Source organism: Mustela lutreola, chromosome 2 (assembly GCF_030435805.1).
Source record: "Mustela lutreola isolate mMusLut2 chromosome 2, mMusLut2.pri, whole genome shotgun sequence".
In the NCBI taxonomy this organism is placed as follows: Eukaryota; Metazoa; Chordata; class Mammalia; order Carnivora; family Mustelidae; genus Mustela; species Mustela lutreola.
In genome coordinates, this window is record NC_081291.1 from 106290255 (window position 1) to 106433927 (window position 143673).

General features: G+C 45.6%; 2 protein-coding genes across 20 annotated transcripts; both read right to left on the reverse strand.

Annotated features, from left to right (window-relative positions):
• Positions 1-1817: 1817 nt before the first annotated feature.
• TNK2 (tyrosine kinase non receptor 2) lies at positions 1818-48135 on the reverse strand. 18 transcript variants are annotated; one of them, XM_059162986.1, is made up of 16 exons: positions 46883-48135; positions 20298-20478; positions 19157-19227; positions 17013-17234; positions 15850-16002; positions 15096-15373; positions 13529-13655; positions 12990-13136; positions 12811-12905; positions 7771-7965; positions 6338-6429; positions 5652-5774; positions 3645-4999; positions 3428-3523; positions 3117-3244; positions 1818-2646 (listed from the first exon to the last, which is right to left on the reverse strand). In XM_059162986.1, the coding sequence occupies exons 2-16, from the start codon at positions 20458-20460 to the stop codon at positions 2640-2642; spliced, it is 3252 nt and encodes a 1083-aa protein (XP_059018969.1). In that variant the 5' UTR covers positions 20461-20478; positions 46883-48135; the 3' UTR covers positions 1818-2639. The 18 variants fall into 18 exon arrangements, with proteins under 18 accessions (XP_059018969.1, XP_059018981.1, XP_059018966.1 ...); XM_059162998.1 differs by lacking the exon at positions 46883-48135 and adding an exon at positions 27201-27339; XM_059162983.1 differs by lacking the exon at positions 46883-48135 and adding an exon at positions 24460-24593 and having other exon boundaries at positions 17013-17183.
• Positions 48136-63833: 15698 nt separating this feature from the next.
• TFRC (transferrin receptor) lies at positions 63834-92538 on the reverse strand. 2 transcript variants are annotated; one of them, XM_059163001.1, is made up of 19 exons: positions 92520-92538; positions 85606-85664; positions 84822-85032; positions 83589-83802; positions 82080-82229; positions 81796-81898; positions 79959-80072; positions 79176-79274; positions 78662-78801; positions 76854-77011; positions 76000-76119; positions 74185-74270; positions 73532-73595; positions 72109-72176; positions 70636-70694; positions 70342-70423; positions 68601-68822; positions 67458-67598; positions 63834-66882 (listed from the first exon to the last, which is right to left on the reverse strand). In XM_059163001.1, exons 2-19 carry the CDS (start codon positions 85639-85641, stop codon positions 66640-66642), a joined length of 2310 nt encoding a protein of 769 aa, XP_059018984.1. In that variant the 5' UTR covers positions 85642-85664; positions 92520-92538; the 3' UTR covers positions 63834-66639. The 2 variants fall into 2 exon arrangements, with proteins under 2 accessions (XP_059018984.1, XP_059018983.1); XM_059163000.1 differs by having other exon boundaries at positions 81796-81901.
• Positions 92539-143673: the final 51135 nt, after the last annotated feature.

Genomic DNA, 143673 nt, shown 5'->3' on the forward strand with positions numbered 1-143673 from the left:
CCAAGAAACAACATTTCAAAAAATGAAGTTGAAAATGTCTATGAGTGACAAAAAGGAATGACTCTGTAGCAAAAGAACAAATTTTTTAAAAACAAAATGATATTAAGGGAAATGGGAAGAGAAGACAAGTGTGTGTACACCAGAGTTGTGGTCCGCGAGTAATGAGAAACAGCAGGAACATGAAGAAATAAAACGTACAATGATTACAGTTTACTGGGTACTTGTCATGGTCCACACACTAAGCGAAATACTTGATCTGTGCAACCATTCTAAAAAGCAGGGATGACTGTCCCTGGGGTTATAGGCTTGGAAAGGTTAAGTAACTTTTCCAAGATCAGACAACTGGAATGGAATCTGGATCTAACAGCAAAGCCCCAAATTAACTTAATATTAACTTCTTCTCTTTGGTGATACACTGTGACCAAATATTTTTAGGGATGCCTGGGTGGCTTATTCAGTCGAGCATCCGACCTGGGCTCAGCTCATGATCCCCGGGTCCTGGGAGCCCCCCATCAGGCTCCCACTCAGCAGGGAGTCCGCTTCTCCCTCTCCCACTCCCAACTTGTGCTCACACACTCACACGTTCTCTAATAAAATCTTTAAAAATAAGCATTTTTTTTTAATCGCAGTTAAATATAATTGAATTCTTAACTTAGCACACAGGGTACGCTAAACACGTCTCCATCTGAAGGCTCCAGACCTCCCAGGCCTGAGGGCCTGCGGCGCAGGCCAGCCTGGAGCAGCAGATTCACAGACAGCCTCCAGACCATCCTAAGTGGTCTTTGTGTTTTTAACAAATCTAAACCATCAGCTTCCTCTCCATGATTTAGCTCTCATCCTGCTCAGAGGCATGGTTAAGCCCAAAGGGCTAATTCCCTTGATCCAGTCATTTTCTAAGAACCACTAACAGACTAATCATTTACCTTTTAAATGGGTCAAGGGTATTAATAGGTGGCTCACAGAAAAGGAAATACAAATGGCCCAAATAATTTTTTGTGTGTATGCCCTCATTAGAGAAATGTAAATTAAAGCTAGGGAGACCTGTCTCTCCAGCAAAAATCAGAAAGCTCAGTAACGCAAGGAAAGCTCTCCTGCGCTGGTAGCTGTGGCTGCCGGAACCACCTCCCCCATGGACAGCCATTCAGCAAGACTCATCATGAAAGCACATACTCTGACCGTGGAGCTCTGCTCCTGGGATCCTATCTTTCAGATTGACTCGTAAGTGAAAATTAATCCGCATGTGCCGTTTTATTGCAGCAATGGTTGTGAGGCCTTGTTAAACAGACCATGGTACAGCCATGGAACCCCAAACAAGAAGGGGGATGCTCGTTCAGTATGGCTATGAACTCCTCAAAATACTGTAGTGGAAAAGACTCTGATGCTGGAAGGCAGCCTCTGGCGGCGGGGGTGGGGAGGATGCAGCTGGGGTGGGAGATTTCATTAGAGACTCGATACCTTCTGAACTTTAAACCACATGAAATACTCAGAAAAACAAAATTAAAACACCTATTGAAGCTTTCCTTGTTACAGAAATTTCTGGCTTTGCGCCAGCTCTCCCCTGCAGTATACCCTGCCTTCTGGGAACTCTAGAGCAAGAACAGAGGGACTGTAAGTACAGGTCTGCATCGTGGAGGCTCTGCCCCTCTGCCAGCCCTGAAGGGGAGGGAGCCGGAAGGGTGTCCCTGGCCGCACTTCCTCCCTCTCTTGGTCCACAGGTGGCGCCACAGGGCCTGCTGCCTGGACAGATGGTGGCCTGGGAAGCCCTGGGGCCTTGGGCTGCTGACCAAGAGGCAAAGAAATAGGCAGGCACAAGTAAGTTAACATAAAATAGAAACTAGCTTTATTTATCTGGAAGAAGCAGGGATCCATAGCTGGGGCAGCAACTCTGGCGGCAGAGGCTGGCAGGAAAACGGAACAGCATAGGGGAGGAGCTGGGTCAGAGAGGAAGCTCTGGTGTCCCTCCAGGGCAGCTGCCCCCTTGGTCTCCTTCCAACCCTGGGGCCTTGGGCCCTGGTCCCTGCCAGAGAACAATCTGGCACCCCTGCTCTGCTTCCTGAGCCACTTAGGGCTATTTCCAGGCACAAGATCCTAAGACCAGCCAAGTCCCATAACGTATCCATGGCGAGGTCACAAGTCACATTCTCTCTGACACCCCCAACACCCCAACAGCCCACCAGGGGATCCCTGGAGAAGGGCCCTCCCCTGCAGAGGGCCTGTGGGTACTGGTCCCCCTTTCTGTGTGGTCAACACATCCTCCTTCCACGGGTGCAGCCTGGCTTCCCGGTCAGCAGAGCCTGGGGACACGCTCCGGCCACAGGCCCCACAGCCAGGGCTGGAGCCAGAGGCAGGTTGGCTGCAGGGCATGCTGAGGCCGCCACCAGGCCTGCCTTCACAGGGCTTCTTCCCGCCCCTTGGCTAAGGGCACCAAGGGCTGATCCAAAGTTGCAGGGACAGCACTGGGTGAGGGAGGGATGGCAAGGCGGGGCTCCCAGTCTCCCGCAGACTTGGCCTTGCCCTGCCGCTAGGAGCAGCGAGTGGCAGCAGGTCCTCCAGGCCCGGGCAGGGTCTCTCCCCACCCTTGTCAGATGGACAGGCTCAAGTGATTCCTTCAGAGCAGACCCTCTGGCTCTCCCGACATCTCAGCGCCTGAAGGGTGGGAAACAACCAGAAATGGCCTCTATCAACAGAGGGGTGGATGCAACAGAGCAGGGAACGTCCAACGTGGGTGGGCACGAGAAGGCCTCTTGGTGCTAGGCTCATCAGTTGCAAAGTCAGCAGTAATTTTGGAATTGATCATCCTGGGATGCTTTTTATCATTAATAATGATGATAATAATAAAGAGAACAGCAGTATTGTTTATTAGCCAATCAGAGGGCGACAGGCACAGTAAACAAGCCCCATGAGAGAGGCTTCAGTTCCCTCTTACTCTTTAGTTCATTTGAACCAAGGGGCTAAGTAGTCTACAGGCACTCAGGAGAAACGGCTCTCCCCCAGAGCTGTTCCTGTCCTGGCTCGGGGCTGCGGCCCGCCTCCGAGTGTGTGGCCCACGAGGGGCCAGACTGTCCCCTGGCGCGATGCCTGCTGGGACACGGTTTCTCAGGCCGGGGCTCACTCACTTGTGGTGGGCAGGGCCGCAGGAGCCCAGAAGGCGGCAGCCGGCCTGCTCCAGGCTCCAGTCGCACATCTCCAGCACTTTGTGGCACTCACTCCGCGGCCGCAGACCCAACCCAAAGAGCTGCTCCACCTGAGGGAGCAGAGGGTGGTGCCATGGGACACACCGGGGCTGAAGGGCGGCAGCCGGGGGCGGCCAGGGTGGGGGCAAAGGAGAGCCAGAGGCAGGCTGGTGGGGAGGGGTAGGGGGAGGCAAGTGCAGCAGAACCAGTCCTCAGGGTCCCTGAAAGCCAGAGTGGGCGGGAGGTGGCGGTACCTTCAGATACTGGGCAGCCCGCTGCACGCTCCAGCTGTGGCTCTGCAGGGCCGCCTGGCACTCCTCTGTGGTCACCCCATGCACCATGGCCTGCAGCTGGGCACACCCACCCACCTACCCGTCAGCTCCGCTTGGGCCCATTCCTCTGGGGCCCTGGGGCCCTGGGGCCTCTTCCCGCCCCCTGCCCCCCACCCCAGCACCCGGGCCCAGCACTCACCATCTGGATCTTGTCTGCCGGCCGTCCAGCCTCTGGCCCATCCCCAGGGCAGCCCCTCTGTGGCAGCCGAGCCGTGGCCCTCAGGGCTGGTGGCCGGGCCCCTGGGTTACTGTTGTTGGTGGAGAAGTTGGCCTTGGGGTCTGGGGCGGCCTGGGGCATTGGTCGAACAGTGGCCGTGGGGGCGGCAGGGGCTGGGGTGCTGGGCGGGGGCAGCAGCAGAGGCACAGGCAGAGGGGCCGGCTCTTCAGGGCTCTGGGCCTCCCGCAGGAAGCGTTGATAGCGTTCTAGGTAGGGTGGGCGCTCCGGCAGCAGGTAGTAGTGGGTGCTGCTGACCTTCTTGCCATCGCGGACAATGGGGAGAATGCAGGGGCCCGCCCGTGGGCCAGGCGCCTGGATCACTTGGGGTGTGGCATACTTGGGGTCGGAGGCGAAGCTCTGGGTGGTGGGCATGGTCTTCCCCGGTGAGCTGGAGAGCCGGGCTGGCAGCGGGGAGCTTCCAGGTGGTACCAGTGGGCTAGGGGTCCTCGAGCCTTGAGGGGACAGGGGTTCCCGGGGAGGCACCCGGGGAGGGGAGGCAGGTCCGGGCCACCGCCCTAGCTCCTCCTCACCCGAGGGGGCCGGAGACAGCTCGCCCCGTGGGCGAGTGGGCCTTGGGGGTATGGGCACGCGGGGGGGCACCTGGGGCTTGTCCTCACCCACTGGGGCTGGGCCAGGAGAAGGGCCCAGGGAGGCCGCCGGGACCTGCAGCTGCCGCATGCACTCCTGCTGCAGCGCCTGGAAGATCTGTGCGGTCTGGGCAGAGCTGGGCGGCTTGACCCCTGCCTGGGGCGGGAGGAACAGATTGTCCTCCAGGGGAGGGAGCAGAGGTGCCTGCTCAGGCACAAAGGCGTAGTTGGTCTCCCCTTGGCTGGGCCCTGCACAGACCCCTGCACCCACAAGGGTGCTGTTGATGGAGCAGACCTCAAAGTCATCCTCATCCTGGGCCACATCGTCGTAGGCGGGAGGTGGGGGCAGCGGGCGCGCATCCCAGTCCACCACGGGTGTGGGGTGCAGCGGCCGGGGCAGGGCCCGTGTGGGGCTCTGTGGCGGGGTCTTGTCCAGCAAGGAGCAGGCGTCCATGGCCAGCTGCGCCAGTGAGGGTGCGCAGGGCCGCGGGGCAGGCACGACAGGCTCCTCACCAAAGTCAATGAGTGTGACCTCACCCCCGCTGCCTCGAGCCGCCTTGGTGCCCGGTACCCGAGCCGAGGGCTTTGCGAGCCACAGCCCACGGGTCAGGGCTGGTTTCCGAAGGCCCAGCCTCTTGAAGTCGCTGGACAGGGGGTCCTGATCCTCACTCACGGGGTCGTAGGTTGGCTCTAGGATAGAAAGGGAGACCCCGCCAGGAAGGCAGTGTCAGACAGGGGGACAGGGGAAGAAAGGCAAGTATCATTCGCAACTCCCCACTCCCACTGCCCCCAGAGGTTAGCCCTCGGCTGCCAAAATTCTCAGTGCACACCAACCCTATTCCAACAGGAGCACAGAAACTGCTCTGGACACTGCCAGCTCTCAGGGGGCTGACGCGACCCTGCCTCCATCTCGGCTAGAGCAAGCAACACCCTGCAGCAGCCTGACACCCCAACACACAAGACCCCCCAAATACCCCAGGCTCCTGGGCCCCGTCAGTCCCTGCTTACCCCCACCCCGTTTCGGCACACCATTAGTGCGGAATGGAGGCTACAGGCAATCACCCACCACCCAGGGCAGCTGGCGCTGTCCCTGCAGAGCACGGAGCTCCTGACCAAACACCACAAAAGCCCAGACGCAGCCGCCTCTGCAGGTCCCAAAGGGAGTGCGCCAGGGCCAGCTGATGGGGGAACAGGTGGGCACCAGGACCACACACCTGCTCCAGAAGCCCAAGCTTTTAGGGGTCGGGGGAGAGGCAGGCATGCTGGGCTAGGTTAGCGGCAAAAGCTCACAGCACACACCCCACACCCACTCCCACCCAGCCAGCCCACTGGGGCTCTGTACCTTCCAGAAGGAGAGGAGGAATGAGAGGAGAGAGGGGACGGGGGCAGGGGCCAAGGCACCGAGAGCAGCCCCACTTACTCTGAGCGAAGATGGCAGGCTGAGGTGGGCGAGGCGGAGGCTGCCCTGCAAGAAAGGCCGTGCGGAGAGCAGAGGGGCGGAGCGGGACAGACAGAGGGTGGGAGGGAAGAGGGCCAGACAGGAGGGCAGAGCGTGGATAGAGACAGAGAGAGAGCAGTGAGTAGGGGCGCATGAACGTACAAACCCAACAGCAATGGGAAGCAGTGGGGCGGCAGGATGGGGGGAACCGTGTTCCGGAACGACAGGCACAGGATCCGGGAGATGGATGAGGCTCCTGGCCAGCGTGAAGCCCGTGGGGTGGTTTTGGCTCGGGAGAGGACAGCAGGATTAGGGGGAGTGAGGAAAGCCAGGATCTGAGCACGGCGGGGAGGAGGGCGGAGGGAAGCTGAGGTGGGCAGGCCAGTACAGGACTGGCCTTGGGTGCCCACCTCGGCGGATACAGCTGCCTCTCATCTTCCACCCCACAGCCAGCCGGAGCCAGGGCTCAGCTGTCCCCCAGCAGCCCTGACCCAACTGTCCCAGAGCCAGAGCAGCCGGCTCAGCGTGCCCGGTGAGGACAGTACCTCTTCCTGGGCAGCTGACGAACTTGGGAGGGGCTGGGTTCTTACTTTTCACCCTTCCTAGATGTTGGGTGGGTCGGGAGGTGCTCAGTTCCACACTCAGCAGGTCAGGAGGGTCCATGGGGTTTCCCAGGTATAGTCTGTGGGGAGACAACCGAGTCAGAGGAGGGAAGCAGGGGAAAGGCTGTGCAGTGGCGACCGTGGAGAAACCTCAGGTGGAGACTAAGACCCTGGGCACGTGGCGGGAACCATCCTGTCCAAGCCCTGCACAGACTGGGCCGGGAGCACAGGACTTCCAACTCCCCGCAGTTCCCCACAAACTGTATCCCAGGGACAGGGGTCACAGAGAGATGGCAGGGCAAAAGTCCTGAGTGCAGGCTGAAAGGCTTGGGCTGAAGGGCCTCCAGGAGCAGAGCTGCTGTCCGCAATGGCTAGGGCACCCCACCCACACTTGTCAGCCACCTGCCGGCCCTCTTGGGAGCACCCAGCCACACGACCCTGGCAGGGTGGGCAGGAGGTACACTCTTGCCCCACGGCCAGGTGGAGGAGGGGCCGGGCTGTCTGGCCCGCTCCCGATTCACCCTCTCCAACCCCGTGCTGATTGTCAGGCCCTGGGACTTAGTCACTGGGCTGATTAAAGCCCAGAGGAATGGGGCTGGGCCGGCCACAGCACGCCATGAGCAGGGCAGAGGGCACCGGGCCTCCTTTCGGAAGGCGTCTCCACACCTCGCCCCAATTCCCTCAGGCCCGAGCCTGGCTCTTGGGAGGTGAGCGACACCAGCTGCTCTGCAGGGCTTCACTTCTGGCGTGTGAGGGGAAGGGGGGGAAGGCCTGCTTCACAGGCCTCTCAGGGCAGAGCCAAACGTCAGGAGAAGTCAGAGGAGAAAGGGCTGCCTGGAAGCCCCCTAGGGCCAGCGGAGAGAGGAGCTGCCAGGTGGCTCCCTGGGTCAGGGCACTCAGGAAATGACTAATTCTTCTCCATGTCCTCCCCAGATGCCCCCCAATGACCTCATCCTTTTGCTTAAAGGGGACTGACCCCTCGCCGGTACAGAGTTGGCAAGCAGGTGGGGGTGCTGCCTAACCTTTCAACTGGCATCCTCCCACAGGGAGCTTTGTGCCCCTGAGTCTGGGAACACGAGTTCACTTTACCACTGGGCCCACAGGCTCAGTCTCCAGGACTCTAGCAGCCCAAGAAGGGAAGCTTCTACATAAACACTAGGGAGCATCATAGCTTCCCTGCTGAGCTCCTTCGGAAGGCTGTTCCCAGTCCCTTTTCCTAAGGTCAGTGCACCAGGGGTGGGGGATTCCACCAAACAGAAGTGTGTCTCCAGCCCAAGCTCCTAACCCCGGTTCTGCCTGCAGGGAACAGCTTCTGGGCAGTAAGAGACCCTCTGCCTCACGGCTGTGACAAGGACCTCGGAAGCCAGCAAGAGCCTATGACTCCAGAGCCATAGGTGATCGCCACCCCCAATCGCACTCACTCGTCGATCTTGTCGGGGAAGCCCCAGCAGTGGCGGGGGTCGCTGTCGCCATGTCCTGTGTGGATGAAGCTATTCTGCAGGGGTTGACTGATGTCCTGGGCCGATAGGCCAGCCACGGAAGTCACCACATTGCGCGGGAAGGGCCCTACACAGAGCGTCCGTGTGTTCTGCCCACGCCACCAGTAATTCTCAGCCCTGCTCAACAGAGATGACATGATGAACCCCAGGGCATGTAGGGATGGGGACAGGGAGCGGGACACTTCCCATACCAAGCTCTCTAGCCATGCTATCTGAACAGCCGGGCAGAAGGGCCCCGAGAGTTACAACCTTGAGCCCAGTGGGGTCTGCTATCAGCCCCAAGACCAGTCACTCCTTTGGTACAGGGCCCAGCTGTTTGCACACACCTTACCCCAAGATACCTAAGTGGGTCAGACAGCTTTTCCTACAGTTTACAAATAAGGAAACAGGTTCAAACAAGTGACAGGACTGGCCTACAGTTCCCAGAAAGATCATAGCAGACCCCGGATTCAAATTCAGTTGTTAGTCTGCAAGCCAGCACCCTTCCTACAAAGCTGCCTCACCTCCTTCCTCTCGGCAAGGCCTGAACCCCCACCCTCTGGCCACCGGACCTTACTCTTCCGCCAGTTTCCCGGCATCCTGAGCTGCAGGGTCCAAAGGAGCACCATGGTCTCAGCACTCAGCTTGGAACCAAGCCCTCCAACCACACTCTATTTCCTGCACGCAGCCCCTCATGCACCTGGAAGCCCTCAAAGCAATTCACTCCATCCCATTACCAGTTCTGCATCTCCAGTGCCTTCTGCAACTTCTCAGCAGGGCTGTGGGACCCTCGCCTTAACCCCAGTCATCTCCTGGGAACGCCACTCTTGTCTTAAATACAGGGGTCTAGAAAGGGACCCAGCGTCCCAGTGTAGCTGGACTGTGGGACCCAGCTCCTCACTCTGATCTCTGCTGACGCAGCCTAAGCCCGGGCCTGGGGTGGGGGTCAGGGCAGGAGGGGGCCCTCCTGGACACTTCAAATGGCAGGCTGCAGCTCCCTTATCTGCCGCTGGGCTCATTACACCTGACGACGTGGGCAGAATCCAAGCTGAGGCAGGAGAAGGACAGCCTCATGCTGCTGTGCACCACGTGTGCATACCCAGTCAACCCCCACCTGCAAGGCCAGGAGCATAAAGGTCTCCTCCAAACTGGGCCGAGGGGGGATGGAGGCTGAGCTCCTGGAGCCTCCTCTGGAAGGTAACATGGCCCCCTGGGAGCAGCATGACCTCAAACCGCCAGCTCTAGAGGTCACAGGTCAAGTCCCAAGAGTCCAGCAGTTCTCAGGAAGCCAAGAGGTGGGGCAGGGGAGGGCTGGGAAGCCAGCCTCCTTCTAAACAGGACCGCAGACCAGCCCACCACCAGACACAGCAACCCTGTGATTACTCCCTGCCCTGGGGTGGGAAGGGCAGAAGAGGAAGGAAGAAGAGAGGACAACACCCAGGAAGGGACAAAGGGACAAAGCCATCAAAATATAGCAGGGCCCTTCCAAGAAGAGAAACGCCCCCCAACCCAGCACCGCAGGCGGGGCGGGGTGGCTGGCAGGCTGAGGTTGACATCTGCCCATGAAGCAGGGTGAAGAGGGACGTCTGCCACTAGGGAACTCTGCTGCTGGTCTCCCCTCCCCTCTGTGCCCACTGGTGCCCTGGGTTCTGCAGGCCTCTCCACAAACTTCTCGGATGCCCAACCAGACTGGACAATAGACTCTGCTCTCTACGCCTCTTCAGAGGTGCATATTAACCTGGGTGAGAGAGGCGGCTGAGGCAGAAACACAGTCCTGTGGAGAACCGAATCACATCCAAGCCAGGTCTGCTCTGTAGACAGGTCTGCCCTGTGCCCTATGCCCCCTGTGGACCCTGAGCAAGGTGAGATTGCCAGGAGGTCCCTCCCTCCACCCCCTGCCTCTTGCCAGGACAGCTGAAGTCCTGACACAGGGGTTCCTCTGGACCCACGTAGGAGAGTGACAGATGCCAGCCCCCTCCTCTTATTGTGGGTATGGCCGAGCAACAGCACTGGGCCCACTGAGAGTCCTGACATCAGTTTCCACACTCTGCTCCCCGGGGAGGGGAGTTGGGGGTGCAAAGCACGCTTAGAAAAAAGACACTCTGGGAGTCACATCCCAAGCACACTCAGCAGCGTCACCCTCCCAACAAGACGTAACTCTTGAGATGGCCGACGCTCTCCTGTGCTGCCCACCGACCCCCTCCGAGGTTTGGTGGGACCCAGGCACCAGCGGCTCACACAGGGAGGTCACCCATCCCACCCGGCATGCACTGGCCACACCCATGCTCCCTCCCCCCACCCCCCCACCCCCGCCCCACAAATGGACCTGAGTCTCCACAGCAATGGGAGGGGTCAGGCCCACTGTGGGCAGACACTGCTGCGCAGATAGAAGTCCCCGGGGAAAGAGACCAGGGCCCAGCACCTCTGGCACAAACAAATGTTCTGTCTCCTGCTGCCTGTTGGCGTCCAGGAACAGGCAAGAAGCTGAGTGGCACCTGGGAAACCTAGATCTGAACTGAGAACTGCCCGCTTCTACGTGGGACCAGCTTCTGGAAATCTCAGCCCCCACCCAGTCCTGGCCCAAGGTAGTCCAGCCCAGAAACGGCTTATAACTGTTGCTTAAATATTTTGCTCAAAACACAGTCCCACTCACTTCTGAGTGACCCAGGCATCCCTGGTATTGGACCACCCAGGCCCCTGGTTCCCCCTCACCCTACCCCTGGAAGCAGAGGCTCCAAGGACCAGGCCAGGCCAAGGCCCTGAAAATAGATTTCCACACCTGTCTACCTTCTTTAGTTCTATAAAAACAGAACACGGAAGTGCTACAGCCATCCCAGCTTCCAAACAAGATTCCCCTGGAAAAGACCCGCCCGTCATCTGTCCTTCCATCTAGACAGCACCTCACAAGTTTGACAGAGCATCTGGGTGTCCTCTCCTGCCCACTGCCTGGCACCCCAAGAAGCCCCGAGCTATGGACAAGGGGATCCCAGACTCGGCACTGCTTCCGCAAGGGGAACCCACGGTTGCCAGAGAAACAGACACAGAGCTGCGAGCCAGGCTAAGAGACGGGAAAGCAGAGAACCAGAGAACCATGCGTACAAGCCCAGACCCTCCACCCAGAGATGTGGAGACAGAGTCAGCCAAACAAACACAGAGACATCTAGGCACCAAGAAAACAAGGGGCCAGAGTGAAAGCACACAGACCCACCCCCAAAGCCTCGCCGGCTGCCCCTCACCTCCCACCTCCTGAGCAGCTCCAGGAACCATGTGCAGGCACCATGGTCCAAGTCGGTGCGGGCCATGGAGGAGGAGCCCAGGGAGCCAGGGAGCTCACACTGGCAGGCAGCTACAAGAGCCCGCCCGCAGCTGGGGCCAACCAAGGCCTGGGACGCAAGGGTGGGGCAGGGCACGACCACGGTGCCTCCCAAAAGGAGTGGCTCCCCCGGGGCCCCGCCTGCTACCCGCCCTGCTCTGGTGGAAACCCAGGCCACCAGCTCCTGAGACACACACTCCAGAACACAAGCAGCAATTGAGTCACCTTCTGAGGAACACTGGGCCCCCACTGACTGGGAGGAAATAAAGACCCAAGGGCTATGGTGCACAAAAAGGGTCAGGTCCAAGGTCCTCAGGTTCCTGAAGGTGAGAATGATATGGGTCCAGACTTCCGACTTAAGGCCCTGCCATGCCCCTCCAGATGGGGCATCTTCCTATTTCCAGAATGCTCTTCAGAGACCCATGCCTATAGTCCCCTGCCTGGCCCCCAGGCTCAAATCCAGAGACTAGCTACCTTCTTGATCTGGGGGCCTCTCACCTCCTAGAAGCTTTCTGCTTTTGTCCACCACCACTAATTCCCCAAACCTCCATCCCCACAACTCGCTGATATGTCATCTATATTTCCAGATACTGGGCCCAAAGGCTAGGGGAGCCCTGGTCTGGCCACAGTGAGGGCAGGGTGTGTGTCCCCAGAAGCACCCTGGGCTCCAAGGCCCACTCCATCACTCTGACTCAACCCAGAAGCTCTCCTCCATTACCAACCCCCATGGGGACAGGACTTAACTATGAGCTCAGATCCCCAAACCTGAGGCCCAGGGAAAGGGCTCCATGAGAAGCGACCCCTGCCCTCAACCCCCCACCCCCCAGCCTGGCCATGCGTCACAGAAGCTGGGAGCACAGGGGATTTCCTCTGCCTCGCTCCTCTTCCTGGTCCTCCATGCTCACCCCCTACCCCAAAGGCACCTCAAGCCTGCGCTGCCCCAACCAGTTCCTCAGCTGCCCTGGGGATCAGATAACAGAGGGTGGGGTGAGTGATGGGTAGGGCCTCCTGGGCAGAAGGGCTCCAACAGGGGCTGCAGGAAGTTGACGTGACTCAGGAGATGCCGCCTGGAGGCAAAGGCAAGCATCCCAGGTGTCTGGCTGTGGGGAGAGCTCAGGAACAGAGGGCTCTGGGATCCCATGTGGGCAGCCCAGCAGAGAGTGGAGCGGAGCCCTGGGAAGGGGCAGTGGGGCTCAGTGGGAGGACAGAGGCTGCCAGGAAGAGAGCGGGTTGCTTTGGGGGTACTGACAGGCACTCAGGTGGGTAGTCAAGAGTCCCTGTCCTGGGAGGAGGCGGGAAGGGAAGGGGAAGAAGATGAGAGGAATGTCCAAGAGTTCCAGAGTCCCTAGCTGTGGCCTCGAGGCCAACTGAGCCACTTCCTACGCCTCACCGTCACAGCAGCTTGGCCCTGACCCACACAGCCAGGGCTGGAGCCGAGTAGGGAAAGGGTAAAGGAGGTGGTGCTGGTCAGGAACATTCCCTTGGAGCGGCAGCGTCTGGTACTTAACCCCAGGCACTCCAGAGCCAAGCCAGGCCTATCCTCCCCTTACTGCACAGCTCAGGCTCCCCCCACCCTATGCTGTCATGGGAACCATGGAGGCAGCAGAGCTCTCTGCCATCCCCACCCCGTACCCCTTGAGGCAGTGCAGGGGCAACCCTGCTCTCCCTACCTTCCCTCAATGACGGTGATGACATCGTTCATCTGGATGTGTAGCTTGTCTGGTTCCTCAAAGTCCTGGAGGGCCCGCATGTCTGTGGGCTGGGCCTGGGGGCCGACACAGGTCACTGCCCAGCCTGGGCCTGACCCCTACCCGGATACCCCAGCCCCATGGTGCCGGCCTCCCCTCACCTCCAGCAGGAAGTCCCGCAGGGCCACAAAGGTGGGTCTGTCTTCTGGCTTGTGGGCCCAGCACTGAACCATGACATTGTAGATATCCTGGGGGCAGTCCTCAGGCCGTGGCAGACGCTCCCCCTCTTTGTCAATCTTATGCAGAATCTGGAAGTGGGGTGGCACAGTCTGAACATGAGCGGAGCCCCCAGATCCTCGCCTCCCACCTTCCCTCCAGCCCATGGAACTCCTGGAGCTGTGGGCTGCCAGGCCTGGACCCCAGAGAAAAAGTCTCCAGGAACCTATCCCCGGGCCTCTGACCCTCAACCTCTGGCTGGGGCCTCTTGGGTAGGTGGCCATGGCAAGAGAAAAAAGGTAAGCCAGCCCCAGTATGGTCCTCTCCTCACCATCAGGGGCCCTTCTCTCTGTTCAGCAATCTGGGAGGTCATAGGAGGCCACAGGGCAGGGGGGACAGGGTCCTAGTGAGTAAGACCCAGTTCCAACAGGGAACCCAATCGACCCCCACCCGTCCCGTAGGGAGAGCATCTCCGGCCCCTCACCTGACTGCCGTTGAGACCAATCCAGGGCTCCTGGCCATAAGTGAACATCTCCCACAGTGTGACCCCAAACATCCAGGTATCACTGGCATGGGAGAAGGTACGTGTCTTCAGGCTCTCAGGAGCACACCTGACAGAAGCAGAGGTCACACAGAAAGCCTCTCAGAGCACGCCCACCGGACATTAAACACTCACTCAACATGTGGTGGGCCTGTGTGCCAGGCTCACCAGTAGGTACTGGTGACATGAGTGAAGTGATCAGGGACAGGACTTACTGACTGGGGGAGGCACAGACTTGTGGAAAATCATCTATGCTCATGTCTTTATTCCCCTGGAGCCTGGGCGGGATGAGGGGGAAGTCTGCAGGTCAGGGAAGCAGTTGGGGGTGGGGGGAGGTCAGGGGTTCCAAGAGTCAGTGAGGGGGAGGAGATGGGATGAAATCTCAGGCTGTTTTCTAACTGTGGTGGGAGGAGGACAATTTCCGGATTTGGGGCAGAATCCTGGGATTTGGGTCATTTCAGCAGGAAGGTGTGGGTGGGAAATTTGGATAGGGTCTGGGGAAGAACCGAAATGGCTGGAAACAGTTATACTAGCTTCACCCAAGTATCCCACACTCCCTCTGGGACTCCCTTTTGGGTGAGACAGAGAAATGCCACACAGTGTAGGCAGCAGAAGGGCACTCCCTGGGGGGCTAAGGTGCAGGGTGTCGGGCAAGCCAACCTAACAGAACCAGAGACTCTCTCCTGGGACTGGAGAGGTGGCCCTGCCACTCCAAGGGGGCGGGACATGGGGACAGTCACTCAAGATCCCCAAGTCTCATGTTCCTCATCTGTGAAACAGGAGTGACAATAACCTGCTCGTCTCACAGTGGCTGTCATGAGGGGACTTCATCATTTACCACCCCACCTGGGATGCCTGGGTATGAAGGGGGCACTGTTATTGATTCCAGAACAATAGGCAAAGTCCGGAATGTGTGGTCACCCCACATATAAAGTAGGTTATTAATTAGAGGGGGCCATGCAACCCGGGTTAGAAGGATCTTCTGGCAAGGAGAACCAGGCCTACTCCTTGCAGCCCAAAGAGGGGACCACAGTCCTTCAGGGGTGTCTGGAAGCAATGGACCACGATGGCTTAAGCAAGGAGAAGCTCACACAAGGGCTGGCACAGGGTCAGGTACCCTCCACGCACAGGTTAAAGTCCCTGTCAGTCCCCCAGGCCCGGCATGGTCCAGCCCTGCCTGAGGCTAGCTCTCCCTGGAACGTACTTGCCGACCAGTCTGCCTGGCTAACTGCAGACATTTCGGGAGCTTCCTACGGAGTCCTCCAGAAAGCCCTTCCGAGCCCCCACAGTCCTCACCCCTGTGCATCACACTACCCAGCACATAGGCCCAGAGAATTCCTAGATGGATGAGTGGATGGACTACACACGAGACAGGCACCCAAGGTCCAGAAAAGACAAAGGCTACTGTTGTCATTGAAGCCCTGGGGGGCTCCGAGGCCGGGGCATGCAGGGACCGGGATGGAGCAGGGCAGTGCCCAGACCCGATGAGCTGGCAGCTCCTGTCCCTCACCAGGCAAAGGGCACCTTGCGATGCTCCTGCATGACGTAGTGGTCGTCATTCTGGGGCAGCGCACGCATCAGCCCGAAGTCCCCAATCTTGACCAGGTCACGGGCAGCCAATAGCAGGTTCCGGGCAGCCAGGTCTCGGTGAATGAAGCGTTTAGACTCCAGGTAGCCCATGCCCTCGGCCACCTGCACAGCATAGCGGCTCAGAGTGCCCAGGAGGAAGTGGCCCTGGTGCTTGCGTAGCCGGTCCAACAGCGATCCGAGCGGCGCCAGCTCTGTCACCTGAGGCCATGGGGCAGGCAGGAGGAGTCAGTGTGGCAGAGCCCGTCCTATTCCCCCATTCCCCATGCTGGGTTCCCAGTTCCTCTGCTGAAGGCCAAAGCCATGCTCCTCCCTGGCCTGTCCTCTGGGGACCTCTAGGCCTTCTCCAGCTCCCCAAGCCTCTCCCTCCAGGTAACGTGGGAACCCGAGACCCCGAAAGAAGCAACCGCAGAGGCTCAGATTAGAAAATTCTAAAAATGAAACTCTAAGGCCAGCCCCTCTGATGAGTGCAACTCTCTGCCAGTGAGCACAAACAAAACCCAAAGATAGACACAGGCTCCAGTGGCCACAGAACCAGGCCCGGCCCCATCAGGTAGGAGACCCACGCATCCTTCATCAGGGTGGAGGGACGAAGCCCAGCGCAGGCAGGGGGGACAGGCAGATCTGGGGGCCCAGAGACCCTGCCTGAGCCCCCGGCCACTAGCTGCAGCACTCACCATCTTCATGGGTGGCGTGAGCACCACGCCATAGAGGCGAATGAGGTTGCGATGGTCCAGTGAGTGCATGGCGTTAACCTCTCGGATGAAGTCGTCCATGGCTTCGGGCTGGCTCAGCACGTCAGGCTTCAGGCACTTCACAGCCACACTCACCTGCCCGGGGTGGGGATGGGGCGGGGTCAGGACAGGTGCCGGGCTCCAGTGCTCTGCGCCAGCCTGCTCCTCCCTCCGACTCAGTCCAAACAGCCCTGACTCGGGTCTGCTCATCTGGGTGGGCGAGGACGTCACAGGGGCCTGTGGCCTGGCTGGGGCAGGGCCTCCCCTTCCTGGGGAAACGCCCAGGTGAAAGAGCAACTCGACAAGAAGAGATGATCAGTGTGGTGACAGAGTATTAAAATGCTGTCATAAATGGACTACTAAAAATGTTTTTGGTGTGGAAGGAAAACACTGTAAATACAATGCCAAAAGGAGCGCCTAGTGGCTCAGTGGGTTAAGCATCTGCCTACAGCTCAGGTCATGTTCTCCAGGTCCTAGGATCAAGCCCTACATCTGCTTTTCCCTCTCCCTCTGCCTCTCCCCCCACCCCCCACCCCCCGCTTGTGCACACTCTGTCTCTCTCTAATGAATGAAGTCTTAAATATATGTGTATATATGTTTATATACACATATATTCCCAAAAAGCTACATATATGGCCAAAAACGAACCTATAGTGAGAAAAATCAAAAGAGTGCTTCCCGTGGAGGAAGAGGACACTCAGTGGAGGGACAAGAGGGAGCCTTCTGGGGTGCTGGGACTGTTCTCTGTCACGATCGGGGCAGTGGTTACATAGGTCTGTGCATTCATAAAAACTCACTAAGTTGAAATGCCAACTCTGCTTCCTGAGTGGTGGGATTACAAACAACTGTTTTTTCGTATTTTTTAAATAATTTCTGAAGTTTTATAATAAGTACATTATTTTTGTAACTTAAAAAAAGAAAGAGACGTGTCTAGTTAAAAGCTGAGCATGGAGTCCACAGCAAGCCCCTTTCCGACCTATGCCCAGCCCCATTCACATCCCAGTAGAGGGGAAAGACCTGCCTCAGAGGCAGCATTGGGGACACTATGCCAGAGTCTCATAGAGGCCTGTCCCTCTGCCGCACCCCACTGGACCCAGAAAGCTCACCGTCTTCCCCGAGGGGGCATCCCACTCGCCCCTGCGCACCACGCCAAAGGAACCATCTCCCAGCTTCTCGAAGAGATGCAGGTCCTTCTCCCCAATGAGGCAGGTGAGGCTCTGCAGGGGCCCCTCCCCTGCTGGGCCCCCTGGTGTGGGTGAGGTCTTCCGGAAGGTGCTCTGAGAGTGATGAGGAGGGAACTCAGCCTCCAGTCGCTTTCCACTGAACACCTGTTTAAAGGCAGCCAGGGGCCAGATGGAAGCCTGAGGTCCCGGAGCAGGTCACTGAGCCCTGCCCCACAGGATCGTCAACTAGGCCTCCAGAGAGGTCCTGGCTTTGCCAAGCTGCCAAGGGGCAGCCGGGCTGGAGGCCCTCCCCTCCTCTAGACCACACCCTCAAACAGGAACCCACAGTCTCAGTGTAGCCTCAGGGTATGTGCCAGAAATGGACTGACAGGCATGCGGCTTATGACTGCTGTGGCCCCACACCCAGCTGTGGGGTCAGAGAGAGCCCAAAGCCCCTCCAGACCCATCTTCTGCACCACCTGTCCCTCCCTGTCCCCCTCCCAAGCACAGACTCCAGCCCCTAACCCGAGCAGATGGGCAGGAGCCCGAGGGGCCCTCCACAAACACCTCCCTTTCCATTTTTAGCCCTGGCCCCTTCTCTGGGTTGCCCATTTGGCGCTGTCTGTCTCCACCCTCCCTGGGGAGCTGACTGCCCTTCATCCTGCCAGGGGAGAGGATAATTTGAGCCTGAGGCTGGACCATGAATGTGTGTGTGTGTGTGCGGGAGGAGGGGGGTTGCAGATGAAGCAAGGCCTGGGAAGACAGCTGAGCTCCTGGAGGGGCGCCTAGAGCTGAGAGCTGAGAAAGGAAGACTGGAGGGGATTCTGCAGCCTGGGCTGTGGAGGGACAGGGCCAAAGGTCGGGGGACAGGAGGAAGGAGGCCTTGAATAGCAGAGTTGGCCCCATCGATCTGACTTGGCCCTCTGCACTGGGGCATCCGAAGCCTTGGCCTCAGGCTCCAGAGATCCATTTGGGCCCCTGGCCCCCAAAGGTTGGCAGAGCCTTATCTGTATGGGTTAGGAGGTGTCTCCAATATGAAGGCCTCTTCTAGGCTCTGCTCTGTCCCTCCTCCCAGTAACTAAACTACCTTATGTTTGCAGGCAGTGTTCAGCTAAAAAGGCCCTTCACAGCCTTTATTTTAAGGGACCCTCTCCACTGCCCAATGAGGTGAGCTAGACAAGTGTCGCCCGCACTCCCTCTGAACACAGGCCTCAGGTCCGGACAGGTTCACCGACCAACCTGAAGACGTCCTATGGGGTGGTCCACCACCCCTGAATCCAGGCGCTCTGCACAGCTCTTCCCTCTTGCCTCTATCCACCCAACAAACTCATCTTTCCCTAAAACCTGGGCAAGGGACCAGGACAATGTCCCCAGAAAAGGCCACAGAGTCCCAAGAGACAGCCCCTTGGCCAGATCACAGCCAGGAAATCTCTGCTGCCCAATCCTGGTCCAACTGTTCTGCCCTGCCCACCCCCCACCCCAGCCCTGAGGCCAGAAGCAGGGAGGGAAGGCCCTGGCTGGTTCACTTCCTCTCACATTGTCTTCCAGACAATGGGCAAAGTTCCACTGAGTCAGACCAGGGACTCACCACTTCAGAGACCCAAATTAGGACAAAGGGAGAAGGGGAGCAGGCAGTGGGGAAGGAAGCTGTCAGCAGGCCCAGATGACCAGAGAAACCCCCTGCCGACCAGAGAAAGTGGGGGAGGAGGGAAGCCAGGCAAAGATGTCCTGGGTCCAGACAGTCCCCACCACTCTGCCCTGGACACTGGCCCCAAGAGGCAGACAGAGGAAGGGCTCAGGTTACCTCATGCTTGTCAGCAAGTGCCTGTTCCACGCCCAAGGCGACTGCACAGCGGGCGGGGGCGGGAAGACATCACGGCACACGGGCTACTCACATGCCCTCTCCAGTGGGGACGAGACACTTAGCTGGGCAGTTCTGTAGGCACCCTGCCCAGTAAGACCCTGGAGGAGGGAGGTCTGGACCAGGTACAAATCACACCTGCCTGGGCTCGGGGGAGATCCCCAGGACTGACCTCACAGGGAGGCCTGCGCGGCTGCCCGCCCCATCTCACTCCTCATCCACGCACCTTGCTCATCCAAGACTTGCGTTTGCACATGGCCTTTCTTCTCTTCACAGCCTCCCACAGCCGCCGCTGGCCTGCGGGGAAGGAAGGGGTTTCAGATGTTGTTAAGGTAGCTCATATCCCCCAGAGAAGCTGCCCAGCTGCATCCTTCCTTGGTCCCCCTGGGGTGCATCCACCACTAGGTACTGCCCAGCACAGTGACACCAGGAAACAGACCATTCCAACCAACCAGGGGCCACAGTTAACCAGACGCATTCCACATCTAGGCAGTGGTTCTGGAACAAGAGGGAGGCGTTTAACCACCAAAATTGAACAACAGTGGTCTTTTTCCAGCATTCAAGAAAAAAAAAAATAATGGTAATGGGTAGAATTTGCCCACTTTTGAGTTTTTTCTCCCATTTTATTATGTTCCTGGCATCAGATACCAACTATCTAAGCCAAAACTAGCCTATGTCAATGTCTTCTTTAGCATGTTATTACTTATTTAGCTATTTTAAGCTGAATGTACTAATAAGTTTCTAATGCAAGGAATAAATACCATTGCTTCTAGATGTTATAGTCAGTACTTTTAGGATAAATACATAGGAAAAAAATGAGCTCAACTGACATGGCAGATCGTGGTTCATGGGAAAGAGACAGAATGAGTTCACTGTACAGCAGATCTTTGTGAGAAAGAGACAGATTAAGAAAAAATGGACCAAAATTAACCATCTGAGGGTTTCTTATCTTCTCCTAGTCACACAGATCTCTGGACCCCGGCCCCTCTGGGGTTCAGAATGGTGAGCAGGGCAGACTCAAGTCCACATTCACAGTGGAGAAGGAGCTGAAGGAATGCATCCCCAAATGTCTGAACAAGCCAGAAAGGGTGTATGTTTAATCCTAAGTCTCCAGAGCTCTAAGACTGCCTTGTCCTCCAGCTCCAGGTCACCGTTCCCACTGCCAACTGCTCTCCTGCGCTCACGGTGCGCGGCATCTACCGATGGCCCTCCAGCCCACCATGGGGGCTCCAGGACAGGCCACGGGCGTCCTCGGCTCTGCCACCCCAAGCCAGGAGGAGGGCTCTTCCACGCACTTGGCCATCCTGAGGGCAGAGAGGTGAACGGTCAGTGGGGAAGCAAGCGGCAAGGCCAATGTCCCCACCTACCGGGCCGGCCCATGCCGATCTTCTCCAGGTCCTCATTCTTGACATACTCGAAGTGGGACAGGCGGGTGACGTTGAGGTCATCACGGAGCCGCAGGAAGTACTGCTGCAGCTGCACCTCGGACAGCAGCTCCAGCAGCCAGCCCGTGCCCTCCTCCGGCTGCATGCTGCTGCTCCCCAGCCTCTGCGGGGGGAGGGGTAGGGACGGCTCAGGGACCTAGGGTGTGGGCGGGGGGGGGGGGGGAGACCCCTCCCCGAGGGCCCTGGGCTCACCCACCTCCTGCTAAGCTGCTTCAACGAAGGGCCCAAATCGCCTGCCCGCTCCCCCAAACTGTACAGAACGCCATGCAAGCCCTGTGCACTCTTCCCACTGGCCACAAGGACTGAGCTGCGACAGCCGGAATACAGCCCAAGCCCTGGCGTCGGGGTCTTAAGTCCCAACTGCATCTGCGGCTGAGTGACCAGAGAGCCACCACTGTTCTCAGAGGCACAAACCCTATGAGAACCACGAAAACTACTGATTGTGTCTCCAGGAAAACAGATACATTCTTACAAGGTTTTCATTAAAAAACTGGGGAGGAGTAGCAGGCTGGCTCAGTCAGTAGAACATGTGACTCACTCAGGGCTGTGAGTTCAAGCCCTGCACTGAGCATAAAGATTACTTAAAAATAAAAATTTCCGGGACGCCTGGGTGGCTCAGTTGGTTAAGCAGCTGCCTTCGGCTCGGGTCATGATCCCAGCGTCCTGGGATCGAGTCCCACATCGGGCTCCTTGCTCAGCGGGGAGCCTGCTTCTCCCTCTGCCTCTGCCTGCCATTCTGTCTGCCTGTGCTTGTTCTCTCCCTCTCTCTCTCTCTGATAAATAAATAAAATCTTTAAAAAAAAATAAATAAATAAAAATAAAAATAAAAATTTCCTAGGGTCACCTGGGTGGCTCAGTTGGTTAAGTGGGAACTCTTGATCTCAGCTCAAGTCTTGATCTCACAGTCATGGGTTTGAGCCCCGCACTGGACTCCATGCTCGGTGTAAAGCCTAATTAATATACATATATACATGTACTTTAGTTGGTGGGGTACAGGGTCCCTTGAGACCCACCCATAGGGTCCCCAGACCTGATGGACCCCAGAGAAAGCACTGTGGACTAGATGAGCTCTGAGTTCCACCAAATGCCTGACATCAGCAGAGCCTCCCCTCCCAATCCGAAGACCATCCCACAGGAGACCACTTGAGTGCCCGAAAGGACCACACAAGCGAAAGATAAAAAGGGAGCAGAGGCTGGGGTGGCCTTTTATTTATTTATTTTTTTAAGATTTTATTTATTTATTTGACTGAGAGAGACAGCGCAGACATACAAGCAGGGGGAGCGGCAGGCAGAGGGAGAAGCAGGCGCAGCTTTGAGCAGAGAGCCCAATGTGGAACTTGATGCCAGGACTGTGAGATCATGACCCGAGCCGACGGCAGACACTTAACTAAACCAACCAGGTGCCCCTGGGGTGGACTTTTAGATGCCGGCTCAAAGAGGCAGCCCTGCTTAGCTCCACTGACCGCTGTCACTACAGACTACTGTCCAGCGTCATTAAAGCTTCCAATTTTTTCAAGGAATACTGGAAATCTGAATCTAGATGTGAAATATCGCCACTAAAATTCTTTTTGAAAAGGTAATATATGCACATGGTAAAATATTCAAAAGGCACACAGGAGCCATGAATTCTCATCCCCCTGCACTCCTGCACAGTCACATAGCCCCCCACCCCCAAAGCCAGTTGCCATAAATGACTTCTCCGTATCCTTCCAGAATGTTTCTCCCAACATTCACCCATCAGCCACACCATTCTCTTCCTTGTTTTCACTTAATATTACATCTTTCTCCTAACTTTTTAACTATGTCAGCCAATTCAACCCTGAAACACAGACACACACGCGTGCACACGCATATGTATTCTGTGCTGGCCAAGCAAAATACAAGTGTAGGCTATAATCAGCCAATGGGCCACCAGGGAGCAACCTGTGACGTACACTCTCTGCGGCCTAGAGAAGGAGGACACAGGGGCCCCCCTGAAATGAAATAACCTGACGGACTAAACCCAAACCCATCCTTGTCCAAGTAAGATACCACAGAGCTGAGGGCTGACCCGCATTCAGTTCCCTACCAAAGAAGAACCATGAGAGGGAAAAGGCCAGCGACCACTCAACCGCTCTCCAACAAGTCAGAGGTGGCCTTGGGCCCCAGCTCTCACCACCAGGCGCTCTCAGAAAAGCAGACACTGACAGCTCAGGCCCGCCACGCATCTCTTGCCCCCACAACTCCCCATGGCACTGCCAGCCCAGTGCCAGGACTTCAGACCCCCAGGCAGTTCAGGGCAGTACAAAGAGTGACCCATGGGATAGAGAGGCCCTCAGTTCAAACCTGCGCCCCCCCGCCCCCCTGCAAAGGCAGTTGAGCCACAGGGGTGTTCCAAACTTCAAGCTGTGACCCTTTACCCAGATGGTTCTCCCGAGAGCTGGACGGCCCCCTAGGGGACATTCTTGGTTGTCATCATGTTGGGGGTCCACAAGAGGCATATCGTGGGTGGTTGGAAGATAAGAACACAAGTTATCCTGTAACATACAGGGCAATCTCACTCACTGTCCCACATCCCACACAACTTAGTTCATGCAGGTGAAAAACAGGTTTATGATCATCTGAACCTAGAACTGAATCCCATCTTACATGTGAACAAAAGTTATTTTGCAGTTTCAATATACACTGAACCCTCCTCCAATGGAACTAACGCATAAGCTGAGGGAAAACTGGCCTTTGTTTTGTTCAGAACTCACTGCAAGTTATTCGCTAGTCAGAAAAATGTCACTGAAGGCAACCTGCCTTTATGATTTCAAAACTCCCCTCTCAGTCAGCACCTGCAGGCGCGGCCTCCACACTGACTGAAGGGCTCAGCGCTGACTGCTTCTTCCTGTCAGAACGTCCCAACATATCAGAATACCTAAAACATCATCCTCACTTTTGTGTCTCCTTCAAACTACAGGTGACATCATATTGGCGGGACTATACACATGGTAAAAAGGACATATTTCTAATAATTTAATTGAAGAAGAGTAACAGTAAAAATAACTCTGACACCTGAACTCCACTTATTATACGCCAGGCACGGTTCTAAGCATCTTGCTGCATTAACTCACCTCTCCTCAACTAAACTATCTGTTACACACAAGGGAGCGTGGATATGAGAGGGCAGGAAGCTGTCGCTTTCCAGAAGAAGGCCCCAAGGGCACACTGCGAAAAATCACTGACTGTAGCTCTCGGCGGCCTAGCCAGTACTTCCACCACCACTACCCTGTCCCTGGACCAAAGGGACTGCACCCGCTGTGTGCCCCAACATGTGCCTGCCAGCAGGGCAAGCAGTCTAAAGACCCCTCTCCTCTTCTTGCCCAGGCTCCAAGTTTCACCAGGCTCCTCACTGCCACCTTCCCCTGGAGGCAGCTGCTCCTCAGAACAGCTCAAAGCTATGCCCTAGGTGGTCAGGACTGGGGGAGACACAGAGCCCTTCCCCTGAAGCTGCTCAGAAAGCCCAGCCTGGCCTGCTTCTCTTCCCTGAGACACCAGCGAACAGATCTCCCTGCTCAGCGGGACACTCCCCTCCCTGCTTCTCCAGCCCCAGGAACTGGGCTGCTCTGCGTAGGGGTGTGCGGGGAACTAGAAGAACACTGGGATCCCAGTGAGGGGAAGCAATCAGGGTCTCAGTCCTGACTCTACCGCTGGACGAGCCCCCTCCCCTCGGCTAAGTGCCCTTTCCACAGCAACTTTCTTTGTCTGCAGAGCATGGGGAGAGCACTGGCCCAGCTTCTCCCCAACCCTGCTCACACTCTCCAGTTCTGCGTGTGCCTGGCCCCCAGCACACCTGCAGTCCCACACCTATGTCTGACGCAGGGCACAGCACTCTCCTGGGGCGCACACTTCCCTCGTACATTTTTCTAACACACGCACCAACCAGGATGCAGGGGCCAACCAGGATGCAAGGGCCGAGGGGAGAGGCCCTAAGCCCAAAACCCCTATCAAGTCCTCAGCCATTCCCGTTCCTGTACTCTACCCCTCAGTGAACTGCTGGCTCTGCGGGGGGGCCTGGCCCAGTCCCCAGTCAGTCCTACTCACACCCCCAGCCCCCACTCACTGTGTACAGGCGTCGCCGTAGTCTGGCCAGGAGAGGGAAGGAGAGCTCTAGGCCAGGGAACCGACGAGCTGCTGGCATCTCCACGAAGTTGGACCCCCTGACCAGGTCACTGGGGCTCTGGCCCAAGAAGTGGGGGAGCAGGGACTTTAGCTCCTGAATTCAAGGTTCTGCCCAGAATGGAAGTTGACCAGAGGTCTGTCCCAGGAGTTCCCCAAATCCCACACCAAGGGTGGGAAATGGGGCAGAAGAAGAGGGCGGGCCCCTTTTCTCTGCTGCACAGCTGTTTCCACAGCTGGCTGGTCTGGCAGGAGCAGGTTAGCTCTTCTCCGGGCTGGCTGCAGCCTGGGTGCTCTGTCCTGTTTCTCTGACTTCTCTTTAGTGCAGTGGTCACAGCTCAGCCCTACTCCCTGGCTCCCCCGCCTGACGGCCCTCCTCCCTCCTCCCTCCCTCCCCAGCTGAGCAGCTCTGACACAGGCTGAAAAAGGACCTTTCTGAATCACTGCCAAGAGGGTGGCTGGAATGGGGGGACTCTTCCTCCCAGCCACCCGCGCTGGCCCCCCTTGCCTCCCCATACACAAGGCCCCCTGTCTCTGGCTTCCACCCCAACCCCCATAGTTGCAGACAACTCCTGGGATTTTAGGGTGGGGGCTATGTGAATCAAGCAGCAATGTACAAAGAGGGGCTACAGGCTCCCAGGGACAGATACCCCTCACTCCTGGGCTTGTCTGGGGCTGTGGGGGCTAGAAGACAGCCTGAGTTGGGGGCTTGGGCCCCAGACAGTCATTTTCGGGCCCTGTAGGCAGACCCCTCAGAGACCCTCCCCCATCTCCAAGTCCCAGCCTTGGCTGGGCGTCTCCTGGCTCAGACCCTAATGTGGCCCCGTTACCCTGGTGCCCGACGGAAATAGGAGTCCGGCAGCCTGCCAGAGTGGGGCAGTCCAGCCAACAGCAAGGGGGGGTTGTGGGGGTGAGGAATCTCCACCCCCTCCCCTGGGGTTGCCTTGCACTGCCCACAACATCCAGGGTGCCTCCTCCCCCAGACCAGCTGGCTTAGATCCAAAGCCCCCTCAAAACAAACAAATATGCCCCCCAACCCTGCTGGGATGCCCCCACCCCAAAGCAACAGGATTCCAGACTATAAGATGTTTCTTGTACAGCACACCCCCACAAAGACAACAGCCTCAGCTAAAAGGAACTGGAGATACTCCATCAAGCCCCCATAGGCCCCCCACGTTCCTACAGCTGACAAATGATCCCTCTTGCCCCTCCTCAAGAGTACCAGCTGCTCTCACACCCCCCTCACTACAGCCCCCAGACACACCTGACAGCTGCAGGAAGTCCTCACAGTCTCCCTCAGCAACCCCTCCCCACCCCCCAGCAGCCATGCCCAGGGAGCCCACTTCTTGTATACTGCTCTCTTGTCCCTATCCAGCTGGCTACCGGCTCTGGGAACCCCAGCTGGCTGGTGGGGCAGGCAGCTGGCTGAGTGTTTTGGGGAGTTAGCATCTTAGGCTCTCTTTCCAGGACCTCTCTTAGGACCCAGAGCTTCCTAGCAGGGAGTTTACCTGAAAGATCAGCCATTTCCTGCCCCGACCCCATGGGGGGGGGGGGGTGCTGGAGGGGATAGGTATGTAGGGGGTGTGGGTATTGGTGGACACTCCCAGCACTCAGTCCCTCTTACCCAGCCCCAGGTCATCACCATGAAAGCTTGTGGAGCCAGCCAGGTACAGCCTCCCCTTGGTCCAGTGAATCACCAGTCTGAGACTGGGGTCAGAACTAATGAACAAGATGAAGTCAGGCTGAGGTCACTCTGGAACTGACTTTTCCCCAAACCCTGGCAGACAATACCCGTGGCTCAGAGAAGCCTACTGCCCACTTCCCACCAGGCACCACCCTGAAGGAGCTCTGGGGACCTGACTTTAGGAAACAATTTAAGAAAAATTACTCCCTCTACTGTAAGACAGGGGCTGCTGGGTCAGAATGGCCAGATTAAAAATCCTAACTACCCCCAAAAGATTGCCCCAAATCCATCAGAACCCCACACCTAACTCTTCCCTTAGATGTCCGGTAAGAACAAGCCTCAGTAGCTTGCTTAGCAATACAGCTGGAAAAGGTTGTGAGGAAAAGCAAAGCATGGTCAGAGGTCAGAGCTCAGAGCTCAGGCAGTTCTTGGACCCCTTCTCCTAGCCCTGGAAAACACCCTCCACCTTTTCTGTCCCCCTTTGTCCTATCAGCTACCGCCCTCTGCCGACCAAGAGAGAAAGTGCATGATCTCCAAGAAGGGAAGCAGACAGGATCATCTTTTTTCTAAAGCAAACAAGGACATTTGGCTTCATATGCATATTCGGAAAGTAAGTGGGAATGTCCAGGGAACAAGGACTCAGTGCCCATAAAAGACTACACCCAAATCCTGGCATTGCTCCTGGAGGCTCCCATGGAGAGCGGAAGAAAGCCCAAAAGACAGTTTAATTGCGTCCCTGAGAACCCAGAGACACTGAGGCAGGTGGCAGCATCTGTAATCCGTAATTACCACCAATCACTGGCCCCTCACCCAACACCTACACACACGAACACCTCTTACCCAGCCCCCTCAACCCCCATGATCCCTCTGGGGGCCCAGAAGCACAGATACCCCTCACTCCTGGGAGGCTGCTGCAGAGCAGAGCTGGGCCCTCAGCTCACTGGCGGGTGATGGGGTCTACCACCGGGGTACCTGGCTAACCCCCAGGCTTCTCCCATTACCTGTGGTCCCTCTTCACCCCCAGCCAGGCGCTGATACGCAGATCTCTCCCCCATGGCACCCACACTACGGGCACTGGGGCCAGGGAGGGGAGCAGAACCCTCCCACAGCCCCCGCCCCTCCGGCGGCACCGGCAGCCGCAGCGTCACTGCCCTGCGTCCTGAGGGGCCGGGCCTCCAGCATCCTCCAGAAGGGCAGGGGTTGCTAGAGCGCCTCAACCGGGGAGGCAGGTCTATCTCCCCCACCCAACCCCCCCCACACCCGCCCACAGCCTCTCATCGGCGGCTGGCTGGCCGGCCAGAGCCTGAGCCCAACCCAGATGGTCGCGGTCGCCTGCACTGCGCTACGCCCCGCCCCTCCCCCAACCCTGTCCCCAACCTCCATTCCAAGGAGCCGCCGCCTCTCCGCACCACCACCCGCTGACCCCTGGAGACAGCCAGGTGCCGTGGCGTGGCCCCACCTCCGATGACCTGCAGGGCTACAGCTCCCCTCAGCTCCTGGGCCACCCCCTGGACTCCAGGACTCCACCGCCACCAATTAGCTCCTGGGGATTCAAAAAGGAGCCCCCTATTCCATAAGGAGGTCCATCCAAGAAGCTCACATAAGCTCCCACCTGACTTGACCTGAGACCCCTCCCCTCCTTCGGGCCTGATGCCTATCCCTCCACTCGCCCGGCTTCCACACCACCAGGCTCCAAGCATGCGCCCACCTGCTGGGCTCCCTGCTGTTCCACTCAGCATTCCACTCCCTCTGCGCCCAAGAACCTGCCCAGCGGTGGAAGCCACGCCTCCAGCACCCGGAGGGAGACCACAGGCCGGCCCAGCCCCACGCTTTTTCCCAGCTCGGCCTTGACATCTTCCTGCCTGCCCCTCTTCCCCTCCCCCAGTGGGCCTGGGAGCTCAGGGCAGGGCACTCCGCTGTGGCTGACCTCTGGCCTCAGCAGTGTGCCTCGAGTGCCCACACTCCCGGCGGGAGGAGGCGCTCCAACACGTGCCCACACAGGGCTCTGCCATCCAGCACTGGGGTGAGGCCACTGCTAGCAGAGGAAGTTCCACTGCTGAGCTCCTCCTCTCCCAACTGGCCTGAGGGCCCCACAGTACCCCACGCACCCTCTCATTCTACAGGCATCTGAAGCATCCACTGATTCCTTAGTGCCAGGTATTTAGGGCTGAGCTCAGGAAACCCTCCCCTTCCGGGGCTGGGCCGAGGAGGGGGTGATGCTGAGATACCACTCCCCTTCATACACCCCCAACAAACTCAACGTCAAGACTGAGGAGGAGACTAGGTGCGTTCCCACAAGGCTCACTCCCCTCACAAGCTCGTTCTCCACCCAGAAGCATGCTGGGGTGGGGGATGACCCTGCCAGGCAGGGGATCTATTCAAGGCAGAAATTCCTGGGCACCTTACCACAGCTATAGCAGAAACTAGCTTTGTGGGAGGGAGGCTATAAGAACCCAAAGTCAGGAGGCTGTGCTGACCCAAAGTCAGAAGAAAAGAGGCTGAAAATGCCAGGCCCATCACTGGATGAAGAGTCTGCTCCAAATCATTCCTCCTCCCTGCTTTCTCCAACTCCCCTGCTTCCTAATGCCATCCTGCTATAAGATATCCACAGGATCCAAACCACCTCTAGGATCTGAGGAATCCACCCTACATGAAACCCCTTCACCTGCCCCCCTCTCTAAAGGCAGCTGGAGTGGCTAGGAACCAGCTTGCCTCTGGTGTCCACTTCCTTCCCCCAGCCTCTCCAGTGGCATCAGTGAAGTGACAGATCCACACTGAGGAGCAGACATGACATGTAATTTCCGGCCAAGAGATTTTTTCCAAAACAATCTACCGTATTCTTGGGAATATATGCCAACCTCAACTCCAAGCCAGCCCTCTCTTACCCCCACCCTCCCTCTTCTCTAAGCCCTGGAGGGAAAACAATGTATTGGGGAAAAGGAGGGGGGCTTATAGTTCCTCTCCCAGCCAGAAAATTATCTTGCCTCCACATGCCAGCCCCACCAAGCCCAGTCAGCCTCAGCTCACCTGTTGTACACAGGCCCCAAGCTTCTGAACCAAAGCCAGGCTGGCTCCCCTTGGGACCTCATCCCAGAGGGAACTGCAGCAGGCAACCCCACACCTTCAGGTCAGGCCAGGTCTGACATCACACTGGTCTGGGGAGGAGGCTGGCCTGGGGCCAACAGAGAGAGGGGGTGATTCAGACACACACCATCGCTGTCCACACCCTCTCCATTTCCAGGACGCAGGGCCCAGCCCCTCCCAGGAGAGCTTGGCAAGCTGTGGTTCTGAGGAGAGACAAAGCTGAGGCATATTGGCTTAGTGGTGCTGAGCCCACAGGCCCCAAGTCCAGCCCTGGAGCCTCTTCACCCATCTCCTTAACTGATGTTTCCCAAAGACTTCAGAATTCACCCTTCCTTCTCTCAGTGGATGCCCTGCTTGCTCGGTGTCACTTTCTCTCCTCCTGGGGTTCCAATTACCACGTGCTCTGTCTCCATTTCTAACCTCCTGAAGCCCTAGGCCCACGTTTCCAGACAGTTCCAGGATAGTTCCACCAGGACGATGCACAGGTACCACAAATTCTATATATTCAAACTGAGCTCATGAGTACCCCCTTTAAAGCTAGCTAACACATGTTCCTATATCCTGACTGAAAATATCACAAGCCAACACTGGCCACCCAGGCTAGAAACCTCACTCCCACCTCTCCCAACCGTAACTCCCTACCTTCCCCACTGGGCAAGCCACAAAATCCAATCAATACCAATAGGATCAAGAATCAGACAGACCTGAGCTGAAATCTTGGCTCTTGTCAGTTTCTAGTTGGGCAACTTTTGGGCAAATGACTTAACCTCTAAGACTCAATTTCCTCATCTGTATAATGGGAATAACCAGCACATCCTTCGTAGAGTGCGGATTCAATGAGATAATGAATAGCACACTTAGTACAGCACCTGGCACACAGCTGCCTATTGCTGTTAGTGCTATTGCCTATTGCTGAAGTCCCTCCCCTGCTTCTATCCTGTAACTCCTCAATAAGCCAGATACAAGGTGCTTCAGGATCCACTCCTTGCCTATCTGTCACCTCCACACCTTATCATTTTCCTCAAATGTCTCCATATTCCAACGAAATCAGATACATGCCCCTTCCTGATATAAAATCCATGAGCAGAAATGAGTTGCACTTCTAAACACAATGAGACAGAAGAAAGAGAAATTAAGGAGTTAATTCCATTTACAATTGCGCCCCAAACCATAAGATACCTTGGAATAAACCTAACCAGGTTTAGGTGAAGGATCTATACTCAGAAAACTACAGAACACTCATGAAAGAAATCGAGGAAGACACAATGAACTGGAAAAACGTTCCATGCTCATGGACTGGAATAACAAATGTTGTTAAAATGTCTATGCTATCTAGAGCATCTATACATTCAGTGCAATCCCTATCAAAATACCATCAACCTTTTTCACAGAGCTAGAAAAATAATCCTAAGATTTGTATGGAGCCAGAAACGACCCTGAAGAGCCAAAGGAATGTTAAAAAAGAAAACCAAAGATGGTAGCATCACAATTTCAGACTTTCAGCTCTATTACAAAGTTGTAATAATCAAGCCAGTATGGTACTGGCACAAAAACAGACACAAAGATCAATGGAACAGAATAGAGAACTTAGAAATGGACCCAAATCTATGGCCAACTAATCTTTGACAAAACAGGAAAGAATGTCCAATGGAAAAAAGACAGTCTCTTCAGCAAATGGTGTTAGGAAAATTGGACAGCCACATGTAGAAAATGAAACTGGACTATTCCTTACACCACACACAAAAATAGACTCCAAATGGATGAAAGACCTCAATGTGAGACAGGAATCCATCAAAATCCTTGAGGAGAACGCAAGCAGTCACCTCTTCAATTTCAGCCACAGCAACTTCTTGTAGATATGTCTCTAAAGGCAAAAATGAACTACTGGGACTTATCAAGATAAAAAGCTTTTGCACAGCAAAGAAAACAGTTGACAAAACCAAAAGACAACCAATTGAATGGCAAATGGCATATCAGATAAAGGGCTAGTATCCAAAATCTATAAAGAACTTACCAAACTCAACACCCAAAGAAGAAATAATCCAATCAAGAAATAGGCAGAGGACATGAACAGACATTTCTCTAAAAAAGACATCCAAATGGCCAATAGACACCTGAAAAATTACTCAACATCACTCAGCATCAGGGAAATCAAATCAAAACCACAATGAGATACCACCTCACGCCAGTCAGAATGGCTAAGATTAACAAGGCAGAAAATGACAGATGCTGGTGAGGATATGGAGGAAGGGGAGCCCTCCTACACTGTTGTTGGGAATGCAAGCTGGTGCAGCCACTCTGGAAAGCTGTATGGAGGTTCCTCAAAAAGTTGTAAAGAGAGCTACCCTACGACCCAGCAACTGCACTACTTGGTATTTACCCCAAAGATACAAATGTAGTGATCTGAAGGGGCATGAGTACCCCAATGTTTATAGCAGCAATGTCCACAATAGCCAAACTGTGGAAAGAGCCTGGATGTCCATTGACAGATGAATGGATAAAGAAGATGTGGGGTGTGTGTGTGTGTGTGTGTGTGTACACCCGTACACAATGGAATACTACTCAGCCACCAAAAAATGGATTCTTGCCATTGGCAACGACATGGATGGAACTAGAGGGTATTGGGCTAGGTGAAGTAAGTCAACCCAAGAAAGACAATTTTCATATGATCTCATTGATATGTGGAATTTAAGAAACAAGGCAAAAGATCATAGGGGAAGAGAGGAAAAAATAAAACAAGATGAAATCAAAGAGGGAGACAAACCGGAAGAGACTCTTAATCATAGGAAACAAACTGAGGGTTGCTGGAGGGGAAGTGGGTGGAGGGATGGAGTAACTGGGTGATGGACACTAAGGAAGGCATGTGATGTAAGGAGTACTGGGTGCTATATAAGACTGATGAATCGGGACACCTGGATGGCTCAGTTGATTAAGCAACTGCCTTCGGCTCAGGTCGTAATCCCAGAGACCTGGGATCAAGGCCAGCACTGAGCTCCTTGCTCAGAGGAGAGCCTACTTCTCCTTCTGCTTGCCACTCCCCCTGCTTGTGTGCTCTCGCTCCCTCTCTGACAAATAAATTTAAAAAAAAAATTTTTTTTTAAATAAAGGCTGTTGAATCACTGAACTCTACCGCTGAAACTAATAATACACTAGATGTTAACTGAATTTAAATTTTAAAAAAATTTTTAGGAAGATATTTGCCCTTCCCTAGACCTACTCCCTCCTTTAATTTTAATGTCTCTGAACTATTCTCTTCGTGATGGTTCTTCTCTTTGTCTACATGATGATACATTCCTCAAGACCCATGTCATCTCCTCTGTAAACTGCCATTTCCTACCCCCCCAATTTTTTTTTTTTTTTGCCATTCTTTCTGTTACTGTTAAAATGATATTTGAAAACAGGAACGGTATAAACATATAATATAGTTCACCCTTGAACAACATGGGTTTGAGTAAGGCAGCTCCATTTATATGTGGATTTTTTTCCAAAAATATGGTACAGTACTGGAAATGTATTTTCTCTTCCTTATGATTTTTAGTAACATTTATTTTTCTCCAACTTACTTTGTTCTAAGAATACTGTATACAATACATATAGCATATAAAATATATGCTGACTGCTTATGTTATTGATTAATTTTTTCAGTTAAGAGTAGGCTATCAGTAGGTAAGTTTGGGGGGAGTCAAAAGTTACGTGCAGATTTTCAATGTGCAGATTTACGTGTGAGAGGGGTCAGCAGCCCCAACCCCAAAATTGTTCAAGAGGCAACTACAGTATAGAACATGTAAAAAATAGCCAAATGAACTTGAAAATGTTTAATTATCCATCATGCTCTGATCCTTAATGGGTAACTATTTTTATAACAATCTGTATTGGTACATAATTCTACTGAGAGTTCTATACACAAACCTCTACTGTGGTTTGTACCTTGTAAAGTCACCATCTGTTTTCATCTGTCAACTTGAAGGCAGAAGCCAATAAGGTACCTGGCCAAGAGAGTTTGCTGAAAGGGACTTCAAACCCATAAGATGGACCCTGGAGAAAGGAAGGCTGCCTTACTTCCAGCAGATACCAGGAATAAGGCTCACTGTCTTCCCCCCCCCTCCACCCACCCTGGCTTTGCTCCCTCCCAGTATTTCTAATCCAGAAAAGCAAGCACCTTTGTGGAGAGAGGGGCTGCCAATTTCATAACAGCCCCTCCTGTCCCAGAACCACTAAGCTACTTTGCTTCCGCAAAGCCGGTTCAGCACCTGGGAGGACACAGGCAGTCCCTCTGGCAGAGAGAGCCCAGAATCAGCCTTCTGGAGAAGGCTGCATTCTCACTAGATTCTGCAGGGACAGCTGGAGTACACACACCGTAGCGTTAATGGGAAGGAAGTCCAGTTTGTCAGGCATCCCATCCTTACCAAGGTGGGGGGAAGGCAGAGTACAGAAGCAGATACAGGGACCCGCTAAGCCTCCTCTTCTTCGAGTGCAGCAAAGGTGTGAGTTCCAGAGAAGAAAGGAAAGAATCTGACCGAACACCACTGCACAGACCCCCATCAAACTCAACACCTCCCCACTTGTACCAACTTGGTCTTGAAAGTATTCTGGTGCTGTTTCATGCTCCAGCAGTTCAAGAGTGGCCTGCCAACCCTGACGCCCAGAGACAGGACCCTGAGAGCCCTAACACGTTCCTGGAGCATTCCTCCCACCAACAGAACACCACCCATGTGTGGTGGAGGATAAATTCCAGCAGCTGTCTGGGTTTTGTGCACACGCACCCCAGGCACGTCCTGGTGCCAGCGCTGGGATGCGGGTTCTGCAGAGGGCCATCTCTTGCCAATCCTCTGGCCCAGGCATCGTCACCACAGCACCAGTGATGCAGTGACTCCCGGGGAGAGAGGAGGGAGGCAGTCCAGCTGCTGGCAGCCAGCCACTCCCAGAGCTCTTCCAGGGCTGGTCCTTGCCTAGCTCTCCGCCTGCCGGCTCAGGCCTCACCCCACCCCCACCCCTTCAGCAAAAGCCTAGAGCTGAAGGGGCCCATTGTAGAGCCCTGGAGGTGGGGTGGGGAAAGAAGCCAGGGCTGGGACTGGTAGAGCATTTATTCTGCAAGAAGGACTGCTCGTCCCCTCTGGACCACATCCATAACCAGAACCCCAGGAACTAGCAACACCCAGTGCAAGACAGGCGGCAGGGCGCAGGAGAGGAAGAGTCAAAAGAAAATTAGTTAACAAAAAATCCACTGCAAAAGAAATGTTGAACTACTTCCCACCCACTATATCCTGCCTCTCCACTTTAGCAATAACGGAACTGAGAACCTGAAAGGGAAGGGACTTGCCCAGTTCAAAGCACTCACAGGGCTATGATCTGGACCTGGGGGAGTGATTCTTTTCTAGACACAGAGGGGCAGCTATGCCAAGCCAGGGAGGAGTAAAGATGAGGGGCCAGAAGAGGAGACCTGCTTTATTAAGAGACACAGCAAATAGGAGACAGGCAGAGAAAGGTAGAACCTGGTGTTCTCACACCAAGCTGAGGCCCTTGGCTCCAGGGCTCCCAGGAGGCACCATTGCTGAAGGAAGAGACCAGGCCAAAACTCTTAACTCCAACCCCCTCCTCAGTCACTTACCATGTACCTACTACGTGCTCACCCTGTGCAAGGGTTTAGGGAAAATAAAAAGGCAGGAGAAGTTACAGTCTGTGTCCTCAAGAAGATACTATGCGCAGGTTCTTTTTTTTTTTTTTTTTTTTAATGGAAAGCAATGGATTTTTTGTTAACTAATTTATTTTTTTTTAAGATTTTATTTATTTATTTGACAGACAGAGAGAGAGATCACAAGTAGGCAGAGAGGCAGGTGGGGGGCGGGGGAAGCAAGCTCTCTGCTGGGCAGAGCTGGATGCAGGGCTCGATCCCAGGACTTCGAGATCATGACCCGAGCTGAAGGCAGAGGCTTAACCCACTGAGACACCCAGGTACCCCAACTAATTTATTTTTAATAATCTCTACACCCAGTATGGGGCTCAAACTCAAGATCCCAAGATCAAGAAATGGATGTTTACCCCACTGTGCTAGCCAGGTGCCCCTATGTACAGGTTCTTTAAAAGCTTTATCTAGGGGTGCCTGGGTGGCTCAGTGGGTTAAGCATCTGACTCTTGATCTCAGTTCAGGTCTTGACCTAATTATTAATTAGCTCTAATGATCTTGATCTAAGATCTAATTATTTTTATCTAATTATTAATTTAAAAACAAAAATTCTTTATCTGCATTGACTGATTACAAACCTCCCCTTACTACCCTGCATTATTCCTGTTTTACAGATGAGAAAACTGAGGTTTGGAGAAGTGACCAGGGTCACGGAGAGAGTAAGAGAGAAAGCCAGAACTCAGCTCCTATACAGCTGCACACTGCATTTCTTGGCTCAAAGATGCGGGCCCACAGAGTCCTATCATTAAAAATATACTGAATGGAGACGCCTGGGTGGCTCAGTCATTAAGTGTCTGCCTTCGGCTCAGGTCATGATCCTAGGGTCCTGGGATTGAGCCCCGTACTGGACTCCCAAATTGGTCCCTTTCCTGCTTTCGCTGCTTGTGTTTCCTCTCTCTCGCTGTGTCTCTCTCTGTCAAATAGATAAACAAAATCTTAAAAAATATATATGTATATTTATACATACTGAATGAATTCAGGGATTCTGTGAGGAAGTTTAAGGAGAGGATAGAGGTTTCAGAAAAAGACAGGAGATTGCATACCCACACATAGTTCCACTCCTTCCCGAAGCCCCACCAAAACTACAATTTTAAAAAGAGAAAATAAAAACTTTAAGAGAAATTTGTTGAACAGCAGAAGTCCCTAAGGATGGGAAGGACAGCAGAAGAAAGAACCACAACAAAATTTTGGAAGCTGGAAAGCAGCTGGGCCAATGACAAGTGGGAGCCAAGCTGAGAAAAGTCACAACCCCCAAGGTGAGAAGCATCTAACTGACCCCACCGAAACCTCAAACAGCTTGGGAAATGGAAATCTCAAAAACCTCTCCAAGAGGAAGAGGTGGCAGAGGGTAAAGTGCTAAAAATATAGAGTATTATTTAAAAGCTATTTAAGAAGCAGTAAGACCTCCTCACCCCCATGAAATGCCAATTGAATATTACCCCCACCTTAAAAGACCACCAGAGACATGAGTCAAAGCCAATCAGCAAGGGTCGTTTATTGCAGGTTCGAACCTGGACCTTCACCCACACCGTACAAAGCCATTGGGTTACTATCCTTCTACCATCCTGTAAAAGGCAGGGATTCCCCTAGAGGGGATAAATGGAACATCCCTTCAGGCACAGAGGGCCTGACTGGAGAATGGGGGAGGGGAGGAAGGGGCAGGAGGGGGGGGGGTGTGCGCGCACACACTACATCAAAAATTAGGAAAGCATACATAGATGTTGAGATTCCAGTCCCCTTCTTTACTTCTTCCTTGAACATGGAGCCTGGCTTCCACCTTTTGGCAGGAGACAAGAGTGTCTTTTCTGGATAGTGCCTGGGTGGTTCAATCATTAAGCGGCTGCCTTCAGCTCAGGTCATGATCCCAGAGTCCTGGGATCAAGCCCCGCATGGAGCTCCCTGCTTGGCGGGAAGCCTGCTTCTCCCTCTCCCACTCCCCCTGCTTGTGTTCCCTCTCTCACTGTGTCTCTCTCTGTCAAATAAATACATATTTTTTTTAATTTATTAAAAAAACAAAAAGAGTGTCTTTTCTGGTGACTCTGACCAGGTCAAGAAATACATAAAGATACAAACACCAGTTCTCAACAAATGGCCCATCCAGGTCACCACACAAAGGAGCTCCATCAACAAGCCCATCCAGTGCTGTAGCTTCCCCACCTCAGCTGAGTGCAGACAACACAAAATCACCAGACACCCAAGGCAAGCCTCTAACACGGAGGAGAGAGAGCAAAATACATAGGAAAAGACAACCAAGAGGAAACAAACTATGCAGGAGAAGAAAATTTCAGACAAAAAAACGCTCATTAATATATATTCAGAGAGACAAAATATTGTCTTTCTGGATATTATTGGGGGGGGGGGGGGATTACAAACACAGTAGGTGACATACAAAATTCAACAGATGCTTCCCCACTCCAACCAGCAGAGTTTGGCCCACAGCAGGTGCTCACTCATAGTATCTATGGATAGATGGATAAATGGATAAATGAAGTAGTGATTCTCAAACTTTAATGCACACAGATCACCCAGGACCTTGTTAAAGTGCAGATTCAGATTCCATGGATATGAGTAGGCCCTAAGATTCTCCATTTCTAATAAGCTCCCAAATGACACATGGTTTGGTCCAGCAGACCACACTCTGGGAAGCAAGGGTCTTCTGGAGCTGTTCTTTGCACTGGCTAGGCATTAAAATTACTTGGAGCTAGCAGAGTGTCCACGTGGCAGCCCCACCCATTGAGACTCTAATCAGCTTAGTCTAGATGAGACTGAGACATAGCTTAAAGCCTCTCCAGATGAATCCAGACCAGAGTTGAGAACCAATGCTCCACAGAAAGCCTGTAATCGTGTCAATCATTTGACCTGGCCAGAACTGTCCTGTTCTCCCCCACTGTTGACACTGACCACTCTTTCTGAAGGCCCTTCTCACCGTGGCCATAAGCATCAGTTTACAAGATGACTTACTACACCGATGATGCTTCTCAATTCTGTGTAAGTCCCGTTAATGTCAGTGGATGGAGAAATCATTCTATTGAATTCCCAAGATATTCATTCTGAGAATGTTGTCCTTATTAGATTCTCACACTTACCCTAACCTTCCTAATTTCTTTGTTACTTTGGACCTTAAAACTTTCAGGTTAAGCCCTTTTAGGGAGGAGTTTTTTATTTGTTTTAGTGAAATGTGGATATTTTCCTAACCAAAAATCCTAATCCATTTTCCCAATGTTCCTATTACTAAAGTAGAATTTAGTAGTTTTGTATCCATCTCATCCATGCCAAACATGGGATAAAATAATATCAACAGACATTTACTGCTATCAAAATTGCTAAAATTACAATAGAAAGGATGGAGGATAAGTTCAGGTCTTTCACAATAAAGAGCAAAAGACATAAAGATGGCAAAAAGGAGAGAAAGAAATAAAACCAGATGATCGGTACAAAAAGGTCCAATATCTAAACAAAAGGAGTTCAGAGGAGAGAGGGGAGGGAGGGAAATAACCAAAATAATATAAGAAAACTTCCTAGACCTGAAGTACAAGCTTCCAAATCAAAAGGGTTCACTGAGCATATAGCACAAGATGAAAACAGACCCACAATGAGCTACATAATTAGGAAATCATTAGGAAACAGAATACTGGAGATAAAGACAAGATCTTACATACTTCTGGGCGAGGGAAAGGGTCCCACATAGGTCCCACACAGGATGTGGAGTGACTTTAGACTTCAGTGTTAACTCTAGAACCTAAATGCAATATCCGCAAGATGCCAAAGGAAGGCAATTTCCAACCTAGACCTTTACATTCACTTGACTGAGTTTCTAATATTGTGTCTTCTAGCTCACCAAGTTTTTCTTCTGCAGTGTCTAATCTGTCTTTAATTCCATTCAGTTTATTTTTTCATCTCATGCAATGTAGTTATTTATGTATTTATTTGAGAGAGAGAGAGAGGGAGAGCACAAAGGGAGAATAAGGGGGAGAAGCAGACTACCTGCTGAGCAGATAGCCTGACATGAGGCTCAATTCCAGGACCTGAGCTGAAGGCAGATGCTTAACTGACTGAGCCACCCAGAAGCCCCTCAAACAATGTAGTTTTTATTCTAGAAGTTCAATTATAATCTCTCTAAAAATACATTTTTTAGGAGTACCTGGGTAGCTCAGTCAGTTAAGCATCTCAGGGTTGTGAGGTAAAGCCCCATACTGGGCACAAAGCTCATTAAAAAAAAAAAAGATGACAGATTTCCTATAGAAATGGAAATGAGAAGACAGTGCCAAAATATTATTTAAGTACTGAAAGAATAAACTAATGACCTAGAATTCTAGTCCAATGGAAATCTTTTTTAAGACTAGTGGTGCCTGGGTGGCTCTGTTGGTTAGGCATCTACCTTTAGCTTGGGTCATTATCCCAGGTCCCTGGGATCAAGCCCCACATTGGGGTCTGCTCACCAGGGAGTCTGCATCTCCCTCTGCCCTTCACCCTGCTCATATTCTCTCTATCTCTCTCTCTCAAATAAATAAAATCTTTAAAAAGAAAAAATAGGGCGCCTGGGTGGCTCAGTGGGTTGAGCCTCTGCCTTTGGCTCAGGTCATGATCTCAGGGTCCTGGGATCAAGTCCCACACCGGGCTCTCTGCTTGGTGGGAAGCCTGCTTCCTCCTCTCTCTCTCTGCCTGCCTCTGCCTACTTGTGATTTCTCTCTGTCAAATAGATAAATAAAATCTTAAAAAAAAAAAAAAAGATTCAATTTCCATTATTAAAAAAAGAAAAAGAAAAAATAAAGACTAAACAAACTTTTTAAACCTACAAAAGCTGAAAGAATTTATCACCAGCAGACCTGCATTACTATAAAAGAAGTCCTTCAGATAGAAGGAAAATAATACCAAAAAGAAATATGGATCTATGCAAAGAAATGAAGCACAAAGAGGGGCACCTGGGTGGCTCGGTCAGATGAGCATCTAATTCTTAGTTTCTACTCAGGTCATGATCTGCAGGTTGTGAGATCAAGTCCCTGGTCAGGCTCTACACTCAACACAGATTCTGCTTCAGATTCTTTCCTTCTCCCTCACCCTGCCCACCCCATGCCTCCTCTTGCTCATGGTTTCTCTCTCTCTCAAATAAGTAAATAAAATCTTAAAAAAGAATAGGGGGCACCTGGGTGGCTCAGTTGGTTGAGCATCTCCCTTTGGCTCAGGTCATGAGCTCAGGGTCCTGGGATCAAGTATCACATCAGGCTGTGCTCAGCAGGTAGTCTGTTTCTCCCTTTCTCTCTGCTCCTCCTCCCCCTGCCCTTGTGCACTCTGTCTCTCTCCAAAGTAAGAAAAATCTTAAAAAAAAAAAAAAAAAAAAAGGGGGCACCTGTGTGGCTCAATCAGTTAAGCACCTGCCTTCAGCTCAGGTCATGATCTCAGGGCCTTGGGATTGAGCCCCACAACTAGCTCCCTGATCAGCGGGGAGCCTGCTTCTCCCTCTCCCTCTGCTCCTCCCCACCCTGCTTGTTTGCTCTCTCTCTGAAATAAATAATTAATAAATAAATCTTGAAGAAAGGAAGAAAGGAAGGAAAAGAAAAAAGAAAAGAAGTGAAGTGAAGCACTGGAAATAGCAACTACATGGGTAAATAGTTTAGATGTTTTTATGATTTAGATTACTTTAAAAGACAAATGGACTGTTTAAACAAAAATAAGATGAGTATAGTGTGTATTTACAACGTGTATAAGAGTAATTTTTGACAACAGCATAAACGGAGAGAAATAAAAATTTTATACTATTATCTATTTATACTATTACTAATAAAAATATGGGTATTTATACTTGAAGGCAGACTGTAAGTTAAAGATGTATATTATGATTCCCATAGACAGTACAAGAAAACTGTCCTTATAAACATAAAAGCACTCTTAATTATAGGAAACTAACTAAGGGTTGCTGGGGTGGGTGGGGAGAGGGATGGAGTAACTGGGTGATGGGCATTAAAGAGGGGACATGATTTAATGAGCACTGGGTATTACATGCAACTGAAGAATTACTGAACTTTACATTTGAAACTAATGATACACTATATTTTAACTAACTGAATTTAAGTAAAAAAAAAAAGATGCAAAATTCTTTCTTTTTTAAGATTTTATTTATTTATTTGTCAGACAGAGTACAAGCAGGGGGATGGCAGGCAGAGAAAAAAGCAGGCTCTCCGCTAAGCAGAGAGCCCAATGCAGGACTTGGTCCCATGACCCTGGGACCATGACGTGAGCCAAAGACAGATAGATGCTTAACCAACTGAGCCACACAGACATCCCTAGATGCAAAATTCTTTTTTTTTTAACTTTTTGTGTACTTTTTTTTAAAGAGATTTTATTTATTTGAGAGAGAAAGTAAGAATGGGAAAGAGAGAGCACGAGAGGGGAGAGGTCACAGGGACAAGCAGACTTCCTGCTCAGCAGAGAGCCCGATGTGGGACTTGATCCCGGGAGTCCGGGATCATGACCTGAGTAGAAGACAGTTGCTTAACCAACTGAGTCACGCAGGTGCCCCTAGATGCAAAATTCTTAACAAATTCTTTAGCAAATAGAATCCAACAATACATTTAAAGACTAATACACCATGACCAAGTGAGTTTGTCCTAGGAATGCAAAGTTGGTTTGAAACATTTGAAAATCAGTTTTAACAAATCAGTTAATTCAACATATTAACAAACTAAAAAAAAAAAAAAAAAAAAATCCTACAGTCACAGGAAAAAAACATTTGACAAAAGCAAAATAGGAATAGAGGGAGCTTCTTCAACCTGATAAAGATCATATATGAAAAACCTACAACTAAGATCAGGCATAATGGTGAAACACTGAATGTCTTCCCCTGAAGATCAGGAACAAGTAATCTCATCTTCTATTCAACCTTATCCCAGAGGATATAGCCAGTGCAATCAGACAAGAAAAAGAAGTAATTATCAGGTATAAGGAATAGAAAGGAAGAAGTAAAATTGTCTTTATTAGCAAATGACATGGCAGTCTATGTATAAAATCCAATGGAAGCTACAAAAAAGTAACTAGAATACATTTAACAGGTGGTAGGATGCAAGGTCAATATACAAAAATCAGTTGTATTTATATATATACTAACAACAAACAATAGGAAATTGAAATTTAAAAATATCATTTTATAGCAGCATTACTGACAACAGCCAAAAAGTGAAAGCAACCACCAGTAAATGAATAAAGAAACAGAATGTGGTATATTCTCACCATTCAGCCTTAAAAGAGAAGGAAACTCTAACACATGGTACAACATGGATGAACCCTGAATACACTGTGTATGGTAAGTGAAAAAAGCCAGTCACCAAAGGACAAATACTGTGTGATTCTTTTCCTATGAGGTAATTTAGAATAGTCAAATTCACAAAGACAAAGTAGAACATGGTTCCAAGGGCTGGGGCGGAGGGGGAATGGAGAGCTATTGTTTAATAGGCACAGACTTGGGGCGCCTGGGAGCCTCTGCCTTCGGCTCTGGTCATGATCTCAGGGTCCTGGGATCGAGCCCCACATCGGGGTCTCTGCTCAGTTGAGAGCCTGCTTTCCTCTCTCTCTCTGCCTGTCTCTGTGCCTACTTGTGATCTTTCTGTCAAATAAATAAATAAAATCTTAAAAAAAAAAAAAGGCACAGACTTTCAATTTTGCAAGATGAAAAGTTCTGGAGATAGATGCTGGTGATAGTTGCACAACAATGTGAATGTACCTAACACTACGGAACTATACCCTGAAAGATGCTTAAAATGGTAAATTTTACTACAGTTAAGATAAATAAAAAAGCCAAATACCATGTAAAAAATACCATTTACAATAACATAAAAAATATATAATACTTAAGTATATCTGACAAAAGATTTGAAAGAGCTGTATAAACTACAAAACATTGGTGAAAATCTTAAAAATCCAATACAGACATACACATTGTTTATTGGTGATAAGGTTCAACATGGATAAGATAATGGATACCTCCCCAAATTCATCTATACATTCAACACAATCCCAATCAAAATCCCAGTGGACTTTCTGGTAGAAATTAACAAATGGATTCTAAAATGTATAGGAAAGTGCAAAGAATGTGGAATAACTAAAACAATTTTGAAAAGGAAGAACAAAATTCAAGATCTTACCCTGATTTCAAGATTTTCCATAATCTACAGTGATCAAGATAGTGTGGTACTAGGATAAAGACAGACAAATTGATCAATGGAACAAAAAGAGAGTCCAGAATTACATCTACCCATACACAGACATTGATATTTGACAAAGGTGCAAAGGCAATTCCATGGAAAGACAAGTCTTTTCAACAAATGATGGTTGAATAGCTGGATCTCCACAAGCAAAAAGCTGAACTTCAATTCCTACCTTGCACCACATACAAGAATTAACTCCAAATGGATCACAGACCTCAATGCAAAACCGTAACTATAAATCTTCTAGAAGGGGGCACCAGGCTGGCTCAACCAGTAGTGTGACTCTTGATCTTGGGACTGTGAGTTCAAGCCCCCACACTGGGTGTAGAGATTACTTAAAAACAAAAATCTTTATAAAAATAATAATAAAGAAAACTTCTAGAGGAAAAATAGGAGAAAACCACTGTGCTTGGGTTAGGCAAAGATTTCTTGGACATGACACCAAAAGCAAAACCATAAAAGAACAAATTGTTAATAAAAAAAATTTTTTTTTTAATTGTTAAACTGGAGTTCATTAAAATTGAAAACCTCCACTTGTTAAAAGACACTGTTAACAGAATTAAAATGCAAGCCAAAGACTGGGAGGAAATATTTGCAAATCAAACAGAGACAATCCCAACATATTCAACAAAGAGTTTGTATGCAGAATATATAAAGAACACACAAAACTGAATATGAAAAAAACCCACAACTGAAAAATGGGTAAACTGTTTTTTTTGTTTGTTTTTAAAAGATTATTTATTTATTTGACATAGAGAGAGCACGTGCACGCGCACAAGTGGGGGAACGGGCAGAGGGAGAAGGACAAGCAGCCTTCCCGCTGAGCTGGGAACCCGATGTCAGCTTGAACCCAGGACTCTGGGATCATGATCCGAGCTGAAGGCAGATGGCTTAACAACCGAGCCACCTAGGCGCCCCTGGGTAAATGATCTGAACAGACTCATCACCAGATATACAAATGGCAATCTAGCACATGAAAAGATGCTCAGTAATAAAAGCCACTGGGGAAATGCACATTAAAATCACAATGAGATAATCACTACAGACCTATTAGAATATCTAACATTAAAAAGACTGATCACACCAAGTGTTGACAAAAAAGTGGACAAACTAGAACTTTCATCCTCAGTTGGCAGATATGTAAAATAGTACAGCCACTTTGGAAAACAGTTTGGCAATTTCTTTAAAAGTTAGATGCATCCCTACCGTATGACTCACAATTCCAATCCTAAGTATTCACCAAAGAGAGATTAAAAAAAGAGATCTCCACAGAAAAACTAATACATATGTTCACAGTTCTATTTGTAATAAACAAAAACTAAAAAGAACCCATTAACAGGAAGATGGATAGACTGTGGTTTATACATATAATGGGATGCTACTCAGCAATCAAAAAGAATGAGTTACTGAAATACACAACATGAATGAGACTCAAAATAATTATGCTTAGTGGAAAAAAGCCAAGCAAAAAAAGGGAACATACTGTCTGATTCCATTGACATAAAATTTCAGGTAATGTAGACTAACACAGACAGACAGAAAGCAGACCGGTCTATTGCCTGGGGAAAAGGGAGAGCAAAGGAAGGGCAGGATGAAGGAATCAGGGAGGGGCACAAAAAACTTTTGGAAGTTTGGGAATAATGGTATGTTCATTGTCTTGATTGTGGTTTTGGCTTCCCAGATATACACATATATTAAAACTTATTGTTTTAAATATGTTCCATTCACTGGGCGCCTGGGTGGCTCAGTGGGTTAAGCCGCTGCTTCGGCTCAGGTCATGATCTCAGGGTTCTGGGATCGAGTCCCGCATCGGGCTCTCTGCTCAGCGGGGAGCCTGCTTCCTCCTCTCTCTCTCTCTGCCTCTCTGCCTACTTGTGATCTGTCTCTGTCAAATAAATAAATAAAATCTTTAAAAATAAATAAATAAATATGTTCCATTCACTGTATATCATTATACCTCAATAAAGCTGTTGTTAAAAAATGAAAAGAATAAACACTTCATTTTTCAGACTGAAGCCCAGGGCAGGGGCTAATTAATCTTGGACTTAGGAACCAGAGTACAAGATCTGGGAGCATGATACTTCCTCTCCAACCTCTGCCAGGAGGAGCCAGGGTCCCTGAGAAAACGGGAACCAGGCTGTCAGAGAGGCGTCTGAGCCCTGGACACTCTGTCCTGAGTGTAGAAACTGGAAACTGGAGCCCACAGACATTATCTTGCCCCAGGAGGTTACACAGCTAGTAAGTGGCCTAAACCTGGGTCTGTCAAAGTGCTTCTCCTCATCTACCGCAAACTCAAAAAAGCTGATCTGAAATATGATGAAGATAAATGCTTGTGTGTCTTGTGTTTAGAACAGACAAGTCTCCCCACTGAAGCTAGAGAGCCAGAACCAGTTTGGCCATTCGAGAAGAGCCAGGCACCATGGACACAGCAGCTGAACTTCCAGTGCAGAAGTGTTTGGGGGTGGCAGGGTGACAGGCAGGCGTGGGACGAAGCCGACAGTCGGTCTGGGCTTTGCGTGAGGAGCAGACTAACCGGCTCCTCCAGCACGGTTCCAGCAGCCACCTGCAGAAGGCTTTGCCGGGCCCTCTGCCCCAACAAGAAAGCACTACCTCCACCCACACAGGCTCAGACAAGGGTCTGGGGGGGGGGGGGCATCTTACTCCAAAACCACACTTTTGGTTGGGTCAAAGAAGGGACCCAGCTGAGGCCGGCAGCAATCCGGCACCCACCCTGACCCAAGGGCTAGAGAAAGAAGCAGGAATTCACATGGTACCAGGTAAGAGATGAACAACCCTAGGAAGAGGAGGTCCATAAACCGGCCAACCAAGCCCCTCTGGGCCAGGAATCAGTAGGTCTGGCATCCAGACCATGGGGGACCACAAGAAGCCAAATTTAGTCCCCATCCCTGCAAGCCCCACTTCTAGGCTGGGCTAGGAGCTGGCCCGGGCTGGTAGAGAATCCAGGATGCCGCAGCTGCCCCTCTGTCCACCTCCATGGGGTGAGGCTGAGCTCTGGGCCCCAGATGATGCCCAGAGTCCAGCAGAACGGACATCCCCTCCTCAACCACCCCACCTGAGAGCCCACACTCCGTATGAGGCCTCACCCGCAGTTCTCTGCCCTTCTGTCCCTGTTCATCCTTGGCCCTGGGCCCTGGGATATTAATCAGCTGTGACTAGAAGGTGTGATGGGAGCAGGTCAGGTTCACGCTCAAGTCACAAGCGTCCACACTCACATCTCAGATCACGTGGCAAAGAGGGTTCCTAGATAAGGTCTTGTTAATGCAATGCTGCCCCTTCCCTTTTATGGAATGTGTCTGGAGGACCTGAGGAAACCTGTGTTGATTGCACCATCTTGGCGCTGGCACGGAGGCACCCCATCAACAGGGGTAGACAGCTGGAGAGGTGACCACCTAGGCCTCTGCAACCTCAGCCTGGGGCTACCCGTCTCTGCCTTCTGCCCAGGCCTGGCAGCCGCCCAGACACCCTCATCTCCAGTCTAGACTCTAAGGAAATGCCCCATCACTCCAGTTGGCATTTTTAGAGGTTGGGGAAGGCATCCGGTCTTGCTGTTCAAAAACTGCACTGCTTCCTTCCTCCCAGGTTTAAACACAGGAGAGGGGACGCGAGCAGTCTGGAAACCACCCTCTCCTGAAATAACTGCAGCCCCCTGCTTCAAAACACACCAACTCCCGCTGCGAAGAGAATTCGGTTTCCTTACCTGCTGCCTTCTGCTGCCTCCCCGCAGACACAGTTTCGATGAGGTCCAGGCTGAGGTGGCAGAAGATCCAGTAGGACACACTGCGTGCTCTCGCGCAGTGGGTTCCAACGCTCCGACGCTCCGATCCCCAAACCCCTACATTTTGAGCTCCGCTAGACCCCGGAGCGATCCCGGTGCGGGGCAGCCGGCCTGCAGCTTACCACCTCCTCCTCCGCCGGCGCCTCCGGATCCTGGGCCCCTCAGGGGGCCCCTCTCCCTCCCGCGACCCCTTCTCGTCCAGGTATGTCTCCTGGACAGCCCGCACCACCTGTCCTTCCTGCACCCCAGGAAGCCAATTTGCTTCCTGCACCCCCAGGCGCCCTTCCCCCTCAGGCCCCTGGGGCCCCACAAGCCGGGCCCTCCCCACTAGCTCGAGTCTCTCCCGGCGAGCTGGGGCCGCTCCCAAGACCACCGCTTCCCGCCTGAGGTGCCCGCAGCTCTCCCAATACCGCCCCCCCTGCTCCCCGGAACTTTCGAGCCCCTCCCCGCGCTCCCAGGAGCGGTCCCCGAACTCGGAGAGCGGCTCCGGCTGCTGCAGCAGCCTGCGTGGGCTCCCCTCCCCCTGCTCCTGCACCCCGGCGCGGGCCTCCCCACGCTCCTGCACTGCGGGGCTGCCTCCCCCTTTTTCCTGGTGCTGCTTGCGGGGCCCCAGCCCCTCCTCCTGCACTACAGGCCAGCCCGCCGAGCCCGTCCACCGCGGCGGGCGCCTCCAGTCCGCGCCGTCCGACAGACCCCACACCACCCCCAGACTGGGCTCCCGGCCACCGCCGCCCCGTTCCTGCACCCCCGGGCCCACCCCGCCCTCCTCCTGCACGGCCGGACCCACGCCCCCCTGCTCCTCCACGCCGAGCTTCAGCCCGCGGAGCAGCTGCGGGCCCCAGCTGAGAACCCCGACTTGCTGTGGCTGCTGCTCCGGCAGCGCCGGGCTGAGCCCACCGCGCTCTTCCTGCGCTCCCCGCCCGACGCCCCCGGCCCGCACTGCCCAACGCACTCGCCTGCCCCCAAGAGGCCGCGCGGTCCCACCCCTCCAGATGGTGCTGCCCTCCGCGCGCGCTCACACCGCCCCACGCCCGGCTCCTTCCGCCCCGTACCCCTGGGGAGGGGGCTGCGCGTTGGCGCCCCCTCGGGTTCCGCGGCCACCCCCACGTCCCAGGCCTGCCCCCTAGCCCTAGCCTCCCGGCGTGGACGTCCGCCCGCCGGGCGCCGCGCCCAGCGCCGGCCCCCGCAGGTGCTGCGGCCCCGCGCGCCGGCCCGCGAGCCAGGAGCGCCCGCCCTCCCGCCTGAGTTCCTGGAGCCCGCCTGCGCGTGCGCCGCCCCAGGAGGGCGGGGTCCGGCGGGGTTGGCCCGCCCCCTTAAGGGGGGGCCAGGTCTCGCTTGCTCCTCCCCTCTTTCCTTTCTTCAGTCCCACCACCAATCCCTCTTCTTCTCGCGACTGAAATCTCCCCGCCCCAGATCCACCTTGCGCCTTCTTAAGTGCCTATAGGCAGAGGTGAAGCCGAAGGTAGGGAGTTCACACTGAGACTTTGCAGTCAACCAGGCCCAGTGGAGGAGCACTAAAACAGGAGTCTCGAATTCTCAGTAGCCCCAGTTCAGCTGCTGCCAACTTACCTTGTGAACAGTATGAAAAGTCATTTCCATCTGGTCTCAGTTGCTTTGTTTCTAAAATGGGGAGGCTGGATTGGGAAGTCTCCAAGGCCACAGTCCAGTGAATGTTTGCAGAGCGGGACTCATCTCTCAGCAGGAGCCCAAAGGCCTGGGAACCTGGGATACCCCTATCCTTTCCCTGGGGCCAAGGGAGGACATTTCAACAAGGGAGAGGTGGTTTCAGGCCTGTGACACTTCCTTTCCTGGCAAAGGGGCCTTCCTCCCTCCTGCCCCGCTCCCTCTTGGATGTTCTCCTCCCTGTAGCCACAAAGAAGGAGAAAATTCAGAGCTCCTCCTCCCAGGGTAGTGCAGCCCTCAGACCCAGATCCTAGCTAGCTGAAGGCAGCCTTGAGCCATGGTGCCTAGAACCCAAAAGCTTAAGGCCATTTGGCACTGTTACTGACTACCTCATCTATAAAATGGGTACAATAATAAAACAAGTCCAAAGAGAACTGTCCCAAGGATCAGACATCAACAATCCATGTAAGGATGGCTCTTTCAGCACCCCTATTGTCAGGCATTGGGCCCCAGGGCCCTGGCCAGAGGGCAGGAGGGCAATGAAAAAGGGATGGGCTCCAGACACATATGGGGGACTGGATGGGGTAGATTTGCATCATGGTATCTTGCCCTCTGAGGTAGGCAGGGCAACTTTCCACTAAATGATTTTTTTTTTTTTTTAAGATTTATTTATTTTTGAGAGAGTGAGAAAGAGGGCAGAGCATAAGCAGGGAGAGGGGCTGAGGGAGAGGGAGAGAATCTCAAGCTGCCTCCTGGAAAGCACAGAGCCCAGTGCAAGGTTTGATCCCACGCTGAGATCATGACCTGAGCCGAAATCAAAAGTCAAGAGTCAAGAGTCAGATGCTTCATCAAGTCACCAGGTGCCCCTCCACTAAATCATTTGATAATGTTGTAGAGCAGCTTGCCTTAATCAGGAAGCCAGAGCCACCAAGCAGAGGGTGAATACACCCTACCTGGTCCAAGAGAGAGTCTAGGGCAGGCAGGACTGACCCTGTTGCCTGATCTCAGGGGTGAAGCCAGAGAGGAAGGAATCTGAGAGGCGTCCTCTCCCAGATTCCTTCACACTACCTCAGTAACGACCCTTGCTAAGGTTTAGGGAAGCTTCCTGTGGGTAAGACCCTACTTGGCATGTATTCCCATCTAACTTCCACCACAATTGAATGAGGTACTCATTACCATCCTCACTTTTTTAAAGATTTTGTTGGTTTATTTGACACACAGAGAGAGAGAGAGACAGCAAGAGAGGGAACACAAGCAGGGGGAGCGGAAGAGGGAGAAGCAGGCTTCCTGCAGAGCAGGGAGTCCAACACAAGGCTCAGGCTCGAGGCTAGATCCCACCCCAGGACTCTGGGATCATGACCGGAGCTAAAGGCAGCCACCTAAGGACTGAGCCACCCAGGCACCCCCTACCATCCTTATTTTAAAGACAGACTTTACATCATTAAGTAATTTGCACAGGGTCATACAGCTGGTAGTATTAAAATCAGACTCCTGATCCAGTTTTTGACTCCAGAGTCCACTCAAAAGCACAAACTCACAGAAAGCAATGCCAAACCCAGGAGCCTCACCTTGGGATGCATTGGTGCTGACTAGATTTGGGGGGTCAAGAGATGCAAGCCTATAAATCAAGCTCCAAATCAAACAAAGCAAGAAGTCGAGGCACTTGTATCCTGGTCTGCCTTGCTAGGTATTTGTCTAGGGAGGCCAACTGCCCTTTCTTCCACCTACCCTCCAGTTGCCCACAAGCCAGATCCATGCCTCTTACATCCCTAGTGCAAGGTTATCTGGAGCTTTAGTTTCACAAAAAAGAGGTCTCCTGCTCCCTTTCCTCCTCATCCTGCCTAATCCCAACTCCTGGACTGTCCCCCCAACCACCACTGAGCCCTGGGGGTTGTACTGAGAGGTATCTGAGGCCGTCTGTCTCCTTCTCTGCACTGTTCTGCGAGCCCAGTACTACTAGTCGCCTGGAGACACCCAGGGAGACTGTTCTGCCCCCAGGGAGCTGACAGCTTATGGGAGTAAGTGAGACACAGTCTAGAAGCCTAAAACTCAGGAGCTTCAGAAGGCAGCTGTGGGGATAAACCCCAACCCTGTAACGTGCCTGTACCAGTCTCTTCCCAGATCGGGAACTTGAGAGTTGGCCACAGCAGAGTGACTGCGGAGCGGGGGAAGGGCTTGTTGGGTCTCGTTCTAAGTGGAAGCAGACCAAGCTGCCTGAGGCAAGATTGTGGGGTGCCCTTAAGAATCTCCACCGTGAGGGGCGCCTGGGTGGCTCAGTGGGTTAAGCCGCTGCCTTCGGCTCAGGTCGTGATCTCAGAGGCGGAGCAGGGAGCCCGATGCGGGGCTTGATCCCAGGACCCTGAGATCATGACCCGAGCCAAAGGCAGCAGCCCAAACCACTGAGCCACCCAGGCGCCCCTAGAGAAATGTTTTTTTAAACTACTGTTGCAACCTGTGAGCGGGAGATGACCTGAATTCAATGGGTTCAGTGGGTTTTGACTGGATTTTTTCCCCCTTTTTAGTGGAAGAGGACAATAATGCAATAGAAAATATGAGAATGTGTTTTTTTTTTACCTTTTTGTTAAAGTGTGACATACATCCAGGGAAGTATAAAAACATGCAAATCTTACAAAGTTGAATATACCCAGCACCCAGATCAAGAAACAGAGCATATATAATGAGCATCTAGACGGACCTCCACATTTAATTTTTTAAGTAAGTATTATATTAATCTAGCATGCCCTTCATCCTCAGGATTTACTTCTAACTCTCTGATGACCCTCCTCCCTCCCCAAATGTACAATGATGGAGGGTTCTTTCTGCATTTACAGGTAGTAAAGGGGTTTTTCTTGTGACATCTTTTTGTTCCATTAAATACACACATGTGCTCTGTTCCTTGATAGTAAATCTATTTCTGTAGGTCACAGTCAAAAACTTGTGCTACCAAAAACCCCTGCTCCGGCTTGACAGCATTGTGGAGGCTGTGATTCAGGCCAGGTGAGAGCTCGGGGGAGCAGCCAGGGTATTATGACAACAGCGCTTCTCCAACTTCAGTGTCATTCAGCAACCAAGGGACCTGGGGATCTTGTTGAAACCCGTATTCTGATTCAGCAAGTACAGAAGGGGATGCTAAGATTCTACATTTCTATGAAGTTTGTATACTTTGAATAGCAAGGCTTTGGTCCCAGAGATTTTTTTTTAATTGTTTTAAAATATTTTATTTATTTATTTGACAGAAAGAGAGAGATCACAAGTAGGCAGAGATGCAGGTGGGGGGTGCTCCCCACTGAGCAGAGAGACTGACTCAGGGTTCATCCCAAGACCCTGAGATGGTGACCTGAGCAGAAGACAGAGGCTCAACCCACGGAGCCACCCAGGCGCTCCCCCCACCCCACCTTTTTTTAAAAAGAATTTTATTTATTTATTTGTCAGAGAGAGAGAGCACACGCAGGCAGCGGTGGAGGAACAGGCTCCCTGCCAAACAAGGAGCCCGATGTGGAACTTGATCCCAGGACACTGGGATCATGACCTGAGCTAAAGGCAGATGCTTACTGGACTGAGCCACCCAGGCATGCCGGACCCAGAGATTTTTTTTATAATGCTGCACATGAGAATCACATGAGAAGCTTTTAAAAAACACTGATGCCCAGGGGCGCCTGGCTGGCTCGGGGGAGGGAGGAGGTCTGCCCATCGGTAGAGCACGTGACTCTTAATCTCAGGGTCATGAGTTCAAGCCCCCCACTGGGTGTGGAGCCTACTCAAAACAAAAAACAAAACTAAAACACAGACGCCCAGGCTCTACTCCAGCGTCATTAAATTCTCATCTCTGGGGTGAGGCTCAGCATCCACAGTTTTCGAACGTTGCTCAGTGATTCCAGGAGGCCACCAGAAAAGGCAGCTGCTTGGTCCCCCGCACAGCCCCAGTGCCTAGGAGAAATCTTGAGCCGCGGGAGGAGGGGAGTGAGGTGTGGGGTCATGAATGGTATCCAAGCAAACAATTCAATTTGATAAAGGGCAGAAGATTTCTTAGTCAGGAAGGGACCATCTGTCTCTTAGTGGAGGTGAGGAGAGGGATTTCTGAAGGAATTCTGAGGCATGAGGCTATCTGCTAACCCAGGACACGTCCTCCCAGGACTAAGAACATACCGTGCCTTTACCCTATCAGGCAAGTCAGAGCTCCCTGGAACTGCTCAGATGGGCGGGGTTCACGTGCCCCCAGGCAAAGTCAGACAGTTTCAAAACCTTACTGGGGCACTGGGAGGAGTGCTGCCAGCTGCTCCCACGCGCCTGCCCCTTCTGCCCAGCCACAGAAAAGGCCAAATGAGCCAACAGGTTTCAAACCCTCCATCAACAGTGGCTATTCACAACGGAGCACCACAGCCCTGGGTTCTGACGCCCTCTGGTGGACACCTAGAATTAAAGTTTAGTAACCAACAAACGGACCCGTGGGTACAGGTCACTCACAATTTATCCTGTGCCCAGCCAGTGACCTGCACAGTTGTGTAAGACATGGCCCCATGGCATAATCCAGAAACTGCTACTGACTGGGCATATGAAAGATTGGCTCCTTTTATGCTCTACTACTCCTTTACGCCCCTGAAATCTGAATTCCACCCCTGGAATTCACTTTCCTAAGTTTAGAAATGAGAAGCTGTCAGGGCTTACCCTTAAATGGCAAGATATTTTATCACTTTTGCATCTCTCTCCTTCTTTGTTCAGATTGCCCCATTGGTAGAGTAGACACAGCAGAGTCCTTTGCTGCCTGTTCTTCTCTCCTTCTGCTCCAACAATGACCATCCCGGAGAAGCCCCTTCCAGCTGCTTTTTGAGACACCCTCTCAGCTTGGTAAGCTCACGTCCACTAACCCACACACATCCGGATTAATGAAGCCTGCATGGACAGAACCTCCTGCATCTGTGGCTGCCCCAGGAGTGACAAGTGACGATGTTCATGGACTCCCAGACACTTAGATTTGGTCACACTGATCCGAGGAAGTAGCAATGGAATCCAAACTCAAATCCAGCTCTGTCTCCCTTACTCCCCTAGAAACTTGCCCAGAAACCGGACTCAGGTCTTTGGCAACCTCTTTACTCATCTGGTCCGTCACCACTCTCTGCAGACCCCAAACATTGTAGGGTTCCACCGTCCCTCCTGCCTCCTCTCCTAGCATCCTCTCAGCGACCACCTCAGTGCTGTTAGGGAGAATCTGGTCCCAGGGCCCACCGCCCACCTTCATTTAAGTGATAATCAAGGACCCAGACATCTACCTACACATTGAATTCCCTGTGAGGTGAACAAATGCTTTCCTCAGTGGGCCTGTTTCTCGCTTCCCTAGAAGAGCGTATGGATTCGACAAGATGATACTGTGATATGTGTATCCCGTGGATGGTGTTTTACCACAAATGTCCTTTCATGACCTTACCGACTTCAGTCTCTTTGCCTCCTTGTTAATTCTCTATTAATGTTTCTAAAATACCTGTTAATCATATTACTCCCTTAGTCAAGAACTTTTCATTGCTCCCCAGTTCCCCCTAAGAAGTCTGCAAATCACAGCAGGTGATTCATCCTGGTAACAATGAGAAATTGGGTCCAGATGGGCCAACAGGCTGAAACTAGAGGTCAAGACAGTTCTGTGGGTTAGAACACAAGAAAATTCTGTTTCCAGAAGACAAGGTGATCAGTATGTTGGAAATGAGAGGTGCAGCTAGAACAGCAGATACAAGTCACCAGCCAGCTAAGACACTAACCTATAACTCCTACAACAGTGGGCTTGTCCATAGTAAAAAGGCCCACAATGCACCTGTTTTGGCTTTGTTTTTTATTTAAAGTCCATTTTGTCTGATAATAATATAGCCACCCAGTTTTCTTTCAGTTACAATTTACGTAGATTATCTTTCCCCATTCTTTTACTTTCAACTTTTTTGTGTCTTTACATCTAAAGGAAGTCTTTTGTAGATGGCTTATTGATGGATCCTGTTTTTTTTTTTTTTTCCAATCTGCTGATCCTGCCTTTTGATGAGCGTTTAATCCATTTACGTTTCATGTTATTACTGATAAAATAGGATTTTCTTCTGCCATGTATCCTGTATTTGGTTTCTATATGTGCTTATTGTTTTTTTTTTGTTCTTCAATCCCCCTATTTCTGCCCTTTTTTGTATTTACTGTACTGTGACATTCTAATTCCCTTCTTTCCTTTTCTGTATATTTTTAAATTATTTGTTTAAAATGTTATCTATTTATTTGAAAGAGAGGGCACGCACAAGTGGGTGTAGGGACATAGGGAGTGGGATAAGCAGAGTCCTCACTGAGCAGAGAGCCTGACATGAGATCCCAGAACCCTGAGTTCATGTCCTGAGTCATGCAGGTGAAAGACCCCTCTCCCCTTGCTAAAGGCTTGTTTAAGTAACCTGATGTCCCCAAAGCACCCCCTATCCCCTTGCTGAAGGCTTGATTGTTCCCATAGCCGGATGGCAACACATACCAGGATGTCTATTGTCTGTGAGCACCCGGTCTGTCAAAAGAAAAGACAAATGAGGAATAGAGTGTACCTGGGACTTTCCAGAATGCTGAGCCAAGGCCCACCAGAACAAACCGTTGTGTCCTTGCCTTAAACCCAGTGCCTGACAATGCTTGATTTAAGTTAACCAATCAGATCCCTGTAACCAAGCATCTGCTTCTGTAAGCTCGCTTCCCGCCACCCCAACCCTTGCCCTATATAATCTGCTCCCCAATCTATCCCGGTGCGCTCAGCCCACAAAGGCTGATGCGTCCGCAGGCGCCTGTGTAACCAATAAACCTCTTGCAACTTGCATCCAGTGGAGGCTTGGTGTCTGCTTCTTGGGTGCGGATCGAGGGTCTTTCACAGGCACCCTTTAAATTATTTTCTTAAGGGACGCCTGGGTGGCTCAGTTGGTTAAGCAGCTGCCTTCGGCTCAGGTCATGATCCCAGCGTCCTGGGATCGAGTCCCACATCGGGCTCCTTGCTCCGCAGGGAGCCTGCTTCTCCCTCTGACTCTGCCTGCCACTGTGTCTGCCTGTGCTCGCTCTCGCTCGCTCTCTCTCTGACAAATAAATAAATCTTTAAAAAAATAAATAAATAAATAAATAATTTTCTTAATGGTTACCTTAGGGATTACAATTAACATCTTAAATTTAGGACAACCTAGTTTGAATACCAATTTCATTTCAATAGGATACAAACATGCTGCTCCTATATGTTTCCATCCTTCCCTCTTATACTGTTGTTGTCACAGATTACACCTTTATATATTGTATGTCCATTAACATAGATACGTAATTATTGTTTTATGCATTTGCATATTAAAACTTATAGGGAGAGAAATTACATACCATACCAGAAGCACAAGAATACTGGCTTTCATGTTTACCTAGTTACCTTTACCAGGGTCCCATATTTTTCCTCATGTCTCTCTGTTATGGTCTAGCGTTCTATCATTTCAATCTCAGTGTCTCCCTTTAGCGTTTCTTGAACATCAGGTTTATTGATAATGAAGTCCCTCAGTTTTCACATGTGATATCTTTTTTTAAAAGATTTAATTATTTATTAAGAGAGACTAAAAATTCATTATTTATAAATAATTATTTATAGAGAGAATAAATAATTACTTATTCAGAAAGAGAGAGAGAGACCATGAGCCGGGGAAGGGGTAGAAGGAGAAGCAGACTACCTGCTGTGCAGGGAGTCTAATGCAGGGCTCCATCCCAGGACCCAGGGATCATGACCTGAGCAAACACTTAACTGACTGAGCCAACCAGGCACCTTACCTGCAATGTGTTAATTTCTCTTTCATTCTTGAAAAAAAAGTAATAAAAAGTCTTGCCAGAGAGAATTCTTGGTTGATAATTCTTTCAGGACTTTAAATATGCCATCCCATTACCTTCTGGCCTTCATAGCTTCCAGAGGGTAATCAGCTGTTAATTTTATTGAGGTTTTCTGGTATGAGAGGAGTTACTTCTCTTGCTGCTTTCAGACTTCTCCCTTTTTCTTCTGGTTGTGAAAATTTAAATATAATGTGTCATCTTTTGGAGTTTATCTTTTTTGGCGTTCACTGAACTTGGATATGGAGATTTATGTGTTTCCTCAAATTTGGGAAAGGTTTTTATTGTTTTTTGTTTTGTTTTGTTTTTTGTTTTTTTTGTTTTAAGATTTTTAAGTAATTTCTACACCCAGCATGGGGCTCAAACTTACAACCCAGAGTTCAAGAGTCACATGGTCTACTGACTGAGTCTGCCAGGCATCCCAGGCTTGGTAAGTTTTAAACCATCATTTCTTCAAATGTGTTTTCTGCTCCATATGTCTCTCTTCTCCTGGGACCCCAATAATGCCTATGTTTGTACATTTGATGGTGTCCCATGGGTCCCTCAGGCACTGTTCATTTTTCTTCATCTTTTTTCTTCCTGCTCCTCATACTGGATAATTTCAATTGTCTTCTCTTTTAAGTTCACAGATTCTTTCTTCTACCTGCTCAAATTTGCTCCTGAATACCTCTCATGAGTTTTTCATTTCAGTTATTTTACCTCTCAGCTCCAGAATGTTTAGTTCCTTTTTATAATTTCTATCTCTTTACTGATACTCTCATTTGTTCTACAGTTTTCCTGATTTCCTTTAGGTCTTTGACCATGGTTTCTTTAGCTCATTAAACATGTTTCAAGTAGTCATTTTTCATATCATTATCCCCCAGTGTGGCTGTACTTTCTTTTTCCTGTTTTCTTTTTTTTTAATTGAGAACTCGACATACTGAGTATGATGTAGTGATTCTGAAAATCCAGTTCTCCTCAAGGATTGTTAAATCTTGCTTGTTGAGAACTAGAGCTGTGTGTTTGTGTTGTTTCCAAATTAGTTTTGCAAAGTGTGAATTGCTTGTTGTGTCCTTCAAGTTTCTTTTCTGTTATCTCTGCAGCCAGCCAGTGACCTGACACAAATTTCCTTAAATGTCTGGTTCCCAAAGAGAAATATTGTCTTTTTAAATCCCTTGTAAGTCACTTCAGCCCACAGGGGTGCAAACAATCAAAAGTGATCAGGAGCAGGGGTGCCTGGGTGGCTCAGTCAGTTAAGTGACTAACTCTTGGTTACAGCTCAGGTCATGATCTCATGGGTCATGGGATTGAGCTCCATGCTCAGCAGGGAGTCTGCTTGAGATTCTCTCCCTCTGCACCCCCATGCACATGCTCTCTCTAAAATAAATAAGTCTTTTTTAAAAAGTGGTCAGTGGGACACCAGGGTGGCTCAGTCAGCTAAGCATCTGCCTTAAGCTCAGGTCATGATCTCAGGGTCCTGGAACGGAGTCTTGCATCATCAATCCTACTGTGAGCAGGGAGCCTGCTTCTCCCTGCCTGCCATTCCCCCTGCTTGTACTTGTGCTCGCTCTCTCTGACAAATAAATAAAATCTTTAGTTTAGAGGATAAGATCCTTATTGCCAAATCTGTCTCCAGGAAGCTTCACAAGGAATGTGGACCACTGTCTCTCCTTCCAACTGCTTGCTGAGGCTGGGAAGTAGGGGATGGTAGCCACTATGTGAAAGGCCAATATTAACTAGAATTTACTGAAATTTACTAGCCTCTTCATCAAAGTCTACCCTGGCCATTGTGAATGTTCAACTAGATTCGAGTTCCAAGTTACCTTAGTTCTTGCCAGTTCGATAGCTACTGAGGTGAAGGAATGGCTTCTAACTCTGCCATCTTCTGGGACATTACTTCATTCCAGTCCTTTTTATTGCGAAATAATATCCCATTGTATGCTTATACCACATTTTGTTTATTCATTCATCAGGTAATGAATACTTGAATTTTTATTTTTTGACTATTATGAATGCTATGATCTTTCATGTATAAATTTTTGCATGGACATGTGTTTTCATTTCATGACACTGCTGCATACACTGATTTTGGAGTATTAACCCCACATTTTTGGAATAAATCTTACTTGGTCATAATATATTATCCTTTTATACATTGTTTTCAATTTGCTGGCATTGATGAGGATTTTAGCGTCTGTATTCATTATATTGGTCTGCAGTTTTTTTAACATGTTAGCCTTTGCTATGTTGTATTAGCCTCAACAGTTTCCTTTTCCTGTTTCCTGAAAAAGTTTGTGCAAGATTGGTGGTATTCCTTCCTTGAATGTTTTGTAGGCTTCACCAGTGAAACTGAGTCTTAAGTTTCCTTTTTGGAAAGTTTTGGTACTTTTATTTGCTTTAGGGCCATTCAAATTTCCTGACTTTTCTTAGTTTTGGTTAAATTGAATTAAAAATTCTCTGACTTTATGTAACTGGTCTAATTTGTTGGCATAAGTTGTTCATGGTATACCTTTATTTTCCTTTAATGTCCATAGGACCTGTTGTGATAACCTTTTTCATTTCTGACAGCATGGTTGTTTCATACGTTTTTCTTGATCAGTCTAGCTAGGGGTTTTTCAGTTGTGATTTTCATTCCAAATAACTATCTGTTGTCTGATTTCTACTTTGATTTTTACTATATCTTTTTTTTTTCTTCATTTGGGCTTACTTTGCTTTTCCTTCACTACCTTGTTCAGATAGAAACTGAGGTCATTGATTTAAGATTTCTTTTTTTCCTTTCTAATATAAATATGTAAAACTAATTTTCGCTCTAAGCCACGACTAATAGGAGTTTCTACAGTGATGGAAATATCCTATTTTCTGCTATCCAGTTCAGTGGCGGCTAGCCATATGTGCCTACTGGGCACTTGAAATGTGGCCAATGTGTCTGAGGAATTGGAACTTTTAATTCTAATTAAATTGAATCACATGTGGCTAGTGGCTACTGTATTGGGCAGTGCATCTCTAAGCACAGCTTCATCTGCATCAACAAATCTTAGCATTGTATCATTAAATTCAGATTTGTCTAATTTCTCTTATGATCTCATCTTTGGCCCATACGTTACTTATGTGGGTCTAATATGTGGTTTAATATCCTAATGTTTTGGGGGTTCCTGGCTATCCTGTAACAGATTCCTCATTTTACTGTGGTCAGAAAATACACTGTGTTTAATTTTAATATTTTTGTTAACACTTGCTTTGCAGCCCAGGATATGTTCTATCTTGATGAATATGCCATGCATACCTGAAAAAAAAAATATTTTGCAGTTGTTGGAGGTAGTACTCTATAAATGTCAAGTAGATTGAGACAGCTGATGAAGTGGTTTAAGTCTTTTGTCCTGATTTGTTTAGTTCTTCTATTAACTGTTCAGTGGGTGTTAAAAATCTACCATAGCAGGATGCTGGCTGGGTCCATCAGTAGAGCTTGTGACTCCTGATATCTCAGGGTAACACATTGGGTGTAGAGCCTATTTTTAAAAAAATTTTAAATTTATGGCAAAATTGTCAGTTTATTCAGTTTCTTCATGTACTTTAAGGCTGTTAGGTACATACACATTTATACTTGTACTATTGTCCCAAGGAGTTGTCCCTATTACCATTGTGAAATGCTCCTTATTTTTACCTATGGCAATAACCTTTGAAGTCTATTTTATCTGGGAATTATAAAGCCACTCTAGTCTTTTGCTAATTTGCATGTTTTTTCCATCTTTTGACTTTAAACTCATCTATAAAGTGTTTCTTATAGATAGCATATAAATGAGCTTTTCCCTAACCCACTGTCATTTTTTAAATTAGAATGTTCCTAGGTCAATAATACATAATTATCGATATGGTTGGACTTTGGTATACCATTATTCAATCAGTTTTTTGTCTCCTCTATTTGTTCTTGCCCAATGTTTCAGGTTTTACTCCCCTCCAGTCTGTTAGCCTTTGTTTACTTTTAAAAACCCCTTAGTGGTTCTCTTTTCTTTTTCTTTTCTATTTTAACCCGTTTTATCATTGTAAGCAGTGGGAGGGTTGGGTTGTAGGGCTTGCGTTGTGATAATGGAACCAAACTCCCCGTGAATGCTTTTTCATGAAGGTTTCATGGACATTTTCACTTATGAAAATATACATTAGAAATTGAAAGTATACATAGGAAATTGGTGGCTGAGGGGAAAAAAAGAAATTGGTTATTGTGGATGTAGGGAGAAACTGAAAAACAAGAGGAAAAGCTTACTTTTTTTCAATACAGACCTCTCTGCACTTTGACCATTAGCATGCACATATTTAAAAAAAAGATGTATTAACTAGTCAAAGCAATCCATGTGGGATGGATTAAACTTTAGACAGTTCAAAGGACAGATGTAGCAAACAGCAAAAGCTCTAACTTGATCACCTAAAGAAGTAACCCTATTGGTAGCCACAAGATATTGGTACCTGATGTGTTGTATTCCAAGTGAAGTGTTCTTACAGATAAACAAACATGTCTTCAAGTATTTGTTTAGGGCTGCCACCTGGCCCACCATCTTTCACATAGGCACTATCCCCTGTAGAATACAGCAGTACAAATTTTTAAAAAAGATTTTTATTTATATGACAAATCACAAGTAGGCAGAGAGGCAGGCAGAGAGAGGGGGAAGCAGGCTCCTGCTGAGCAAAGAGCCCAATGTGGGCCTCGATCCCAGGACCCTGAGATCATGACCTGAGCTGAAGGTAGATGCTTAACTAAGCCACCCAGGTGCCCCAGCAGTTTAATTTTTCTCATGCTTCCTAAGAATGGGTGTGCAGCTACTCATTCTCACAGGAGCAAGCTTGGGCACAGGTAAAGCAATTAAAAAGCTTCCCTATTCTAGGGAGGGCAATTCCTGTAATCCTACTGAAGAACCCTAGTTGGCACTTGTAGTGAGATTAAATAATATAATTTTGGGAATTGTGTAGAAAACCTGCTTGAAAAAACAAAACACAGGGAGCTCCTGGGTAGCTCAGTACATTGAGTGTCTGCCTTCAGCTCATATCATGATCCCATGGTCCTGGGATCAAGTCTTGCTTCCAGCTCCTTGCTCAGTGGGGGGTCTGCTTCTGCTCTTCTGCCTGCTTGTGCTGACAAATAAATAAAATCTTAAAAAGGGGGGGGGCACCTGGGTGGCTCAGTGGGTTAAGCAGCTGCCTTCAGGTCAGGTCATGATCCCAGCATCCTGTGATCGAGTCCCACAAGGGCTCCTTACTAGGTGGGGAGCCTACTTCTCCTTTTGTCTGCCTATGCTCTCTCTCTCTCTCTGAAAAATAAAATCTTTAAAAAACCAAAAACATCAAAAATGAACTTTACCAACCACGCCTTTCATTACATAGCAGCAGGGTCCACTAACCATAAGTAGCTATGAACCACCTGAAATTGGGTATTCCAAACTAAGATGTGCTAGAAATACAATAGATTTTGAAGCTTTACCCTGAAAAAAGGAATACAAAATATCTTGCCAACAATTTTTAATGCATACATGTTGAAATGATAGTATTTGGGGTATACAGAGTTAAATATAGAAAAATTTTACCTGTCTCTTCTTAGTTTTTTAATGTGGCTTTAAGAACATTTAAAATCACATACATGGCTCATATTTCTGGGAGGAGTGTCTTAACAAAACTCAAGACCATTTGGACATCCACATGTAAAAAAAATGAAATATAGACACAGACCATATGCCCTTTACAAAAAGGAGCTCAAAATGGATTACAGACCTAAATGTAAAATGCAAAACTTACTATAAAACTCCTACAAGATAATGCAGGAGAAAATCTAGATGATGCTTGGTTTGGTGGTGACTCTCAAAAGCATGATCCGTGAGAAAGATTAAGTAGGACTTCATTAAAATTAAAAATTTCTGCTCTGTAAGACATTGTCAAGAAAATAAGACAAGCCAGAGACCAGGCAAAAATATTTGTAAAACATACCTAACATAAGACAGTTATCCAAAATATATAAAAATTTCTTAAAACAATAATATCCAATTAGTAAAAGGGGCAAAAGACCTACCAGACATGTCACCAAAGATATACACTTGATAAACACATGAAAAGATGTTCAACATGTCATCAGTGAAATGGAAATTAGAACAAGATACCACTACAAGTACACTATTAGAATGGCTAAAATCCCAAACACTGGACACCACCAGATTCTGGCAAGTATGCAAGGCAACAGGAACTCATTCGTTGCTATAGGAATTCAAATGGGACAGCCACTTTGGAATAGAGTTTGACAGTTTCCTATGAAACTAAACATACTGGGGCACCTGGGTGGCTCAACGGGTTAAAGCCTCTGCCTTCGGCTCAGGTCATGGTCCCAGGGTCCTGGGATCAAGCCCTGCACTGGGCTCTCTGCTCAGCGGGGAGCCTGCTTCTCTTCCTCTCTCAGCCTGCCTCTCTGCCTACTTGTGATCTGTCAAATAAGTAAATAAAATCTTTAAAAACAAAACAAAACAAAAACTCAACAAAACTATTACTTGTATGATCCAGGATCTGCACTCCTTGCTATTTACCCAAGTGAACTGAAAAACCTGTCCACATAAAAACCTGTCCACTTATCTTTATAGAAGCCTTATTCATCAATTGCCAAAAATTTGGGAGCAATGAAGAGGTCATTCAGTAGATGACTGGATAAACAAACTAAGTTACATCCAGACAACGTAAAATTCAGCACTCAACAGAAGTGAGCTATCAAGCCATAAAAATACATGGAGAAATCTTACGTGCATATTACTACTTATGGAGAAATCTTACATGCATATTACTACTAAGTGAAAGCAGCCAACTTGAAAAGGCAGAAGTATAGAGACAGTTAAAAAGACCAGTGCTCCCCAAGGATTAGGGAGAGGGAAGATGAAGAGAACAGAGGATTTTCAAGGCAGCAAAACTATACCGTATTGTATTAAAAATGGTGGATAACTTTCATTACAGATTCATCCAAACTCACAGAATATATAAAACTGCAAGTAAACTTTGATGTAAATTATGGGCTTTGGGCAATAATGTGTTATCAATGTATATTCATCAATTGTAACTTGTGTCCTACTCTGGTGGGGGATACTGATCATGGGGGAAGTTGGGCCAGTGGGAAGCAGGCAGAGAGTATATGGGAACTTCATACATTCTGCTCAATTTTGCTATGAACCCAAAACTGCTCTCAAAAAATAAAATCTGGGCACCTGGGTGGCTCAGTGGGGTAAGCCTCTGCCTTCAGCTCAGGTCATGATCTCAGGGTCCTGGGATCGAGGTCCACATTGGGCTCTCTGATCAGCGGGGAACCTGCTTCCTCCCGCCCCCCTGCCTGCCTGTCTCTTTGCCTCCTTGTGATCTCTGTCAAATATATAAAATCTTTTAAAAAAAATAAAAAATAAAATCTATTAAAAATGACAACTCAGTGTTCAAGCATTTTATTAAATCAGATGAGGAACTTCCACCCTTTGCACATACCAGCTTGGACACAATTTTAAGGGCATATCACTTGTTTACAACAATAAAGATGAACAATAAGCTGGCAAGTCTAATAAGCCATGTTTAGTCAACTGAAATTTCAAGAACATTCAAAGGGAAAACAGTAAAGGTCATGCAAGTTCTAAAACGGTGAGTCATGATAGAGCTCACTTCTTTTATCCATTACCTTCAAAATGCGCTTGAAATCTATAACCTGACAGAATCTTATTAAGTCCAGCAGGCTGTTGCTAGCCAGACACACATTTCATTCAGGAATAGCACGCCTCTTACGACTTACTGGCTTTTTTGATTAGAAGTAACTGAATCCCCACCATAGAAAAGAGGTTTTTGAAGAGATTTACTGCTGTAAATGGAAGATTTACTGCTGTAAATTGTAATATTATGTCTTTAAGTTACTGAGCTTTCACTTAAATATGATAAAGTGTGATAGCTGAACCAGGAATCCAGCTATGACCTTTTCACTCAGCTACACTAAATACCAGTTGAAGAGAAAATGCTGTGAAGACTAAACAGACTGAGCAGTGAAGCAATTCAGTGAGGCTGTAATCATCTAGATCTAGGTTAACTTAGGCAGGTGACAGTAAGTTTAAGAACCTGAAAAGACCCTAGACTTTTTCTTAGGTGGTTTTAGGGTGAACTACCCTATCACAAACAGCTGATTATTCAGGTTTATAATGATGGCTGACAAGAAAATAAGTCTTTATTCATGTAGCTTCAAACTAATTTGTTCCCGTCTATATTTAACAGAAAACTACCACATACTAATGGGTAGGTAGACATAATCAAAGATCCTTTTGCAAGCTTCGCTTTGCTACACCTTTCACTCCCCCCTCCCACTGAGGCTCCTAGGCAAGTTTCCCCTGATTTAAGCTAAAAGATCAATTCTGGATTCAAACTTGTAGAATTAAGTTTACAGGAGAGAACATGCAAATAAGGGGATAAAGTTAAATTCATCTGTCAACGGCAAACATTATAAATGTATACTACTATCCCACTAAACAGAAGACCTGGAGAAACCACAAATATAACGAAATACTACATTAGGTTTAAAAACAAAGGATCTTGAAGTAATTTTATTTTGTAGTGGTTGAATGCACCCACCAAATGCCTAATGACCATAAAATGTTTCTGCAACTAAAACTAAAAGAGAATTATAGGGAGCTGGGAATACATGTTAGATACTAACGATCTTCAAGCTTTGAAGATGTCATTGCATGAAGAAAATTATGGGAAACACTGTTCCCGATAATTACGTACACCCTTAGTGTAACATATGGAGATCACTGTCTCCGATATAGACACTGTGGTAGGCAAAAACTACCTTGTTCTTTATACATTATGGAAGACACTGCTCCCGATAATGTGAGTTAGGTTTGTGACAAAGGTACTGGAAATTTTGCAAAATTCGAATTAAAGTTACACCTTGGGTAAACTGAGCTGTAAAACTTCACACACATGAGTACTATCACAGCCTTTAAGTGACATTAATTTACCATAACTTGGTCGCAATTCCTTCCCTTTAGGAGAACTGCCATTTTTATCTGGTTGGCTAAACAAAAGCCTAACTTGATTTGCAACTCCCAATTAAATGGAATTCTTCAGATATTTAGCTTTAAAGTTTTATTTGGCTTGTGGCTGTTTTCTAAAACCTTCGAGTGTTGGCCATAAATGCAAAACTTCCAGTATCTGTTGGGTTTTATTAGCAGATGCTGCTTTTATTAAAAAAAAACGACAGTATAACTGTCATAATTATGGAAGGCACTGCTTCCGATAATTATCTTCTATAAAAAAAACACCATTTATAGTGAACTCTGTCACTGATAAATAAACAATAAATATCTCAGTGCCAAAATGATAGAAAGCTTTTCCAAAAAATTAACACTTTGGCCAAAATTTGGCAGTGTGTTCTTTAACATCTGACAAACTGAGTTTGAAATTAAACACCTGAAGCTGGTTCTCTTTCAAAATACTTTGGGAAACACAAGAACGACAAACTAATAAACAAAAGCTTACGGGGAAGGGGCAGATTAAAAGAAAACATAGGTCTTTGGCTTCTGGTCTCCTCTTTTCATAAATCTTGAGGTTAACACATTAAGGCCTTACTCCTGTGATAAACAGTTGAACCTCGTTTTATCTAGCTGAAGGACCTCTGTTTCAGACCTCATGAGCAAGAAAACAAGTCCCTTCCAAAAGTTAACTGTTTCATTCAGGGATGTGGAAACCAGCTAAATCCTTAAAGAAGGCATGCATCTCATTTGGAGAATGAGGTCTTGCTACCTGGTATCACCTATCTAGCAACAACTGAAAGCAGAGGTTCACACCAAGCTACTACTTTCAACCTTCAGCAGATAGCGCCCTCCTCCTCCCTTCTCAGAAGATACCAGTTCCTGTCCTTAGGATTTAGAGCAATAATTCATGTAACTGGTTCTAACTTTTTCATAACTAACAAGAAAGAGGCAGTTACCATACAAAGCATTTAAAATTTTAGAGATGATCTGAGAAAAGATTCTATCACGAACATTTTTAAGTGGTTATTCACTTTAACTTTAAGTGCAGGTACCTACCCTGTATTAAAAGCTGCTGCCTAAAGACATCTAGGAGTACCAAGACGGTTGGGTAGAATTTTAACAATATTAGGTTTTGTAGCCCTATGAGAAATTTAGCACAACCAGCACAAGTCTAGAAATCACACTACCCTGATGTTCTTACAGAAGTTATGAACATCACATTTAAAACTCATTGTCAATGTCCCATATGTCACCAGAGAGGGCATTTGCAGCTCCCTGAATAGTCCAGGTTGCTAGAGCCAACTGGTTTCTCAACAGTGTTTCGTTGAAAGCACTGTTATTTTTCTGACGCAGCTTCAAATGCTCTAGTAAAGCTGACAGAGTGTGAGAGCCAGAGCCCCAGAAGATATGCCGGAAAGGAGAATCTCTTGGAGATACATAGGGTGAGAGGAAGTGATATTCCACCTATGGAAACAAAAACATACGAGAACACACTGTTAGGACTTCCACTTTGAGAGGAGGACCTGATGTAGTCAAACAACTATCATTCTCTCACTGGAAATGTTAAAATTCCCCAAATTTAAGAATATGGAGAACCAGGCTATAATCTTCTAACATTAACATTGTAAACTGTCAATTCCTTAGTAAAAGTGGTATTGGTCTTTTTTAGTTGCAGCCTGGTTATGGAAGATTTGTAAATTCCCACTGTGATCAAGTCTCCTGCTCTTCCAAGCAGATTAAGATAAAAGCAGTTAAGGGCTGAATTAGGAAAGGGAATACAGAGAAAATGACAGCTAAAATCATTAATGATCCTTCCTAAAATGTTTTTAAAACCTAAAAGTGTTAATACCAGGTCAAAAGCCTTTAGAACGTCCAGTTTGGATACACCAGTTCTAGGTCTTGCTAATGAGAGTTGAAACTCTGGGCTCAATTCTAAAGCAGCAAAGGATTCTAGGCTCCTGGAATTACTACTCTACTTTTTAGAAGTTTTACCAACAAAAAAGTAACATACTTCAGTTCTTTTTCAGACCTGTACTTACTTTCATGATACGGTCATTGATCTTCCTCATGACATATCTGTTCGTTCTCTCTGTGTTCTTATAATCTGTTGTTAGTCTGGAGGTGGCGCGGAAAAAGTCCCCACGAGCAGAATACAGCCATTGTAGGTTCAGACCCATCTCCTGAAGCAGAAAAGCATGAAACTCCCTATTAGATGTTCTTTTTCTAAGGATATTACTCTACGTTTCTTTCTAATTTAGTGGTAGCAGATGAGATGGTTCTGATAAAAGGGGGTGGTGACTCGTGGACAGAGAAATGCTAGACTTAGGCACCTTGCCCAGGAGGTCCCAGGTTTTATGAACTGGAGTAATACACTCGTATCTGAAACCAGCAGATGGCAGTTAGCCATTAGTCACCCAAGGAAGCCATCCCCATCGAGAATTTAACGAGATTAACAGTCCTGTGTAGTATACGGTTTCCAGGCCAATCTGCTGATGGAAAATCTTAACCATTTTGGCTCAATGAACTTCAGTCTAGAGATTTTTCTCAAAAGTCCCATTTTCTGATCAGTTATAATTAGTTTCAAGTTTTGAGAAAGCCATACTAATTAAGATTTATCAGTGATTTACTTCATTTAAGGGATCTGTTGACTTCTAGTACCACAAAACCAATTAGAAACCACATATTATTAATTTGACTTTATCAAGTACTATGTGTACTATCACATAGTATTCTACATGAATACTAGACACGTAGTAATACACTAATTAATTAATTAATTAATTAATACACTAAGTAAGACTGTAACTACCAGCTATGTTCTCTCTCCATCCTCGACATCCCTCAAAGGCATATATGATATACCGCACAAACTCACAGGTCCAACCAGAGTCATGGTTGAGATCTTTATATTCTCTGGGACCTCTTTACAGGTTGCTTAGAATTACATAAATGTAACATACTTTAGGCTAATTATATTCTGAAATACTTGCTCTGTTATATCCTAGCTTTATAACCCACAGCCTCTCAACTTTCCTTTCAAATGAGTTATAAATTCTAAGAAAAATTATACATTAGTTCACTTTAAAATGTACTTTGGCTACCACTCATGTCCCTTAGGAACAGTTAAATATTACTCTTCAAGCTACTTCAGTAGTAAGAACCTGATATTACTTAGTACTCACCTTTATGTCTGTTCTGAATCGGTTCATATCCCTCACAAATGAAAGTATTTTGTCATTATACATCTCATAGTTCAGGTTCAATTCAAGATCATAGGTAAGTTTCATTATGAGCTGAGCAGCGAATTCTGCTGCTCCACGTGCCATTTTGCTCAACTGAGGAATTTTCTTTTCCAGTTCCTCAAAGACATCCATGGTAGTACCCAAATAAGGATAATATGTGTCCTGAAAAACAAAGCTAGGTAAATGTACTCACCGGTGGATCCTAAGAGCATGAGCCACGCATTCATTTTACAATCAAGGTTAATAGTAGTACCAATCCTTCCCTTGCTTCTCCTGTATTTCTACTCCAATTTTATCTCCCATCCACTACTTTGGTACCGCTTTTGCTACTTCCTCTGAACCTAACCTCCTAGAATAACTGCTTTCTTCTAGGTCTTAGAGAATCCCTATTCTACTGCATCATATACCCTGAAGAGAAGTCTAGCCAGATTTCTTGAGGTTGTATCCTTATTTTCCTCTCTGGCAAGTTTGACTCATTAGATAAAGACAGCACGCATGAAGTGTGCTTTTGATAAAAAGTGTCACACTTAGATTAAAACTGACCTCCTTTCTAATGATTCAGCACTCAATCCATTCATACATGCTACCCTTTCTAACAAAAGTTCCCTCTACCTTCATTAGACAATTTAAGTTAACTATTTCTTCAACTCTTATTTCTTACCATTGTCCTTGGTAATAATCTCACTGACAATCCTTTGATCTGACCTCATTCTTTATTTTTGGACTATACAATTCTGTATTACCCACTAGGTTTCTAGTGTCTTAAGAAGTCAGTAAGAAGTTTTTTAAAAACCTTCTGGAGGTCAACAGAAATCCTCCTTAAATCTCAACCCTAGAACCAGACATTCAGTTCTTCCTAATGTACTAAACAAATATCGTGACCAACTATTTCAATGCCATCCATACCGCTGTTCTAGCAGAATGTCAAGAGAATTCCAGCTAGGTTAATCTCCAAATCCAGATCTTACATCAGTCTCTTGCTTCAGACCTTTCTCCTCCTAGTCCCAGGCCAAACATCCAGTGATAAAAAGTCATGTGAGGACCTGTCCTCCGTGGGATCAATAATTTGATGTCAAAGTCAACAGCTCCCAGCCTGACCTCCTATACTAAAAACTCTAGGATCTTTTCATCCCTTGGAGAGCCCATTCCAGGGCTGGCTTTCTAACTTCACCACTTCAGCACAGAGACCTTCAGCCTTCTATTTACTCAGAGTAGCCTTCAGTGCCTTCTAACTGGCTTCCGAAACAAGTCAATCTTGCTTTCCTACAACTTGGTCTGTTCAAAGTTCAGTCTTGTTAACAACCTGACATCTGTTTGGTTTTGTGCTTTTACCCATAATCCCTGTTTAGGAGATTAACATCTCTAGACAAACGTCTAGAATCGTATCTTAGCAGTTATCAAGTACAGCAATGTCCAGGTGAACCTTCTGTTCGGCAGAAATTTTCTTACCTGCACTGTCCAATAGGTAGCCTTGTTACTAAAACTCATCATATCAAATTGAAGATGTTTTAGCGAATAAATTCAACTGCTAATTAAGCTGAGGAACAATTCTATGTTAAGACTGGTAATAAGGGAGTATGCAATAACTGCATGTATATAACTTCTGAAAATATTTTAAGTACTCTAGGTCTCAAAATTGATCAAAGGAGAACGAAAATATGACTTCAGAGTTCAGACTTACCTCACAGAAACAGAAAGAAACTGCTGGGATTCCAGAATACGCAAGGAAAGGGAAAGCAGCATTATCCAAAGAAAATTCCTCGCTGAAAGGAAAGCAAGAATGTGTCTCTAGAAAGTTTTCTCAAGAGCAGACTGTGCTGCCATGCAACCCTACCCCTATCCCCAAATAAATTCTTAAACTGACCCTAAGTATAGGTAAGCTCACTGCAAGATTAGGTTTAGATTTCTACCATAGTAGGTGTCACTGGATAATTCTGCTTTTCTATAAGCTGTTCATTCACTTTTTTCAACTTACACTTTGTTGAACCAGTTGCTGTCCCGATAAAGAGACTGCCCAGTAACTGGATGTTTTACCTGTAAAATAAAAGTTAATGTCACTAAAATGAATCTTTCTGAACATAGTTATTCAGCCTGGTCACAAACATTTAGATCTATATACATTTATTGTAAAAGATTTATTGTTATCTTCTTGAAAAAATTTAAGACTGGTAAAACAATCTCAAATTTCTAAAGTTATTCCTACTAGGCTCATGCGGTCATAGTTCCTTCAGTTACTGCAAGAAAAAAATATTCTCCTCCTTAAACCATTTTAAAGGTGGCTTCGCCACAATTTTAAAAGCCCTTTCTAGCCTTCATGATAGGCCTGCCTTGTTTCGGGTCCTTCTAGCTCATTATACTACTGCTGCTTAACCTGCAAACACATTACTGCCTTGCTGGAGGCTACAGAAATTCCCAGTTTCCCATAGGATCAAGGCCCAGTTCTCTGACCCTTGTTCTTGCCATTTTTAAACATTCTGAGCCTGAGTGGCTCAGCTGATTAAGCGTCTACCTTCGGCTCAGGTCATGATCTCAGGGTCCTCAGAAGGGAGTTTGATTCTCTCTCCCCCTGTGTGCTCTCTTTCAAGTAAAATAAAATCTTTAAAAATTTTTTTCTGAGGGCGCCTGGGTGGCTCAGTGGGTTGAGCCACTGCCTTCGGCTCAGGTCATGATCTCAGGGTCCCGGGATCGAGTCCCGTATCAGGCTCTCTGCTCAGCAGGGAGCCTGCTTCCCTCTCACTCTCTCTGCCTGCCTCTCTGCCTACTTGTGATCTCTGTCAAATAAATAAATAAAATCTTTTTAAAAAATTTTTCTGATATATATGGCCTCTAAGCCCATTAGCCAAATCTTATTCCTCCCTATTGCAAAACTATGGTCATTCATAGGTCTGTATTTACTCAATGTATTTACTCAATATTTCATTTGGTCTTTTTATTTACATATTAGGTATAGTTCAAGTTCATTTATTTTTTTTTTAATTTTTAAAAGAGTTTATATTTTAAGTAATCGCTACATCCAACATGGGGCTCAAACTCACAACCCTGAGATCAAGAGTTGCACACTCTACCAGGTGAACCAGCCAGGTGCCCCCTCCAGTTCATTGAAAGCTTCCTTAACATTCTGACTCTACAGACAACCCCCATTGGACACCCACAGTACAGCTTAGGCCTCAGGAAATTCTGCAGTATTCCCAAAGAGACTACCTATTTTTTGAGATCAGAGCCTTTCATATACTACCTTATATTTACTAAGTAAATAGTATACCCTCACCTCACATGTTCATTAGGCAGAGCAAATAAGCCAGGAGCAGAACTTAAATAATGCTGCTATAGAATTTATTCTAAATTCCTCTAATTGGCTACTTATGATGGTTTAAATATTGTTTTCCATCTTACTGTAAATTAGATTAAAAAATTAAGTTACAGATTTTGTAATTAGGTATACACTCACATCTTTCATCGTTTTCTCAATAAGTGAATACAACAGTGGGCTGGCAGAAACCTTGAAGTTGTTGGTACCTGCAAAGAGATTATTTTAACATTGCCCCTTCTCTAATCAAGTAATTTTTACACGGCTACTTCTACAACCAAAAGTACTTGACATAAAAGGAAGACAGTAACCTAAGTAAGTGGCCAAATACAACCACCCTCTTTAAGAACTAGACAAAAGGTGATTAAGAGTCAACTTCTTTAGTAACTGCTAACCCTAATTTGACTCGACTGATGCTCATAGCCCCTCAGCTGGCAGAGTTAATTATTTGTTTTTTGGTACCTTTCTAGTTCACCTAATTAGGACAGTCATCTGCTAGCTACCATCTACTTCCTACACTCCAAAACATTCTGCTGTACAAGACAGCAATAATGATGAATCTAATTAAAAATTTAGTTCAATTTTAACTCCTTCCTCTTTCCAAGGAGATACTTTACTATTCAATTCATCCACGGCTATTATCTGCACTTTTAACAACACTCAAACCCTTTTAGAATTTGATCATCTGGTATTTCTTTTTTTTTTTTTAAGATTTTATTAATTTGAGAGAGAGCGAGCAAGCGAGCATGAAAGGGGCGAGGGGGAGGGAGAAGCCGGCTCCCTGATGAGCAGAGGGCCTGATGTGGGACTTGATCCTGGGACTCCAGAACCGAAGGCAGAACTCCTGAATATAAGCACTTGCTTGACCAACTGAGCCACCCCAGTGCCCTGATTATCTGGTATTTCTATTCGTGATGCTACCATCTAGCTCGATGTGAATTAGTCTCTAGAAGTACCATTCTATACGGTACGGTTTAGTTCCTTTTGGTCTAAAAAATAGTCGACTCATGGTTCTCAGACTTTAGTGCATCAGAATCACCCGGAGTGCTTGTTAAAACAAAGTATGCCCGGGGTGCCTGGGTGGCTCAGTGGGTTAAAGCCTCTGCCTTCGGCTCAGATCATGATCTCAAGGGTCCTGGGATCGAGCCCCACATTGGGCTCTTTGCTCAGCAGGGAGCTTGCTTCCCTTCCTCTCTCTCTCTGCCTGCCTCTCTTGACTACTTGTAATCTCTATCAAATAAATAAATTAAAAAATCTTTAAAAAACAAAGTATGCTGGACTTATGCTTCAGTTTCAGACTCAAAAGGTCTAAAATTTTATATTGCTAACAGTTCCCAGGTGATCCTAATGCTGCTAATTGAGGGCCACACTGGGAACCATTGCACTGAAAAAGGCAATCTGTACCCCTTCTATAATTTAATGGATTACTAAGAGAAAGCTGCAGTCAGTCTTGGATTAGGGAATGATGTAAATTGTAAAAAATAATAAATGTTGCTGTGAAAGACTTTCTTTTGTTTTACAAGTTTATCTAAATTCATAAATAGCTAATAAAAAGGATACTTACCAAGAACAGCTTTATCTAGATTAATGTAAGTGAAAGCCTTTAAATGCAAAGAGGAAAGGTATCCCTAGAAGAGAAGGAAAAATACTAAATGTACTAACACGTATTAATCTGTCACATGGAGCAGCTATTATTAGGAACACCTTTTTAAATTTAGTCTTTTGAGACTAAAAATACAAAGGCAAAAATGATATACAGTTGACTCCCCTAAAGTGTGGGTTGGGGCACTGACCTCCTTCCACACAACTGAAAACCCACCTATAATTTTTGACCCCCCCCAAAACTGAACTACATAACTTAAAGCTACGGGAAGCTTTTACATAAACAGTTGATTAACACGTATTTTGTAGGTTCTATGCATCATATATTGTGTTCTTACAATCAAGTACGCTAGAGAAAAGAAAATGCTAAGAAAATCATAAGAGAAAACACTTAGAGGATGTACTTATCTATATCTACATATATTGTATTTATAAATACATTGTATTTTTTTTTTTAAAAAGCCACATATATGTGGGACTGCACAGCTCAAATCTTGTGTTGTTCAGGATCAACTGTAATCAAATCTAAAAATAAAAAGTATGGTTTCTGAAGGACAAATTAAGCCCAACGAGTTCAGCTGCCCATTCTGAGTTATGGGTGATGTTCAGTAATACCTCTAGCCATTCAGTGGCACCAATTGCTCCAAAGTCTCCAGCACTCCAGCTGGCAAAGACAATGCTTCTGCTGGGTCTAAAGCCATCTAAAAGATAACAAAAAGTTAGTTTTATCTTGGGACAGGTTATAGGTAGGCAACTGACCTAAGATGAAACCAGAAATTTCTAATTCAAGATAGCAGATTAATAAATATTTCCCTTTTGAGGCCCCAAGTCAAGGAAAAAAATAAAAATAAATTTTTAAAATTAATCTACAAGGAACAGGGTAGGAGATCATTGGCAAGATTTCAAATACATGGCAGGGACCAGTTTTTACAGGAAGTCACTTTTTTCCAATTCTATTCTTTGAACCCCTAACTTCTGGACGAAAGACTACTTGAGATTATGGTGTAGCTATAATGTGTACCTTCTCTGAAAACAATCTGCATGGAGGTCAGTCACTTAAAACACTGGGTTACTTTACAAACAGTAAAGTAACAAACTTAACAAACAGTGGTTTGTAAAGTAAAGTGTGAAATAGAAAAATTCACACATTTAAGTTACACAGTTTTCAGAGAAATTACATTAATGACAGCTCTTTTGGGCTATGTGTTGCTGCCCTCCATTCCTCCCCTTTCCTTATGTATGTATTTTTCTGTATTATGTGCTTCTGCATAAAAGTTAGGCATTGCAACTTACCCTATGACCCAAAGATTCAAGAAGGTAATGGGCGTTTGTTTGTGTGGGGGTGTGTGCAGAGAAATGGCAGCAAGTACCAAGGGAGAAAGGCTTGAAAGTATTTACATATTATAAACATATAGGAACATATCTAGTATTCTAAGTATAATAAAAAATTACATATTACAACTTTTTTAAAGATTTTATTTATTTGGGAGAACCTGGGGGGCTCAGTGGGTCAAAGCCTCTGCCTTCGGCTTAGGTCATGATCTCAGGGTCCTGGGATCGAGCCCGACATTGGGCTCTCTGCTTGGTGGGGAGCCTGCATCCCCTTTCTCTCTCTGCCTCCCTCTCTACTTATGATCTGTCAAATAAATAAATAAAATCTTAAAAAAAAAATAAAAGATTTCATTTGACATAAAGAGATACAGCAAGAAAGGGAACACAGGCAAGGGGAGTGGGAGAGGAAGAAGCAGCAGGCTTCCCACTGAGCAGGGAGCCCAATGCGGGGCTCAATCCCAGGACGGTGGGATCATGACATGAGCCAAAGGCAGACGCTGATGACTGAGACACCCAGGCACCCCTACATATTGTAATTTTATTTTATTATTTTATTTGACAGACAGGGAGATCACAAGTAGGCAGAGAGGCAGGCAGAGAGAGAGGGGGAAGCCGGCTCTCTGCTGAGCAAAGAGCCCTATGTGGGGCTCCATCCCAGGATGCTGAGATCATGACCTGAGCCGAAAGCAGAGGCTTAACCAACTAAGCAATCCAGGCGCCCCTAAAATTTTGTAACAAAATTACAGAAAATCAGTACAGAGATATACTATATACCACTGCTTCCTTTAAAATAGATTCCTTAGGGACCATGCTAGATTTGCCGTATCATTCTGAATATGTCAAACTAACAATTGGCGTCCAATACATTTTTTTTGTGTCTCAAAAGAATTAATTCCCAGTGCAATGACGACACTGCATGGAAAGCTGTTTCAAAGTCAAAGGCAGATCCAATAAAAGCCAATCCTGCTTTGCACGTAAGAACTCAAGAGTCTGGCAGAAGTGGAACCATAATAATATAGGCAAAAGTGAGAATGCATAAAATATTTAGAAATATATATAGCACATAGATATTCGAGTTCTCAAAATTTATACTCTTACCTTTTAAGACCATATCAGAAAATATCTGGGCAAGCTCCAATAGGAGAGTTGTTCCCACACTAGACTTCGCAGCTCCAGGACCCCAAGCATCCCTCTGAGCCCCTATTACAACATAGCGATCTTAAAAAAGAAAAAAGATAAATTATACAATCAACTTTTAAACTGTTTTCTAATATTGAACTCTAAAATAATCATGTTAGTCAAAAGGGTAAAAATGCAATATATGCTCTAAGGGTAAGCTATTTCATCTCTGACTTAGGACTCTGGAAATTAAAAGTTCACGTGACAAAAAAAAAAAAGTTCACGTGACAATACTAATCTTTTTCTTTATTAGTATTGCTCCTCTTTTCACATTACCAATTAAGTTTACTCATCAGCCACCTATTAGTGCCCACTAACTTTTTAATAAGCAACCAAAGGCTTTCCTTACTAAATGATAGGACTATTAGATTTCACTTAACTAGATGGTCTATTCAAGGGGTCAGTAGTAAATCATAGCCTGTGTGGGGGCTGTTTTCATGCTGCAATGTTGTTTGAATTAAGTAGCTGCCACAGAGACTGATAGCCTGCAACATGTTTATTATCTGTCCCCTTCAAGAAGAAATGTGCTTATGGCTGATCTATTTATTAACTTAAAAGAGATTTTCTAGTCATAATGTTCAGTTTTGACAAGTTAGTTTCCTAGGGTCTTATTATCTCCCAATAAAACTGTCACCTTAAATAAACAACTTTAGGACAGAGAGGAGTTAGCACTCTACAAAATCAAGCCAAAGCCAGCCTTCCTGCATTGCCTCTTCTGGCCACATTCTGAAGAACTAGGAAAACACAAACAAAACAAAAACAAGGGTCTTTACCAGGTTCTTCAAAACCTTTAATAACTCCAAAAACGTTAAAAATTCTTATCTCTTTCAGCACATTATTCACAGTGAGCTTCACGTTCCTGTTCTGGGAAGTCTCCAGCCTGCACGAGGAGTCTGTTTCCCAGGCAGAAGGACAGTCTCCTTCCATATTTCTGGAAGAAAACAGACATCAGAGTTACTGTTGCTTCCCACAGGCTTTCAAAATCAGTCTTCCTTACTGCCAGGGAAAGTCTAGGCTAAGAGGACATAAGAAGAAAACATATTAAATTCGCTCCTTGGTGGCCAACCACTTTTGTCTTACTCTGACCTGTAGGCAATCATTTGAAAATCAGTTACCTCCAATTTAACCAATGTTTAAAATTTTCTCTATCTATTCTCATCTGACCCATGCCTTTCTGCCAGAGACAGTTGTAACTTACATTTTAAGTAGATACCAAGATGGACTCAGAATGAAGTTCTTACATACAAGTCCATTAATAGATTCCCATGTTTCCTCACTCTCTCTACTAACCAGTATACATTCTAATCTTAGTTATAAAAGAATATTTCATGCTGCTGATAGGAATCTTCCCCTATTGAATCCTCATGCTATCCAAACAATGCTCTACTTATAGAAGTATGTCAAAACATTATTACCCCCCACTACACAAGGATAAGATAGGGAGCTGGCTTGATAGGTTAGGGAAGACTTTTAAGTGGTGATAAGAACGATAAAAATCGCCTATTAAAAATGCCTCACAGGGACGCCTGGGTGGCTCAGTGGGTTAAGCCACTGCCTTCGGCTCAGGTCATGGTCCCAGGGTCCTGGGATCGAGTCCCACGTTGGGCTCTCTGCTCAGCAGGGAGCCTGCTTCCCTCTCTCTCTCTGCCTGCCTCTCTGTCTACTTGTGATCTCTCTCTGTCAAATAAATAAATAAAATATTTAAAAAAAATAAAAAATAAAAAAAATAAAAAAAAATAAAAAAAAATAAAAATGCCTCACAGATAGCATTGTTAGTAGTCACATAATATTATACAGGTACCTTTACATGTAGATGCTCTTCATTTGAAACCAATCACCCTGTTAAGTAGGAATATACTTCAACTATCTAAGTCAGAGAAACATGATCAGTGGGGTTAGAGTAACTAGTTTTACGTCACACAGCAAATAAATGCTTACATTAAGTGTCTGAGACTAGATCTATATCCTATGCCAATACCAGGTGGGAAATATGTCCAGCTCAAGATTAAAAATTAATGACAAGTACTCTAATCAGACTGGATTCTATTATTAATGAGGTATACTACTACATTAGGGAGGATATCCAGAACTACTCATGACTGTAAAGCATCTAGAAACTGTCATGAGAACTGAAGATAATCAATCTACCAACTAGAAAACTGGAATTGTTCTGTAGCTAAGAAGAAAATCTAGAAGTAATGCATGTTACAGGGAATAAGGTTTCAGCTCAACAACAATTTTACAGATCTACTCCAATAATTGAATGGGTTGCCACAGTCAGCAAAGTGCTTTACCTCAGGAAGTCCTCAAGCAGAAGGCAGGCCAGCAATAGTATGCAAGGAATTCACTGGGTACACTGAACAAGGACTGGCTGAGTTTATAAATCCAATGTCAAAGTATTAAGATCACTTTATGGAGGAAAAAATTCACGTTTGTCTACAAGTTAACAGCTATCTACCCCACAATATGCCAAATAGGGAAAATTATAGCCAATTATTTTAAATGTTATCAAATTAAAATGATTATTATGCCTTTTTATTTATAAAACCGGTTTTCAGAGAGCTTTCCAATAAGAACTTACTCAAACAACTTATCTGCAGCAGCTCTGGAAATTGTTTGGACAGGAATGCTGGGCAATCCTGACGACTGGGATGGTGGAAACTGAGTGTGATTGAAAGAAGGGAATCCAGGTGTGTATGGGTCACCTGTTCCCAAGTGAGCCTGGTAAAATAAAAGAATAATGCGCTCTGTCAGGTCAGGCATTTGTTCAAGAAATCCCTAGAAGATTCAGATTTAGTATGAGGGTAAAGCTTAAATTTAGTTTAATGCCCCAAAGCCTAATGGTCTGAGTGGCCTACAACATGTGACTCTTGTCCTTACATGGCATGTGTCGAATTCCCAATTCAAGTCACTGTTGAGAAGGTTCCATTAGCAATAGTAACTAGATCTCAAAAGTCACATCCATCTTGTTAGTGCTAGACTCTCACAGAAAAAAAGAGCATTTAAGGAAAGCATGTTGTACTTCTACTAATGCAGACAGAACCCAGCAACAATTTGTAGAACCCAAAAACTCATTTACTTAAGAAAAAACTCACATGGCCAAAGACTGGAGTGTCTGCATTAATAATGGGAAATCTAGACTGGTCCATGTATATCAAGACACCAATTGCATTGAAGCTTTGAGCATTTGCAACCTAAAGGCAAACATATAAAGATCAGAAAATGAAGAGGTAATCACACAAAATCAGAAGATATTTATTGGGCTTTATGCTAAGACAAAGGGTTATAGAGGACAGCACCAGAACTCCCCAATGTTTCAAAGAGCTTATACACTGAGACAAAATTCTTGCCTTAACTAACTCATCAAGGAGTTTCTTTTTTTTTTTTTTAATCAAGTAGTTTCAAAGACAAATAATAAAAACCCATCCAAAACAACCACTATCTTTTGCTATGTTCCATTCTAGGCTCTTACGGAGTTTTGACTTTTAATTTTCCTTTTCATAAAACATAGTTATAACTGAATTCTCTATATACATAAAGCTCATTTATACAGAATGTAATAGAGCACCTTAATTTAACAATTTAACAATCCTATATAACAGAATATTGTTATTTTAAATTTAAACTCCCTTCACTTAATCCCTTCTGATTACTTCTTTTTCACTGAAAGACAATGACTGCAGAATACTCCAAGTGTAGCTATGCCATAGTTTTACAAATGTCCTACAGTTTAGAGAATTACAACTTATTTAATTTGTTGAACACTTTAATAAATTATTAGGTATGAGTTTAAGACTGACAGTTTTCAGAATGTAAAAAAAATCAATACTATTTAAATGAAAAACAGTATATCAATGTATTCAAGAACTTTAACTCACCTTTTCAGCAAAAGTGATTTTCCCTGCTCTAACGATCACTAAGGATCCATTCACACGAGAGTTTAAATTTTCAAAGTCTTTTTTTGTGCCAAAATTAGCATGGACCAGTCTACCCTAGAATAAAGACATCAGAGTTAACGAGCATTAGGGTAACTAGAACAACCCTGAGTCTAAGACAGGATGGTTTTACAGATGAAACCCAAGAGAGAAAACAAGAGACAAAAAAGGATGTCCAAGCCTAAAAAGGATGTAAGAGATTTCTAGTTGAACTGGTCAGTTATCAGGAGTGAATCAAGACTTCTGGTCCCCTATATTCACATCTTGTATCATCGCACGCTGCCTTTAATTTGCACTGACTGACATTTACTCTCTTTTACATCGCTTCTAATATCTGGGGGAAGAGAAAAGCTAACAGAATATGATAAACAAAGAGACAACCAATATAAATACTGTAGGCTAGCCCTGGCAGCACCAATTACATAAAGTTCCTAACAAGTGAATGCTAGATAATTAAGGACATACATAGGAACGGATCTTAACCGAAAGTTCTGATAATAAACCTGTGTGAAAACTATTAAATACTATTACAATAATAAAGTGACTTGCATAGATCAACTTTTAGATGTCTATAAAGGCTGTCTCATAATATTCCTAAATTCTATTAGAGCTATGACAACCAAATATCCAAATATGGGACAGCCTGCGGATGAACTATAAAACCCTCAATGTTCTCTTCTCTTTCTAATTAATTTGAGAGAGAGAAGGGGGATGAGGGAGGAGGGGGAGAGGGGAGAGAGAGTGACAAGCAGACTCCATGCTCAGTGTGGAATCCCACATGGGGCTCAATCTCACCAGTCTGAGATTAAGACCTGAGCTGAAACCAAGAGCTGGATGCTTAACTGACTGTAACCCCAAACTCAATGTTCTTTACCAGATGTGCACCCATCTCCAACCCCTAGCTTGTAGGTAGCCAGGGAAAGTGATACAGCACAGGTAAGACTTCATCTGGCTTGGAAGGCACCCACTAGCTAGACCCTTGACATATAAACATGTTTTCTCACCTGAAAAACCTAGATAGATCTGTTTTTTAATTTCTGTAGTAGTTTGGCCATATTTGCCTAAATTTAAAAAATGATCAAGCATTAAAGAATCATGCTAAGACCAGACTCTAGGCAAAATGGTTACTTCTATCTGTCCCCACACGGCATCTTGATTATCGACATTCATTCAACATACACCACTATGTGAGGCACAGCCAGGGCTCTGTGACATAAGCAGTACAGAAAGCCAACCTCTAGCTCTCCATGTAGCTTACATTCTAGTGTGGAAACAAACGTCAGGTGTGTTAAGTTCCATGAAGAAAAATAAAGCAGGATAAGGGAAACTGATTGAAGAAAGGCCATTTTTACCAAGATAATTAAGGAAGACACTTCCCTAAAGAGGTAACAGTGGAGAAGAGACTTATACAAAATGAAGAGGCCATGTTGGTTTTTAAGGGAAGCGTGGGGCTGGCAGAAGGAAAAGTAAGTTTTATAAAGGCCTTGAGGTGGAAGCATGCCTGTGTTTTAGAGTTTGAGGAACACCAGGGAAGCTGGGGTGGCCAGAGCACAGTGAAGGAGGAAAAGAGCAGGCGGATGACTTAGGGCCCTTGCTGTCCTATTTGAGAACCTGGGCTTTTACTTTCACTGTAGCACAGGAGGGTTGAGAACAACAGTATCTTACACAATCAGGGACATTTTAAAAGTAAATTTACACCAAAATTCCTACAAAAGTAACGATGAGTTTCTGAGCTATTCAGCAGGAAAAACAATTTCATGTATTGTTTTGCCTTACTTACTTTAACGGTCGCTGCCTTACTGTATGCCACGTAACCCTCAGGACTCTCTACCAGGTATACCACACCACTGTCCGTGCCCACTATGGTCACCGAGTTCTGAGCACTGCTAAAAAGATTAAGTTAAAGTGAAACTAAAGGTAAGGACAACCTTGGGGAAAAAAATTAAATGGTTTTAATACATTTAGTATTTGGCATGCACTATTTATTTTTAAAGTCTCTGCTATATTAGCACACCTGAAAATAGCTACCTACATAAAATCAGTTTACCATCTTTCAACACATACCTGCTTTTGACCTGAATCTTAACAAAATGTTCATCACGCCAAATTTTGCTAAGTAGAAATGCACGGAATTGATTCTCAATGAAAAAAGCAAGGCTTTCATCTTTTTGAGATCCCGCCTCACGAGGGACATACGTCTTTTCATTCAGCTGCCTAGAGGAAAAACCATCACTGTTAAATGAACTGAAATTTAATTTAAAATAAACAGTGAACTCAAATATCAAGCAAATTGTTTTAAAAGCATAACTCAAGGGCGCCTGGGTGGCTCAGTGGGTTAAACCTCTGCCTTTGGCTCAGGTCATGATCTCAGGGTCCGGGGATCGAGCCCCGAAACAGGCTGTCTGCTTGGCGGGGAGCCTGCTTCCTTCTCCCTCTCTGCCTACTTGTGATCTTTCTGTCAAATAAATAAATAAAATCTTTAAAAAATTAAAATAAAATAAAAATAAAAGCATAACTCAATACTAGTCATAGCTAAATAGATTAACTGGGACCCAAAATTTCTGGATTGACTAAAAGGCAAACTTGGGGGGAAAAAATGGCCAAATATCTGAAGGTATTTAGGTCTTCAGCTTGTTAAAACCTCTTTATCCAAGTAAAGTGGTCCTTCAAGAGCTCCATCCTAAGGGGGTACCTCTTTAGGGTAGCTTTAGGGGAAATGAGTAATTTCCAAGAAATCTGTTGTAAGCAAAATGATAGATAGTGTTACTGTTGGTACAGCTTTAATCTTCACCTACTTTGAAGCAAAACTACTGCTTGTTCTGGTCTCCTATGTCTCATTGTCAATATATGTATATCATATAGATTCTCTTTTGTAAACTACACTCTCATTTGATCTATAAGGCCTGGTATATAGTATACACTAAAGTATTCACTAGATGAAGTAAAAATGCCAAGATTCCTAACCTAAGCTTAAGAGAATTACTGTATCTCTGAAAGTGTAGGAAGCCAGCTAAAACGTAAAGGATGAATATATCCTTTACACAGAGTTAGATAAGTTTCTAAGGAAGATCTTAAAATCCAAAGGACAGGAACCTTAAGGACCCTTCTTAAGGTATGGATTAATGAGAACCAGAAGAAATCAAGGAGTACTAAAGACATGATATGTCTCTGTATCAAGTCAGGCAGTCAAATTAGTCCTGATCTCAAAAATAAAGGCTACTTACTGATACCCTTGTGGATAGTAGCAAAGCACAGACTTATAAGGGGTTAAGATGCAAAATCAAAGCAGAAGAGAGTCTGACACAGGGAAGTGACTATAAAGAGAGCCAGATAACAAAAAGATCAAAGACCTAGGAATTTTTTTTTAAAGGAAAAGGGAGTGTCCTCACAAAAGTTCTTTTTCCCATCTGAGGGTTTGAATTCCTTACTAATTGCTTTTCCTCCAGCTGAACACAGGGGGAGGCCTGCCCTAACTCTAAGGCTTTCCTCCAGACTATCTCATTTGTTTTGTTGAACTGTTCTGAGTAATTGGTATTTGTTTAAATACTGAGATTAAAAGTAGCTCCAGCTTACCTCATGGTGGTGAGGAACTCTGTGTTATGCAGTCTCTCTAACAACTTTTCTTTGAGGTCTGCCCAAAATAAGCGAGAAGGTGTTTCAGGGAAGTACTCTTCTGTTTCTGAAGGTTCTGTTCCCTCTGGAGACAGAGACTCCGTTCCTGATGGTCTCTCACATTCAGCTTTTGGTTCCACACGCTTACAATAGCCCAAGTAGCCAATCATAAATCCTAAGGATAAAGTTTCACAGCTGAACTCAGAATTTCCTTTATAATATATTCCTATAGGAACTGTTAATATTTTCAGCTAAGCCTTGAAAATACAGGTTTATTCAAACTCTAAGCAAACAGTTTGAAAGTAAATAATAACATCTCAGTTTTATATGTTTTAAACCAGTCAATCTAATAAATCATTCAGTTGACTCTTGAACAATGTTGAGGGTGGTTTTAGGGTGTAAACCCCCACAGTGAAAAATCTGCATATAACTTTTGACTCTCCAAAAAACGTTAATTACTAATAGCATATTGTTGCCCAGAAGCCTTATAATGACATAATCAATTAACACGTATTTTGTACATATACATGTTACATACATGCATACATACGTGAATACAATATATTCTTACAACAATACCTATCTTTTTTTTAACTTTTTCAGTATTTCTAGGCTATGCAGTTGGTAAATTCTTTCAAATTGTCACAAATCTCCAAAAAAAATTTTTCCAATATATTCATTGAAAAAAAATCTGCATGTGAGTGTACCTACACAGTTCAAGCCCATGTTGTTCAAGAGTCAAATGTGTAAGAACTTTAAATAGTTACTTCTTGATTTTTTTTCATTTAAGTAATCTCCACACCCAACATAAGGCTTGAACTTATCACTCCAAAATCAAGTCACATGCTTTACTGAGCCAGCCACATGTCCCTAAATAATTACCTTTTTAAGACATTGGTAACTTTTCTTCCCAGAAGCCTTCCTTAAATCCTTAGGGCAAGCTTGTATGCTACAAATATTCTGTGTGTATTTCTAGTATTAACACTGGCACAGTTCAATGCAACCCCCCACACAAGGCTCAAATCAATTTGAGCTTGAATCTAATAACAGGCTTAGAATCTCAGTCATCGTTGTATTCCTAGTGCCTAGCATAATGGCACATAAAAAGGTACAAAATATGTTTGCTTAGCTGAATTAACAGACTTCCTAGAGTCAGTGACAAGGAACATTTAAGTTTAGAATGGCAACTCTTACCAATCAAGAAAAAGAGGACTACAGCAATAGTCCCATAGCAGATAAATCCATTCAACCTTTTTGGTTTTGTGACACTGGCATGATTACCCCTCACGTTACTATCAACATTTTCTTCTTCATCTGCAGCTAGTTTCATCTCCACATGACTGTTATCACCATCTACTTGCCGTGCCAGACTAAACCGGGTATAGGACAATGGTTCTCCACCAAACTGAAGATTTGAAAAAAGAGGGGAAAAAAGCATTATGAAAGAGAAGAAAGGGAAGAGGAACATTTACAAAAAGCTTGGTTAGGTACTATACTTATTATTGGGCCATTATTGGGACTTGCTATATATTCTTAAGGAAAAAGAAGTTCCTCTTTCAAAGGAACATTCTTCCCTATGCCCTGTTCTGTCCATGGCAGATGAGGGCTAGATCACACACTGGCCTTTATCTCATTCAGCCTTTTCATTCGGGGTGTCTGTTATGTATGTCTAACATAGGTATACATGTTATACAGTGCTTTCTTCAGTTCCTCTTATCTACTTGGCTGTCCCCCTCGCACCACACCCAAAAAATATCCTGAAAGTTCTTAAAGGAATTTTCAAGTAAGTTCACTCTACTCAAGACTGAATATACCCTTCCTTTGTGGGAACAGTTAGAGCTCAAGACCACCACTTCAAGATAAACAAATACTTTATGATACCTTTGGATATGACTTCATGATTACTGGGTAAGAGTCATTCTTGTATACTTCATATTCTCACAAACTGGTAAAAGAAACACAACTTAAAATATCTTACCAAGCTAGAGAACGCTGATCTGGCTTGATCCATCATTCTGAGCTGCCACACAGAAAAGCCTAGTATTAAAACAGAAAATTAATGGGAGATAGATACCACCGTATTATTATACATCAAATTTACTTTTAAATATATTATCACCTTTCTAGAAAGGGTCTTTAACAAAGACATTTAGTTTATAGGACAACTAAATTTAGTGTAATCCTTGATTAGATCCTGAATTGAGGTGGGGAGGGTGGGGAAAGTGACATACTATATCATTGGGAGAAATAAATCTAAATACAGACTATATACTGGATAACAATACTGTTATCAGTGTTAGATTTGGAGAGTACAATAATGGTATTCTGTTTTTGGAGGAGAAAGCCCTTGTTTTTAGAAAACTAATACTGAAGATTTTAAGAATGAAGTATTAGGGAGCCTGGCTGGCTCAGTTGGAAGAGCAAGCAACTCTTGATCTCAGGGTTGTGAGTTCAAGACCTATGTTAGATGTAAAAATTACTAAAATAATAAAAATAAACTTAAGAATGAAGTATCATAATGTCTATTTTTATTTTATTTTTTAAAGATTTTATTTACTTATTTGATAGAGAGAAAAAGCACACAAGCAGGCAGAGCAGTAGAGGGAGAGGAAGAAGCAGGTTTCCCACTGAGCAGGGACCTCAACCCAGAGCTCAATCCCAGGACCCTGGGATCCTGGCCTGAGCCGAAGCCAGATGCTCAACTATCTGAACCACCCAGATACCCCACATCATAACTTGTACAATTGACTCTGGAACAGTTCAGTTTTAAAAAGTGTTAAGAAATAAAGCAAATGTGGCAACTATTAGCAACTGGTGAATCAGAGTAAAGGGTACATGGATATATACTGTACTGTTCAATTTTTCCTGTAAGCTTGAAAATTTTCAAACTTAAAAATGTGGGGGGGGGGGGTGCCTGGGTGGCTCAGTGGGTTAGGCCGCTGCCTTTGGCTCGGGTCGTGGTCTCAGGGTCCTGGGATCAAGTCCCGCGTCGGGTTCTCTGCTCAGCGGGGAGCCCGCTTCCCTCTCTCTCTCTGCCTGCCTCTCTGCCTGCTTGTGGTCTCTCTCTGTCAAATAAATAAATAAAATCTTTAAAAAGAAAATGTGGGGGGGGGGCACTTGGGTGGCTCAGTGGATAAAGCACCTGACTCCTGGTTTCAGCTCAGGTCATGATCTTAGGGTCATGTGACTGAGCCCCATGGCAGGATCTACTACGCTCTGCAGAGTCCTCTGCAGAGAGTCCCCTCTGCAGAGAGTCCTCTGCAGAGAGTCCGCTTGAGATTCTCTGCCTCTCCCTCTGCTCCTCACCTCCCCACCAAAAGTAAATAAGTAAATCTTAAAAAGCGTGTGGGAAAAATCAGTTAGATGTTAAGTAGATTTAAGTAGCTGAATTTAGTAGTCAAAAGAACAAATACAAAAGGCAACAGACTAGCACCTGGGGGGGGGGGGGAACTAAAGCAGAATTAAGCCAAGAATGGTCATGCTACAAAGACCCATAACAAAGCATTTGCAATAAAAATGACCAAAACCCTGATCCTTCTGATTAGATTAACAGTTCTTACACATTATCTAGCAGATCATTGATGGAAAAAGAATAAACAAAAAAAGAAAAACACAGTATAGACAAAGAAGCCAATTATCTGTGGTGTTAAGTGTCTTGTTCAAGGCTGAAAACTGATCATCTAAAACTGAAGTTCAATGGGTTACTGGGTTATAAAAATTGTGTTCTCATCTCCAGAAATTTAAAAAATTAATCTTAACCCTTGAATCACTATATTGTATGCCTAAAACTAATATATATGGTATGTCCACTATACATCAGTGTATCAATTAAAATAAATTTTAAAATAATTCACTGACAACCAGTTTAGGGTTTTTTTTTAGTTTTTTCCCCCCCAGTAATCTCTACAGCCAACATGGGGCTTGAACTTACACCCACCCTGAGGGTCAAGAGTTACATGCTCTACCAACTGACTTAGCCAGCCATGCCCCCTGACAGCCACTTCAAGAGTAAAAAACACCTCCTTAACCAAGAGAATCCTATATTAAGTTACAGTACAGGTATTAACTGAAATCTGGATTTTCTAATTAATTTGGTTTTACTCCAACTAGGTGTTTGAAAATATTATGTTGAAATAAATAAAATGGTCACTTAATTCATACTATCTATTTTAAGGCCTTTCCTATATTATAATTACACTTAAAGCACATTTAACACCCACATACCACAAAGCAAACTGTGAGATATATGAAGATTGTAAAAGACATTATATAAACTGGCATTAGAAAAGTCTCCTATCAAAACCTATGGACAACAACAAAAATTTAAAGACCTTAAAGACCAGAGCTAAGAAGTATGAGATCGTTTTCTAAGAAGCAGTCTCTTGCCCTATCTGGTACAAAAAGTTTATCACTATCACTGCACCAGAACGGTACAAACCCAATCACTAAAACCAGAACTAGAAGACTCCACCCTGAACCAATTTTAATCACCCTTTTCTAGGAAAGAGCAGCTTTCAAGTTTAATATCCTTCTGAACCAGTCACTCAAGGTTTCTAGTTTTAAATTAATTTTCAGACTAAAGGAACAACACTTTTAAATAAATGATCCAAGTAAAGGATTTAAATAAACGATGAGATTAAGTGATTCCAAGTCTGCATAAACAAAGATATTAATAGAATATGTAATTATTTTATATAATTAAAATCTAAATACATTTTTATTGAAAAAAACAGTATTTCTGTTTCAATACCGAGACATAAAATATTATAACATAAAAGAAATAAAGTTGGAGGAAAAACTCTGACCTAGGCAATTCCCATTTTAATCTCGTAATTTAACCCCACATCTATGAAGAATACAATTAATTGTAGATATCTATAAATTATTCCTTAAGTTTTATATATAACAAATTTGAATCATTCTTTCAAAATGACCTCACACACAGTAAAGCTCTGTATGTAAGAGAGCCCCTTAATAAATTTTCTTCCAATTGACATCACTCTTATTTATGTGCTCTAAAAGCATGGGAGAAACTTTCCATACCAGTTATAACTGTCTATAAGCAGGTAGTTATGTTCAAAGACAGCATCTCAACACCAAACAACGTTTATACGGCTTATTTCAAGATATCACCACTGCTGATAATTTGTAACAAGAGACAAACCAAACATCACCTTGATTTTTATACATATTAGCACCTTGTATATATTTAGTGCTCTCAGATAACTGGAAAACCTATTCAGTTTCTCACATTAGTAATGAAAATTAAGGTAAGTAAAACAGAGCCCGTTCATGTTTGGGAACATGAAATGGAAGGAGGATCTGAAATGTCTTCTAATTGAGCCATGGGATAGAACACAGGAGGTAGGCAAAGGTACTAGCTAGACTACAGTCCTCAAGTTTTATAATTCAAGTCATTTTATTCCTACTTTCTGGAAGTATGGCATTGATTTTTATTTAATTTTTTAAAATACAGTACACTTTGAGGTCTTAAGCTACTTTGGGGTGTCACAAAACCAAGAGTCTGTACACAATACATATAGCTAAGTAGGGCCGAGCGGATCATGTACCAAAATACACTGTCATCTATGTCTAAGATACCCAAGGCTGCTACTCCATTTTACCTGAAATAACAATAAGCCACTTTTTTGTTAATACTGACAAGCTCAATTCCACTTGGAAAATGGACCACAGTTTCAAGTCCTTAGAGTTCACATAAAAAAATATCCTCTACCTCTACCTGTTTCTGAGGCTCTGTTCTAGAGGACGACTTCACTACCTAATAACTACTGTCCTCTACTTTCTCCAAAATGGGACAGAATCCAGATCCTGCCTCTACTAACATTCTTCCTTTGTTCTTGTTTGACTCTTCCTGACTCAGTTCAGGGAACATCTTTTTGGAGCCTTCTCTGATTTCCTTGCCCTACACTTAATACAGAATGTATGAAGTATAAGGGACGCCTGGTGGCTCAGTCAGTTAAGTATCTGCCTTTGGCTCAGGTCACAATCTCAAGGTCCACGGATCAAGTCCCCCATCTAGCTCCCTGCTCAGCAGGAAGTCTGCTTCTCCCTCTACCTCCTCCCCTTGGCTTGTGTTCTCTCTTGGCTTGTGTTCTCTTTTGCTCATGCTGTCTCTTCTCAAGTAAATAAATAAAATCTTTAAAAATAAGGAATTTACAAGGAATAATTAAGAATAAAGATATCATATTTCTTAACAGTAGTGGGACATGTTTAATGTATATGAAGTTCATTTTTCTTATCATTTGGAAATTACATAGAGAATATAATGAAAACCTCATTCTTCTCCCACCCTGTGCAATCTTCTCCCATCCCTGGCACTTTTCTGGTTTATCCTGGAATCACTAGGCAAAGCATGAATAGGGAGATTTTAAAAAGCAGGAAAACTTTAGGGGCGCCTGGTGGCTCAGTCAGTTGGGCCTCTGACACTTGGTTTTGGCTAAGGTCATGACCTCAGAGTCCCGGGATTGCAAAGAACATCCAGCAGTGGATCTCTTGACCTCTGCGAAAGAGCTGGCTTGAGATTCTCTCCTCCTTCTCCCTCTGCCCCTGCCCCACTCATGTGCATTCTTTCTCAAATAAATAAAATCTTTAAAGAAAAAAAAGGCAGAAAAACTTTAAAGGTTACCTGGTAGGGCTCCAAGTTCTTAAGCAATTGATTATGGATACCCATTTTGCAAACTGTTTCCCTACTCATTTGCAGGGGAAAATGAAAGGCTACATGAATACAAAACTTCTGCGGAGCCCTCAGGACACATAACTGTGTCCACCTAGTATGACTTGTAAAGAGATGGTCAAAATCTTTCCTAGCATTAAGGGTCTAAAATGAAAGGGCTATGAAGTGCCTGGGGGGTGGCTCAGTCACCTAGGCGGCTGAGTCTTAGTTTCAGCTCAGGTCATAATCTCAGGGTGGTGAAATCCAGCCAAGAACAGACTCGGCACTCAGCCGGAAGTTGCTTGAAAATTCTCTCCCCCTCTGCCCCTCCCCTCAAATAAATCTTTTCAAAAAATACAAAAATGAAAAGGCCCTGGCAGAAAACAAGAAGAATCTTCATTCCCATTCAGCTTTCTGTAAAAAGACTGCCCTACTCAAAGGTAGGACCGCTTGAAGTCATTGCTATCTACCTGTACGGTGTTTATCTTAGAGCACACAAGCAGCACAGAGAAGAGCTCCAAAATGTCTCAGAGGATCACTTTTAACTAGCTTTCACTGTTGTCTGATTCAAGTTCCACCAGGAACCATGCTCCATTATAGATAAGTACATTACCAGAGGCAAGTAACAGCCACCAACTTAGGGCAGTTAGTGGAGTTACTGTCTCTACCCAACAATCTTCAGCATAGGCTAATTTCACAACCATTACTTCCCAAAAACATTCCATTAAAGTTCAAGGGTGCTATGCTATATAAACCTTTAGAAAATATTTCATTATCAATGAAATGTTTTAAATTCTAGATCTTCTTGTGAAGTATATTGAGTTTATTATAATCCGAAAAGGAGAAAAAAAAGCCCAGCAGGGCCAACAAGTACTGTAGAGTTTTGCAACAGAAAACACCTTCTGAAAATCACCCTAAATGTCTTTGTCAATAAGGTAAAATCCCCCAGCTCAGCAGCAACTGAATAAGCATCTAGTATTCCAACTCGTATCTAAAGCCTAGAATAAAGGTATCAGGTATCCAAATACTTTTTAAGAGGACAACTATTTCCTACTTCAATTCTCTTATCCAACCTCCCAGAAAAAAAAGCAGAAGCAGTTAAATTCCCTGGTCTACCCAAGGTCGCTGAAAGCAAAGGAAAAATGTTCACCAAAGAGCCAAGTCACAAAACATTTTCTTACTCACCCTACCCGCTACTACCTTAGAAAGCCATCCACCAGAAACAGTAATACAATGGATGTCTAAGGCATATCAATGTAACACAGCCTTTTATCCTATCACTAATTTCCTGAAAGCAAAAGCCAATTCCAATCCCAACAGCTTTCCCTTAGGCTCCAGACCACAGCTTCACAAACCAGAAGTCATCCCTTCGTCTCCCACCTTCCAACAAGGAGAGCCTAGCAATCACAATATTCTTTCAGTCAATACCCGCGGGGTTCAGGCGGCTTCTGCCTGGGCAACACTGAGAACCCATACACATGGCCAGCGGCAACGCTAGAAGATCAGGGTGTACCAGGGTTCACACTCAGGGCTTACAGAAACTCCCATCAAATTCCCAGGACACACTCGTAATCGAGTCGAGGACAGCTCTGACCCTTTCAGCAGTGAGACCAGGGCCCGAGTAGGCCCTGGGAACGAAGGGCTACAAGCTCAAGGTCACCCATGCACCCCGACAGCAGTTCCCCGAGGACACTTCTCAGAGCAGCCACGTGCTCTCAGCAGAGCGGGTCGCCGCTGCAGCAGCGTGGCTCGCACGCCCGCGGCCTAAGGCTGTCCCACGAGGTCCCGCATCTTTTAAGGACGAGCCAGGGAGGACAAGGAATCCGGGTGGCCCGAGGAACCGGAAGCAGAATGGCGGGGCTCAGAGCTACAGTAGGTACCCCTCATCTCGCCCTCCACGGAAAAACCATTTGCCGCTCCGTGACCGAGACAAGGCGCAGGAAGGCAAAGAGGACGGTCTTTCGCCCAGTGGCTCCAGCTCGCTGCACCTGCAGCCGGCTCCCCGCGCCGCCGCGGCCCGTTCCTGACCTGCACGCGGAGCCCGCTCCATCCCCCTCGCCCCTCTCAGAAGCCGCCGCAGCCTCCCCGCGTCCCCTGCGGCTCCCGGACACTGCTGGACAGCACCCAGAGGGCCGCCGCGGAGTCCACTCGGACCAGCCCTGCAGGCTGAGGAGAGGCCCGGAGGGCAGGCAGTGTTCTAGCATCGGCGCGACACTCACACGGACACCCCCTCCGGCCGCTACAGGCTGAAGCTGACGCTCTCTGGGGGACGTTCGCCCCCAACCGGCTGTTTATAGCTTGGCTCCACCCTCTTCCAACCCCCACCCCGGCTTTGCGTCACTTCCTGTCTCACGTACACCCAAGAGGTGCCCGGGCTGTGGACTGCCTGGGGCGAGCGGTGCGCACGCACCGGGACGCTGCCCCTCGGCTAGTGTGCGAGGCAGGGCGGGGAGGGGCGGAGCGTGGTCGGACAGAAAAGGCGCCAAGACTGCAGGTGCCGGTAGGAGCGGTGGGATCCGCTTACTGGCGTCTCTTTTACTCGCCGCGTTCTGCTGCGGCACGCGCGGGCTGCAGCTCTGCTCGGTGGATCCAGCAATGTAACCTTGACCGACCTCCAGGCCCTGCAGTGCAAAGGCAGATGGTGTTGGCGTTCACTCCTACTAAATGCTGGATACACACGCGGAAATAATTCCTTAAAGTGTATGTTCTTGTTGAAATATTAGGGAGCCACTAACGCCATATTGTATATATTTTGCAACCTCAGAAATATTTAGGATGAGAAAAAAGGAAAAACCTTTAAAAGCAAAATCCAAATTTGTACTTAGGATGTGTAAAAGCTGCACATGGACCCAAACTGCCACAGTGCTTTGCACAATGTTTAATGCAAGAAGAAACGAAAGGGAAAACAGAAACAAGTAAGATTTATTAGGGGAATAGGACTGTAGATGGACTTTTATACTCATCGCCATTATTGTTATTACAGACTTGTGCAGTGTATAACAAGATAGGATTCTGGTCGCTTTTTAAACTCGTCACATCCACAACCTCTCCCCACCTCTAGGCGGTAATTTGCAATCGGGGAAAGGAGATTAGAGGAGTTTACAAACTGCTACAACGCCAGAAAGGGAGCCAGGCCATAAAAGGGTTACAGATAAAGCGCTTTCCAGGTCAGTCCCGAGGGATGCAGGGCAGTCCTTTTAAAATGCAAATCTGTTTTCTGGCTTCGGGATCCCGCTCTTTCCCCTACTCTGCGATTTAGAGGAAATAACACGGGGTTTGCACGCCGCCATTTACTTGGGCCCCGGTCTTTAAAAATCTCTCCGCAGGGAGAAATATTCTTAAATCTTGTAATCAGGAGCTTCGCTGCATCTCAGTGGATCCACACAGGAAAAAGTGAAATCGAGGAACGGAGTGCATATGGATTAGCTGTGGAGGGTCTTGAAATTCAAACAATGGGGGAGCTGAGTCTCTTCTTTTCCTGGACTGATGGGATCTTAACAATGCTAGGATCCAGGTGAAAATCTTATAACCATATGAAGAAATGGGCTTAGGAGAACAGGGTCAGGAGGAAACCTATGAAAATTCAAATTAAGGAATTTACATTTGGGGCTCCTGGGTGGCTCCGTGGGTTAAAGCCTCTGCCTTCGGTTCAAGTCATGATCCCAGGGTCCTGGGATTGAGCCCCACATTGGGCTCTCTGCTCAACAGGGAGCCTGCTTCCCCCTCTCTCTGCCTGCCTCTGACTACTTGTGATCTCTGTCAAATAAACAAATAAAATCTTAAAAAAAAAAAAAAGAATTTACATTTGCTGGTGTAGCCAGGTAGAAAAGAGTATGGGGGGGTTCCTCAAAAAATTAAAAATAGAACTATCCTAGGACCCAGTAATGGCTCTACTGTTATTAACCAAAAACTATAAAAATATTAATTCAAAGGGCTACACCCACCCCTATGTTTATTGCAGCATTATTTACATTACTTACAATAGCCATATTATGGAAGCAGCCCAAGTGTCCACTGATAGTTAAATGAGTAAGGAAGATGTGGTGTATATATACAATGGGATATTTTTCAGCTATAAAGTGGAATCTTGCCATTTACAACAATACTGATTGAGCTAGAGAGTATAATGCTAAGCAAAATAAGTCAGAGAAAGACAAATACCATCTGATCTCACTCATGTGAAATTTAAATACAAAATGAATGAGTGAAGGAAAAGAGACAAACCAGGTCTCTTAACTATAGAGAACAAACTGTCGGTTACCAGAGGGGAGGTGGGGTAGGGGGAACAGCAGATGGGGATTAAAGAGTACACTCATGATGAAAAAAATAAAATTTTAAAAAACTAAAATGAGGGCGCCTGGGTGGCTCAGTGGTTTGAGCTGCTACCTTCGGCTGGTGTCTTGATCTCAGGGTCCTGGGATCGAGTCCCGAATCGGGCTCTCTGCTCAGCAGGGGGCCTGCTTCCCTTCCTCTCTCTGCCTGCCTCTCTGCCTACTTGTGATCTCTCTCTGTCAAATAAATAAAATAAAATAAAATCTTTTAAAAAACTAAAATGAAAAAAAATTTACTTCACTAAAATGAAACAAAAAAGAAGACACTAAAGAGCATGTCAATTAAATTCTTAATTTCCTACCTCTTATTAGTAATAATGGACACTGTAATTAAATTCCCTTTCCTATCCTTTTCTCCCTAGAAGCTTTGCAGGATCTCCCTCTTCTGCAATTTCAAGTAGATGAACATAAATTTCTTTTCCTTTGCTGCAGAATCTAAGCATACTGAGAGACCATTCTGCTTTGTCTGCTATTCCATATAAATGTTCAAATATTTTATTTTTTTATTCCGATCTTCATTGTGGTCATTGTTATTAGCATTATTACATAGCATTATCTCCCACTTCTGGGGACCCAATAATTTGGATGCTTTCAATGAAATACGTTTTTGGTAACTAACCTTTATTTAAACTCTCTGGCACAACTGAAATGGCTATTATTCAAGTTTCAACCTTCCTCAGACTGTTACATAAAACTCACACTAGAACTAACATTCTTGCTGCTTGGGGGAAGGAACATTTTTTTCCTCTATCCTTCTAGGTTCTTTGGCTGGTAAGCTGATATAAAACAGTTTAACCAGAGAAAAAACAAATGTAATTACAGATATATGGGAGCCCCATAAGAATTCGAGACCCAAGGGCAAGCTGGACAATTAGGGCTTATTTACCATTTACCATAAGCTAAGGAATAGGATAGGGGCCTGGGACTTTAAAAGGGAGAAGGATAATTCACAGGACTATAAGAAGAGCAGATGTTTAGTAATTAAATGTTTGTCCTGCCATACACATGGGTAATTCAGACAAAATTTGTCTCTGGTAATAACTCCTATTCTGGGGGCACCTGGGTGGCTCAGTGGGTTAAAGCCTCTGCCTTCGGCTCAGGTCATGATCCCACGGTCCTGGGATTGAGTCCCCGCATTGGGCTCTCTGCTCAGCAGGGAGCCTGCTTCCCCGCCTCTGTCTGTCTGCCTCTCTGCCTGCTTGTAATCTCCTCCTGTCAAATAAGTAAATAAAATCTTAAAAAAAAAAAAAAAACCCTCCTATTCTGGGTAAGAGCCCCAGTTCAGATTCTTCACGGTAGTTAGGGGAGGGGCAAACCTATCTCTTGAGCTTGCAGGTCTCAGTTGCCTTCAGCTCAAAATAATCCACAAGTCCAAATAGTATATTTTGGGGTCACATATCTGCTCCCCTTCACATTCTTCCAAAAGGTACATAGAAATTTTTTCTTAAGTCATGTATATGAGAATTTTGTATAAAGGAAACTGGAGGTTGGAGAAGAATGTACAATGTAGTTTAAAAAAAAAAAAAAACCCTTGGGGTCTGGGGGGAAGAGCACAGAGTCAAGGAATAGGAGTTTTCAACTTTCATGAGCCTGGGTATCAGTATTAAATGGAATTGGGGTGCCAGTTGGTTAAGTGACCATCTCTTGATTTCTGATGAAGCAGTGATCTCCGCTTGTGGGATTGAACCTCATGTCAGACTCTGCAATCAGTGGGGAGTCTACCTCTCCTTCGCCAAAATTTGCCCCTCCCCTGCTCTCTGTCTCTTTCTCTGTCTCTGTCTCTCTCTCCCTCTCTCTCTTTTTAATAAATAAATCTTTAAAATGGGATTACAAATACCTATCATGCAGATTTTCTGTGGGTTTAAGTGCAGTAAAAAACAGTTGCAAGCCCCAGGGCACCTAGGTGGCTCAGTCCTTAAGCGTTAAGCGTCTGCCTTTGGCTCACTTCAAGATCCCAGGATCCCAGGGATTGAGCCTCGCATAGAGCCCCGCATCGGGCTCCCTGCTCAACTCTCTCTCCCTCTGTCTCCCAGCCCATGCTCTCACTCCCATTCTCTCTCTAGCTCAAATAAAATCGTAAAAAAAAAAAAAAAAAAAAAAAAAGAAAAGGACAGTTGCAAGCCCCTAAAAACACACAAGAAACTGGCACATTGGTTGAGTCAGCCTGGATGGCTGGATAGGATGCAGCAGAGTCTGGCAGGAAAGTAACATGGAAGATGTCTGCAGACCAGTGTAGGATTTCAGGTTAATGAAGAGGAAGAAAGAAGATCTTCAGCCTAGGAGAATGGCTTAGCTGAAGACTCCGAAATGAGAATGAGCCTGTGGCATGCCATAGTTAAAATATTCTACTCTACAGAAATACCTGATAGCTACTTCCAGCAAGTTACTGGTGGAAGAAGGGGTACAGGAGTCATTGGCTGTAAAAGTCTCCCCCTTTCCCTTTATTCTTCACCTGGAGGTAAAAGCCAAAGTTGTGTTATTTGGTGAGGGAGAAACTGCAGGCAAAAAGAAACCAGAAAACCCATCCCAGCCTAGAAGTCAACAACTGGCCTCAGGGTAGTAACTAATTGTGATGCAGAAACGTGGGCTTAATTGCCTCAGTTTCCCCACTGGCTACATGGAGATAACAGCCCTTTATTTCCTTCGCCAGTAAATGAAAAAGTAGAAAAGTTGCCTAACCACATGGTTAGGCAAATATAAGGTCCAACTAGTTCAGAGCCCAAGCCAAGTGAGTAAATGTGGCCAGAGGGGGGAGAAGCCTGGATATGGTAAAGTTCTAAGTAGTTATTGCTTAAGAAAAGGAAAACTGTCTTTAACGGCTTTCAGTGCCTTGATTCCAGAAAAAAAAAAATGACTCATTATTAATAATGGTTGAGAAGAAAAGGTCATTAATTACCATCATTAATAATGGTTGAGAAGAAAAGGTCATTAATTACCATCATTATTGACATTTATTGTAGTGTTGTGTGTCAGGCAAAGGCGTGTAGGCAGTTAGGAAACAAATCTATACCCTTGAAAAGACAGGTAGCTGGGGAAACAGTTTATACTTAAAGGACAGAGAACAAGTATGCAAATGTTAAATACAAGTAAAAATAAAAGTAGAACTGTTTTTTAATAATCAATTTTATTTATTTATAATTATATATAAATATATAAATAACCAAATTTATTTATTTATTTAATAATCAGTTTTTCTTTTTTTTAGATTTTATTTATTTTTTGACAGAGAGAGATCACAAGCAGGCAGAGAGGCAGACAGAGAGAGAGGAGGAAGCAGGCTCCCTGCTGAGCAGAGAGCCCCATGCGGGGCTCGATCCCAGGACCCTGAGATCATGACCTGAGCCGAAGGCAGTGGCTTAACCCACTGAGCCACCCAGGCGCCCCTTAATAATCAATTTTTAATGTAAAATTACAATTGTATGTAAACACATTCTCCTCCCTAACTCAGGGCCAGATGCAAGAGGGAACTTAGGCTGCTTGGCCCACAAGATCAAAGATCATACACCTCCCACCTTAGTTACAGATGAGGATCCTAGGAAGAAAAAAAAAGGTAAGTAGGGGAGTGGAGAAGGCATTGGAAACCTAAACCTACAGGACGATGCAATTTGGAGGTGGGAGGTTTTTAGTTTTTGTATTTTGTTCCTTCCATTTAAAAACATTGATCTGGGTGCCTGGGTGGCTCAGTGGGTTAAAGCCTCTGACTTCAGCTCAGGTCATGATCCCAGAATCCTGGGATCGAGCCACACGTCGTCGTCGGGCTCTCTGCTCAGCAGGGAGCCTACTTCCCTCCTTTCACTCTGCCTGCCTCTCTGCCTACTTGTGATCTCTCTCTGTCAAATAAATAAATAAAATCTTTTAAAAAATAAATAAATAAAAATAAAAACATTGGTCTGTTTATGTTATGTATATTTTGTCACAATTAAAAAACACACATTAATATGCCAACTCAGTAATAGAAGATCTAAAATCATTTGTTCTTCCTGGAGTCCTATCTGTGGTCCAATTGCTAAATGGGGACTCTTATGGTCATATATTTTTGATAGCACTCGACGGTAAAACATCCATTTTACTCCACAACTCAGTATACGTGTATATATGCATATGTGTGTGTGTGTGTATGTGTGTGTATTCACATGAAACAAGAATTTCATGAAATAATATATTTGCCTTGTGCAAAACACTCTGGAATTTTCCATTTAATTTTTAAAATGCTGATTTCTACCCATTCAATTGATTTCTCAATGAGCTGTGAACTGTGTTGGAAAACTACAGTCGGAGTCCATCTCCTGTCTCAGAGCACAATTCTCATTAGTGAACAGGACAAATGACTTGCTCAAAGTTAAATTTCAACTCCCAAGGTTTCTCCCTGTTACTTTGCCCACTGTTTCAACTTTCTAACACCCTGCACTTCAGCAAATATTGATTGAGGTTTTATGAGTTGGGAGGTAGAGTTAGAAAACACAGATAACGTCTTTTCACATGCTGGCCAATCCTGGCACACACTTCGGTCAGTCACAGCAGAACTCTGCCTGTCACATAGTAGGTCCCCACAGCAACCGCCACAGAAGCCACTGGACCCCACATTCAACTCTGACCATAACTCCCATTTGACAAACTGTATCCATTTTCTTTACCTTGGAATCCCTAAGGCTAGGGCGATCACTTTAGGACCAGAATCATAAAATAAACATGTGGACCTCTGCACATTGGAACAGGATGCTTTCCACAGAATAGAGGCGGACTGTCAGCTCATATATTTGAGGTTGGTACTATTTTCCCTTTGCTTTTGCATTTTTTTTTCTTTTAAAATGTACTTGGGAACCTCCAGTTTCCTGTCCTAATACTGCTGACTAAATTATTTTTGGTTTCCCCTGTACTAAACCAGAGAACATTGAAAAGGAGCAATATTGAAAGAAGTTGGAAGAGTTTGCCCCTAATTTATAGCAAGTTGGTAAAAGTTACTCATGGCAAGGAAAGAAACATAATTAATTTTTAAATTAATTAAAATTAATTTAAAATTTAAATTATTGTAAACTTTAAAATTTAAATTATTTTAAAACTTAAAATAATTTAAATTAATTAAAATTAATAAGTAAGGATCCTTATGCCAATGAGTACAATTGTCTTAGTTGGAGTTTTGAGCAGGATATGAGGTTCTATTTCGTTTCATCTGGACAAAATAAACCTCAAAGTTTATATATATATGCACACACATATACATGTATATGTATATGTGTGTGCATATATATATACATTTATATATATATATATATATATATATATATATATATATATCTCAAAGTTTGGAAGGAACTTTAACTCTTATACCATCCCTGGCCTGTAACAGATGTTCAGTAAATTTATGTTGAATTCACTGAAAAAAATCCCTCTACTTCACCTACCAATTGCTTATCTAACTTCTCCTTAACCTTTCCAAGGAGAGCAAATCAACTGCTTTCCAAAGCAGAGAATTTTGAATAGTTCGGATGGTTGGAAAGGTTTTCCTTGTATTATTAAGCCGAATTCTTTCTACCTCTCCTTTATAAGTTTGTTATTGCTTGAAGATTGTGCTCCTGTCCACAGCTGTCTTCTCTTATTTGACTAAACGTGCTAATCCCTTGTAAGGACTACCACAGGACAATTCTACATCTTCCCACCCACTGGTCACTTTTGGAAGCGTGGTTTGTCCAATCTAGGTGGAACTCGGTCACATTCTTCTGTTCTGGAGGCTCCAGCCTTTACAAACGCCTCTATCTGCCACCCCATCTACTACCCTAACAGTCACCCCACATTGTCACGTAATGTTGAACTTTCAACAGGGTTCAATGGGAATGGATTGGCCGTTGGAGCAGAAACACCTGAGTTCAAAATCTAGGTTTGCCGTATACTAGCTGATTGTACTAGTAGGCCATATTTCCATGGATAATGTGATGTTGTTGCAGTCTGATACACTGTACATAAACCGTGTCCCAGGTTATCACCAGGCTAGCCAGCTCAGGACGGAAAAGAGTCTCACCTGCTTGGCTGGGAACACCCTTGCCATTAGCACTAAATGATAACAGAAGATAACCGCTAAGATTTACTGAGCATCTATCTCTGCTGGGAACAATTCTAATCCTTTTACAGTGTTAGTTCATGTGATCCCCACAACAATCATTAAAAATAAGAATTAATATTATCCTTATTTTCCAGGTGTGAAAATTGGCGTTATACAGAAGTTTAAAAATTTGCCCTAGGTCATAATGGTTAATAAGTGGTGATAACCTGGCCGATCTAGTTTCTGAATCCAGCCCTAAAAACCCCCCTCTACTATCTCTTTATGAATCTAATCATGGCACATACTGACTATCATGTGGCACTGCAGACTTCTACTTAAGGCAGAATCTTTATTAAAAGAGGTTCAGAGGGGCACCCGGGTGGCTCAGTTGGTTAAATATCTGCCTTCAGCTCAGGTCATGATCTGGGGGGTCCTGGGATCAAGCCCTGCATCAGGCTCCCTGCTCAGCGGGAAGCCTGCTTCTCCCACTGCTTGCCTTTCTGTCTACTTGTGTTCCCTCTCCGTCTCTCTGTCAAGTAAATAAAATCTTAAAAAAAAAAAAAAAGATTTTATTATTTTATTTATTTATTTGACAGAGAGAGAGAGCTCAAGCAGGAGGAGTGGCAGGCAGCGGGAAAAGCAGGCTCCCTACTGAGCAGGGAGCGTGATGTGGGGCTTGATCCCGGGATCCTGGGATCATGACCTAAGCCAAAAGCAGCCGTTTAACTGACTGAGCCACCGAGGCCCCCCAGTAAATAAAATCTCAGAATGAAATACAAGTTCTGAGACTAAGTAGCACAATTTGAGAAGATTCAATTGAGGGGGGGATCCCTTTATTTTTCATTTCAGCTTTAATTACATTTCAAAATTTGAAAAGTTCATATTCAGGTTGAGAAAGAAATCTCAGATATTCTAAACATGATTATTTTGTAGTATAACTGATTCTCCAGACAATCAGGTACATGTTTAACAGAACAACAGTGTGCTCGCATTGTCCTTCCAAAATCCTGGCTTCTTTCTTCCCTCTTTCCTTCCTTCCTTCATTCCTTTCTCTTCCTTTCTTTCTTTCTTCCCTCCCCCCTTTCTTTCTCTTTTTTTCTCTTTCCTCCTTCCTTCCTTATTCTTTCTTTCTGACTTCTTCTTTCTTCCTTTCTTCCCTTCTTCCTTCCTACTTCCCTCCTTTCTAAGATTTTATTTATTCATTTGACAGAGAGAGAACACAAGCAGGGGGAGCAGCAGGCAGAGGGAGAAGCAGACTCCTGGCTAAGCAGGGAGCCTGATGCGATGTGGGGCTCCATCCCAGGACCCTGGGATCATGACCTGAGCAGAAGACGGACGCTTAACTGACTAAGCCACCCAGGCGCCCCAATCCTGGTTTCTTTAAATTCTCCCAACGTATACTACCTTCAATGAGGAGAGTTAGTGAATTAAAAGAATTATATTAACTTTGTTTCCAAAATATCAGTGAGTCAGTTTAGTTTTTATTTCCATCTTCCTCCTTTCAACATCTGTAGCTCGCAATTCTTTCACGTGTGTTTGAGTTTCTCTTCCTCTCTGGCATACATCTGGCATCTTGAACAATAATACTTCTGATAAACTATATCCCTTAGGGCCAACATTGCCTAAATTGAGGATTTTTTTTTTTTTTTAAAGGCTAAAAAGAGTTCTCTGAAAGAACATCATGTGTGCTCACTGGCTGCTGACGTAAACAGGGCGAATGAACATGTGTGTAAAGAAAGCTCTTGCAATCAGACGATTCAGTCTAAATCCCAAGTCAGCAAATCCAGAGTTCAGAAAAAGTGCCATATCATCAGAAACTCTTTGGTTTCTTCAGCCCAATAGACACAAGTAGACAAGTGTGCCCTTGGTTTGGAAAATGTCTCTTCCAAAATTTTTATTTCTCGTACATGGAAATGTGGTCAAGGAGGTAACCTTTTGCTGGTTATAATGGATCTTCAGGAGAAAGGCTGGCAGGGACAATGGCCCCCTGTCTTAAGAGGAAACTACCCTTAAAAGGAAAAAGAGCCCATCCTGTTATTCTAGGCTTTACTCAGTGCCACAGCTTTAAGCCTTCTTCCTGGGAAGACTTACAGAAAACTTGAATGTGGCAGAAAGGAATGGAATGGTCTTGGGCGTCCTAACCTAGGCTGGGGGAGGGGGGTGGTTGGAGAGCTCAAGCTCAACAGCCAGTGGGATCTTTAAACAAAAAGCTTTGGGCTGCCTGGGTGGCTCAATGTGTTAAAGCCTCTGCCTTCAGCTCAGGTCAAGATCCCAGGGTCCTGGGATCAGGCCACTACTTCCTTTCTGCCCCTTCTCTCTCTCGGCCTGATTCTCGCCTACTTGTGATTTGTCAAATAAATAAAACCTTTAAAAATAAAAAAAAAATTATATTAAAAAAGCAAACAAAGAGGGGCGCCTGGGTGGCTCAGTGGGTTAAAGCCTCTGCCTTCTGCTCAGGTCATGATCCCAGGACCCTGGGATAGAGCCCCCCATCTGGCTCTCTGCTCAGCAGGGAGCCTGCTCCCCTTCCTTTCTCTCTGCCTGCCTCTCGGCCTACTTGTGATCTCTGTGTGTCAAATAAATAAATAAAATCTTTTTTAAAAACAAACAAACAAACAAACAAACAAACAGAGAGCTTGATCTGGTGGCCTGCTGGCATGCCTTAAGGCATGGGGGCCACAGCCCTTTATATCCCCCTACAAAACACCACCCAGAAAGAAGCCTTCCACCCTTCCCCCTTCCCCACCTAGGGGTAGATGACAAAAAGCTGATGGAGTGACAGGCTCAGGGAGGGTTAATCAGATTAAAACAGCCACACAAAGAGCCCATAAAACCCTCTAGATTTAAGTTCCAAATTGGCAGCCCTCAGGGGGTCCCCTCCCTCTACAGGAGCCTTGCACTATGACCCAGTAAACTCTGCTTGCTGCCCACCAGTCTTTGTCGGGTCTACCTCTTCATTTTTCCAAGTGGTGTGACCAAGAACCTCGGGCACTAAGGAAGAGAAATCCACAACAGTATCTGTGAGGGCTGGCCTGGCTTCCCCCCGTTCATCCATAGTCTCCTAAATAATAGGGAAGCTGTGCCCCGAGCCAGGACTCCGGAGCTCCACGTGTCTGTCAGTCTACCGACATTCACTGAGCCCAGGGCCCGTCCAGGGGCTGGGCTGGGGGCTTATGCTGTGTCACCGTATCTCAGCTTCCCAAGGATCCTGTGAAATACACACCAAACCCATTTTGTTGGTGAACAAGTGGAAGTGCGAAGAATACAGAACAACTGTCTTCAAGTGCCACACATGTTATCGTTATTATTATTTAAGATTTTATTTTTAAGTAATGCGCTACACCCAATTCGGGGCTCAGACTCACCACCCCAAGATCAAGAGTCGCATCATCCCCAGACTCAGGCGCCCCAGAGTGCCCCAGTGTTTAAATGGCATAACTTAGCTTGAGATCTTTGAGGTCTGCCACCTTAAAACCACCTTTCACTACATCTCAAGTTGGAATTTTGAAATACAGTCCAGCAGGCAGCTGATTGAAGCTTTGTGCCCCAAATTATTTATTGCCAGGCTCCAGCCTGGACTTTACAACCATACTCATCTTTAGAAGGTTTGAGTCCAGTTTATAATTGAATTTGATGTTACTGGCACAAAATAAAAGACCTCCCCAAAATTTTTTTAAATATTTATTTATTTATTTATTTGAGAGAGAGTGAGCGATAGTGAGAGAGCACAAACAGGGAGAGGGAGAAGCAGGCTCCCCACTGAGCAGGGAGCCCCATGTGGACATGGGACTCCATCCCAGGACCCTGAGATCATGACCTGAGCCAAAGGCAGACACTCAACCAACTGAGCCACCCAGGTGCTCCTAAAAGACCCCAAAATGTAAAGAGAAGCTCACTAGATGCAGGGTATCTGGGGTAACTATCTCTCAGAAGGCTTCCTATAAGTAATCTATGCTAGAGTGAGATTTTGAATGAACTGATGACAGGAAGGTCCACAGCCCACAACCAGGTAAGCAGAACGCAGGCAAGCTAAAATGTAGTCATGAGAAACTACCTCTAAACTTAAACTTCTTCAGGTAACTCCTTCTTCTTCTTCTTCTTCTTCTTCTTCTTCTTCTTCTTCTTCTTCTTCTTCTTCTTCTTCTTCTTCTTCTTCTTCTTCTTTTTAAGATTTTATTTATTTATTTATTATTTTTTCTTTATTTATTTGACAGAGAGAGATCACAAGTAGGCAGAGAGGCAGGCAGAGAGAGAGATAGAGGGAAGCATGCTCCCTGCTGAGCAGAGAGCCCGAAGTGGGACTCGATCCCAGAACCCTAAGATCATGACCTGAGCCGAAGGCAGCAGCTTAACCCACTGAGCCACCCAGGTGCCCCATATTTTATTTATTTATTAATGAGAGAGAGAGAGAGCAAGAGACAGAGGGAGAAGCAGGTTTCCCACTGAGCAGGGTGCCCGATGTGGGACTTGATCAGGATCCTGGGATCATGACCTGAGCCGAAGGCCGATGCTTAATTATCTGAGCCACCCAGGTGCCCAGATTACTGCTTCTGAGATGGGATTCAGATAAAGAAGCATTTGAAGGGACCAGTGGTTTGTGTAATAAAGTCCAACACAGGACTCCAAGGTAAGCAACGGCAGCGGAGAGCTCCAATGGCAAAGAGAAGCTGGGGAACAAGAGACATTCCTGCCGTCCACATTTCAGGCAGAGATCCAAGGTCCTGCGTTGACTTTATGAAAGGAAAAGGCAGGTTCCCTGCCGGTGCAGAGATCAACTGCTGTGAATTTAAACGCTATCCTGGGGCTTCTGAAACCTTAAAGTGCACAGGAGTCTCCTCCCGAGGGTCTTTTAAAATGCAGATTCTGACTCAGAAGGTCCCAGTGGGAGCCCGTGACTTGGCTGTGAATTTCTAACAAGCTCCCTGATGATGCCCAGGCGCAGAGTTTTAGAGCACGTTGGAGTAGATGGTAGAAGAAAGAGAGGTTTTCATTAACTGCTTCCCCAGCGCGCCCCACAGGCCGGCCACGCTGTGTGGCCAGCTGGCTTGAACGTGGTTTCTGCTTGGCAGCTCTTCTGGTTAATGTAGTGGCCTGTATTTTACAAAGCTTGTAAGGGCAGTTCCTGGGGCTACCACAGCTTCCATAAAACAGCCCTGAAGACCACTCATCTCCTTTGCTGGGATGCCACGATTGCCAAACAACCTGTTCATCCTAATTCCTAGGGGACATGAGACTTAAGTTCGAAGATTCAACCTTGCCAGCTCTGGGCAAACTAATAAACAGGCCCGGTGGCTCAGTGTTTTGTGCTCTTGGGCAGCGGATTTCCTTGCCACTTTAGGTGAGCTGGTAAAATTGAGTTTCTGAAACTGAATGAGAGGAATGACCTCTTGGGAATTTCACCAAGTACCCCAAATCCCTGCCCTGTTATGCCCGGGTTTTTGCGTCTGAGAGACCACCAAGGAGCCAACACTGATGTAATCACATGAGGGTTTATTTTACAAGCTTAAGCTTGGGCCCAAGTTTACCCGACACAGTGGAGTAGGGACTTGGACCCTGAAGTGACATGCTTAAGCTTGGGTCCAAGTATACCCGATGCAGCGGAGTAGGGACTTGGACCCTGAACCAGGTTACAGAGTTTTTAAAGGCAGAGTAGGGTTGGACTCCGCAGTGGGTGAGGACAAAAGGGGTGTTCAGAAGGGCTATCAGGGTAAAGAAGACTGTCAAGATATTGGAGGCCTGGTTATTATCAAGCCAAGGCCGTTTTCCCCCTCTACTTAGATATTAACATAAAGACAGTTGGGAGTTTCCTGCTGGAATGTCACATTCCTCTCTTATCAAGCATCCTTGTTAGTGAGATTTTGCACTGGGACATTTGTAAACCGAGGGAGACTCCTGTCTTGCAGGATTGTGATTTCTACAAGTTAAATATTTGTTCACACATATTACCGAGGGGAGGGGAGCAGGTGGAGAGGGGGTGCAAGGTGCCAGCTTTTGCTTTGTCAAGATGGCTGTACTTACGTCAGGGCTAGACTCAAGGTGAGTACAGCCTTGTTTTTCTTGGCCTCCACAGCCCCAAAGTAAGAGCAAGGATTTCACCTTGGCCAGGCTCCACCATGCTTGGCTTACATTTGTGTTGGTTTCTCTCAGCAGAGCCCCAGGCTAAGCCGCGGGGAGGAGGCTGAGACACACCAAACATGTTTTTGGAAGTATGCCAATGTGTAAGTAAGTGCACAGAAAACAGCCAAGGGGGACATGTACCGCACTAACAGGTAATAATAGGGGAAACAGTGTGGGGGCTAGCCAGGAACTCTGTACTGTCTTCACCATGTTTATGTGAAGCCAGAACTGTTCTAAAGAATAAAGTCTAGGGGCACCTGGGTGGCTCAGTTGGTGAAACATCTGACTCTTGATCTCAGCTCAGGTCTTTTTTTTTTTTTAAGATTTAACTTATTTATCAGAGTGAGAGAAAGAATGAGACGGGGTAGAAGGAGAAACAGACTCCCCACTAAGCAGGGCTCCCCGTGTGGGCTCTATCCCAGGACCCCAGGATCATGACCCAGGACCAGGGCAGATGCTTAACTGACTGAGCCACCCAGGGGCCTCTCACCTCACAGGTTTAAATGAGATAGTGAAGTAAAATGTTTATGACATGCATGGATACCTTGGAAGGGCTTTTAGTGTGGTGTTGCTGATGCTGCTATCAAAACTTAAGGTCAGAATCACTCCTGAACTAACTGAAGCCCCAGGTTCTTCTCCCCAAGCTTCTCACTCTCAGCTTCCATTCAGGTCAGACCCCAATTTTGTTCTCCCCTCCTGACTTTCTAGACTGATTTCCTGTATCTTTCTCCTTTTCTATCTCCTCATTTCAAGCCAAGGGGGCTCTCCACCACGGGGATGGCCCACCCCACCATGGGCTCCTTCCCTATTCCCCAGGTAAGCACTTATTCTTTTTGTTTCTCCCCATCACTGATCATCCTGATCCCCTTTCCCCCAAATTTGTCCTAGTACCTGTCAGGTACTTTGGATACTATATTTATTTGCCCCTTTATCATAAGAATCATCTCTAGTTGGAATTCAAAGATAAGACAGGGACCATCTTATCCTAAGACATTCAACCCAAATGTATACTTCTCCTATTATAAACAACAAAATCAAAAGGGCTAGCTAAAGCATTTTTTGGGGGAAATATATTATCTGTAGTCCCCTATAGAATGATACCATCAGGATTATTGGAAGGGGTGCAAAATATACATGGCCTGGGGGAAATCTCACACAAGAGGTTGAGATTATCAGTTTAGCGAAGAAAGTACTTTTCCTCTCCGTGACTATAGCCCTTTACCCTTAGCAGAATGAAATATCCTTGGACATCTGGTATTTATAAGGTTAGCCATTGGCCAAGAGATTGATAAAATTAATCAAAGGAACCGTATCTCCCTCTCAGACACACCCTTAATTTCCAGCGGTTTCCCACGGCTTTCAATCCATCAAAGCAGTAAAGAGCAAGATTAACAGAGGGCCATAAATTAGGATTTGGAGTTGTTTTAGCTGAAAAGTTCTCTGGCATGGTGTATAACAATTCTCATTCAGTGCTGGCAGGGATGCAAAATGGTAGAGTCACTCTGGAAGACAGATTGGCAGTTTCTTATAAAGTTAAATATAGTCTCAGATGCCTGGATGGCTCAGTCAGTTAAGTGTCTGCCTTCGGCTCAGGTCATGATCCCAGGGTCCTGGGATGGAACCCCGCGTCTGGCTCCCTGCTCAGGGGAGTGGAGAGGATTGAATAAGTGAATTATGTGTTAGGGCAGTAAAACTATTCTGTACGTTATATGAGGCTATGCATTTTTTTTTTTAAAGATTTTATTTATTTATTTGACAGAGAGAAATCACAAGTAGACGGAGAGGCAGGCAGAGAGAGAGGAAGGGAAGCAGTCTCCCTGCTGAGCAGAGAGCCCGATGCGGGGCTCGATCCCAGGACCCTGAGATCATGACCTGAGCTAAAGGCAGAGGCTTAACCCACTGAGCCACCCAGGCGCCCCGAGGCTATGCATTTTTTAAACCTTAACCTCATAGAACTTTTTAGCACAAGAAGTCAGCCTTAATGAAAAAAACAGGTCAGGGAAATCCTGGAGCAGAATGTAGACTATGATAAAAGAATCTAATTGTTATTAAAATATATGATATAACTTAACTGAAGAGAGTGGATGTTTACCTCAGTGACTTTTAGAATGAGTGGAGATTGGAAAACTAAAGGCAAAAGGAACTGTACCTAAGTACTGTAGTCTAATTGGTAAAGTTATTTCCCATGGGGATATGGGCTAACAATTCTGAAGCCACCAAACACATATACTGGGACTGAACAAATAAGTAAATGGATGGCAGATAATGGGAGCCAAATTTTTCACTCTCAGAGTGTGAAGTTACAGATAAACAGGGGGAAAGGCTAGAATGAATCATGCACTACTAGTTTGAAGTTGGAGACATCATTACAAAAGATGTTTAGCTTAATATAGATACAGATGGATATAATATAGTAACAATTATGATCCTATGGATATGCACAGATTGGTATATACATATAAAAACAATAAAGTTAACCGAACCAAAATTAGTCCTTTGATAAAGATCAGCAAGACTGACAAAATTTTAGCTGAACTGACCAAACTGAAAAAGAGAAAAAACTCGCTCAAAATATGAAAGTCAGGAGTAAGAGAAAATCACTACCAACATTACAGAAATAAAAAAGATTATCAAGCTATACTGGGAGTAACTATATGCCAACAAATTAGACAATTAGGTGAAATGGACAAATTCTTAGAAATACACAAACTACTGAAACTGACTGAAGAAGAAATAGAAAATCTAAATAAACGTATAACAAGAGATCGAAGTAGTTATTTTAAAACTTCCCACAAATAAAAGCTCACGCCCAGGTAGCTTCACAGGTGAATTCTAACACATATTTTAAAAAGGATGAATAACAATTCTTCACAAACACTTCCAAAAAATGAAAGTGGAAGAAACACTTTCCAACTCAATCTATGAGGTTTGTATTACCCTGATACCAGAACCAAAGACTTTACAAGAAAAAAACAGAGCAATATCTCACATGAATATAGATGTAAAAATTCTCAACAAAATACTTGAAAACTGAAATCAGCAACACATAAAAAGGATTCTACAACATGACTAAGGAAGATTTCTCCCAGGAATGCAAGGTTGGCTTAACATCTGAAAATCAATTAATGTAATACACTATAACAATAGAATGAAGGACCAAGCCCACATGATCATCTCTACAAATGCAGAAAAAGCATTTGACAAAATCCAGCACCCTTTCATTATAACACTCAACAAACTAAAGGAAACTACCTCGATTTGATTTTTTTAATATTTATTTTATTTTATTTTATTATTTTTTAAAGACTTTATTTATTTATTTGACAGACAGAGATCACAAGTAGGCAGAGAGACAGGCAGAGAGAGAGGAAGGGAAGCAGGCTCCCTGCTGAGCAGAGCCCAATGCGGGGCTCGATCCCAGGACCCTGGGATCATGACCTGAGCTGAAGGCAGAGGCTTCAACCCACTGAGCCACCCAGGCGCCCTGATAAAGAACGTTTAAAAAAAACTCATAGCTAACATCATACTTAGTGGTGAAACACTGAATACTTTCCCCTAAGATCAGGAACAAAACAAAGATGTTCACTTTCACTACTTCTAGTCAACATCATGCTGGAGGTCCTAGCTAATGTGATTAGGCAAGAAAGAAACAAATACATAAAAAGTCTCTAGATTGAAAAGGAAGAAGTAAAACACAATTTTGTATGTAGAAAATCCTCATGAATCCCCTCAAAAAACTATTAGTATATACATGTATATTTCTCAGTTCTGCACACTGTAGGGGCCCAAAAGCAACAACATCCAGGTACATTGAGCACTCCCAGTGCCCAGATTCTTGGTTTCTTTTTATTTATTTATTTATTTATTTATTTATTTATTTATTTGAGAGAGAGACAGTGAAAGAGAGCATGAGTGAGGAGAAGGTCTGGGGGAGAAGCAGACTCCCCATGGAGCTGGGAGCCCGATGCGGGACTCGATCCTGGGACTCCAGGATCATGACCTGAGCTGAAGGCAGTCGTCCAACCAACTGAGCCACCCAGGCGCCCCAGATCTTGGTTTCTAATACCATTCCTCAATAAAAAGAAATTAGACTTCTTGGAGAAATGGTTGGGGCAGGGAATATACAATATATATACGGAGCATCTTCTAGTACCAGAAAGTAAGGAAGTGCTCAAAGAAAAACCTACAAGAATATGTCCATGGCACAGGAGCCAACTAAAAGAACTCCCAATAGCCCAAACTGGAATGATGTCAGCATCAAAATAGCATAATACTGGATTATAACTCAAGGTATTAAATAAATACCCATAAGATCCTACTTCTTATCTCAATAAATTATTGACTAAATAAATATGTAGAAAAAAGTCAAACCTCTTATACAGAAGAATTCCAAACAATGTATGTAGATGTTATTTCATTAAGGAGTTGGAGCAAAACTTCCTACCCCCAAAGTCCAGGATGTGCATAGTGACTTTCTTCCAAAGAATATAGAATGAAAGTACAGAAAAAAAGAAAACATTGCAAATAATACCTCAATTGGTGATCAAGGTCAACATCTATACCAATAGTACCATTGATATGATGTGATATAATGGCCCTTTACCTCTGTGGTTTTCCTCCCCAAAACCCATGACCCCAGTCTAATCATAAGGAAGACATAAATACCAAAGGTAAGATATTACGAAATACTTAACCAGGACTCCTCAACACCGTCAAGTTCATTAAAAACAAGAAAAGTCTGAGAAAGTCTTACATTCTAGAGTAGCCTAACAAGACATGATTTCTACTTGTAATGTGGTATCCTGGATGAAATCCTAGAACAGGGGCACCTGGGTGGCTCAGTGGGTTAAGCCTCTGCCTTCGGCTGAGGTCATGATCCCAGGGTCCTGGGACTGAGCCCCACATCAGACTCTCTGCTCAGCGGGGAGCTTGTTTCTACCTCTTTCTCTCTGCCTACTTATGATCTCTGTCAAATAAATTAAAAAAAAAAAAAAAGAAAGAAAGAAATCCTAGAACAGAAGTAGAGTATACATAAAAACAAAGAAGTCTAAATTCAGTATGGACTTCAGTTAAGAGTAATGTATTGGGGCGCCTGGCTGGCTCAGTTGGTAGAACACAAGACTCTTGATCTTGGGGTTGTGAATTCAAGATCTACATAGGACATAAAGCTTACTTATAAAAAATGTGTCAAGATAGGATTGGGAAGGAGACAAACCATAAGTGACTCTTAATCTCACGAAACAAACTGAGGGTTGCTGGGGGGAGGGGAGTTAGGAGAGGGAGGTGGGGTTATGGACATTGGGGAGGGTATGTGCTATGGTGAGTGCTGTGAAGTGTGTAAACCTGGCGATTCACAGACCTGTACCTCTGGGGATAAAAATACAGTATATGTTTATTAAAAATAAATAAATAAATAATACTGTGTCAACATTGGTTCGTTAGTTGTGATAAGTGGTGCATTTATGTACCACAATGTACCACAGCAATGTAAAGTAAGAGTAGGAGAAACTAGGTGTGAGCTATATGGAAACTGTCTGTATTATCCTTGTAACTTTTCTGTAAATAAAAAACTATATATTTTTTTTTATTTTTAAGCATCACACCCAGTGCTCCATGCAATACGTGCCTTCCTTAATACCCACCGCTAAGCTCACCCAATCCTCCACCAAAATATATGTATATATTTTAAAGTTAAAAAATTATTTAAGAAAACATATATGAGGGGCACCTGGGTGGCTCAGTCGATTGGGTGTCTGCCTTCAGCTCAGGTCATGATCTCAGAGGTCTGGGATGGAACCTGTTTCTGGCTCCCTGCTCAGTGGGGAGTCTGCTTCTCTCTCTCCTTCTGCTCCTTCTCCACTCCTCCCACTCATATTTGGTTTCTCTCAGATAAATAAAATAAAATCTTTAAGAAAAATAAAAATAAATAAATAAAAAATCATATATGGGTGAAGGGGACCAAAAGATATAAGCCTCTAGTTATGGGGCGCCTGGGTGACTTAGTTGTTGGGCATCTGTCTTCAGCTCAGGTCATGATCCTGGAGTCCTGGGATTGAGCCCCGCATGGACTCCCGGCTTGGCAGGAAGCTTCTCTCTCTCTCTCCCACTCCCCCTGCTTGTGTGCTCTGTCTTGCTGTATCTCTCTCTCTCAAGTAAATAAATAAAATCTTTAAAAAATAAAAATTAAAAAATTAAAAAAACCCCTCTAGTTATAAAATAAATTAGTCTGGGGATATAATGTGCAACATGATGACTATAGTCAATTGCCAGCATCTGTCATTTCCTGACTTGTTAATTTTAGCCATTCTGACTGGTGTGAGGTGGTATCTCATTGTGGCTTTGATTTGTATTTCCTGAATGCCAAGTGATATGGAGCACTTTCTCATGTGTCTGTTGGCCATCTGGATATCTTCTTTGCAAAAATGTCTGTTCATGTCCTCTGCCCATTTCTTGATTGGATTATTTGTTCTTTAGGGGTTGAGTTTGCTAAGTTCTTTATAGATTTTGGATACTAGCCCTTTATCTAATATGTCATTTGCAGATATCTTCTCCCATTCTGTCAGTTGTCTTTTGGTTTTGTTGTCTATTTCCTTTGCTTGCAAAAGCTTTTGATCTTGATGAAGTCCCAACAGTTCGTTTTTGCCCTTGCTTACCTTGCCTTTGACAATGTTTCTAGGAAGAAGTTGCTGCGGCTGAGGTCGAAGAGGTTGCTGCCTGTGTTTTCCTCAAGGATTTTGACGGATTCCTTTCTCACATTGAGGTCTTTCATCCATTTGGAGTCCATTTTCGTGTGTGGTATAAGGAAGTGGTCCAGTTTCATTTTTCTGCATGTGGCTGTCCAATTTTCCCAACACCATTTGTTGAAGAGGCTGTCTTTTTTCCATTGGACATTCTTTCCTGCTTTGTCAAAGATTAGTTGACCATAGAGTTGAGGATCTATTTCTGGGCTCTCTATTTTGTTCCACTGATCTATGTGTCTGTTTTTGTGCCAGTACCATGCTGTCTTGATGATGACAGCTTTGTAATAGAGCTTGAAGTCTGGAATTGTGATGCCACCAACTTTGGCTTTCTTTTTCAACATTCCTCTGGCTATTTGAGTTCTTTTCTGGTTCCATATGAATTTTAGGATTATTTGTTCCATTTCTTTGGGAAAAATGGATGGTATTTTGATAGGGATTGCATTAAATGTGTAGATTGCTTTAGGTAGCATAGATATTTTCATAATATTTGTTCTTCCAATCCACGAGCATGGAACATTTTTCCATTTCTTTGTGTCTTCCTCAATTTCTTTCATGAGTAATTTTATAGCTTTCTAAGTAGAGATTCTTCGCCTCTTTGGTTAGGTTTATTCCTAGGTATCTTATGGTTTTGGGTGTAATTGTAAATGAGGTTAATTCCTTAATTTCTCTTTCTTCTGTCTTGTTGTTGGTGTATAGAAGTGCAACTGATTTCTGTGTATTGATTTGGTATCCTGACACTTTACTGAATTCCTGTACAAGTACTAGCAGATTAGGAGTGGAGTCTTTTGGGTTTTCCACATAAAGTATCATATCATCTGCAAAGAGTGATAGTTTGACTTCTTCTTTGCCAATTTGGATATCTTTAATTTCTTTTTGTTGTCTGATTGCTGAGGCTAGGACTTCTAGTACTATGTTGAATAGCAGTGGTGATAATGGACATCCTTGTCGTGTTCCTGACCTAAGCAGAAAAGCTCTCAGTTTTTCTCCATTGAGAATGATATTCATTGTGGGTTTTTCATAGATGGCTTTGATGATAGTGAGGTATGAACCCTCTATTCCTACACTTCGAAGAGTTTTGATCAAGAAAGGATGCTGTGCTTTGTCAAATGCTTTTTCAGCATCTATTGAGAGTATCATAGGGTTCTTGTTCTTTCTTTTATTAATGTATTGTTTCACACTGATTGATTTGTGGATGTCGAACCAACCTTGCAGCCCAGGAATAAATCCCACTTGGTCATGGTGAATAACCCTTTAAATGTACTGTTGGATTTTTTTTTTTTAAGATTTTATTTATTTATTTGACAGAGAGAGATCACAAGTAGGCAGAGAAGTGGGTAGAGAGAGAGAGAGAGAGGAGGAAGCAGGCTCCCCGCTGAGCAGAGAGCCCCATGCAGGGCTCAATCCCAGGACCCTGAGATCATGATCTGAGCCGAAGGCAGAGGCTTAAGCCATTGAGCCACCCAGGTGCCCTGTACTGTTGGATTCTATTGGCTAGTATTTTGGTGAGAATTTTCACATCCGTGTTCATCAAGGATATTGGTCTGTAATTCTCTTTTTTGATGGGGTCTTGTCTGGTTTTGGGATCAAGGTAATGCTGCCTTCATAAAATGAGTTTGGAAGTTTTCCTTCCATTTCTAGTTTTTTGAACAGTTTCAGAAGAATAGGAATTCTTCTTTAAAAGTTTGGTAGAATTCCCCTGGGAAGCCGTCTGGCCCTGGGCTCTTGTTTGTTGGGGGATTTTTGATAACTGCAATCTCCTTACTGGTTATGGGTCTGTTTGGGTTTTCTATTTCTTCCTGGCTCAGTTTTGGTAGCTTTTAGGTCTCTAGGAATGCATCCATTTCTTCCAGATTGTCAAATTTGCTGGCCTATAGTTGCTCATAATATGTTCTTATAATTGTTTGTATTTCTTTGGTGTTGGTTGTGACCTCTCCACTTTCATTCATGATTTTATTTATTTGGATCCTTTCTGTTTTCCTTTTGATAAGTCTGGCCAGGGGGTTATCAATCTTATTAATTCTTTCAGCTCCTGGTTTCGTTGATTTGTTCTATTGTTTTGTTTGTTTAGTTGGTTGGTTTTGGTTTGGTTTTTTTGTTTGTTTGTTTGTTTCTATTTCATTGATTTCTGCTCTGATCTTTATAATTTCTCTTCTGCTGGGTTTAGGCTTTCTTTGTTGTACTTTCTCCAGCTTCTTTAGGTGTAGGTTTAAGTTGTGTATTTGAGATCTTTCTTGTTTTTTGAGAAAGGCTTATATCACTATATATTTTCCTCTCAGGACCACCTTTGCTGTGTCCCACAGATTTTGAACAGTTGTGTTTTCATTATCATTTGTTTCCATGAATTTTTTCAATTCTTCTTTAATTTCCTGGTTGACCCATTCATTCTTTAGTAGGATACTCTTTAGCCTCCACGTATTTGGGTTCTTTCCAAATTTCCTCCTGTGATTGAGTTCTAGCTTCAGAGCATTGTGGTCTGAAAACATGCAGGGAATGATCCCAATCTTTTGGTACTGGTTGAGACCTGATTTGTGACCCAGGATGTGATCTATTCTGGAGAACATTCTATGTGCACTAGAGAAGAATGTGTATTCTGTTGTTTGGAGATGGAATGTTTTGAATAGATGTGTGATGTCCATCTGGTCCAGTGTGTCATTTAAGACCTTTATTTCTTAGTTGTTCTTTTGCTTGGATGATCTGTCCATTTCAGTGAGGGGGGTGTTAAAGTCCCCTACAATTATTGTATTATTGTCAATGTGTTTCTTTGATTTTGTTATTAATTGGTTTATGTAGTTGGCTGCTCCCATGTTGGGGGCATAGATATTTAAAATTGTTATATATTCTTGTTGGATGGACTCTTTGAGTATGATATAGTGTCCTTCCTCATCTCTTATTATAGTCTTTGGTTTAAAATCTAATTTATCTGATATAAGGATTGCCACCCCAGCTTTCTTTTGATGTCCATAAGCATGGTAAATTGTTTTCTACCCCTTCACTTTAAATCTGGAGGTGTCTTTGGGTCTAAAATGAGTTTCTTGTAGACAACATCTTGATGGGTTTTGTTTTTTCATCCATTCTGATACCCTGTGTCTTTTGATTGGGTTATTTAGCCCATTTACATTCAGGGTAACTATTGAGAGATATGAGTTGAGTGCCATTGTATTGCCTGTAAAGTGACTGTTACTGTATATTGTCTCTGTTCCTTTCTGGCCTACTACTTTAGGCTCTCTCTTTGTTTAGAGGATGCTTTCAATATTTCCTGTAGAGCTGGTTTGGTGTTCACAACTCTTTTAGTTTTTGTTTGTCCTGGAAGCTTTTTATCTCTCCTTCTATTTTCAGTGATAACCTAGCGGGATATAGTAATCTTGGCTGAATGTTTTTCTCATTTAGTGCTCTGAATATATCATGCCAGTTCTTTCTGGCCTTCCAGGTCTCTGTGGATAAGTCTGCTGAATGGCAGGTAATGTTTAAAACTTTTTTCTTTTTCATTAAATGCTTCTTAATGAATGTGGAGTCCTTTGAACAATGAAAAAAAAAAAAACTCATCATTTTTTTCCAGCTTTCTTGAGGTGTAGCTGACAACTCAAAATTGCATATATTTAGGGAGTACAATTTGATATACATATACACTGTGAGATAGTTTCCACAATTAAGCTACTTAATATATCTCTCTCCTCCCATAGTTGCCATCTTCTTCTGGTAGTAAAAATACTTCTGTTCTACCCTCTTAGCAATTCTCAAATATATGAAACAATCTTACTAACCATAGTCATATTGCTGTACATTAAATCTCCAGGGTTTATTCATCTTGCAGAACTGAAATTTTGTACCCCTTGACCAACATCTTCCTGTTTCCCTCAACCACATTTCTTTAACCATGAAAAAAGAAGGCGATTATTTATTTAAAAACAAACCCTGGCTTTCTCACTTCCATATTATGTCTATTTCTGCTACACAATGAGGCATATCATTCTCTTACGCTGATCACAATGCAGATTATAGATTCTTGCAAATAACCTACTCATGCTCAACACATACACTCTGTCATGGACTGTGTGTACATCATGTCAGTCAATTCTCACAATGACGCAGTAAGGTAAGTACTCATGTAATCATCACACTCAACATACAGCTGAGAAAACTTAGAGTGGTTAGGAATTTGCCCAATGAGTAAGGTGTACAAGGTAGAATCTGAATCCAGGTCAACTCACTCCAGAGCCCACGTTGGCTTGGGTTCAGATGAAGCACAAGACCTGAGGGCTGCATGGTTGATCAGCTGGCTAATACTCAAGGTTCACTGGGATGGCAGAAGAGTAAGTTATCAGGTCTGGAGTGTTTCTGGCAACCACACAGGCCACAGCCTACTTGGGGGCTTCCTGGTCCTCTCCCACCCACTCAACCATGGAACAACCACTGTGGAGCTATGGACTGGAGTGGAGCCTTTCCTTCCTCCTCAGCCAAAAGCCCCCTTCTTCCACAGAAAGAGACAGAATGGGGAAGAGGAGCCTTGGCTGACGGGGTCTGTGCTTTTTACAACATTGTGGGTGGGTCTCCCTGGAGCTGAGCTACTTGCAGGTCTGATGGTTGGTAGCACTGTCACTAAATTTTTAGCATCATGCCCCTGCCTTCTCACACAATGGCTATCTTTTGAGGCTCTGGGAATTTTGCTGGGCTTCAGGACCAGAAAAGACTGACTTTCTTCTGATCAACTGGGTCAATCAGACTTTTGATCTTTTTTTTTACTCAAGTATAACATTCATATACTAAACTTCACAGACCTTCTGTGTAGGACTATTAAAATGCTCATGTATACTTGAACTTGTGTAATCAGCTCCTGATTCCCAGCACAGAACAGTCTCCTGCCTGCCACCTCTCAGTCAGTAAGTAGCCTTCCCACAAATGTAACCATTCTTCTGACTTCTTCCATTGTGGGTTTGCTTTTACCGCAGGGGCGCTGCTGGGAATCTGGTGCCTGATTGTGTTTCTTTCTCTAACATAGCCCCAGGAAGTTAGAATCAATTCTGGGGCGCTGTGCCAGTGACTGTGCAGGACTATAGGGCGTGTACTTTTTAGATAGGGGCCCTATCCATCTGGTTTTGTCTTATGTCCACCTCATCCTCCATAGGACCAAATGGTTAAAACAACAGACTCGGAACCAGTCCAACCTTCTGTGTTGCGGTTCACCAGTCTCTCCCCATCCTGCTGCCCGACTCCCTGCAGGTAGTAATCCCAAGGACCTTTTCAATAAACTTCCTGTGTGCATATCTCCCTCTTGGTCTGTTTCTCAGACACCCTACCTGCAACAGTTGTCCTCACCTATAAGATAATAGGACCTACTTCACAGGGTTGTTCTGAGGGTTAACAAAATATGTGAAATAATTAGCTTGCTACACAGCCTAGAGTAGGACTAAATAAATGGTAGCTAATACAGTAATTTAAAAGTTGTATTTACCTCCATGGCCACCACAAATCCTTGTTTTGGAATGACATAGGGGTAAAACAAGTATAAAGATAAAACTCGGGGTGCCTGGGTGGCTCAGTGGGTTAAAGCCTCTGCTTTTGGCTCAGGTCATGATCCCAGGGTCCAGGGATGGAGCCCCGCATCAGGTTCTCTGCTCAGCAGGGAGCCTGCTTCCTCCTCCTCTCTCTGCCTGCCTCTCTGTCTACTTGTGATCTCTGTCTGTCAAATAAATAAATAAATACATAATCTTTAAAAAAATAAAAATAAAACTCTGAGCTATTCCAGACCTTTCCCTGGGCAGCTATGCAGGACATTCTTTTCCTATCAAAACACAAGCAAACAAACAAACAAAAAACACTATAGAGGTAATGGAAGTGTAATCAGAAGGGTGCTCGGTAGAATGGACTCAGGACAAGGGAAGTCTCTCTCTGGAGATTACCCAAGCCTAAAGAGACCTGTCTCATGTCATCCCCATGGAAAGGGTCACCCAGTTCCAGAAGCTTCTCGTTGTAGGACTGGCTGAGGCCTGTGCTCCAGCTGTGGCCCAGGCCAACCTCTCTCCACCCTGCTGACCTCCCTCCCTTCCCTGCAGATGTTAGTTGTGAGGACATCTTTAATGACGTCCCGTGTGCAAATCTTCGTCTTAGTCTTCTTCCCGGACCCCCTTCCTGCAACAGCTGCATGGTTTGATTATTAAATGTCCGCGTCACTGACAGTCTAAGGGGTTCGTCTTCATACTGGCCATGTACCCTCCTGGGTCCCCTAAAGGACACCATCTCCTTCAGACTCAGTAATCTGTAGAAAATGATCAAGAGACAGGGAAAAAATACAAAAGTCCTAATGTTTCCTCCGCTCCTACCCAAGTGAAAAAATTTTTTTTCACAATCCCACAAACCACAGAAGAGGAACAATCCAAATCACGCTTCTCAAAAGTATTTGCCATTAAAGTTGTTTCGTTCTGTAAAGCTCCTTAGTAAAAATTGAGGTTTTGTTTTTGCCCTGACATCTCAAGTTAAGCAGAAAGGAAAAACCCACTGGTTGTGCTGAGTAAAAAAAAGGGGCAAAAATCTTCAAGACTAATCAAAATTTTTAAATATTTTTTAAGGTTATTTGTTTATTTATTTATTTTTATTTTTTTAAGATTTTATTTATTTATTTGACAGAGAGAAAAACACAGCAAGAGCCAGAACACAAGAAGGGGGAGCGGGAGGAGCAGGGTTTCTGCTGAGCGGGGAGCCGATTCCAGGACCGTGGGATCATGACCTGAGTCGAAGGCAGATGCTTAACGACTGAACCACCCAGACACCTGGATTTTTTTTATTTTTAAGTCATCTGTACATCCAGTGTGGTTCTTGAACTCACAACCCTGAGACCAAGAGTCATGTGCTCCACCTACTGAGCCAACAAGGTGCTCCCCAATTTTAAATTTTAGTAATAATGAGTTCCTTAATGGAGCCCTAACTGCAGGGATTTAAGGAAAGAGGGAAACACGCAGGAGTAAAATTCCAGGTTGCAAGGGTGCCTGGGTGGCTCAGTGGGTTAAAGCCTCTGCCTTCGTCACAGGTCATGATCCCAGGCTTCTGGGATCGGGCCCCACATCAGGCTCTCTGCTCAGCGGAGAGCCTTGCTTCCCCCTCTCTCTGCCTGCCTGTCTGTCTACTTGTGATCTCTGTCAAATAAATGAATGAAATCTTAAAAAAAAAAAAAAAAAAAAAATCCAGGTTGCAAAGTGAAGCTCAGGCCTTGAAAACACTAGGAGAACTAATGCCCATACTCCTGGCTACCTTGCAGGTCACTGATTCAGCTGCAGAGATGAGAAAGAATGCATGTAAATCTATGGGACTCAGGAAAGACTATTCTACATTTCCAAGGAGGGTCCTCAGAAGTCCTTGACACTGTTTGAAACTGTGTACACATAAAATGTTCCAACACATCTTTTAAATGTGTACTGTAGGGGCAGCCTGGGAGGCTCAGTTGGTTAAGCAACTGCCTTCAGCTCAGGTCATGATCCCAGGGTCCTGGGATCAAGCCCTACATCAGGTTCCCTGCTCAAAGAGGGGGTGGGGGGTGCTTCTCCCTCTTCCTCTGCCTACTGCTCTCCCTGCCTGTGCTCTCCTGCTCTCTCTCTGTCAAATAAATAAATAAAATCTTCTTAAAAAAAAATAAATGTGTATTTTACCACTTTGGGGGCCATAGTCATATTAATAGTAATTCAATTGGGCAAAATTCTCTCCAGTGTGTGTTATTGGGGTGCAGAGCAGGTGCTGGTAAGTGGAGGCGCAGCCGAGAGAATCTCTTCTCACTGGGAACGGCTGTTTCCTCTGGTCCTGTGGTCTACGTGGCCAGTTTTAGCTTTCTTTATTTTTAGAGAGACATGGTCTTGGATCTGTTGTTTAAAAAAAAAAAAAAAATTACGTATTTGAAAGAGAGACTGAACATGAGCAGGGGAAGGGGCAGAAATAGAGGAAGGGAAGAAGTAGTCTCCCCACGGAGCAGGGAGACTGACCCAGGGCTCGATCCTAGGACCACGAGAGAATGACCTGAGGCTCTGTCAGCCACTTAACCAGCTGAACCACCCAGGTGTCCTGGTCTTGGGTCTGTTGACCAAGCTTGTCATGATAATCTGTTGTTAGATAAGAGATGTTCTAGATTTCCAACTGACACTGTTCATGACAGACACAAAGTCCCATGCATAAAACTACTCTAGTTATCAAGATCACATTGGTTTTATTTTGACATAATTTAACGTTATTATTTGCTTTGACTCTTACCAGAAGCAAATATTCATTCACTCTTGTATATGCTCCCAAATGTGTTACTCCTTAAGTAGAAGAGCATATCAGTCATTCCTCTGTACTACATATTTTATTACATATCAACATGGGATTTTTTTTTTTAAGATTTTTTATTTATTGGGGCGCCTGGGTGGCTCAGTGGGTTAAAGCCTCTGCCTTCGGCTCAGGTCATGATCCCAGAGTCCTGGGATGGAGTCCCGCATCAGGCTCTCTGCTCAGCCGGGAGCCTGCTTCCTCCACTCTCTTTGTCTGCCTCTCTGCCTACTTGTGATCTCTCTCTGTCAAATAAATAAATAAAATCTTTAAAAAAAAAAAAAGATCATTTATTTAGTTATTTGACAGAGAGAGATCACAAGTAGGCAGAGAGGCAGGCAGAGAGAGAGAGGAGGAGGAAGCAGGCTCCCTGCTGAGCAGAGAACCCGATGCGAAACTCGATTCCAGGACCCTGAGACCATGACCTGAGCCGAAGGCAGCAGCTCAACCCACTGAGCCACCCAGGCGTCCAACATGGGATTTTTTTTTTTTTAAGAATTTATTGGTCAGCAGTGCCTCTATCTCACTTTGTTTTTGTTGGTTGTTAAAAAAAAAAACTCTCAGGGATGCCTGGGTGGCTCAGGGGATTAAAGCCTCTGCGTTCAGGTCAGGTCATGATCCCAGGGTCCTGGGATGGAGCCCTGAGTCATATTCCCTGCTCAGCAGGAAGCCTGCTTCCCTGCCTCTCTGCCTGCTTGGGATCACTGTCAAATAAATAAATAAAATCTTAAAATGAAAAACAAAACCCTTCAGATTTATGCCCACAATTATATTCATTTGCCCACTTAGGAAGAAAGACCCTTAGTGCTCAATCTTATCCCTCCCCATAATGTACAAATGCACCAACTGAGACCTAGTGAGCTCCCTTGAAGAGGGGTAGTTCCTGTCATGAGATTTTTAGAAATATTGTGTTTATTGGTAGGATTAATAGTATCTACTTTTTTTTTTTCCTGGTGATGATTTTTAAATAATAGCATCATCTTACATAGATAAAGCGGGACTTGGGATTTCACTGGATGGAGCAGAGATTGTAAACACAACCCAAGGAAGGGTAAGACCAGGGATCCATATTGAGACAGAGGACCCTGGGGCTTCATGCTGTGAGACTGTCTTGCTGTCACTTAGAATTTATGCACTGCATCGATATTGTTTGTGCTTTCTTTTTAATGGCAACATTCCTAATGTCTATCTATAAGGAATTCTGATGCATCCACATCATGCATACTATACAACTATTTAAAAGAATAAGGTAGAGCTCAAAGCACTCCAAATCACATCCAAGATAGATGTATTCAAAAAAGCAAGTTGCAACATGGTTGCCTTGGCAGCGGGGTGGGGGTGGGGGTGGGTGGATCAGGAAGTGGGGATAGTGGGAACTGACTGGAAAGGGGCATGAGAAACCTTCTGGGGAATGGAAATGTTACTATCTCATTTTGAGTGGTGGTTATATGGATGTGTCCATTTGTGTTATAAAAGAGGAAACAGAAATATTTTTTCCTTACACATGCTTAAAAATAATTTCTGAAAGGACACATAAGAGATTACAGATAATGGTCAGCTCTAGGGAATGGGTCAAGGTAGAAAAGAGGGAAAGAGAAATTTGTTTTCCAATTTGTAGCTTTCTGTACTGTTGGAGATGTTTTCTTTCCCTTTGTAAGTGCCATTTGTTTTGTATGAAGAGTCTGGCTGCAAAGGCCTTCCAGAAGCCTTTGTTGAAACCCTCACTATAGTGACTTTATAATAAAAGGAATTTTTCATATTGGATGAGAAAGATCTCCCCTAACTACCACCTTTCTACAAATTCAAACATAATGGACTATTGGCTTTGAGTGGTTAACCTAGAGTGGCAATGGTCGGTTGACGGTAAGCCAATTATTTGGACCTAATGACTGAAACATGGTTTCATGGTTTCATGTTTAAAATCCAATTGATTTTAACCATGTTCATCCCGAGGTTTGGCAGCATCTAGCCATGTGAAGCATTTAGTTGTTCATAGACATTTCTCTCTTCTTGTGGAAAAGTAGATGATCATTGTAGGATCTTAAGAAAAATTTCTGGACCATAGCATAGAAAGGTAAGTTACAAAAGAGACCGTGAATGAGAACACAAGGCTTGCCACACAGTGCTTACCAGACTCGTTCCACACTCGATCTTCGCCAAAAAGGCCAAGAAGCGATTACGACTCATTTCAAAGGAAATGAGTTTGGGAGTCCCCAGTGGCCCACAGAACCTACATGAACTATATATATACCCATGTGAAAACAATCAATCAGGAAGCTAAAAAATATGTGGCATTCTCCTTAACAGTTAACTCTTAATTAGTTATTCAGAACTTTCATAATTTGTAATTTCCTTCTTTTTTTTTTCCTATACAGGACCTACTTCTATCTAGATAGACCCACAGTAGATACTAAATAAAATCTCGTAAAATTTAACTGGAAGAAGTAAACCTGGTTTGTTTAGTTCCTGTGTGTGTTTAAAGACCACACACAGGGCGCCTGGGTGGCTCAGTGAGTTAAGCCGCTGCCTTCGGCTCAGGTCATGATCCCAGAGTCCTGGGATCGAGTCCCGCATCGGGCTCTCTGCTCGGCAGAGAGCCTGCTTCCCTCTCTCTCTCTCTGCCTGCCTCTCCATCTACTTGTGATTTCTCTCTGTCAAATAAATAAATAAATAAAATCTTTAAAAAAAAAATAAAATAAAGACCACACACATACAATGTCTGCTACTTAGTATACCTTATATCATGCTCAAAAACAAAAACAAAAACAAAACCCAAAACCAAAAAACCCATACAAAAGACCTTTAGCTTGATTAAAGATATAAACATAAAAGGCCAAGCTAGAAAGCAATATCGGAAACCATCTTTATGACTTTGGAATAGGAAATGAGTCTTTAAATATGGTATGGAAAAGGGCAAATCATAAAAGACAATGTTGCTAAATTCTATTCCATTAAAATTAAGAATTTATTTTTATTAAAAAATTCTATAAAGAAAGCAAAAAGCAAACCACAGATATATCACTAAACTGTATAGCCAACAGAAGGGCCTGGGTGGCTCAATGGGTTAAGCATCAGCCTTTGGCTCAGGTCATGAATCTGGGGTCCTGTGATCAAGCCCCATGTCAGGCTCCCCCTGCTCATGTGCTCTCTCCCTTTTGTTCTGTCTCAAACAAATAAATAAAATCTTAAAAATAATAAACTGTGTAACCAACATATTATTTGTATATAAATATATATATGTTGTAATGCATTAAATCATTTATATGTGCGTAGATACTATTTTAAGAACATATTTTACAGTTAAAAAAAATCAAGAAAGACAAAATGTAGACTTGGAGCTGGAGGGAACTTCACCTGGGTCTGAGTCCCTGAATCTCGTCAACCTCAGTTTTGTCATGTTCTACGTGACCTTCATAGTTATGCCAAGCTCCCAGAGCTTGCTTGCTTTCTTCTCCTGGAGTTTTAAATGTCAGTATCTGTAGAGTAGCTGACACATGGAAAGAGTGCAACAAATGGTTAATGATTACAACTATAAATAAATAATAGTGTCAGAGTAGAACTGGAATCAAATTCAGCTCCTGATCTAAAACAGGATCGTTCCTGAACACATGGCTGGAGTTAAGTGGCCTTGGCTGTGGAGGGAAAAAGCAAGCGGGCACTGATGGATGTAACTTGCCCACTAGGCTGCCTCTTATGTAGCCGATGCCGTCCGCTCCCGACTTACAGCTCCAGACGACACCTCACAGTGAGTCTCCTCAGAAAGCCACCATCTGGGCCAGGCCTGGAGTCGGGGGGAGGGAAGGCAGGGGGGCTGGATCCTGAGGTGGACTCCAGCAAAAACATTCAGGGCAGAGAGTCACCTTACATTTTTACATTGGAGCAACCAAATGTAAAACTCACGAGCCCCTGACTCAGCTGCACGGAGATTAGGAGCTCTTCCTCTTCCTCGAAACAGGTTTAGGTCCTGAGAGAAACTCTTGGCCTGTTCTTAAATTGTCTATTTTGCTAAAAACACAGCAAACTGTCAAGATAAGGCAAAAATGAAAAACAAGGGACTGATGGAAGGAAGGAAGGAAGGAAAAATAAAGGGAAAGAAAGGAAGGAAGGAAGGAAGGAAGGAAGAAAAGAAAGGGAGAGAGGAAGGAAGGAAGGAAGGGAGGAGAAAGTGGGGGAGAGAAAGAAAGAAGGAAAGAGAAAGAAAGGAAGGAAGAAAGAAAGAAAGAGAGGAAGGAAGGAGGAAAAGAAAAGAGGAGGGAGGGAGCAAGAAAGAGGGGGAAGGAAGGCAGGTGGGCTTGAATGACTCTTGTTTTAATCCTGATATAGGAAACAGTCAGGGCCAGACCAGCTGGGACAGCCCAGGGCTCCAGGGGCACCTGGCTCTGGGAGGACCAGAATCAAAAATGCCCCCTCCCTGCTGGGACTGTGGAGCCTGGGGTCCCTCCTCTGGATCCTTGTCGTGGGAAGCTCAGTGTTTCGTGGCTGGGGTGGACGGAGAGGATGCACGGTGGAGGCTGGAGCAAGTGGCTTCCATGAAATAAGCAGCTAGCTCCGTTCACACCACAAATAAGCCCGTTCTTATCTGATCCTCTATCTGTACTGTTTATTCCAAAAGTATAGTCACTATGACCCTTTCATTCTAGGGCTTTTTGAGGAATCCTTTGTTTGTACAATGAGAGCTTAGGTCAAGGGAGTTTGGTTCCTCTCCAAAACACTGAGAGAAAAATGGGCTTATTGTACATGGCCCAAGCAACTGGCGCAAAGGGCACAGGCCATACAGTCCTCGTGCCCCACAGGACATGGTCCTTGGTGCGGGGGGAGGTGCAGTGGCCCCATGCACATTGTTCCATGCTTAACAGTCAAGGGCTCAGAGAATCGGGTAGAGTCCGTAGAACCCAGGAGTGGGAGCCACTCTGGATCTGCTGGGCTGTTGCTCGGCAGCAGGCTTCAGCTGGAACCAAGAGAGGCCCAGAGCGGACACTCAAGCAGACGCTCTTCCTCTCTTGTGCCCTTGCAACCCTCCCTCTGACTGCCCCCTTGGACCCCAGCCTAGGAAGCCCCTGCACAGAGCAAGGTCAGACATGTGCAAGGGGGAAGAGATGTCCAGACCAGGCCTGCTGAAATGGCAGCTGGTCAAAAAGCCAGAAGGCGAAGGAAGGAAAGCTTCAGTTTCTCAAAGTCTGCATGGCAAAATGAGTACAGGGCCGCTTGGGGGAATTTCATGAGAGGAAGTTGATCCATAGGGGCATGATCTGGTAATTTCCTTCCTATAAGCTGCTGCTACTGTTTTGCTATTCTTTCAGTGTTGTTTTTAGATTTTATTTATTTGAGAGAGAGAGAAAGAGAGAGTGCCCAAGTGGGGGAAGGGGCAGAGGGAGAGGAAGAAGCAGACTCTCCACTGAGCAGGGAGACCGATGCAGGGCTGGATCCCAGGACCCCCACCCCTCCACCCCAATCATGACCTGAGCCAAGGGCAGATGCTCAACTGACTGAGTCACCCATGTGCCCCTGCTTCCAGTCTTTATCCAAACCACAAAACACTGCCTCATGTGCCTGGGAAGAACTTGCTGTATCAGGAAATACATGGCAATACCATTCCCAGCGTTTAAAGGTCCTTTTTTTTTTTTTTTAAGATTTTATTTATTTATTTGACAGACAGAGAGATCACAAGTAGGCAGAGAGGCAGGCAGAGAGAGAGCGGGGAGCAGGCTCCCTGCTGAGCAGAAAGCCTGATGCAGAGCTTGATCCCAGGAACCTGAGATCACCACTGAGCCACCCAGGTGCCTCTAAAGGTCTTTTCATTTCAGATCTTCATTTATCTCTCTTCCAGGTCATTAAAGTAGGACCTGAAGAATTATCCTCCTCCTCCAGAGACCTGTCCCTGGTTCCCAGTCAACTAAGCACTAATGTCAAGCCCCAAAGACAAAACAATAGGTTACATATTCAAATGGATATTTTGGGGAGGTACAACAAAAATCTGGAACTTTCATTAGAATATCTGTAAAATTATTTCTCATTTTGCTCACAATGAGTAATTTCCACAATGGTTAAATTTGGAAGTGATTCCCACAGGGCACTATTCAAAGATAAATTCATCTTTACTTGGAGAAGTTAGGTAGCTCTGGAATGGTGTTGTTCAACAGATGTATAATTTAATATGTAATTTTACATCTTCTAGTAGCCACATTTACAATAAAATAAAAAACCCCAGAACGGGTGAAATTAATTATAGTAAAGTATGCTATTTTACCCAACATACCTAAAATATTATAATTTCAACATGTATCCACATAATAATAATGAGATATTTTACATTCTTTTTGTCATACAAAGTCTTAAAATCTTTTTTAAATTTTTAAAAAAATTTTTAAAGATTTTGTTTATTTATTTTGAGAGAGAGAGAGCATGAGCAGAGGGAGAGGGAGAAGCAGGCTCCCTGCTGAGCAAGGAGCCTGATGCAGGACTCTATCCCAAGACCCCAGGATCATGAACTGAGTCAAAGGCAGACGCTTAACTGACTGAGCCATCCAGGTGTCCCAAAGTCTCAAAATCTGGTATGTATTTTACACTTGCAGCATATCTCAATTCAGAGTAGCCATATCGCAAAGGTTCATAGCCACAGGCGGCTGTCCCTAACCGTATCAGACAGCATTGGTTTAGCATAGCTTGACCTTCCTGGTCCTTTCTAACTGAACCCCCATTTGGTGAATCAGGTATATTTATTTTACTTCTGAGCAGAGAGAATTCATCCTAGAGAATTTCCCTCATTTGACAACTAATCCCTTGTGAACCCAGACACAGAAAATGAGCTGTTTAAGCTACACAAATATTTAGTGGCAACATCAAAGATTTCCTGGCTCCTAGAGCAAGTGGAAACATTTGAGCCAATTAAGTAAAGTACAGTCATCTATTTTTAAAATGTTACTGGGGAAAAAATAAATTAAAAAAATTAAAAATGTTGCTGGAGAGAACAAATGAGTGAACGATTCCCCCTCGCTCGGCTGAGGGTTTTTTAGTTGCCTTCAGTTTCTCAGAATTACTCATCCCTGCAGGCAGTCCCATGACTGTCTCCGAGGCAGGGTGGGCAGCCTTCATATGGCCTTTAGGGGAAGGTGCCTTGAGCTCTGTGTGAAAGAGGAATTTGTGGCAGGTCACCCTCAGATAAAAGGTTCTACAAAGAGGCACCACTCATTTCCTGTTCCAGGCAAATTCAACACAAGACCACGGTCTCCCATGTGCCTCCACCTGTTGGATTCAACCCTGAGAATGAGATACTGAAGTCACATCCACACAGACTTGCAGGAAGTAGGAGGCAGGCTGCTGGGGTCAGGCATCCCCAGTAGCTCCAGGAGCCCTGGCCTTAAGACCAAGAGGGCCAGCAGATTCTGGCTGCAAAGGGGCAAAACCCCATCACTTGGGGATGTCCTTGGTACTCATTTCAGGGGCCCGTCTCAGTGCTCCTCAAACTTTAATGCTCACCTGAATCCCGAGGATATTGCTAAAATGAAGATTCTGCCTCAGTAGGCTAAGGGTCAGGCCTTGGGTTTAGCCTTCCTAACCATTTCCCATGTGACTGTTACTGTTGGTCCAAAGACCACACATAATAGCCGGGGCCTGAGGAGGCCCAGACAGGCTGTACACAGCTGGGTTATTTCTCCCCACCGAGATCTCTGGAACCAGTGCTAATGAATGCCAACAAAGCGTAACCATTGCTCTCAGTCTCAACACTAACTCATTCGATCTTCACAGCAGCGCAATGAGTTGGTGACATTATTCTTGTTGTCCTTATTTGTGGAAAAGGAAACCAAAGCACAGAGAGAGAGGAAGGGCAGGTGAGGACACTGGGGCTTAAACCCATGGCCTGGGCTGCCCTGCATGTGAAGGTTCGGTAACAGCGAGCAAGTCTTGACAGACTCTGAGGCCACGGAACGTTCTCTCAGCTAGGAGCTGACAAATACGTCTGCGGTCTCACAGCAGAATCCTGTCAAACTGTGACGAGCTCACCAAAGTTTGTTTCCAAATACACAGAAGCCATCCCCTCACCAGCCTGGGCCCACAAAATACTTATCTTCAAATGACTTCAAAGCTTGTTTGTTGTTGTTACTTTTTTTTAAAATAAAAGTTTAGTTTCTTAGGAATTCTGAAAGGGTATTAAAAGTAATCAGTATGGGCTTAAGGAATTTTATCTTTAACTTCCTCACTCTGGGGAGATGGCCCTATTCATGTGCTTCAAACGTTGATCCCTCTTCTCTTTGTTTGAGGGGAGGCAGGGCTGTGTCATCCTGTTGGGCCCGGGGTTCTCCTTTGTTCTCTGTTGGATCCATGGCCATTTATGGTTATGACTGGAGTTGAGGATGGCAGGGCTGAGCGCTAGTCCTAGGAACAGGCTTACTGCATTCCAGGTGGCCGTGTGGCCTGTCAGTTCATACCTCTTCTCAGGGCTCAGTTTCCTCATTTGTGCCATGAAGTGTCTGGCTGGATGCTCTGACATACTAGCATGAGACATGTTCTTTCTCGATTAGCAACAATTGTGCCTCAGATAAACCGCATTGCCTATGAAACTGCTGCTGCCTCCTTATGTCTCAGCCTCTCTGTGAGTGACCCCTCTGACCTGCATCTTCCTTCTTGCCTGCATGCCTTTTACATGTGTATCTTCCTGCCTGGCATGTCCCTGCCTTCCCCAGCCTGCCTAGCAGACTTCTATTCATCCTTCAAGACCCTCCTCAGTGGTGTCTTCTAAGAAGCTTGTTAGGACCCATTTGGGTAAAACAAGTCACCCACCCTCTGTGCTTCCGTTGTACCTCCTGCTGACCACAAGGAGCTTTACATTTAATCCATTTGTAGACACTCAATTGCAAGTAACAGAACATCTGACTAATGGTGGCTTACACAATAGAAACATTTCATCAGCTCTCAGACAACAGAGGGTGGCCTCTTCAGGGTTGGTTCAGCAGTTCAACTCTGCCCTCCAGGACCTAGGCTCCTTCCCCTCTGTCATCCTCGGGGCATTGGGTGTGTCTCGCCTCATGGCCAAAAGATAGCGGATAGAGCTCCAAGCCTCACGTCGTCACACCTTGGCATCCAAGAGGGAAGAATGAGGGGTGGGATAAAATGGGTCTTTGAGTTCCCCGCTTGCTCTTGGCCAGCTGATGGCTGTTCTTTCCTCCACCGGATTCCTGTACTCATCAGATGCTCCACTCCTAACTGCTCGACCAGACCAGGCACACTTAAATATCTACCCTCAAGACCTGACCCTGCCAGTACCTCAGCTGAAAGACCTCTTTGGTCCTTTAAAAAAAAAAAAAATCACTCCCACAGTTTGAAAATCTTGAAAAGTTCTGACTGGTCATTTATTCCCTTTTGAATAACTCTGTTGTACGTGTGGCTTTCACTGTGAGCCACCTCAAATAGGTTTTGGAAGTGGGTGTGGTATAAATAATAAATACGTGAATGAATATCTGGAAGTGAGGCTGTTTTTATTTTGTCTTGGGAGAAGGTGGTTACCTCTGCGATAAATCCCTCTGGCTAAGCATCAACAGGATGGCTTGGCCCCTGTCTAGAAGCTGCCCGCTGATGCAGGAGATAGGGCCGGTACTGGGTGGAGGTGGGGGACCATCTGGGACTTGAGCTTCCTTTGTCATGCAGCTCGTTGGGTGCAGAGCGTGGATTCTGGAGAGAGAAAAAGTCTGAGGCCTCATTGCTCACTTCAGAGTAACTGCCTCCGTGATGCAAGGATCCCTCTCTGTGGGCCTCAGTTTCCCAAGTGGTTTGGGCCATTTGGCCTCAAGAAGCTCTTCCACTTGGCTGATAAATACACATTGGGAAGGAGATCTGGGAAGTACTTCCCAGAGAGGTGAAACTGTGCATTAGGGGGTTGTAGGAACAGGCAGCGGGGTCCATGACCCCTTTTCCTCTCAACCACTGTGGCCTTGGCTTCCCACGGGAGCTGTTAAAAGGATCCCCTGCCCTCTTGCGTGTTTTAGAAGGATGGGCTTCCTCCTCCCTGCATTGAAGGACTCGGCGACAGAGTCCCTGCCACTCTTGCTCTGTGCTCCCAACTTGGGGACTGCCCCTTCCCTCTTCGACCAAGACAGGGCAGGCAGAGAGGGAGGGAAGGGGCACCCAGTGGGAAGCCAGGGGCGATGGACACCTCCAAGGTGCCTGGGGGCCCCCAGGGGACTCCTAAGGCACAGAGAACAGCAGCGGAGGCCAGAACCAGGGGCCGCAGTAGACGTGGGGAGGGCCTCACGTTTCCCTGGAGTCTCTGTCTTTGCCTCCCCATCCTGCATAGCAGGGCCAGACTCGCTGAATCATACTGAAGCAGGATGGGAAGGGAAGGGCTCTCAGAAGTGTCCATTATAAAAGTTTTGTCTCCCCACCTTGCCTGCCTGGCCTCTCCTCCCCTGGGGTGTGGTGGCTTGGCTTTTCGGGGTAGCCAGGGATGGGCACCTCACCCCCTCTGACCCTGGGCCCTTCCCTCCCCTGCAGCTTTGGCCACAGCCCAACAGGAAAGAGCCTTACCCAGGACTAGCATATTCAGGAATCCGGGCCCTTCTCCAGTATTCTTGAACATGGCTGGAGTTCTGGTCTCTACCAAGTAGTTGGGGAGCTTCCCTCTCTGTCTCTCTCCAGGCTGAGAGGAAAGCCCCGGATTACTGAGGGGTAGATTACTCAGTCATGGAACAACTTAGAGCCTTCGATCGCAGAATACCCTCCAGTGTCCCCAGCACCTCCATACTTAACCATTTCATTTAGTCTCTTGAGCAAGTCAGCGAGAGGCATACTGTCATCACTGCCCCCATTTTATAGCTGAGCATATCCAGGCTCCAAGAGAATATTCATTTTTTGTTGTTGCTGTAACACATCAACACAAATTTAGGGGCACCTGGGTGGCTCAGTGGGTTAAGCGTCTGCCTTCGGCTTAGGTCATGATCCCAGGGTCCTGGGATCGAGTCCCACATCAGGATCAGCAGAAGGCCTGCTTCTCCCTCTCCCACTCCCCCTGCTTCTGTTCCTGCTCTTGCTATCTCTGTCAAATAAATAAATAATAAAATCTTAAACACACACACACAGAGGTAATAGCTCAAAACCACACAAATGGCATTATCTCAGCGTTCTGTAGGTCAGATGTCGGGGCAGAGCTTGGCTCAGCTTGTTCTCTGATTTGGGCTTCGCAATACTGAAGTCAGCTGTCAGCAGGGCTGTGTTCCTTTCTGGTGGTTTGGAAGATGAATCTGTGTCCAAGCTCAGGCCAGCAGTTGGCAGAATTGAGTTCCGTGTGGTATAGGATGAGGGACTGGTTGGTGTCCCTGCAGGCTGTCAGCTCCGGGTCCTTCTCAGCCTCTGGAGTGGCCTGTGTTTCTTGGCATGTAGCTCCCTTCCTCCATCTCCAATGCCAGCAGCCATGGGGGAGCCCCTCTCTGACCTCACCTCAGGCCTCATCTGCCTTCTTCCTTCAGTCAGAGAAAGTTCTCTGTGTTTGAGGGCTCATGTGATTAAACTGGGCCCACCAGGATGGTCCAGGACAATGTGCCCACATCAGGGCCTGTAGCTGTTCTTTTTTTTTTTTTTTTTTTTAAAGATTTTTATTTATTTATTTGACAGAGAGAGATCACAAGTAGGCAGAGAGGCAGGCAGAGAGAGAGAGGAGGAAACAGGCTCCCTGCTGAGCAGAGAGCCCGATGTGGGACTCGATCCCAGGACCCTAAGATCATGACCTGAGCCGAAGGCAGTGTCTTAACCCACTGAGCCACCCAGGCGCCCTTTTAAGATTGTATTCATTTATGTGACATGAAAGAGAGACTGAGCAAGTGCATGGGCACAAGAAGGGGGAGGAGCAGGCAGATGGTGAGCAGGCTTCCTGCGGAGCGGGGAGGTAGGGCCTGTAGCCTTCATCACATCAGCAAAGTCTCCCTTGCCAAATCAGGTAGCGCATTCCCAGTTCTGGGGATTAAGGCCTGTGTATCTTTGGGGATCATTATTCTTCCTACCACGGAAAAGTTTCCAAAGCTATTGCTCAGCTAAGCATTGGCAGCAGTGGAACCTGAACCCACATCCTCTGTCTACAAAACATTTACTTGTCCCACCACATCCCAGCTGTCTTGGGAACTTTCAGAGCATCATTGAATTCATCCTATTTCTTCCAGGTGAGACACACCCAACTGGACCCAAGAAGAAAAATATCACCAGAGAGAAGGATTCTCTCCCTCCGCCCTCCACCCACTAGACCCTTGTCAGGGGTACCTCACTCCCTGAGATTGTCCTGGATTGTCTGAGAAGTTCTCAGAGATCACACCTAGCTGGCATAAGATGGGGCCTAAGGCAAACCGAGGGCATCTCTGCCTGTTTATCTTAGAAGTCTCCAGAAGGGCCCTGCATACCGACTAGAGTGTGTGTGCATAGCACATACTTCCTCCCCACCAAAGACCAGGAAGAGTGAGAAAATGAGCAGGAGATTCCAAAACAAACCGGGAGCTCAAGCTTTGGTGGACATTTTCCACCCTACTTCTGCCTCTGGCCTCAAGTAAAAGTATACTCATTCTTCCCCATCAGTAATTTCCTCCTAGAAACAGAAATCTTTTGTTTATTCATTCCATGCCTATTTTTGCATACCTGCTAAGTGCAGGGCACCATTCTAGAGATCTATTCTTGAGCAAAAGGGACAGAGATCCCTGCTCTCCTGGAGCCTACTACACTCTGGGTGGTAGGCTCTGGACAGTTAAAATAATAATAATAATAATAATAATAATAAATGAGCTCATTACATAGCACATTAGAAGGCCATAGAGCTATTGAAAAAGGGAGCATAGAGCAGAATGAGGGGTGCTGGTGGGAATGCAGACCGCAGTATTAAGTATGGGCACAAAGTGGGCCTCACTGAGAAAGGGAGGTTTGAGCAAAGACTTGAGGTAAGAGAGGTGGCCAAATAGGTACCTGAGTTGGAGTTCCAGGTAGAGGACGCAGTTATGCAAAGGCCTAGCATGTTTGATGTATTGTAAGGAGCCCAGTGGAGCCGTAGAAGATGGCCTTGGAAGGAATGGATTTAACCTTTTTTTGTTTTGTTTTGTTTTTCTTAAGATTTTATTTATTTATTTGACAGACAGAGATCACAAGTAGACCCTGGGATCATGACCTGAGCCACCCAGGTGCCCCCCACCCAGAGGTTTTTGATTGGAGGAACATCTTGTAGAAAGAGTTTGCATTTCCATGGAGGGCTGATGCAGGGAGCCAGTTAGAAGGTAAAGGTTTGGGGATTATGATAATAAACCAGAGACAAATGGCTGCCATTGGAGGAGAGGTTTTATGCTCTGAGTAGTGTAGCTTCAGGAGAAGTAAGGGAAGCTGAGGAAGGTGGGCCTTGGCCTCAGGCTAGCTAAATGGGATATGGTAGGTGGGTTTGGGCCTGTGTAGACTTCACCAGTCGGGCCCATCTAGGGCCTTGTGTTAACCTGCAGGCCTTGGCAGTTACCTCAAGCTGACTGACTAGGACAGAGATGGAGACTCTCCAGGGTCTCACCGTCTGAGAGGGCCACATAAATGGCCCAGCATCCAAGCCAAAAGGTGGGAACCACCTGGTCCCAACTCAGAGAATCGGCAACAGGTCAACCTGTGTGAGGGGGATCCCTCCAGCTTTTCCTATATGGGTTACTAGCAACAAAGCCAAGCAAAATCACAACTGTCTCTCTGAAGCTGTGGGAGAGATCCCAGAGAGCCAGACCCGGACAGTGGAAACGGTGAGGAGCATGTACTGTGAAATGAAGGATGTGGCCTCATGAAGCGGGTCGTGGCGTTCCTGTAGGGCACTGTCTTGATTATGTTAATAAACCAGGAAACATAGTTACAGGGGATTTTATTGTTTGATTTCTTTTAAGATTTTTTTTTTTTACAGAATGGGAAATTTAGAGGGAGGGGGAGTGGCAGGCAGAGGGAGAAGCAGGCTCCCCCCTGAGCAGGGATCCCGACATGGGACTCAACTCTAGGACCCTGGGATCATGACTTGAGCCAAAGGCAGATGCTTAACCCACTGAGCCACCCAGGCCCCTGGATTTTACATTCTTAATCCCAACCCTGCCTTTCCCCTCCATGTTGTTCACCAGGAGAATTCAGGCACTGTTGAGAGACTGGTTCCTTGAGGGTTTTCAGGACAGAGGAGACCAGGGGAAAGAGGTATCTACTTTCCAGTCAGCAGTCATCTTGGGGGGGCAAAGCCCTGTCTGGGGACCTGGGCCCAAGCGACGAGACCAGAAGGCCTTTCTCTAGGGACTCTGGGGGTGTTGTACTCTTGATGGTAAATGAAGAGATCAGGATCCCACTGATAGGACATGGCATGATGCCAACATGCCAATGAAGATGAAGTATAGAAGGAAAATTAACTAAAAAAACAGTATTTCAGGAGTACGGGTTTATCGACCATATTTTTCTTCCTCACATTTATATTTATTTACTTTTTAAGGGCAGAAAAACTTTATTTATTTTTAACATTTATTTATTTCTAAGTAATCTCTATACCCAGTGTGGGGCGCAGACTCATGACCCCGAGATCAAGAGTCACATGAACCAGCCAGGTGCCCTGACACATTTTTACATCTTTTGAGTATTTTATAATCAGAGGGAAACAATGAAAATATTATATTTATAATTATAGTGGCAGAACACTTCACTTGATGTAAGGAAGAACTCCCTGGATGGGGACTGACAGAAAAGGGAGTCCCTTGGGAGGAGGCTCTGCCACCCGTTTGTCCCTGTGAGGGTAGGACACCCTAGTGCCTAGAAGGCCTGGCACTTGCTCCGAGGCCTGGAGCAGAGCTGTTGACCTCTACCCAAAGCTGGCACCCTCCGACGTCCCCTGGGGTCCTGAAATCAATTTTGCATTTCTAATCCCATTATTTCTCCACCTGGCAGGGCTCTGCCTTGAGCTGAGGGTAAGGAACAAACACTGAGCTGATTAGAGTCAGTTGACTGGGTTTCAATAACCTGCTGTGTTTGGGCAGGATTTTATTTCCTCGGAGGATACATGGGGACTGAGGTTTCTCCCCTGGGAATATTGCTCCCCGAGGATCCCATGTGCTTTTTTTCCCTTTAGTCAGCTCACATCTGTCAGATTACACTACTACACTCCAGCTCTAGAGGATAGTCTAGATCTTATTTATTCTTATTTGCTTTATATTTTTATTATCCACACCATTTGTATTTATTGCAAAAAATTTTTCAAAAATTAGCGGGAAAAAAAAGAGACACAAATTATCTGTAGGCTCACTAGTAAGAGAAAAACCAATCTATTTTTGTCTCATACTTAGATATAAAATAGTCAAAATTAAATAATATCAAACACACTGTTTGGTAATTTTTTTATAAGATATTATTTATTTATTTGTCAGAGAGAGAGCGCGAGACCACAAGCAGGGGGAAAGGTAGGCAGAGGGAAAGGCAGGTTCCTCAGACTCAATCCCAGGACCCTAGAATCATGACCTGAGCCAAAGGCAGATGCTTAACAGACTGAGCCACCTAGTCGTCCCTGGAAATGCAGGTCCCCACATGCATGTTAATGAGTACATACTATTGTATCATGTGACTCAGTCACTGGGGACCATTCCACTGTGATTGGGCAGGCTTTTACAGCTGCTGTCCTCATCAACACCGCTGTGTTTGATACCCTTGGATTCACCTTTGCTCTCACTTGCCATTATTTGCTTAGGCCAAATCATACTTCTCTGTTGATATGTCTTCCTTCCTTTGTCACATGGAGACCCTGGGTTGTTATGCATATCACAAGATAGAACAGTGCCTGGTGCATAGAGAGAGCTCAGTGGATGTGTGTGGAATGAATGAATGAATCAATCAATAGAGGTAAGGGTCTCACCATCCTCAGCACTGTTCAGATCCATGGGGAGCTCTGAGCCCATATACAGGAAGGTGGGTTTCTCCCCTGGCACTTCAATTTGCTACCTAGGAGGGAACAGGAGACCAGAGAGGTTAGGGAGCTCACTCTACCACACAGCAAGCCGCCTGGCAGAGCTACCCAGAGCCCTAGCCCAGAGGCACAGCACACAGGTTTAGAGCAGAGTCTTGCCTTTGGCTCTGCCCTTAACCCACTCTGCGACCTTGGGCAAGTTATCCAAAGCTCTACTAGTCAGGGTTTTTTTTTGTTTGTTTGTTTTTAAGATTTTATTTATTTATTTGACACAGAGAGAGAGAGAGAGATCACAAGCATGCAGCAGAGCAGCATGCAGAGAGGGCGAAGCAGGCTCCCCACTGAGCAGAGAGCTCCCACGTGGGACTCGATCCCAGGACCCTGAGATCATGACCTGAGCTGAAGGCAGAGGTGTAACCCACTGAGCCACCCAGGTGCTCCCGAGTCAGGTTTTAAATCTAGGAAATGAAGATAGTAGCACTGCCTGGCTGACTCACGAGGATTATGTTGAGATAGTGTAAAAGAGCTCGGCGGGAAGACAGGCTCCGCCCAGGGGAGCTGCTGGCCAGGCCCCCCGTTCCTGCGAAGCCCTGAGCTTCAGGGCCGCCCTGGGCTGGGTGAGCCGTGGTGCACCTGGCCGCCTGGCAGGGCTTCCCCAGGGCGCCGGGCGGGAAGTGGACGCTGGGCAGGACTGCAGGAGCGGGAGGAGACGCACGTGGGTGTGTTTTCCACGTTATTTCACATCATGTCTACCCACATCCTGACTTCTCTTTAAAAAGAACAGTTGTAAAAACAATATAGAGACATTAAAGGAAATTTTAAAGTAAAAACAAACACCTATGATCTCAGCGTTCTAACTCGAAATTGTTGTTTTCTTTCTGTCCAGTCCTTCCTGTTTGGCTAAACTCAGGCATACCTGATATCGCGCTGTGCCTCTGGTGATCTAGGTTATATTATGCATGTCACTTAACATTTTAAATATAAATGCTCCTTCATTATCCTATCGTCTTCATATACGGAATTAGTTTTATAGATTTTATTTCTTTGTCAGAGAGAGAGAGAGCACAGCAGAGGCAGAGGGAGAAGCAGGCTCCCTGCTGCAGGAAGCCCCAAGTGGGACTGGATCTGATGACCCCAGGATCATGACCTGAGCAGAATATAGATGCCTAATGACTGAACCACCCAGGTGCCCTTTCATATACAGAATTTTTAACGGCAGCCTGATCTTCCACCAGGTTGATGAAGCTACATTTAGTTATTCATTTTCTTTTCTTTTCACAATTTTATTTTTCGGTCATCTTTATACCCAAAGTGGGGCTTGAACTCACAACCCCGAGATCCCCTCCTCTGAGAGTCACATACTCGACTCACTGAGCCAGCCAGGTGCCCCTAGTTACTCATTTTCTTAATGCTGGATATTTAGTTTGCTTCTTTTTTTCCTCTTAAAGAGAAACCTATATTTGTTTATAGCTTTTTAATGCTTTATGGTTATATTCCTCCCCAGTGGAACCATTTACACTGTGCTAGGAGTATGTAAGCACACTTCTACCGACTCTGCAGAGAGATTTTGGGGTGATGGTAATATGATTGACTCTTTTTAGCTTAATCTGGTGTGGCGAGGTATTTATATTTAAGTTCCCCTTGAATGAAATTTAGTTTGTATTCTTTGCTCATAATCATTCTCAATTAGCTGTTTATGAACCTAATCTTGTGTCTTACTTTGCTGCAACCTTTTTTTCTCCAGTCTGTCACCTTTTCTTTTTTAAAATTTTATTATGTTTTTAATAAATGATAAAAGCAATACATGCTCATGGTAGAAAATTTGAAAAATAGAGTATTAAAATGAAAGTCTTCATTTAGAATTAACCTTTGTTATCCTATTTCAAAACCAAATGTAAGATATATTTCTGAGTCATTTGGGAAGTAAGAGTATGGACTAGTTGTTAGATGATGTTAAGGGATTGTTATTAATTTGGGTGGGCATGTAATAACAAGATACATATGTAGCTTTATCTTTATTTTTACTAGTCTTTTTAGGAACTTTTAAAAAGTTGTTTATTTGCTGGAGAGGGAGAGAACGCAAGCAGGCGGAGAGCAGGCAGAGGGAGAAGCAGGCTTCCCATTGAACAAGGAGCCAGACATGGGACTTGATCCCAGAATCCTGGGATCATAACCTGAGCCAAAGGCAGACAAAAACCACCTGAGCCACCCAGGTGTCCCTAAGTATATAATTAAAAAAAAAATAAGCTTAACAGTTCAGATGCTTACTGGAGCATTGACAGGAAATTGCATGTGAACTCTCAGATCTGCTTTTAAACACCCCAGGACCAAACAAACAAACAAAAGATTGGAGAAAATTAGATAAAACCGAATTGGTAGAATGTTAATATTTGTTGAAACCGGGTGACGGACGCATAGGCATTCATTTCATTGTTCCCTCTGCCTTTGACTATCTCTGAAATCTCGTGGGATGAAAAGTCTAAGGACCTATTTTCTCAGGAGGTCTTGCAGGCTCCCCTACCTAAAATTCTCACCCCATATCGCTAACTCTCATTTTATATTTTTCATCCCCTATTTTTGTTTTCTCTCCATAGTCCCTGGTGACTGGCTCCTCAAGTAGCTGTGGAAAAAAAACCAAAATCACTGATAACAGTTTAAAATTATAGATATTCATTTTAACTTAAATTTAACAGAAGGAAGAAAGATACTGTAGTAGGATGAGGGAGTTGCTGAACATCAGGTTGTGGTTCCTCAAGGACCCTTTTAAAATTTAAAAAAAAAAATCTGTAAAAATCATCGAGGTTGGAGGTGTTAGATCTTTTTCCTTTTCTCTCTGCCCATTTACTTTTCTTAAAAAGATGTTATTTATTTATTTGACAGAGAGAGATCACAAGTAGTCAGAGAGGCAGGCAGAGAGAAAGGGGGGAAGCAGGCTCCCTTCTGAGCAGAGCGCCCGATGTGGGGCTTGAGACCATGACCTGAGCCGTAGGCAGAAGCTTAAACCCACTAAGCCACCCAGGCATCCCCTCTGCTCATTTATTTTTACTTTTTCATTTTTTTAAAGTAATCTCTATGCCTATTATGGGTCTTGAACTCACAACCTCAAGATCAAGTGTCAGAAGCTCAGGGGCGCCTGGGTGGCTCCAGCTTCCTGCTCAGTGGGAAGCCTGCTTCTCCCTCTCCCACTGCCCTCCCCGCCTTGTGTTCCCTCTCTCACTGTCTCTCTCTGTGTGTCAAATAAATAAATAAATAAATAAAGTAAAAAGAGTCAGATGCTCTACCGACCCAGCCAGCCAAGGACCCCTCTGCTCATCGCTGGCTTGCTTGCTTGCTTGCTTTCAAGATTTATTTATTTATTTATTTGAGAGAGAGAGAGAGAGAGAGAGAGAAAGAGAGAGAGTGGGCGTGCACAGAAGGAAAGGGAGAGAAAGAAGCAGACTCCCTGCTCAGCAGGGAGCCTCACACAGGGCTGGATCCCAGGACTCTAAGATCATGACCTGAGCTGAAGGCAGATGCTTAACGGACTGAGCCACCCAGGCATCCTTCTGCTCCTTTTTTTTTTTTTTAAAGATTTTATTTATTTATTTGTGAGAGAGAGAGTGAGAGCGAGCACAGGCAGACAGAGTGGAAGGCAGAGTCAGAGGGAGAAGCAGGCTCCCTGCGGAGCAAGGAGCCCGATGTGGGACTCGATCCCAGGATGCTGGGATCATGACCTGAGCCGAAGGCAGCTGCTTAACCAACTGAGCCACCCAGGCGTCCCCCTTCTGCTCCTTTCTTAATGGGCATATATTTAAATTTCCAGGCAGTAAGACTTAATAACTGCTTCATCAACATCAGAATAAATATCACTAGTATATTTTTGAATCTTTATGTATTTATTTGACAGACTGAGAGAGAGTACAAGCAGTGGGAGTGGCAGGCAGAGGGAGAAGCAGGCTCCCCACTGAGCAGGGAACCCAGTACAGGACTTGATCCCAGGACCCTGAGATCATGACCTGAGCCGAAAGCAGACACTTAACTGACTGAGACACCCAGGCACCCAATATCACTAATATTTAAAGAAACAAACAACATCTTACTATATATATTTTGTTTTTACTTTCACATATACCAAGAACAAAGTGGAAAACAATGCCTACTTTTAGAATGAACTCTCAGGGCACCTGGCTGGCACTGTCAGTGAAGCATGTGACTTTTTGATCTTGGGGTTTAAGTCTACACTTTGGGTGTAGAGATCACTTAAAATAAGATCGGGGCTCCTGGGTGGATCAGTTGGTTAAGCCTCCGACTCTAGGTTTCAGCTCAGGACCTGATCTCATGGGCCCTGGGATGGAGTCATGCCTCAGGCTCCGCACTTAGCAGGGAGTCTGCTTGAAAGATTCTCTCCCTCTGCCCCTCCGCCTGCTCCCTCCCTCGCATTCTCTCTCTTTCTCAAAGAAATCATTAAAAAAAAAAAAAGATAAGATTTAGGGCACCTGGGTGGCTCAGTTGGTTAAGCATCTGCTTTTCGCTCAGGTCGTGATCCCGGGGTGCTAGGATCGAGCCCCACATCAGGCTCCTTGTTTATTGAAGAGCCTACTTCTCCCTCTCCCTCTACTGCTCCTCGTGCTTGTATGTTCTCTCTCTGTCAAATAACTAAATAAAATCCTTAAAACAATTAATTAATTAATTAAAAAATAAGATCTTAAAAAAAAGGAATAGACTCTCTAGACAAAACAAATGTAGAAAGGCTGATCGATGAGCAAAATATCCTAGAAAATACCCTAGTTGAGGGGAGAAAGCCACCTGTTATGAAGAAATGATTAGAGCTACTGTATTTCCTTTGCGGTTCTTTTTACGACTTTTTAAAAGAATTTATCATAGGCTATCAGCCGCTAGCCAGCCAGGAAACAGATGTACATGGTCAGACCTCATCAAGAAACGGGAGAAAATGCCCTCTTGTTCCCACCTTGGACCAGCTTCCTTCACCTTCTTTCCCATCTTGGTGATCTGAGTCTTCCCAAAGGGCATTCTGGCTTTGCCCTCCTTCCTCTGCTCCCTCTGCTCCTTCCCTCACCAACACACTGGTTTCCAGCCCTGGGGGTCAGGCTCATCCAAGAAGCTATAAAAGCAGACACTCCCCCTGCCTCCTGGGGCCCCGTCTTTGCAGATTCTGACCCTGTCGGTCTGCATGGAAGTTGGGGGGCTGTCTTTTGAAGCCCTCTCTGTAATTCTGATGACATCATCCCATCGGTGTCTTTCATGCCTCATTCCGCACGGTGTCTGACAAATAGTAGGTGCTTAAAAATTCGCGACAAACGAACTGAAGAAACAATGTTTTAAGGTCCTTGTACCTGTGTGTGGAAGCCAGTGTCTCCTCTTTGGATTTCCACAACCATCTTGTGAGGCAGAGAATATGGTGGGCGGTTCCTGTTGCACAGAGGCTGAGAGGTGAAGGAGTCTCCGGAGGGTCACCCACAGAGGGACCGGAGGCTTAGGGTGAGGGGCAGAGTTTAAGGAGGGGAGAAAGGAATTCCGGTCCCCATTACTTGATGGGTAGAAGTGAGCAGAGACAAGGTGGGGGGGAAGAGGAAAACGAAGAGAAGGGACCAGAAAATAAGTAGAGGAAGGTTAGAGGAGCCTGAAAGTATGGAAACGGAATAAGATGACCAAAAAAAAAAAAAGAAAAAAAAAGTAAGACTTAAGTGCAGGCACAGGTGGAGACCAGACAGGATTATGAGGAGGCGGGGCTGGAGCCACTTTCTCACGAGAGCGGGGGCAGGGGCAGGGGCGCGGGGGGGGGGGGGGGGGTGGGTGGTGGGTGGTGGGGGTGGGGGTGGGGGTGGTGGTGGTGAGGGGGGGCAGCAGAAGGAGACAGAGTAGCTCCAGAGAAAAGGGCTAGGAGGGTGTGAGGCCACAAACCTATTTCTAGGGTAGGCATGTCCCCAAGTGTGATGTTTTCCTTGGGGTTAAAGC

Coding starts and splice junctions, on each gene's coding strand:
- TNK2 (XM_059162982.1), bottom strand. CDS start 24,537: ATGCCAGCAGCTCGTCGGTTCCCTGGCCTAGAGCTCTCCTTCCCTCTC. Junction 15,374..15,849: donor TCACGCCACCCATGAAGATG/GTGAGTGCTGCA, acceptor CCATGGCCTCAG/GTGACAGAGCTGGCGCCGCT. Junction 3,245..3,427: donor GGGCTGCCCAGTATCTGAAG/GTACCGCCACCT, acceptor CTGCTCCCTCAG/GTGGAGCAGCTCTTTGGGTT.
- TFRC (XM_059163000.1), bottom strand. CDS start 85,641: ATGATGGATCAAGCCAGATCAGCGTTCTCTAGCTTG. Junction 73,596..74,184: donor GTGCCACTGAATGGCTAGAG/GTATTACTGAAC, acceptor CTTCTCTTCTAG/GGATACCTTTCCTCTTTGCA. Junction 66,883..67,457: donor TCAATGACCGTATCATGAAA/GTAAGTACAGGT, acceptor TTGTTTCCATAG/GTGGAATATCACTTCCTCTC.